Here is a 144179-nt window from a genome sequence, read left to right as displayed (position 1 = left end):
AAATGCCTAATTCTTGTCAAATTTGGGATCACAAAGATTATAAAACATAATTTTTTATCGTAAATATTTCACTATAATAATGTCGGCATAAATTATACAAATGGTTTTATAAATACGTTAAAAAATTAATAAATATAAAAAATCTTAACACCACTGCACATGCATGTACTGAAATATTATGACTATATTCTAAAGGGGAATATATATTCGCACAATTGAATAGACTGTTTTCACAAAGCGCTGACAACATTTAAAAGATGTTCGTCACATCGTAAATGGATGATATTCGCAAATCAACTACAACTCTCAAATGATCGATTTGCACTAAGGAAAAGGTAGGCTTCACGTATCAATATACTATTGTAACTAAATAATCGTAAACGAATACAAACAATAAGAAAAATAGGTTTAATAATTTTAAACAATATTTTGGCAAAACATAGGTACCTACTTTCAGATTCAAATTTAATAATACTATAGTACCCATTTAAAAAGTGACGTTAATTAAACCTTTAGTAATTGTGCCGCAGATGCCGTCATGAGCTTTTATGTTTTCTTTACGAAAATTATAATAAATACCTTTTGCTGTCGGCGCATAGGTTTTTCGATCCAATGTTGTTAATTTAAAATGCTCATACATTTTGATGCATCATTATCACAAACTAAGATTATATTAGGTTGGGATAGGTTAGGTTATGTTGGGTTAGATTAGGTTAGGTTAAGTTTGGTTAAAAAAAGAAAGTTATAAAAACTCATGACGGCATCTGCGGCACATTTACCAAAACTTATATTGATGAACCGAAAAAGATATACCTAGGTGGTGTTATTTGGTTGTAGATTTACATCAAATAATATATGAACGATAGCAGCACCAATATACACCTACTTATATTACTGTGTTAAGCATTAATTATATTGACACCTAAGCATCATTTTTGAGATTGCCTTCTGATAAATTGTATTCCCGCTACAATTATTACTTTGACATTTGTGAATTTCTACGTTTTCTTTGTGCGATATATTATTTTATCGGTGAAAACAATTTTACCAATGTGTGCAGTTGTCGAAATTGAGTGAATTTATATTGACAATGAGTGATTTATGATTTTTGTTTTGTGAAACAAACTATTTTATGTGATTTCATCTATTTATTTGTGAAATCATTTAAAATATGTGAAAACTATTTTCCAAATGTTAAAGTTATTTTTTATTTTGTGAATTTTGATTATTGCAATGTGCGATTAATTCCCACCCTATTATTAAACATTAGAGCGAGAGGTTTAAAAGAAGACTATTTTATGTAATAAAAATACTTTATGCAGTCATTAAATGTTTAAAATAACTATAAAGGATAATAAGGCTTCAAAATAATATAAATAGATTATCGAAAACGTCTAAGGAATGTCCAATTATAGGACGTGTTGAAATTGTAAAAATATGCTAACCGGCGAATTCAATTAATTTACTTTTTTTAAATTGTGGTATTTTTTACGTACTATACTTTTTTAATAGTACGCGGACCAAAATGTACTATAATAGTTATATTGGTTCTTTTTACTGGTTCTCCGTCGTCTTTATCTGTCAGTCGCTATTTTGGAATTCAGCTATCTTTTTGTCATCTAATTGTAGTACGCGGTCCAAGACATTATAGTATTTCGGCAAAAATTCTAGGACGTGTTGAAAATGTAAGTTTTTTGTTTGTCACATAAACATAACGGACAATTCGAGAAATTCCGATGGCCTGCTTTATTAAAACACCTCTTACGACCGGATAATGCTAACACCGTGCGCCGCCATTAATAGGGTGTTCATCCAAAATTTTCGAATGCGATTTTACGCCAGATATATAATACGCCCGTATAATTGCGTTCATCCAAATTTAGTACATAAGCATCTCGCCGAACCCGAACACCTAATGCCCCTCTACCATAAGTTTAGCGAAACCGATTGCTAAATTCGGCAGAGTCCATTTTTGACAGATCGCAACTGACAGCCCGCGTTTGTTGATAATTGTCATAGGTTCTTGTGTTCTTCCGTATTTCATTATGATTCAGTGTATTATTTTGATTATTGTCTAATGATACTATCTATTTTACAATTGATTCTATAATTGGTGCTTATTTTATTCAATCATGAATGCTTTATTTATAGGTAGTAAACTTTGCTTTCGTAGATAAAGCTAATCTACAATGCCGCAAATTTCGTAAAAGAGGCGACGCTTTCAAATATAAGAGTCTCGTTAGTAAATACACATCAGACGCAGATTCATGAAATCAAATAAATACAAGTAATATAATATTTTGAACAACTCAATTCACATGATTATGCTGGAATCGATTTATGCATAATAATTATATGGTAGGTAGGTATACTATCACGATAACCATTTACTTTCATTGTTTATATTGTAATGATTATTTATTCAATAACGTTTATTCGGCATTCGGATTATCCGGCCATAATGTAGTATTAATCGAAAAATAAAAGAAATAATATGAAAGTAAATGTAATAGCGAGTTCAAAATATATGGACCACTAGGGATATCTAGCGGCAAAATGTGAGAAATTGTCATTTATTTGACAGTTAAGTGCCCATAGACATCAAAAACTGACCATAGAGAAAAAATATTTTTCTGTTTTAATATAAGGAATACTTGTTTCAAATAGGCGCGCATGTACAAACACCGTTATTTGCATAGAGCATAATGGAACACGGCGGCGCCCGTATATACAAATCCGAAGCTAAGTGGGTGAACACTCGACAAGTTTTATTACGGCAATAAACGGTTTCGGCGTAAGGTGAGACCGTCATAAATCATTCGGTTCGGCTTATTTCCATGGAAACCCTATTACTGTCACGTTAGTTTTTTAGAGTATGCAACGCAAGACTACGTCCATAGACTAATATCGCACACTGAGATCTTATATAATATTATACTTACTACGTCCCTTGCTTCACGTTATTACGATTTGCAGTGATTGAAGTACGAACATTTTACGGAACTTTAAATATCGACAATATAGACAACTTTTAAACGGAATGAAATAAGCAATGGGGACATTCGCACAATCGGCGAATTCAATTAATTCTATATTTCAAAATTGTGGTATTTTAGACGTACTATACTTTTTTAATATTACGCGAACCAAAATGTACTATAATTATAGTTCGGTTTGCAATACTGCGCTCACTGACAGATGACAGCGAGCGGTGGCGGAGAACCAGTAAAAAGACCCATTATAGTTCCGTTGCCAGCACTTAATTCACTGACAGATGGCAGCGCGCGACGGCGGACAACTAGTAACACGACCCTGTGTATCTTACAACGCCTTGAAATAGAGTAGGTTGACAAGACGCATTGTTTTAAATCGATCATTTTGGCAAAACAAACGGAAAATTATAAAAAATCCGATTTGAAAATCTAACCTCAAAAGTGGAACCGACGTCCTCTTGCTTAATTCCTAGGTTTACCGAACAGTTTGAATATAATGTTTGAGCGTCAGGAGAGTCTGCATCATACGAGATTGTGTTGAACTCATCAGGTTCACGTTTAATGTTCATTTTTGTGTATTTATTTAATTAATTTATCAACGTTAATCGACTGCCTCCGCGTGCGTCTCATAGACAATAATTTCGTTGACAGTATTGCCATTCAAAATATTTTTATTTCATCGGAGATCCATTTACCTGGATCACCCAATGTTAGAACTCCAATTTTTTTCTTGCACGCACAATAAGGGGGTTTTTCGTATTTAAATTTTGGTGACTCAGCTAAATGCTGGATACTTTTTTCACTAAACTTAAATTTAAATTGTGAGGTGAACGTCAGTGCACTAGGCATTTTGTTATGATTTTTTATCTATATTCAGCGCGCTATTTGATTTCAAAGTTTATATTATGCAAAACCTGACTGAATTTGTTAATTTTTTTTTGTGTAATCTCTTGTCGCATAGCTAGTGCGCGTCTCTGCATACTTTTTTATTTTTTTTCTCATATAGTACGTGAGATATTTGATATGAAATATTTGATGCACGTTAAGTAGAACCACCCAACATACTTTTTTAACTTTTTATTAGGTCACCAATTTGTATATTATTGGCTTACGTTTGTGCACGTGCTTTTTCGAGATTATATCGTATGAGATATATTTTGTTTAAATTTAGTATCTTGATACTTGAACCATTAACTTTGCTTTAATTTTTTTGTTAAGTACATAGAGGTACGATTGTGTATATTAATTAAAACTTGTAATACGATTTTTTTTAAATTTTAACTCTCATATTAAACTAAAAATTTGATTTTGGGTTGCAGTCTCAGTTTTAACACCAAACATTTTTCCTACACTTTTTAAATGAGTAGGTACCTACCTTTGAGTAATTTTATTGCATGTTTTTTCATGATTTTTTAAATTGTAATTCAGATAAAGGCTGTAAGAACGAGAATATACGGGCAAGATCCTGTTGTTTCTGCTTACAACAAAATGAGTGTTGCTGATCGGCAGCAAACGCGTTGCCGACCAACGCAACAATACGGCAGCTCATGTTGCTGTGTTTGGCAGCAAATGTGTCAGCGGGTGTGTATTGGATTGGAATGACGGTGCGCACGACTATTTGGAGAGAGACTTGGGAGGGGCTGTTGCTATATCGGGCAGCCAGCGCTGCCAGTGTATGTTTGACGAGACAGCAAATGTACTGCATCAACTCGGCGGTTCCGGGCAGCGCGTCGACTGCAGTTTATTGCTGTATGTGCGTCCAGTATGAGTTTTGTATGAAAAATTGGGGCTTTCCTTGCCACTGCCGGCAGCAGCAACATGATGTTGCTCGTGTATTCCCGCTTTTAACTCTATTTATTCTCAGTACACTATTTGGAATCAAAACGCAAAACCTCAAATCTCAAACTGTTGCCGGGTTACTTTCTATGCATGCGCATTGTGCCATTTCGGATGGTTTCGAACGGTTGGAAACATCAGTGGAACCTAGGGGCGGCAGGTTATATGAAAGTATGGTGAAGCAGGAAAGTATGATGAAAAAGGCTGGTAATCAATTTTCGGCAAAATTTCCATGTTTACATTATATTTCAATTTCAATTTTTTTTTTTTTTTTTACATAATGTGGACATTACAAATTAAAAGTTTAAGACGTTCACAACATGACATTTAGAATCAAAGATAATATATAAATAGGGTAACAGGTACAATGATGGGCCAGTTAAGCGAATGGCTTGCGTTAATCGGTCAGAACAAGCTTATTAATGCGGTTTTATTGAAATGCAATTTTTTTCGTGTTTACAAAGCATGTATATTGATATATATGTGTACATATTTTATAATACCAAACATGGTTATTACAAAAAATATAAATGAAAAAAAAATCGCAAAAAGTACAGTGATGGGCCACACTCAGGTAGTGATCGGCCACTTTCCAGACAGTGATGGGCCACCCGTCTTTTTCTAAATAAATTAAACAACTAAGGTTTATTTTTCAATAAAATATTGAATCAACGTGTCTAATCTTATGATATAATCAACAAACATACTCCTTTATCTCACCGTTGATGTAATAAAAGAGGATATAGTGACAGAGAGTGTATTCTAAGGTCTTAGAAAATTATCGACCTATCTGTTGAATACTTCATCACCTGAGTCACTAAATAAAACATCAATCTCAATTGGGACATGGACCTGCTGAGATTTTGGAACGCAATTTGAATGGAAGCTATCTTTATACACTGAACATTCTAATTTATTAAGATGTTTTATTATTATTTTATAAATCGCACAACGATTTTGGCCGCCATTTTTTAAACTTTATTATTTTTGATTGCCTCTACTTTCAATTGCTTCATTAAAATGTGTGGTTTTTGCCTTTATTCTTTTTATCTTCCTCTGCACTTTTCTTTTTTTTTCTTTTTTGATCTTAAATATCTCTATATTTTTGCGAAGTGATGGCGAATGGAACTCTTTGTAAAACATGTTTATCGTTTATTTTTGGTATCTGAGGCCATGATAATGTTTGAATTAGAACTGTAGATATATTTACCATATATGTTCATTTATTTCTTCCATGCGTTCAGTATCTATTTCCATGTTGCATTCTCTGACGGTGCTGACACGTTAGATACATTTAATTGGGTTATATTTTCTATACTCTTGCTGTTGTCAGATAATGACTAAATTTGATTAAGTTTTTCCGCAATCGGTAGGTATGGTATAAAAATGTTTTATCTGTTTACCTCAGCTAGTATTTTGAATATTTTTAAGCTTTTCTTCTGTTTAATTGCCCACTACATTCGTTAAATCTTTAAGGATGAAAACAGCATTTTGCGATATTTTGCAGCTTTAACTGGAGGGAAAAAAGTTCGCACCCCTAATTTGAAACTATTAAAAGTCAAAAAACTGACATTTTGAGTTAATAATGCAGAAAGGTTGAAAATATCATTATTTATCTGGTCAAAGACTATCGCAAGTCTAAATAAATTCTACGGAAATACACGACAGAAAGAATAGTCTATCATTTTAATAAATAGTATTGTGTGATAATGATATAAGACTATGCTATTTTGAGTTGTTATGGTCTTAAATTAGGATTCAAAATTTTAGCGAGTTTAAGACTATGACATCTTGAATTATCATAGGTCAGGAATGGACAAAGTAAATAAAACTTGTGTTGTGGTCACACTGCTGACTAGCCATTCTGAAAATTGAACAGTAGTTTGTTGATAAATACAATAATAAATAAAACAAACAGTCATGGAATCATAGAAAAGGATCTCAGAGGAACACATGAAAACCATAAGAAAATTGATACCGAATTAAAACAATATGTTAGAGATCACATCAATTGCATTCCTAGGGTAGAATCCCACTTCCTGAGAGCTCAAACTTTCAACCATGTCCGATCTCATATGATCATAATATTGGCCTCCACGGTGTGGTTTGTATTAACAGATTTTTGTTTTTTTTTTCGAGATCGACACCTCCTACGTAGAGTATTGTAACTTCAAAATCGCAACTTTACAGGAGAGCGGTTTAAAGACACAAAAGCTTGGTGTAAGTCGACCTTTTGAATTTTTTGCACCAAATTTGGGATGTCCATTGTCAATTATAAATAGATTTGTTTTGCATTAAAGGATATCTAATATTTTCTGTGGTTTATCAGAAATTGCAGTTACAACATTACACTGCGGAAAAGAATTTGTTCGAAATATTGTATAAAGTACATACAATAGTTTACGGCGGAACCTCTTACATGCATTTAGTTGTATGTGATACTTATTATAGTTTACGTCGCCATGGTTTTGGTGAAATATATTGTATATGCTAGATACAATTCTTCACCTAGGATTTTTTGCGTATTTGAAATCATAATTCGGTAATAACAATAATTAAAAGTTATGGTATGGGTCATCAGGTAGGTTAGAAAAAATATTCTCTATATAAAATTGCTTTTATTGTCATTTCATAAAACATAAAATAAATTTAAGACTTTCATGACGTGATAAAAATTAAACATACAGGAAAAAATCCAATTCAAGGAAGTATGTAAATATTGAAATAAAATTAAAAGAAAAATTACAATCACTTCAAACCAACTTCTTACGAATTCTTGATTCAATAATATATCAAATATCAAAGTAAAATCAGACAAGGGAATAACAATGGGTGATTAGGTGGAAGGGTGTAAGGTTGGTAAGGTGAAAGGCTTCAGGTTAGAATATACGTGAACTGAAAAAAAATCATTTTGCAACTATATTTTTAGTTTGGAATTAATTTTCAATCATATCATGCAAAAAAAGAAGCATGCAAAATTTAAAACATACAACCGAAAAGAGATTTTTTACACTGACATATTAATTATTAAACTGATTTTATTTTCATCCTACAATAACACAATTTGCTATAGGTGTTCGTATTCACAAATAACAAAATCAATCTACCTCAGAAACTGCTGGTGGAATTTCAGTGGTAGGTATTAACAGGTATAAAATTACTGAAAAACTCAGGATAATGCTCAGGAATGATTCCACTGTTGCACATACGCAGTAAATCATCTGTATTAGCTTTTGAAATTGGCAATATTTGTGAATAAAGAACCTTTACCGAAAATTAAGTTTCTCGTTGCGTGTGCTAGGTGTTACTTTTCCGGCCATGGTCGAGTAGACAGTCCTGGACAAGTCGCACTTGTAATTAATCCTTCACGGATCATTGTGATTTATATTAATTTGTATTAGTCCATTATATTATATTTTAATAGAGCTTTAAAATCAAACATGTCTACGTGATTGATCTCTACCACATCCTCTGGTTTTCCTTCTTGTTTTGCCCACCCAACTAGACAGTACCGTTCTGGAGGTGCAAACATTTGTTTGTTTTTCGAACATCTTTCAATCTGGGCTTGAACGTAGTCCTCTTCATTTTCCGTATGTCCCCTTTCAAAAAATTTGTGCTTTACATTAACATTGTATTTATGGATCACATACAGTCATGTTAAAGTCATAAACAATGCGATTTCTGTTCTGGCCTATATTGTTAGAACAAAACCTGAATTCTTTTGCTCATTGAGCACAATATTTGGTTACAAAATTAAGTAAACAACTCGAGTCCTCATTTGCACCTCGTTTGCCTTCAGCCTCCTGCCATATGTATCATGTAGCCACCTTTTGTGTGAATTGAAAAACTGTGAAAATGAAAAATGATAATTTACGTTTATATTAAAATATACTCAAATTTCCGTGAAGGGCATTCAAAACTTTTTGGAAGTCAAAATTCGCAGATACAATTTTGCCGTGTGATGATTGAACATCATGTTTATCAAATAATTTTAACTGATGAGCAAGGTTCTTGCCATAAACTGGGAGTTGCTCCGTGGATGCTACTCGTACTTGTAAGTTTTTGAAAAAATGACATTGGTCACACTAGTCCTTTTTAGGGACATAGTGATACAACACAATTTAAACTTTTCATTGTTTATAAATAATTGAGACTGTCTTTCTGTTTGAGCTTTATGTGTGTATATTATGGGTTCATACCATTCATTATATACTTTAAACATAGGGGTAAAATTCAGGTCGCCATCTAAGTAAAGTTTGCTTGATTGCTGTCGAACATAATCTGATTCGACCGGTTGGATGGACTTAACATAGTCGGAAACACTGGTATTCATATCATCAGTTAATACAACATTGTAATTTTTGTGTCGACTTCGTTGATCAGGTGTTAAAACGCCAGTTTCAATATCCACCTTGTCCAAAGTTGTGATTACGAATTGGTCACAAATAGAGAATGTGGCTAGAAACTTTTTTTTGCAGACCTTAACCAGCTCTATGTTATTTTCATTTTGATATTTCGTCAGATGATATTTAATGGTAAAACTTCGCCACGACTGAGTTTCAGTAAAAACTGCGTTGCTTTTCATTTATCGCCAATTTAGCAATATATTACCACTTTTATTTCGATCACCCGAAATCTTAACCATTAAAATTGAGTTTTTTTTTTTAACAAAATGATTATAAAGCATTATAAATCTCATAGTTTATAGTAACAGTACCTCTTGAGGTGATTTATCACAAAAACAGCTCTATATTTTATAATATATCCAATTACTTTTACTGTTAATCTTTTCGAGAGAATTTATCAGCAACGCGGGCATCAGTCTCATCATCGTCACAAATAATGTCTAAAAGTTTCATTATCATATTTTAATCAGCACCTGGAGGCAGTGGTGACTCTGTAAAAAGCAAAACAACTAAATAAAAATGAATTTAAAAAAGTTCTCACGCGTATAATATTGAACTAAAATTGTATGTCGCCGTATACTATGATAAGTACTACATACAATTTATTTTACTAAAATAGGTACGACGTAAATTACCATAAGTGATAGATACAATATTTTTTTTCAGTTTTTTCCGACGTAAAATATGGTAAATATTACATACAATAATAGTTACAAGCAAAGAAACGACGTAGACAATGGTAAGTATAACTTACGATACTTTTTGTTGTCGTACGAGAAAAAGATTAAAAATATTAACTTACCTTGAATCCTATAGTCACAGTTTCCCTGGGTAGAATTTATTTCGTCCATTTTTGTTTTACTATTATTATCCGTTTCTATAATATTATACGCTGTTACTATTAATTGTCCCATCTGGCGTAATCACAGATTTTTGTGTACGCATAGATTTTCTATCAATTTTTGTATTCTTGACACTTAAGTCCTGTAGGGCGGGCATATTGCGCAATATTTGTTGCCATCGTCTAGATCTCTTCATTGTGGTAATTAATATTTACCAAACCAGAAAACAATACAATATAACCGAAAGTTCGCAGTGGTAGCGGTGTGTCACCTCCCGTCCGAAGTGAAGTATTGTAATTAGCAGTAACAATACATCCGCGCGGCAAGATCTCCGTGCGCTTCCCGCGTATAGTGTTGCTAAATACGTTACCATACTTTACGTCGGATAAATTTCAAGAAATTTAAGTTACAATAATATGCAATGCTTGAAAATCGCACTTATAATACGAATTTTGAAATTCTGTAAATGGCATCATAAGTAATACGTGCCATGGACACGAAAAATGAAAAAAAGTGAAAAACGTCATTTTGTTAGTTACAATACTATACGTAGGAGGTGTCGAGATATGGATATCAGCCACTTGCTCAACCTATTAGGTCCATAATCTGACTCATACACAAATTGAAAAACAATATGTGTACTTGCCAGACTCAGGATTTGAACCTATGAACCACGACGCTTACACCAGACTAACTACCAGACAATTTATTGATGGCTCTTTAAATTTAGCAACACTATACAAAGGAAACTGTCAACAAAATGATCGACCTTTCGTCAGTATTCTACGATCTTTAATACAGAATTTAATATTGGGCGCTTTCAGTCAAAAAATATCAATGGTCAGCACAGCATGTACAAATTTAAATGATACACAAAAAGCAAAACAACTAATTTCGTTCAATGTCATATCCCAAATAAAGAAAAAGCACGAAAGGAGAAAAAATGGCGTGAAAAATGAAGCTATCCCTGATCCAGATAATATTATGATAGTTTCATGTTTCGATTTGCAAGCAGTTCTCTCATAACCCTGTGGTGAAGTCTCAAACTTCTATTACACCAGAAAACTTGCAACATATTTTACCATCTTTGATATTGCTGAGAAAAAGGGTTTTGTTGTATCTGGAACGAAGTGACTGCTAAAAGAGGTTCTAATGAAATTGGTAGTTGTATTTACATACCATTACTTGAAAAAAAATCTAAATAAGAATGTGCATTTTTGGTCCGATAACTGTGCTAGACAGAATAAGAATAAATATTTAGTTGCGATGTATTTATCATTGGAAACAGAAAATGTAAAGTCTATAAAGCTAAAATATCTGATGGGTCACACCCAAGATCAGTGGATTGCGATGCACTCACTCATTGAAAAAGAAAAAAAGAGAATGCTAAAAGTGCTCCAGTATTCATACCAGATCAATATAGATACCCATTATAGCCATGGCTGAAAAGAATGGTGAACCTTATAGAGTTAATGCAATGGCAACTGATGTTATATTTGACCTGAAATTGCTGTCCGATGAGCTGGAACAAAATTATGTTATAACTACCGTAGGTACGAAGGTAACATGGCAAGCAATCAAAGTCATGCATTTGAAAAGAGAATCACCGTATAGTTTTTTCATTAAAACCAATTTTATTGATACTTCCTAAGAGGAAATTAATATAAGGCATAGGCTGACGGGTCGTCCGGTTCACATGAATATGATAATTTTACAGAAAGCTTATAATGAGCCACCAGGAATAACCATGCAGAAAAGGCAAGATCTTTTAACTATATGCAAAAAAGTTGATACCGATGACATACCACAATTTTTACAATAATTTGTAAGTCGCTAGAAGTACTCAAATGGCAAGAAATGACTTGGTTCACGAAGAGAGTGATGGAAATTACTCTGATTAATTCTAAATTATATAATAATTTTCATTACGTAATGTGCAAGAATCTTGAATAGGTAATCATAATCTTATACAATTACATATTTTAAAAATTCGGTAGGTATGTGAAGGTTTACCTGTTCCAGTTATTTTATTTTGAAATAAAATTTCAAATAACCATTTCGTTTATTATTTTACTTGATATGCATAATATATTGAAGAGATTTTATGTTGTTTCATATTAGTTTGTATTGTGTGCATGATGGGTTATTTCAAAATTTATCAAAATAGTCCAATTTTAGACTATGACATTTCAAAAAAACTACCAAAAATATGACGTGTTCTGTATAATTTTTCAATATAATAATAATTTCATACAAAAATATAAGCCCTGATACACATCGAGCAAGAAAATCAGTTTGGTAAATACATTTTTAGATTTAGTTAAGAGGGTTTGAATCTTTGAATCCAATTATCTCGATTGTACCTCTTACCCTATAACAGTATTACATAAAAAAAGAGATAGAACAGTAGATAAATTAGATAGGTACAAGTAAGTACACCGGACGAGTTAGGCAGACCCTATTTTAAGAATTTATAAAACAACGTCCACCTAAACTCATTCTCACGTAGGTGGAATATATCAACACCCGAAGAAATTTCGTTTAACATAGTTATCGCCCTCCCAATTGGCTTTACCAGTGGCAGGTTGGTTCTGCACATTGGGAGAATAAACAACTGATGGTCTCTATTTCTAAGATAGTTATCAGGGACACACAGGTCAACACTGCCCAGAATGGCAGAGTTCTCATTTATACCCCGTATAAGTCGAAAAAAATACGTAGCTAAATAAAGATTTCTTCTAAATTGCAGACTGCAGTAATTATGTAAGCATGCCTAAGAGAAAGTCAGTTGGATAAAGCCACGGATAGTATCCATACAACCTCAAGTAAAGGAGTCTCAAAAATTTCTTCTGTACCCTCTCCACTATAAGGCCATACTTCAACTGATGCGGTGCCTAAACAATAGACCCACTCTCAAGTCTGCTTCGAAAACATTTGAAAAGACCCGGGAAGTACGAATGACGAAGCCCAACATTTTAAGCGCTTTGTTACAAAATATGGTAACTATATGGCTAATAAATGTCAGTTTACTCTCAAACGTAATGCCAAGATCCCTTACAGATGATATTCGTGACAGAACTCTGCAATGCATCGAGTATTGGAAAAACAACACTTTTGAGGCTCTGGTAAACGATAAAAGATTGCATTTATCAATATTGAATTCTAGTTTGTTACGCCTGCCCCAATTTAATATATTATCTATATTATCAAGTTGGAGATGACGACAATCATCCAAGGTGACAATTTCCAAAAAGAATTTCAAGTTATCAGCGAACAACAAAAACATAGCATTTTTTATTACCAATGCTATGTCATTTATAAAAATCGTGGACAGCAACGGCCCTAAGTTTGAGCCCTGGGGGACACCAGAAAATGTGTAAAAGGTCTGTGACTGATAAAGGCCGTACGATAAGTATTGTTGACGGTTCCAAATATAACTCCCGAATAGCTTCAAAAATCGATCTGACAATCCAATAAGTTAGAGTTTTTCCATCAGGATGTCATGATCGACTTTGTCAAATGCTTGCGAGAATTCATTGTAAGAACAGTCAACCTGGTGGCCTCTATCCAGTGCCGATGACACGTCATAATCGGTAAATACCATCAGGTTAGTTTCCGTCGATCGGCCTGCTCTAAATCCATGCTGTTCATTTATTATAAATGACTCAATTTTTGAAGAAATCATGTTGTGCATGATCATCTTAAGAACTTTTGCTGGTGCAGAAAGAACCGCTACCGGCCTATAATTCTCCACTGATGACTCTGTACCACTCTTATGGATTGGAGTAACCTTCGACATCTTCCACGTTTCCGGAAAGATACCTGTCTTCATTGCGAGATTAAAATATGAAAGCGGGCCTTTGACAAAGTCAATACAACCCTTTAAAAAAAATGTAGGAACATAATCAGGTCCCAAAGAGCGAGTATTCTTTAGTTTATAATAAACTTAAGTACATCGCCCTCATTAGTTGCAAATATCGACGGATTTTATGAGTACATTATAATGACCAAAGTAAATCCTCCTTTTCTTTTTTCCATCCTTTTTTATCGCGTCGCTATTTCTCGTAAGTTATCGGCTATTGTTGGCTTGCTTCATTCAGTTGTATGAGAAAGCCGATTCCTTGCCCGTTAATTTATTTAATATCTCTATGAGTGGAACGCACCTACCACAAACAACATAGAAAAATATGGCAACACTGAAAACTGCGAGCAGCTTTTTTGTCAATGGCGAACTTACATTAAACCATACATTATACATTGTCTCTGTCGTGTTGATAACCACGTAGACGTAAGCCGATATTCTTTTTTACATTTACGAATCAAATAGGTACATAAAATGGATATCAAAAGCGAACTAGTTGAAAGTAATTCACACGCTGAAATAGTGCCTTTGTTAAATGCGTCAACAAATCGCCCAAACATTCCGGACACTTACATAAAGCGAGAGAATGTCGACGATGCCAGTTGCGGTTTTGAGGTTAGTTTTAAAAAACGCATTTTCTGAATTTCATTTTGTGACGCATCACTCTAGCATAATATTTTGCATAGAGTTTTATTATAACACGAGCCATTCTTGATTGTATTTCTGGAATGTTTGCAATTAGTTAATATTTTATATTGTGGCCAATTTATAGGCGATCCACCCAACATTTTCGAATGCGATTTTACGCCAGATGGCGTGCAAAACGTATAATTGCGTTCATCCAGATTTTGTATATAAGCATCTCGCCGAATCCGTACACAGAATGCCCCTCTACCATAGGTTTAGCGAACCGATTGCAGTGTCGCAAATATGCAAATATGGCAGAGTCGATGTTTGACAGATTGCAACTGACAGCCCTCGTTTGTTGATAATAATTGTCATACGTACTTGTTTTCTCCGTATTTCATTATGATTCAGTGAATTATTTTGATTTGATTTTGATTATCTATTTTACAGTTGATCCTATAATTGGTGCTTCATTTTATTCAATCATGATTGCTTTCTTTATTACTAAACTTTGCTTTCGTGGATGAAACTAATCTACAACGCCGTAAATTTCGTAAAAGCGATAATGCTTTCGGATTCAAAAGTTTCGTTAGTAAATACATATCAGACGCAGGTGAATGAACATCTAATTAATATATATATATATATTTTAATAACTCAATTCATATAATTGTGCTGGAAACGATTTATGCATAATACATGGTATACTATCACCATCAGCATTTACTTTTATTTGTTTAGATAGGTACCTACCTTCCGCGATAGTAATCATGTACCTACTTCTCAAGAGTATTATATTTGATTATGATGATATAATGATTATATTTATTCAATAACGTTTATTCGGCATTCGGATTATCCGGCCATAATGTAATATAAATCAATAAATATAAGAAATAATGAGTATGTAAATGACGTAGCGATTTTAACATCTTTCATTTTAAATATTGGCATTGTATTACTACTACAGGTATCTCGCGGCAAAATGCAAAAAATACACCTGTGTCGTTTTTGTTTGACGTATAAGCGTCCATAGACAGCAATCTTGTTAAAAACTGACCATAGAGAAAGATATTCTTCTGATTTTGGTAGAATGAATACTTGATCCAAATATGCGAGCAGACTCGAACACTATGCTTTGGGTGAAGCATAGCGGAACATGAGGCCTGTTCCGCATCCAAACTCGCACGCGGGATAATGACATTGCATGAACACTCGGCTGGTAATAAACGGAATCGGCGTAAGGTTAGACCGTAATAAACGGCATTCGACGGCCTATTTCCATGAAAGGCTTGTTAAATTACAAAACGGTTTGTCATTTAACATGCCGTCATGGAAATAGATCAAAAAGAACCGTTTATAACGGTCTCACCTTACGCCGGAACCGTTTATTGCCGTAATAAAACTTGTCGAGTGTTCACCCACTTGTCTGCGAATTTGTATATTCGGGTGCCGCCATGTTCCATAATGCTCCATTCAAATAACGTTGTTTGTACATGCACGTCTATTTGAAACAAGTATTCCTTATATTAAAACAAAAAATATGTTTTCTCTATGGTTAGTTTTTGATTTCTATGGGCACTTAACTATCAAATAAACGATAATTTTTCACATATTGCCGCTAGATAGCCCTAGTAGTCCATATATTTTGAACTCGCTATTACATACTTTCATATAATTTCTTTTATATTTCGATTAATACTACATTATGGCCGGATAATTCGAATGTCGAATAAACGTTATAGAATAAATATAATCATTACAATATAAACAAATGAAAGTAAATGGTTATCGTGTTAGTATACCTACCTACCATATAATTATTATGCATAAATCGATTCCAGCATAATCATGTGAATTGAGTTGTTAAAAATATTATATTATATTTATTTAATATGAATCTGCGTCTGATGTGTATTTACTAACGATACTCTTAAATTCGAAAGCGTCGCCGCTTTTACGAAATTAGCGGCATTGTAGATTAGCTTCATCTACGAAAGCAAAGTTTAGTACCTATAAATAAAGCATTCACGATTGAATAAAATGAAGCACCAATTATAGGATCAATTGTAAAATAGATAATACCATTAGACAATAATCAAAATAATTCACTGAATCATAATGAAATACGGAAGAAAACAAGTACCTATGACAATTATCAACAAACGCGGGCTGTCAGTAGCAATCTGTCAAAAATCGACTCTACCGAATTTAGCAATCGGTTCGCTAAACTTATGGTAGAGGGGCATTAGGTGTTCGGGTTCGGCGAGATGCTTATGTACAAAATCTCCATGAACGCAATTATACGTTTTGCACGCTATCTGGCGTAAAATCGCATTCGAAAATATTGGATGAAAGGCCCCTAAGTATAATGTCGGCATTATTTCCCTTGCAAACATGTCTCAGATGTAAGTTTGTCAGTTTAAATGCACACGTTTTTCATCCGAGGTTGAATACAAATTGTCGGCAGTTGCATAAATATATCTGAAATGTTTTTGTTTTCTGTACAAACGTTTGTTAACAAGTCTTTATGCAACTGTTAAACATGTTTATGAGGTGTCAGGTATGTAGCAACTAGATCGTACGGGTTTCAAATAGTAGGTAACAAAACCATTTCCTCTCGGCACGTAAAACCTTCCTATATAAAGTTGTCAGAACATTTACCTAACCTAAAACGACTTTCCTTTATTCTTTTGTTCGTGTGAATATTTTAAGTATGTGTATCGTTTTTACCTCCTTGTTTAATACTGTGTTTGCTGAAACTTAACTTGGTACCAACTGAAATTAGTATTAGGTATGTTTATTTAGGATTTTCGGTCCGATCATTCAGATAAGTACCTAATGAAATCGACTTTCGACACCTGTGATATTGTCAGATTTTTCCATTGAACTGAGAATGATTATTGATTTAGCTTTCCTTATATTTTATAATACTTTTGGTGTTACTCGCCCATCCAGAACAAAACAACCATAACTGCTAATTCATAGTTTCGAGAAAATCGCAATTGAAGTTTTTCAACCATTTAAAATAATCTTTTCATATCAATTATCTCAGGTATGAAGATATTTTTTTTTGTTTCCACAGTAAAATAATGTGCTTGAAACTACTTTCAGCAAAAAAATCTGAATATTGTAAAATTAAAACAATTTAATTTTCTTTTATAATAAAACGCCGATACATCATCACAGGGAACTTGGAGTACGGCTTGTAGATAGAAGCATGCTAGGTACTATTGAATCCACAGACTTGGCGGCAATGATGTCAAAGGATTTTTCATCACCAGCCATTTGCTTATTTTGTAAATGAGTTTGATACTCATTTTCCAACTTCTTTTGCTTACCAGTGTCAGCATTTTTAAACCCTTCACAGAGTGTGCACTGATCTTTCTTCGGTAAGAAAAATGACAGCTTAAATTCCTCGTTAAATATTATTGCATAACTGCAATGCTTTGCAATGACACGGTTTTCAGCTCTTTGCTTATACATCCTATAAATTTCTGCTAGCGTTAAACTTCCATCCAAGAATCACTTGGAAGTGTTAGCCCTTGTGTAGTGAGAATCTACATGCGGAAATGAATTTATATGCTCCCTTATGGCCGATTTTATATCTGGGGGAAGTTTTTTGCATGATTTTAGTTTACAATTATCATTGCAAGTGCCTTTGACACGCTTAGTTGCAATGATCTTACCAGAAATGATTACATGCTGTTTACCAAAAGTTATACCATGTATCGTCCTCTGGACACCATTTTTCTCTGGCGCTAACCAACCGACAGTTAGATATTGTGCGCGATTTTTCCCGCGTAACAGTTACTTCATACACTAAAAACAACGCAACCGCACTTATGGTTCATTTGCACTCAACATTACCCATTGAATTGAGTGAAAAAAGAACATATCGTGACATGTGTTGTTTTTTCATTGTAAATATTTAAAATTTGTTAAATGTTAAAAGCATCAAAAATGAATTGGAGTGACTTGCAGTAGTGTTGTTTTTACACTATAATTATGTGAATCCTACGGAAATTTTTGCATTTAAAACAGGAAATCACAATTTTAGCACTTATGGTTGTTTTGTTCTGGATGGGCGAGTCATGTGTAGGGTGAATACCCTACCATCCGTATAACTTGGCAGGAAACCATCAATTTATAACTGCAATGTATCTTGCAACAAAATATTGTTAAAATTGCAAAACAAGCGATTTATGCGAGTCAATAAAATTTTAACAGAAAGCTAATTTAGCAAAAATAATTTAATAATTCAATTAATCAATAATATAGCAAATTAATAAATAATGCTATTTAAGTTTGCTATGATATGCACAAAAGTTATTTGTATAAAATCAATCTTGCTTAATTATTAAAAACTGCATAATTGTTCAAATTAAATCAATTATTTATAATTTACAAACGAGCCATGCATTACGCAATAAACCTAATAAGCATGATTATCAAAATATCCAAGTAGTGATAGCATTTTCTATTGTATCGAATCTTTATAAAACACTCAGTAAAAGAAAGCAAAATAGTCAGTCAGTTATCAAAGATTTAATCATAAGGTTATCATTCAGCTTTGCCCGGTCGATTTTGTAAATCCATCAGAACGCATACTCGTGATTTCACCATCTAAATTATAATCTGTAATAATTAAATTGATATTTATTTGGAAGGAGATAATAAAACCAGAGTTCATTTCATTCACGCACTTAACTCTGAATTATTCATTTGGGAGTCAAATCAACCTACCCTGCCTGTTCCTTATTCCATCTCACTTCCTTAGATGTAACACATAATTTATTTTTTCACACGATAAAAAACGCACTTGATTGGATTCAAACCACCGATCGTTCGGTTATCAGCCGAACACACTACCTTTACGCCACAGTATGTTACTGCGATCGTGACGATCGTACATTATCGTAGTTTAGAATTGTTCCGTTGCCTAGGCAGCGAATTTATTATTGTCGGCCATTTGAAATTCCATACGTAAACAAACTATTAAACGTCATAGTGGCAGTTGTTACTTTAAAAATAAAAACAACGAAAAATAATTATATAATTTAGTAATATAAGTTAAAGTGTATAGAAATAAACCAACGGCGTTCCAATAAGCGGTCCTTTTTATTTATTTATTTATTTAAAAAGGACACATTGAGTCCATAACAAATTATTAATTCAGGACGTTCACAACATGACATTTAGAATAAAAATTGATAAAAACAAAGCAAAAAATAGTTTTGTACAAAAGAAATAAAATAAAAAAAGCAATAATTAAAAAAAAACGGTGTGCGTACTTATGTACGCGCGTTAGAAGTTATACTTCTTTGGCGTAACAAAATAAAAAACAAAACTTATCTTGTTAAATTACAAAATCAAGAAAAAGAACCGCTTATTAAATTGGTACACCGTTGGCTTATTTCTGTACACTTTAACTTATATTACTAAATTATATAATGGTTTCTCGTTGTTTTCATTTTTAAAGTACCAACTGTCACTCTTGTTTACGTAAGGAATTGCAAATGGCCGACAATAATACATTCGCTGCCTAGTAACGGAACAATTCTGAACTATAGTATTAACTGTATAATCATCTCAATTGCAGTATACTGCGGCATAAAGGTAGTGCGTTCGGCTGATATCCGAACGATCGGTGGTTCGAATCCAATCGAGTGCGTTTTTTTTCGTGTGAAAAAATAAATTATTTGTTACATGTCATACGCCAAAATTACACTCTGATCTGATTTTCCAAACGCGCTTAAAGAAGTATAACTTCAAAAACGGAAGCTTCTGAATTTTCACGCGACAGTTGGCAAAGTCACTCCTTTCCTTATAAAATAATTTAATAATAATATCTATATGATCAGTAGGTAAGCGTTTTTTTTTCGTTGCAGATCCCTTCAGAAAACCCGTTCACCATAATACCTAACGCTGATTTTGAGGAAATGAATGACGTCAAAGAGGAGTTTACTCAAACCAGTATACTTCCGGTCACTAATGTCGTTGCAATTGCAGGAAGCTCTCGAGCACAAGAAAGAACAATCGATCAGGTAGGTACCTATTTCCAAAATCTATTTGATGAATATAAGCAACTCGTTTCTACCAAGAATGTTAATGCAATTTGTACGTGCGTCTTTTTAAACCCTATTTGAAAGTAAGGCAGCGAAATTCTAACATCACTTAAGGGGGTACATGCTCAGCGTAGGTCAAAATGGAACTTTTGTTCTATTTTCAAAGCATGATACTGGACATACCTTAAACGTTGTAGATAATCTATTTATATAATTTTGAAGCCTTATTATCTTTTATATTTATTTTAAACATTTGATGACTGCATAAAGTTTTTTTATTACATAAAATAGTATTCTTTTAAACCTCTCGATCTAATGTTTTAGAATATAGTCATATTTCAGTACATAAATGTCTAGGGGTGTTAAGATTTTTTATATTTTATAATTATTGAATGCATTTTTAAAACCATCAGTATAATTTATGTCGACATTATTATAATGAAATATTTAGGATAAAAAATTATATTGATAATCTCTGTGATCCCAAATTTGACAAGAATTAGGCATTTTATTATTCAAAAAATGGGCAAGATTAACACATTTGAAGATAATTCTAAAGATACTACATATAAGCTATGTTTTTGACCATTCAAGTGTGATAAACATCCTACGAATAATGATTGCTTTATAATAAATATTGACCTAAAAATAAGGTAGTGTTTTTTTTGAAATACGCCATTTCTTTTGGCATTCCCCAGTGGTTAAGCTTCAACATACGGCCGTAGCCATAAATGCGTTTAAAAATTAATAAATTTAAAAAATCCTAACACCACTGCACATTTATGTACTAACATATGACTATATTCTAAAACATTAGAGCGAGAGGTTTAAAAGAATACAATTTTATGTAATAAAAATACTTTATGCAGTCATCAAATATTTAAAATAAATATAAAGGATAATAAGGCTTCAAAATTATTTAAATAGATTATCTACAACGTTTAAGGTATGTCCAGGATCATGTTTTGAAAATAGAAAAAAAGCTCCATTTTAACCAACGCTGAGCACGTCCGCCCTTAACGTGTCCGGAAATTTGTACGTTTGCAGTTCAACGTATCACACTTTGCCGTAAAATGTTGTTTCAGAAATATAATATGGTCTTATATTAAAGACAGTGCAACCTCTTTTTGTCGTATAGTACCTACCGAGATAAAATTCATGCCGAAATAAAACACAGTTGTCGGTTTACAGTAGGCCAGCGGCAAACAAATTTTGCAAATAGCTGATATACTAAATTATTTGTTAGATTTTCATTCTTGAATTCATGAATATTGCCAAAATCGGCTATGAAAATAGAAATGACCGTTTAATATACGTTCCTGTCTTTCTGACAAGAAAGCTCCCGGCGAGCTGTGCTACGGTGAAATATAATACGTACAATTTACATGTAAAAAGGGTAACAGTTTTGTCGGTATTAATACAACTCTGCGCACTCGGTGGGGGGGGGGGATGTTTTCTTATTATGTTTGTCAATATCATAAATAAATTTTACATGTATTTTATAACCAAAATTTGGATTGATCCAAGCGTGTCGGTAGGTAAGTAATTACGGCCCGTAATTGATCTTATATCCAAAATTACTATAATTTGACAAGTAAGCATTTCATGTAAAAACTACTAAAAAATACTAATTAATTTCGTCATAACAATATGGGACGTCCTTAGCTATATTGCTAGAGCACATTGACGCGAATCCGATGGCTACAGATTCAAATCCCGTGAAGCGTAGTATTTTTTTAAGATATATATATCTGAGGTATTTTTAAATTGTGTATATTCAATATTATGTTGTTTTATAAGTTTTCTTAGAACTCACACATGGTGTAGTTATTTCATGATAATTTTAGTGTATTTTCTTTCTAATAAAAAAAACATCCAGGTTTATGAAAACGATAAATGCATTTTCCGCTATATTTTGAATTATTGGCCGCCACCTCGCTTATTTACTTTTAATTTAATATAACGCCTTTGTTACAATGTTTTACGCCAATCGTTGAATTTTTTTCTATTAGGTGGAACCATTGACATTAATAATGGACAACTCTTTCAGTACAGTAGCTAGCAAGTAAATTCGCTTATAGCGACATTTGCACATGTATAGGTAGACGTCAAGCAATTTCCATTATGCGATATCATGCATCGGGAATTTATAGCAATATGACCTTTATTGTAATGGCGTTAGAACAGTGTTTCTAATGTAAATGTTCATTTCAGCGCACCCTTCGAACCGAACCATTCGGACGACCCGACAAAGAGCATCGGAAATTTATAGCAATATCACCTTTATTGTAATGGCGTTAGAACAGATTATGCCATTCGGCAGACCCGACAAAAAAGTGTGTGTCATTTTTTTTGTCTAGATGCTTCGTCCATATTAATGTCATTGGGTGGAACGTACCATCACGTCACGTGTTGTCGTTCTGAAACAATTAGTCTATGGTTTCGTCATTCCGTAATATATTTTGAATGATCAAAATCTCTATGAATCCAACAATGAAATTGCCAACTCGAGTGGTCCTTCTCAATTAGGAAAAAAAGATTGAAACTGTTTGCTTTCACAGTTACCTTTGAATAAAATAATGAAGTGAAAATAGCATGGATCAAGTAATTGAGGCGCCTAATTACAAAAAGCGACATGTCCACAATTCGATATTTGCGGGAAGCAACGTTTTTTATGTTTCAAGCTTAAATTGTTTGTTTTAACGTAAGATTATTTTTTTCCGTTGTATTCTATGTCGAAATTAGAACCAAATGGCAATTTGTTTCAGCCGATAAACTCTTAAATGTAATAAATATAGGCAAAATAAAATTGGACATAGCGCTTCTTGTGCCTCACTTTTTAATTTTGTCCGCATAAGGCACATATTTCCGTGGCACTGTCATGAATTTGCCGGATGCTACAGCATAGGAGACGCCATTTGTAATATTGAACGTTCCCTTATTGGTTGACTTAAACACGCGCGAAATCAACCAAGCTTTAAATAATATGAAACACGGACGTAGCGCTTTTTGTAATAAAGCGACAGTTAAAATATTTTTTTTTGTAGGGTTATGTCGCATTTTGGAATTTATAGATTAATAAATATTGTGTAAAATTTAACAAAGAATACGTGCGTATTTTTTTTCTCGATTTTGACTAAATGTGGACTTATCGCTGTTTGGAATTCGACGCCTCAATTATTGAATTAAATAACGTACGCCAAATTCTATTTTTGAATAAACATCCTGCTGTTTTTGTTTGGTAGATAAATAAATACCCAAGTCATAAATGACTTTTTGGAGCTTTTATTTTATTGAGAGAAATCTTTGAAAATAACGATAAAATAAATTCGTTAAGGTAACATCAATACTTAATGCTTTTTCCAATAATGCAATTTGTTGAATTATCATGGTAATTTCAATTATTTTTGACAGTTTCGACGTGTGTATAAGTAAAAATTACTTACGCATAGCTAATATTTTCAACAGAATCTAGCCAGGAAACCATAGAGTATAGGTATATGTACCGTTACCGTGACCGCACGTGCGTGATGGTAATATGTCCACCCCAGATTTAGATCACGTATCAAAGAAGAAATTCACTGAAATTTTACAATCTGTTCTGCGCCTGGTACTGGTGGAGTTTTCTGCAATCTTTTTCTGAAGATGTTACATATGTATTACTTAAATCTATTAATTTTATATATATAGAATATAGTTTCCTCTTGAAGAGACGAAGATTCGCTTCTTTGATGTTTCTTACTTAGAATCCAGTTTAATAGTTTTTGTCGTTAAGTGAAACCAGTACGAATCGAGTTATTGCCAATCTTTTTTACCTCCTTGTAGAATGCTGTATTCACTAAATTAGCCTTGGTATCTACTGAAATCAGAATTGCGTATTTAGGAAATTTGGTACGATCATTCAGATAAATAATACAATGAAATTGTGACACCTGTGATACTGTCAAATTGTTGCGATTTTTTTTTCGATTGTCAGCAATGTTAATGATAACTTAATGATGGTAAATAATGGTAAATAATAACTTAATGTTTTTACTCATGTTTATTTTGATTTTCAGATGATGCCACTAATTTTGAATCAAGAAACGGAAACGGATTCAAATGGCATTCAACATAATGGATTATCTGTAGAGAGATCCAAAGAAATCTCAGGGAAAATTAAATTGCCCCAATTTGAGCATACCCAACCTGACATGGTTGACATTCAGTCCGCTCTGCCGTATGATGAAATCGAGATCCACGAACATGATATCAAAAAAGAAATTGCCCTTGCAACTCAAGAATTTGTGTGCGGAACGTGCTTTGCTTTTTTCTCATCTGAAAAACATCTTATCAACCACAAGATTGTGCATAACGTTTCTGCATACGATAACGATCAGAATACATTTAAAAACAAGAAATCCGTTTTCAATAATAGCAACCAAAAATTAACTAAATTTAGTCGTTCAGGTAACAAAGAGATACATAAAACGGTTCTTAGTGGCGAAAAGCCATTCAAATGCGATTCATGCGCTTATAAATGTAATCGGTCAATTCACTTAAAGAAACATAAAATGGTTAATTGTGGCGAGAGGCCTTTCAAATGCGATTCATGTGATTACAGGAGTAATAAGTCCAGTGATTTAAAGAAACATAAAATGGTTCATAGTGGCGAAAAGCCTTTCAAATGCAATTCCTGTGATTATAAATGTAAGAGATCAGCTTCATTGAAGATACATAAAATGGTTCATAGTGGCGAAAAGCCTTTGAAATGCGATTCATGTGATTTTAAATGTCTGCAGTCAAGTCACTTAAAGATGCATAAAATGATCCATAGTGGCGAAAAGCCTTTCAAATGCGATTCATGTGACTATAAATGTAATCGGTCAAGTCATTTAAAGATACATAAAATGGTTCATAGTGGCGAGAAACCTTTCAAATGCGATTCGTGTGATTACATGTGTAATCAGTCCATTGATTTAAAGAAACATAAAATGGTTCATAGTGGCGAAAAGCCTTTCAAATGCAATTCTTGTGATTATAAATGTAATAGATCAACTTCTTTGAAAATACATAAAATGGTTCATAGTGGCGAAAAGCCTTTTAAATGCGATTCATGTGATTACAGGTGTAATCAGTCCACTAACTTAAAGCAACATAAAATGGTTCATAATGCCGAAAAGGCTTTGAAATGTGATTCATGTGATTATAAATGTAATCAGTCAGGCCAGTTAAAGATACATAAAATGGTTCATAGTGGCAAAAGCCTTTTGAATACGATTCTTGTGATTACAGATGTAATCAATCCGCTAACTTAAAGTTAAGTTATTAGTTCATAGTGGTAAAAATCTTCCAAATGCGATTGTTTCATTATATAACTTTCACATATAATAAATAAATACTTTATAAACTAGTTCTTAGCGATATGATTAGAAATGTACAGTATTGAGAACAGTAGACTCATCAAAACGTTTTGACAGTAAAAGAATGAACACATTTCGATCTCCGCAAAAGTTATTGAAGTTATATCAAATTCAGCCCTTAATATTTTCCAAATAAAAATCGCCGTTTTCGACCTTTCCGGTGTATTATTGTTTACTTCTAAGTCGAAATGACAGACGATGTCAAACACTACCATCCTGAGCGAGAAGAGGAAGCATCTTCTCCATCTCTGACTTGACGGAAGATGACACTGCCCTGACGATAAACTACTTAGTCCATCTTAAAATTTAATGTTTATATTGTGCACAGTAAACAAGAAAAAAAACCTTTATTTAATATTTTTGGATAGGTACTTATGTAAGTAAAATATCTGGTTTGTAAAATTATTCGTTTTGCAGGCTGCATATTATTCGAAGAATATAAGTGGACATTTCCCATCATCCAGTGGTAGGCCTCTTGAGACAATTACACACATAAAGGTTAGCCAAAAGGCGCTGGATCGATGAGATACTCAAATCAGCAATATGTGACAATGAACGAGTACTGAGAAATATAATAGTTCCAGTCGCTGAGATATTAATAAATCAATCTTGTGGTCATCGTAAAATAAAGTATGGTTTATAAAGTTTATTGAATTAAAGTTATTCGTGGCCATAGGAAACAAAAACATGGTAGAATAAACGATAAATATTATAATTAAATCATTATGGGGAGTTTATATAGAACTGCCAAGAATATTTGAATATTTTGTGTTACATCATTTATTAAACCCTTAGAATGCTACTCAACGATATATCGTTGTTTTTGATAATGGCCAGAAATGCTAACAACGATCGTCGTTTTGCTTTTGATGCCTGAAATGTTAAGTTAATTTTGGAACATACTACTGTACCAGTGGTACGACACATTGTTTATCTATTTAGTTTTATTGCTGTGTAATATAACCCGATTCATACATGTTTTGTGACTGGGTAGGCTTAGAACTTATAACTATTGTATTTTTTTTCATGGCATCACCTTTTTTACAATAAAAACAATTCCAAATACAAATTTTTAAAAAGTTTACCTTATAAAAATTTGTTTACAGTCAAATTCTTGGTGCAAGGACAATGTTTTATTTTATTTTATGCATTTGAAGTAATGGGAAACATTATGTAAATTAAACAATTATTATGTCATCTAAAAACTCATACTTGTGATGAATTTAAATATAAATGTAAACGGATATGTAGGTAGGTACGTTGTTTAAGAACTCATAAATACACATTCAGAAGAAAACCATTTGCGTGAAACAATTGTCAAAGCCGTCATAGGCAATAACTTTTTAAAGTACCTACAAAACTTCATTTGATATCGATTCTGAAGAGCATGATTTGAAGTTTTTGACTAACACTTCTCTCCTAACATAATACCTACAAGAACTAAGAGCATATATGTACCATCTAGAGAAATAGAAAAAGAAAAAATTCTTAATATGCAAATATTATTAGGAAGAGTTAAGTGCCTGCAAGTTAACCCCTTTATATAAAAAAAATATAAATGTCATTCCAATATTATCTTTTGAAGAAAATATCGTTGCATAAAAACATATTGCATTTTTCAAAAGTATGCATACCTAATTGTATTCTAATAACTTATTTATTTTTATGACGGATCATTTTAAAAAACAGTAGGTAAGTATAATTATTATTTACTGCTTTTTTCCTTATGAAACTGACATTGATCCATTCAAAATCATAAATAAAAAGATAAATGTTAAGAATTTTGAATGTTTTTGTAATTTTGACACTTTTGTATAATCAAAATGTCAATTTTTAGGTAGGTAGTTTATTATAAACCGACATATTTAGTGAGCATTACACCGTTTTGGCAATATGTGTAGACTCTTTTGACTGGATGTTCCAAACGGATGCGGTTGTTTTTGTTCGGGACATTTTGACGGGTTACTTAGTGAAAATGGAAAAATGCGAACTTTTCGCGTAATTTAAATGGAAAAACAATATAAACTTTATACAAATCATGTGTTTTACTCAAAGGTGTGCATTTAAAAAATGTGGAAAAAATGTTTGGTGTTAAAACTTGACGGCCACTCAATCAAATTACTAGCTTAATATAAGAGATAAAAAATTGAAAATTCGTGTTACAAGTTTACATAAATATACTTAATCGGATGCACTACACAAAAAAAATAAGGTTAATTTAATGGTTTAAGTATCAAGTCACTTAATTTAAAAGAAATAATATCGCACGATATAATCGAGAAAACAAAAAGAGCACGTGCACAAACGTAAGCCAATAATAGACAAATTGATGACATAATAAAATGTTTAAAAAGTTTGTTGGGTGGTTCTACTTAACGTTCAACAAATATTTAATATCGAATAACTTATTTAATATATGAAAAAGTACAAAGTATGCAGAATCGCACACTAGCTATGCGTCAAAAGATTTCATAAAATTATTTTTTTTTAACCCACGCAGACAGGTTTTGCATACAAACTTAAAAATTAAATGGCGCACTGAATATATGTGAAAAAGCAAAACAAAATCGTGCACTAACGTTTACTACCAACGCACAAGTGTTTACAATTTAAATTTAAAGAAAAACACAAGTTTAGTGACACAAGTATCCAGCATTTAGCCGGGTCACCCAAATTGAAATGCAAAGAACCCCCTTAATGTGCGTGCACAAACGAAAAAAACGCGTGCACTAACGATGCATAAACGAATGCACTTAAAAAAGTTGAAATTTCAACATTGGGTGACCCAACGTTTAGCTGGAACACCCAAATTGAAATTGGAATTTTTCCGTTATTATTGGTGCACAAATGACAAAAAATCGTGCACAAACAAATGCACCCAAAAAAAGTTGTATTTTTAACATTGGGTGATCCAGGTAAATGGACCTGTCAAATACGATATTTTTATTTCATAAAATATTTATAAAATTATATCATGGAATGATTTATGTGGGGGTAAGGAATAGGTATGGATGGGGATATAGGATAGGGATAAGCATGAGACTCGGGGAAATAGGAGGCAGGGTCGTGGATGGTTTGACTTTTTACCTCTAAGACCTCAGTTACCTGTCCGGTGACTACACTCATTCGTTGGATGTTCCTGTATAATAATAAAGTACATAAAGATGGAATAAATATAAATATCTCGGATTTGAGCGCCACTCTATGATGATGCATAGAGACAATAGTGATAAGGAAAATTAAATGAAAAGCAAGTAGAGAAATTTCAACAAATGTATATTAATAAATAAGATAACTTGCGGGCTACAGTGTATAGAGAAGTATAATTACTAAAGTGAATCACGAGCACCTAAAGCGATACAATAGTTAAACAAATTAGAACAAAAACCCAAAAGCTAGTTCCGGTGGACCGTAACATAAAAGAACAATAAATACCAATTACACAAAAGGCTCTCCAGCCTTTTCGCTGCCCTCGATTCCTTCCAGGACGGAATCGAGGGGTCCGTCTTCAAACGTGTGGAAACCGTGGAGTTCCTCCGATCTCCTGGCGTGGGGGGACGTCCTTCGGATGACCATCGTCCACGTCTCCAAAACGTCAGGAAATCGAAAGCCCTGTGCCCAGGGTCCGAGGCTCGGAACTGGCCAAGACGTCTGCTTCCTTCGAACGATCAAGACTGAGAGAGTGACTCCCGCTTCACCTTCGTGTAAAAAGCCCGCTATCTCGTATAGCGCCGGAAATAGTGTCCCGAACTCCGTACAAACTATCCCGTGCGCAGGCGTGATCCGGTCGTACTTTTGCGTAGTGTTGCCCTCGTAAAGACTTCCTTGACTTAGTGTGTTATGTTATAAAATAACATGACAATTATGAAATACACATTTGTGTAAGGTTAGTCGGGGTAAATATGACATATAATTCAATGAGATAAATTTAAACGTGGTTCATGATGAATAAGTGTGTTTTAAACCGCTGAAAACCCCAATATTGGGGTAAGTGTAACTAAATTCATCTTTATTCCAAAAGTACTTCAAAACCATAATGTATTGTAATATAATATTATGCATAATATAATGTATAGAAAGGTAATATTTCATTTAATGGATATTGAGTCTTGAGTTAAAACTAAAGTATAGAATTTCAACAAAATGTACTAAAACATTTTTTTGGGGTAAGTGTGTCATACTACTGTACGAAGCGTTAATGATGTCCCGAAAGAAAAACGACGTATTTTTTATTAATTAACGTAGGTAGTTGGGGAAATCCGATGGCACTAACGAGTTTACTTTTTGAATGATCATTGGAAAAACTTATTATGACGACAAGTTGACAGTCAACATTATAAATATCCATTGTGGACAATCCTTTAAATTCAGGTTGATAATTGTACTGTTTAATAAGACAAGTTATAGTACCAAATATTGATTACAAAAGGATAGTAAACTTTTTTTCAAACATGTTCTACGGCTTGCGGTTTTTAAAAAGTAACATGCTTTTGTCTTGACCACCCGGCTGGATACGTTACGAAAACATCGCACAGGCAGTGTTTACGAAAACAAAAAATTAAGTCACAAAATTAGCAGCTGGGCTGGCTTCAGTCGGCCGCGAACGGCGCTTCGGGAATAACGTGTGACCCGCGCCCCGCAATTTATTTTATTTTCCTTAGAATTTGGACAATCAGCATTCAGAGAATCAATGTGCAAAGCATGTTCCATGTTTAATAGTTTAACCGTTATGTTTTAAGTAACCATCATCTTTAAATAATAACATATTTCTTTTTATAAAACCTATAAACCAATTGTGTCCGGGTAGTTCGTTTTTAAGCGGTGTGTAATTTTTTTTCTTTAATATACTGTCCAATTAATTCAAGGACTAATTTTTTGTGAGACATGCTTTTCCAACGTATGCAAATTTTCTGCAAAAGATGTTTCAATCTCTTTGGGTACTATTGTACTTCTGCAAAAACTGTCTTCTCTTCTTTCGTAAACATAATTATACATATATCCATATGACATATCCAGTCTTTTTACACATTCAACTGTTTTTTTGTAATTTTCCTAGGTCGTAAGCTCCTTTATCAGTCTTTCGTTTATATTTACATGTGGATAAAATGCATTTTTATTATTATCACATGTTAGATAAGCACTTATTTTAAAAACTTGTGTATTAAATTGAAACACATGCACTCTTCCGAGTACCTACCTACTTAGCTAACATAAAACTATAACACAAAATTATAAACATTTTATTTCAATTGCGAACATTTTTTCGATCGATATAAATAATGCGTCGTGTCCCATCACTAGTTAAAATAATGACTATGCGAATTCATAGAAATATATGGGGGAAGTGTGACACAAAACATAGGCACACTTACCCCACGCGTTTACTTTCGTGGGGAAAGAGTGTTTACTCGATTGAAGCTTTAAAATGCTTATCAATAAGTAAAACGATAACAACACGTGAAGCAGGGTATCAAAATTTTACAACCATAATGTGCAGAGTTCGGTCATTTTAAAAAATAGTTAAGTAACAGCTACCATCTCACTCGTCGACTTTAAAATGTTGTCTGGAGAATAATCCATGTAGTCGCTTCAAAAAACATGGTATCGACACCATTTCTGATTATTTTTATAAATCGGTGACTTTGCTATCACCTTTCCATAGATGGCATCATCCAATTTGTAGTAGATACTGAGATATCTTAGTAGCTACACTTACCCCAAAGTTACACTTATCCCTACTCACCTTAAATATGTAGGTAATAAAATAAACTTTTTTTGGTTTGTAATTACAAACTGAGTTCCTATTTGTGTTTTTTTATTTAACAGTTTTATCTAAACAATAATACCTACTATGTTATCTTAATATATAGAACAATACGTGAAAACAAGACCATATTTTTTATTCCAAGATTTGCCTAATTGCTATAAACTGATTTATGTTTATTTTTCAAAATATTGTAATCTTTGTCTTATTAAAAATAAAGTACTTACTTCGTTCTATTTGCATTATTCTTTCTTACTCTGAATCCTAATAAAGTTTTTATTGCGGGAACTTTTTATAATGAAAATACGTTTATCATACATAAATAATTGGTTGTAAGCTGAAGTATTGATAAAAAAATACTCAGTAGGGCTAAACGAATATTTTCACGTACCTACCTACCTCCTTTCATCCTATTCATGCTTCCTTTGTCATAATATTGTTTGAACAATGACAATACCTGTAGATTTTTATCTTTCCTTTCATTGTTTTTAAACGGCTATTGTCATACTATCTAGCTTAGTCTATCGTCAAGCCTAACGCCTGCTCTGCTACTTTAGTCTATACCTGCTAGGTACCCAACGTGTTGCAGTGTTGCGAACCGTACTATAATTATAGTATTTGTACTATAATTTTCGTCTGCGTACTATGCACGATATATAACAGGTATAGTAGGTACGCCCAAAATACTATAATTTTGAGAAATCAGAAAAAAAGTTGCCAATAGAAGAAAAACAACGCCGAAATAATCCGTGAGAAGCAAAAAAATAAATAATCCCCATGTCAAAAAAAAGGTGACGTTAATTACTTAACACAGCGATTTCCAAACTGGAAGGCGCGGAGTGTTGCTAAGGGAGGCGTGAAAAGTTTAACTCAATTAATGTAGCCACAGGTTTGCAGTTTGCAAATGCATAGTTTATAAAACGGCCGCTAGTAAGTTATAAACTATACAAAAAAACAGTCCTATAAAAGGTTGTTTGCAAACCTTTCTGCAAAAATATGGACACTAATTTTATAATCCTTCACTTCTATACTATTGTGAAGCGCAATGGCTATCTCGTAAAAAATGAAATAAAAGGTCAAATTAATCATAACGTTGAAATTTGAGGCAAATTTGTTTAGGAACAATAATTTTGTTGGTAAACTTGTCTACTTGGTTGAAATTAAAAATAAATTGAGTGAATAAATCAATCCAAGGTCCACTAATGCATTCACTGATTTAAAACGACAAAGTGAATGTATTCATAAAAAATTGGAGCTTAGGAAATCAAAATAACAAAAAAAAATGTTCGCCATGTCTCCACTTTTTAAATGATTTCTACGCCAGATATATTGAAACAAACAAAAATCTATTTACTGGGTTCTTGGTTAGTTTGCTATTGCACTTTTCACATTATTTTATTAATAGTAAAAAAAGTTCCGAAAAAATGACCCGGAGGGTCCGCTTCAGGATGTGGGGTCCATGATAGAATCCATTTGTCAATGAACGAAGATGAAATAAAGTTCATTTGAATTTGAAGGGTAATTAACCTTCATGGATATTATGTGTTAAAAAAAAAAACAAGTTGTTAATTGAGCCTTTGCCCGGAATAACGTTGTATCCAATAATATTCTTGTTTTGAGAAAAATGGAAAAAAATTAAACCAGTTATGTTTTTTAACATTTTATATTTTAAATACAATAAACATACAATTATTAGAGTTTTAAATGTAAAGTGGTGAGAAAGGCAATTAAATTTGAATTAATTTCAAAAAATATAGTAAATTAGTGGAAAAATGTTGTAAATATATGAAAATTTCACATACACCATTATTCCGCAAAATGTATTTTATTTATTCTGCTTCACTCAATAGTGCCTTAAAAAAAGGCAGCATGCTTATATAACATGAATTCACACATGTCATTGGGGTCTTTGAGCTTAGAATTATCTTCGTCTGCTTTCTGAACATAGGTAGCGTCTGACATTTGACTCTCAATACACGAGACGAGATGATGACTTTGTCCATTGTGATTCAGCAACCTGAATGCTAATTGAATATTAATTGTCTTGATATTAAAATCGAGAACACATCCCGGATTCAATTTTTTTCTGGCACAAACGCGGCCTTGCAAAATAGAACTAGGAACGATTAAAAAATCGAAACGGTATTAGATTAAGAAAGGTACATACAATTAATTACATTAATTACAAGTTAAATATATAGAGCACTATAATGCCAGCATTATTATCAAAACAACATTTCCAATGACAATATGGATAAATCAATTGAATACAAGCGATTAACGTTCGACATATTAATAATACCTATGTCGAAACATAATTTTATTCATGAGATCAATAGAACTGACAAATGTTATACAACATTATTCCACAAAACTCTTTCGACGGTTCAAAATTGCAAGTTAAATAATATTTTTTCTGGATAAATACTCTTTTCCTACATCCTTCCTACAGCTTCCTAGCTTGGATATTTTTCCAGTTTAAAACATTAGATGTCCGTTTTCTTCCCTTATTTAATATATACCGCATACACAACGTTCTTACACAAACCAATAACTTTAAAATGCTGCCACAGGCCTAAATATTTTTTCTTTGCCATACTACCTACCTTAAACGACACATAAAAACATACCCAACATTATTCCATCAATAACTCAACATTGATAATTTTGTTGGATAGGTACAACATTATTCCGGGCAACGGCTCAATTACCCCACGTTTAATTTTTTGAAAATGCAGAAAATTATTGGTCACTCAACGCGTACTATACTTTTTGCCGAAATACTATAATTTTGAAGGCACTGTATTAAAATTCCACTTTCAAAATATGGAAACACTGGCTCAGTGTTGCCAAACGTACTATAATTATAGTATTTGTACTATAATTTTCGTCTGCGTACTATGTACGATATGAAACAGGTATAGTACGCCCAAAATACTATAATTTTGAGAAATCGGAAAAAAGTTGCTAATAGAAGAAAAACAATGCCAAAATAATCCGTGAACAGCAAAAAAAAAAATAATCCCCATGTCTAAAAAAAGGTTACGTTAATTACTTAAGACAGCGATTTCTTAACTGGTAGGCGCGGAGTATTGCAAAGGGAGACGCGAAAAGTTTAACATAATTAATGTAGCCACAGGTTTGCAATTTGCAAATGCATAGTTTATAAAACGGCCACTAGTTATAAACTACACAAAAAATAACCTTCTGCAAATATGGAGACTAATTTTATAATCCCTCACTTCTATACTATTGTGAAGCGCAATAGCTATCTCGTAAAAAAATGAAATAAAAGGGTCAAAATCATAATGTTGAAAATTGATGCAAATTTATTTAGGAACGATAATTTTGTTGTTAAACTTGTCTATTTAAAATTTGAGTGAATAAATTAATCCATGGACCACTAATGCATTCACTGATTTAAAACGACAAAGTGAAGGCATTCATAAAAAATTGGAGCTTAGGAAATCAAAATGACAAAAAAAAAGTTCGCCATGTCTCCACTTTTAAATGAAATCTACGCCAGATATATTGAAGCAAACAAAAAGCTATTTACTGAGTTCTTGGTTAGTTTGCTATGCACTTGTCACAGTATTTAATTAATAGCAAAAAAAGTAGCCCGCGGGGCTGTTTGTTTCGGATATGTTAAATATTTTAAATATGTGATTGAAAAATCTTGACCCGGGAGGGTCCGCTTCAGGATGTGGAGTCCATGATAGAATCCATTTGTCAATGAACGAAGATTAATTTGGATTGACTACTATTGAAATTGATTATGCTAATAAACATGCACATTCGTCAAAAAATAATGTAATATAAATAGTAAAACCTTGTTTATTTTTTTTTCATTTTTGTATTCGTAAGTAGGTACAGTGTTGACCATTTAAAAAGGTTTCTGTATCATTTAATGAAATAAGGGGGGGGCGCCTAGATTGGATTTGTTTTAAAGGGATGCGCAGTAACATAAAGTTTGGAAACCACTGACTTAACATTTGAATTTTGTCTAAAAACGATACGTTAATTACTCTTCATGGATATTTTGTATAAAAAAAAAGAAGACGTTAATTACCCCACGTTTAATTTTTTTGAAAATGCAGAAAATTATGGTCACTCAACGCGTACTATATGTTTTGCCAAAATACTATAATTTTGAAGGCACTGTACTATAATTCCACTTTCAAAATATGGCAACACTGCACTGGCTACGTATAATATTGTCTATGATTGTCTCCAATCTCGAATTGGTATCTCGTACGTGCTTTCACAAAATGGATATCAAACAAGAGCTCGATGAAAGTGAAACTGATGGCACTGATCATTTGTATGATCTACCCATTGAAAATTATGAAAATACAAACACTCAGGACGTTAATACTTACATAAAGGAAGACAATGGCGATGACAGCATTTTTGAGGTTAGCATTTTCTGTCATTTGTTGGTGTGCCACATCAAAATAATGATTTTAAAAGGTAAATTGTATTGCGCATTATAGGTCGATTGGCGTTTTATGCCAAAGTTTATCTAGTAGTTAGTTTGGATGGAGTCATGGGTTTTTCACTGGGATTGGTTTTTATTCAGTTTGGCGTGATCAGGAAGAGAGCTGTAGTTATTTTACAACGCTTTTCTTAGCTCGTATTTTTATTTGTCTGGTGGTTCTTTGTCCGGTACAAATCTTGCAATCGATTTTTAACTAACTTCCCAACTAGCTAGACATTTGAAACTTTTAGAATATATCAGAACACGATTCCAATACATTTTTTTAACACTTTTAGCCATCTTTATGTAGACTTGATATCATTTTCAGTTAATTCTGTTTTGTATGAAAAGTTATTTCGGCACCATTATTGGTTGCTAGGGGTCTGGGGTCCTTGCAACTAAATTATTAATATATACGTGCGTTACTATGAAAATCAATATGACATGTCAAAATGACATTTCAGTATTATTTCTATCAAGTAGGTACTTACAATTTTTTTTTTGATCGTTTAAGCTAGTCAAGTCAAGTTTATATGATACAACAGAAAATTTAAAAACGTTGTCCTTATATAAAAAAATTCTTTTTATATTGTAATTATTTATGTTTTATTTAGATTGTTACAGTAAAAATAACACACTGTACTTATTTATTCAGCGTAGTAAGATCCCGTTAGATTGAAAAAATGTAAAAATATACTATTTTGAAGATTTTTTAGAATAATTATAATAGTGATTGTATAAATAATTAATACGATTCAATTCGAGCTATCGCTAATAGAACCAGTCGGGACAATGGCGGGCGCCGACATTTATCCATTGCCACCTGCGAATTGAGAATCGTACACAATCTAACGTAACCCAGGAACAAACAAAAGTCCAGTGCAAGAAGTGGGTTCTCATTATTTCTAGATTTCTTAAGTGGATTGTAGTAGAATTAGAATAGAGCAAGATTGTTTATGGAAAAGCTCGCCTACCAGCGGCGTGTTTCATTTATGAAAATGACGTACTTATCCGATTCGTCAGAAAATTTAAAAGGGGGCCTCTGAAAGAAGAGTTAAAACCTGTAAGAAAGTTAATAAATATTGAAATTTTAATAAACTATGCGTATTTCTTACTAACTGACAGTACAATTTAATATAACCTTAATCACAACAGAATTCTTCAATTTATAATTTTAAAATTTTATTTTATTTGAATCTCATATTTTTGGCCATTGTTCACTCGTTATAAAAAAATATGTTCGGGTAGGTTATAATTTAAAATATACGTTAAGGTTCATTTTATTGCCCCCCCCCCAGCCAAAAACGAAAATAATACAAATTGTTAAATGCATGTCTGTCTTCTTCTCAGTCAGAACCTTGTGACTCACGATCTTGCTTGGATTATTTGACTGTCACATAGTCTTTTCAACGGGTTGCGCCCAATTTTCTCGGCATTCTAGGACAAGCAAGGCCTTTGACTTTTCTAAATTGCTGCAGCTATCTGTGGCATTCAATTTTTACTTTAATATTCCGATACGGCAAATGTCTAAGAGAAAAGACATCATGGATAACACAAATGGGACATAAACGATTCAAATAATTATGACATTTAAGCCATACGCACTCGATAGCCTTTTGTGGATTGCTACAGCTCGAAATCAGGTAAATAGATGAATATCCGTATAGTTATTCCTGAAAAGTGTGAAGTATTTGGGTATGAAATATATAGTATTACCTAGCACGAAATCGTTTAAAATTCCAAATTAGTAATCTAACCACAAATTTAAAAACAACAAACATATCCCCGAAAAATATCACTAAATAAATATTTCGCCAACGAACACGCATAATTCAGTATCGATACGACATCAGAGGAGAGATAAACACCTCTCCCGTGCGGCGTGACGGGCGAATGCTTGATTCCAAGCCAAACAAGTGCGTAACCGCTAATATTGTGTAAACCCAACCATGTGATGTGTAAATTAAAGTGTAGTGCAAACCAATTGAATGTTGCGTGCCCTTAAATAACCGACATGCATAACCCCCGCCAATTTAATGTGTTTTAGCACCGATCGTGCGCCCTATAATAACTACAATTTATCTTAGTCATGCTGAATCAATGTATACCCTCATGTATGACTTCAATGTTTTGGATGAATAAATCCAACTCTGCGCGGAGCGTTATCAAATCAAACATCCGTGTTATCAATTTCTCCCTAATATAATGTGACTATCCCAATGCCTTTCTCTAATCCCCAAGATACCAGGACTTCGCTCATCACACCACTCGAGTTCGTCGTCCTGCAGGTATTAGTAGGTACCTTAAAAAGTGCGATATTATAAGTTGACGTAGGAAGTGACAGTTAGTAGATTTGATTAACTCTGCCCCATTCCATCGTCTTAAGAATCCATAATAAAATACTTACTATAGTTAATTTTTCAAAATGAACCCCGGTAAACAGTCTTTCTGTGTGCATGATAAATCTAATCATCTATTATTCTTACAGAACACAAAATCAGACCCTGCCAATATTAAATATGAGGCCGATTTTCAACATGTAGACTTCAAGGACGAGTTTTTAGAAGACACAGAACGCTCAATCAATTATGAAGAACCTCAACCCGGTTGCTCATACTCTGAATACAAGCCAGTTAATCAGGTAGACACTACTGAATCTATATAAAGTTAATTTTAAATACCCTCTGTTCATCCTAGAAACTTTATCTATGAATTGCGAGACGATTATGAACCTATAATGGACGTCATCTAGATTCTAGGTGATATTAAATCCTTTTGATAAAAATAAGATGCCCTGCGGAATACAATATTATATGGAATACATATAGCTCAATTGGTACAGCCACCGCCATCTTTAGATTAATAAAGCCTGAGCATAACTTTTTGCACAAGCAATGAGTGGTCCACTGCCATACTACATATTTATTGAGTTTACTTGCGAGCAGAGTCTGGTATTCTATAATGACTGAAGAGTATAAATAAGTTATTAGTTGTTGTTGTTTAGAATCGACTGTCACATTGACAAACGTCCCTGTGTAAGTATTATGATATTTTTATACACAGAATAACTTTACTTACTTTGATCGTCACTTCCAATTATTAATAACACATAACCACTAAATTAGAAAAACTCCAAGGTCTCTAAGGTAAAATCTGAAATTAAGAATACTCCGATAAGTGAACACGACAGACGCGTCAGTATGAGCACTCTATAGGCAATTACTGGTCATTCATAGACAACGGGAGGGGTAAAACGTAGGACCAGTCGTGTAATGTATCGGCTTCCTTCTTCAGTGGGCAATGGTACAGCACATGTACGGGTATCTTAAAAGTGCGGGCTTAGATTCCGCACGGCATTGTATTTTTTTCGGAAACACTTTTACAGTTATATAGTTCTCTGAGGTGTTTTAAATTTATCTGGATAATAAATACTATCTTTGCAGCGATTGGCGTTGGCTATAAGTTTGCATAATTTCTCGGTACTATTTCACGTACCTAACAACCTGTCGTGGAAATTTCGAGGGTATACTGACAGAACGCATTATTTCAGTTTTTGCTGTTTTTCTGTTTTAAATGCCAAAATGTATACAATTTTACGCTCTACGTCCTGATAAAACGCAAAAAGGCATAGGACAAAAAAAAACATTTATTGTTATTTTTTTATTCTGATAGAAAGTATGATAATGACCTAATGCGTTCTGCGTATACAAAATACAGAACTTGTAACATGTCGTAGGTATATTGTGTTTGCCATAAAGGTTCGTCTTTATAATTCAGAAAAAATGTTTTTAAATCATAAAAAAATCTACGTGGGAGAACGCTTTGAAAAAAAATTAAAGTTCTTTTTGCGATTATCTCAGAACTTGTTTTAATGAGTTAATGCTTTCTGTCAGTATACCCTCTACATTATATAATAATATGTATCTCGTTCTCTGCGGTGCGTAATTAACTAAAAATGCGTCAATGATATTGAGCTACTTTACAAGCTGTTTGTTGGCGAAATTAAAAGCGGGCGATTCAGCCACTGCGACTGTGATGATGACATACAAAAATTTACCATTCGCTGAGAAGTCAAGAAGCTAGCGACTATTTTGACAGAACGTAGTTCGTTTTTTACCGGGAGGTCGCTACTACGCTCTACTGCGTAGACACATTAGGCCCACACGCCGGCGTGTAGCGTGTAAAGTTGACCGGTTTTCAACTTTTCACTGTAGATTGTTTACAATCTGATTGTTAGCTTGTTCAATGATGACACTGGGCGACTTTACAGGCATATTGTAAATTCGCCAACAAGCAGCTCGTGAAGTAGCTCAATGTCATTTACGCTTTACTAACCTCCCGCCAGATACCTGCTCCTTTTATAGAGATAAATTACTCCGCGTTACTCTGCTTCTAATTGGCTAACGGTTGGCATCAAAATTAATGTCCTAATACATAAAATCTTATAGGTATCTACAAATATTTCCAAACATTGAGTATAAATCTTATCAATAATTAATATAAGGTTCTAAGTCAACAACTATTGTTAACTCACAGTTTTTAATTTCATGTGGCATGGTAAAATATAATTGTTATCTATTGTCGAAGGTTCCTGATAATTCATATTGGGAGCAATATATCCGTATTTTCCTAATAATAAGTCGACTCGCACATCGGAACTAGTCTCGCCTAAAAACGTGTCGAATACGTCGATGTGACGTCATCGTTATTTAACGAAACATCATAACACGCGTTGCCAAATGGAGCTTCGCAGATTAATCGAATGCGACTGTTTCGTCTGAAAAAAACATCTGGATGTTGCATCTTTCTCGGGCTTCGAGTCGGAAGGTCGAAGTCACAAAGAAACACATACGAATTTGTCATTCCTATACCGGCTCGCCGATTACCGCATTGAAATATCAATACGTTTCGAAGGCTACGCGCAACTGTCGCTAGATAGATCTGTGAGGTTGTGTCATGCAACACTGGCCAGCCGGTCTCGGAAGTTTCGATTTATGGCTGTCAGGCACACGAGGCGAGTTCTGATATGCGAGCCGGCTAACATGTATTGTCGTTGTAAAAACTGTTAGTTCTAGGTTTTATCACCGTTCATGAAATTTGGCCAAAATAAGCGGCTGCAATAATTAACTGTCAGCAATGAATAAAATGGTTTGATATTTTAGGTTATCGCTGGAATGGCCGTAACGGCCAACGGTGCGAGCCACAACTCGTCGCGGGAGATGATTGATACACAAACTTGTTACAAAGACGTAGAGATTTATGAAAAAGATATTAAAAAAGAACTTGGAAAGAATATTAAAAGATTTACAGATAAAAACATCATCCCTGAAATATTAGTGGCCATTATAAAATTGGAAAAAAAATCTTTTCATAAAGAAAATTTTGTGTGTAGCATATGTTTTGATTTCTTTGGATCATTCGACTTATTGAAGTTGCACAAAGCATTGCATGAAAATACAATGGCGAAAATGAGTAATTCAGTTGCAAAGCAGTATATGTGTGTTAAGTGTAATTACTCCTGCAAACTGTCTGGCAACATGAAGAAACACAAACTGACCCATTTAGTTAAAAAAACATTTATATGTGACACATGTAAATACTCGTGCGTGACCTCAGGTCGAATGAAATCGCATAAAATGACTCATTCTGGTGAAAAGCCATTTAAATGTGATACTTGTAAATACTCATGTGCCCGGTCAGATCAAATGAAATTACATAAAATGACTCATTCTGGTGAAAAGCCATTTAAATGTGATGATTGCAATTACTCATGCAAACAGCCCGGGGACTTGAAAAGACACAGATTGACTCATTCTAATGAAAAACCATTTAAATGCGGTGGTTGCGAATACTCATGTGCAAGATTAGACCAAATGAAATCGCACGAAATGGCTCATTCTGGTGAAAAGCCATTTAAATGTGGTGAATGCAAATACTCATGTGCAAGATTAGACCAAATGAAGTCGCATAAAATAATTCATTCTAATGAAAAACCATTTAAATGTGATCAATGCAATTACTCTAGCAAAACGTCGAAAAACATGAAATTTCACAATATGTCTCATTCTGGACAAATGCCATTTAAATGTGATACATGTAATTATACATGCAAACAGTCTGGGAATATGAAGGTACATAAAACGACTCATTTCAGTGAAAAACCATTTAAATGTGGTGAATGCAAATACTCATGTTCAAGATCAGATCAAATGAAATCGCATAAAATGACGCATTGCGGATTAAAGCCATTTAAATGTGAAACGTGCAATTATTCATGCAAACAGTCCGGGAACATGAAAAGACATAAAATGACTCATTCTGGTGATATGCTATTTAAATGTGATGGATGTAGTTACTCCAGCATACTGTCCGGACAAATGAAGGTTCACAAAAATACTCATTGTAATGAAAAGGCTAATTTAATGTAATGAATGTAATACCTTACTCTTGTATAAGGTCAGGTCAAATGAAATCGCATAAATTGACATCAAACCATTTCAATGTTATAAATACAATTATTCGAGCAAACAATGCCGACACATGAAGGTACACAAAACCTCTCATTCTTCTTATAAGCTATTTAAATGTGATACCTGTAATTGCATATGTGGATGATACATCGGTGTATGTACGCGCGTTAAAAGTTATACTTTTTTGAATTAACAAAACAAAAGTTGTGATAACCTAGATTTTTCGACTAGCTCCTAATTAAGATTAAGATAGAATAGAAAAAGAAGATGGCTGTACCTACTAATTCAGAAACCTTCGCGGGTGAGCGCATAACAACTGACGAAAGTTTCATCGCAATCGGATGAATGGTATAAGAACCATATGAATAAAAGAAAATAGAATGATGAAGAAGATGGTTTTTCTAATTCAGAAACCTCCGAGGTTTGCACACAAAAACTCACCAAAGTTTTATTGTAATCAGATGAATGGTGTAGGAACCATACAAATAAAAGAATATAATATAATAAATATGGTTTTTCTAATTCAGAAACCTTCGCGGGTGTGCACACAACAACTCACCAAAGTTTCATCGCAATAAGATGAATGGTATAGGAACCATACGAAAAAAAGAAGATAGAATGATGAAGAAGGTGGTTTTCTCATTCAGAAACCTTAGTGGGTGTGCACACAACAATTCACAAAAGTTTCATCGCAATCGAATGAATGGTATAGGAGCGCATACGGTACAGCCAAACAACTATTCTATTTTATATATATATAGATAAATCTGTGGCCCTGTGAAGTATGAGGTCGGTACCTATTGTAAATTGTAGGTTGTGCAAAAAGGTGTTAGTAGAAGATTACTTAGATGACGTATACTAATATTAATATACTTTGCGGACTCACCAATGATATTACTATATCATCAAAAGCCGGGGTCAATCCAATGCTGGATGAAGGCCTCCCAAGCTTCTTCCAACCCTCTCGGTCTTGTGTCATTCGCTGCCACGTATTTCCGCCGAAATTAACCAGTTCGTCAATCTAGCAGCTTTTAGGGCGACCCTGTGGCCGTTTCGTGCCCCTTGGGTACCACTGAATGACGGCATTTGTCCAGCGGCCGTCCTTTCGGCGAGCAATGTGCCCCGCCCATTTCTATTCTAGCTGTTTGGCAAAGTCGATTACATCGCATACTCCTGTCTGCTCCCTAATGCATTCGTTTCTTTTACAGTCCTTTCGTGTGATGCCCAATATACACTTCTCCATGCCTCGCTATATACACTTCTCCATGCCTCGCTGTACGACTCTTATCCTTTGGACATTTCTCGTGTTGAGAGTCCATGTCTCGCAGCCATACGTGAGCACGGGTAGCACACATTGGTTGAACACCCTACGCTTAAGACATAATATTATCATAATATATAATACGCAGTAGAACTTTAGCTAACTCAGTTGTCAGTGACTGGTATTAAAATTAAATATATTAAATATTATTAAAATATTTGCGTTATATTATTTTTTTTATATTATTATATATTAAAATATTTGGGTGCAACGGTTGCCGATGGTGGTGGTATTTCTAGTGAGCTTGGAATCCGCATGTTTGTGGCGGGCTCTGCGTTCAACCAACTTGGAGTCGCATGGAGGTCAAGGCTGTATTCTGTGAGGACCAAATGTCGTTTTTTTAACGCGTGCGTGCTACCTGTGCTCCTGTATGGCTGTGAGACATGGTATTTTACTAAGCTTCAAGAGTCTCGCCTTTTGAGCTTTGAAAATCGATGTCTCCGCCGAATCTTAGGGGTACACTAGAACGACCGCGTTACAAACACCCGAGTGAGCAGACACAACAGCCTTCGTTGATTGAAGTTATCACGAAGAGACGATTTACGTGGCTGGGACATGTATTCCGGATGCCGCCAAAGAGTGCGGCACTTCGTACCCTTGTGGCACAGCCTCAAGGGTTCCGTCGTCGTGGCCGGCCCTCCCTCACTCTGCAGCGATGCTACAAAAGCGACCTACGTGCTGCAGGTCTGACATGGCGGGAGGCGCAGGAGTTGGCGATGGACCGAGGGAAGTGGCGCCAACTTGTGCTTGCCCTATGCCCCAATGTTGGGACGAGACAGGGTAGAAAAAGAAGAAAATATTTGCGTAGGATCGGGATGGATAACACACAGTAATAATAATTTACTTTAAATTAAAAGACACATTTGTGCATTAGTGTATCGTTTCTATTTTTCACATTGGTATTTTTTTCACAATTATTGTATTACACTGAGTTTTGTTAAGATAAGTAGATAAAGTTATTAATATTTGTTTATACTATAATTCCCAATAGGCCTCCGTAGAAGTACCTATGGTTATGTCTTTTTAGATGGTGTATAATTTATTATTAATCTATTAATTGAGTTAGCATTTACTTGGTAGAATTCCATTTTACAAGAAATAAAAATATAATTAATATTAAATTCTACAGGTTTTTAAAAGGCCATACCATTAAACAAATAGCCTTAAGTAATGGATAAGCAACATCAATGGTAGATAAAATATTATATAAAAAACAACTTAAATTAGCTAGATCAACAATATACGATAACGTTAAAGATTCAAATCGTTATTACAAGTCCATTGCTTATCACGGCATTATTTCAGACAAAATTTATCAAGAAATTAAGCATAGCGTTAACGAAGCATTCAAAGCTAATAATAATCTAGGATTAAACTTAAAAAATAGTAAAGATAAAATCAACAAACTGGAGAAAAGCGGAGTTTATAAAATAACATGTGGCACATTTAGTCTATGCTACATTGGTCAATCTGGCAGGCCAATAAAAACTCGTTTCGAAGAACACCTTCGGTCTTTCAGGAATGGTAAAACAGATTCTCAGTTTGCTAAACATTTGATATCAAATTCGCATAGCATCGGCAATAATATAACGCCAGAATGTTTGCACATATGTAATAAAGGTCTAAAATTAAATTTACTGGAACAGTTGGAAATAAATCGCGAATTATCCTAAAGTAATCACATAATTAATGTAAATTTGGTAATGCATTCGTCGCCACTATTAAATACAATTTAAACACACGATTAAGACAATTATACTAATAATATTTTAATTGATTAATAATACTCGAACACTGTAATTTTGATAAATTTTGATATTCATTAAAAAACCCACTTAGGGTTTTCAAAGTATTAATAATATTACAATTAATAATAGGTGTACAAATTCATAATATTGCTGGAACGAATAAGAAAATGTATTCTGTCTCTATCTATACACGTATAGTATTTAAGCAAAGGCAAACGGCATATCTGAATAGTCTTGATAATGGCGTTACAACCGAAATAGCTATCGACAAACCTTTTAAAAACCTGTAGAATTTAATATTAATTGTATTTTCATTTCTTATTATTAATCGTAGATGGCCAGCGTGCGGCAACACTGGACCAAATTGTTAAGATCGCAATAATATAACGCCATTTATCCGATATTAACACAATGCTTACGGGCCCTTTTAATAAATTTTGTAATTAACGTGTTAATTTGCATTTGAAAAGTAATTAGCAAAAACACAATTTTATGCTACCCGTAAACATTGGGTTAATATAATCAATTTGTAACTTTCTGTAATTTTCAAAGAAATGCCAGACGTGGTTTCTGGACTCTTAAATTTCCAGACTGAACTGATACATTCAGCCACACAGCTACTGTTTGCGAAGTGTTAGTTTTCGTTTGAAAAACATGACAGATAGAGGAGCTATCTGTAACTCTCTCGGCAATTTCATACATGCGCATATTCTTAATATTAGCCTTATGATTATTTTATAAAAAAAATCTTATTCTAACATCGAGTATATCATTATATAGTATTTTCATCTCGGTCCTTTGCACACCACAATCAAGAATTATTACGATCCTTTTATGAAATAAGTACATTTTTAATTACTGTCATGACACATTACTATTTAAAATTATTTACATGTTATATACTGGCTTATGTTTTAATTAATACAAATTTACACAACAATTCAAACTCATTCATTGTCATTCATACCACCTTACCAGGTTTTTCATCCACGTCTTACTCAAACAGCTTTGAAACGTGAGGACGTGGAACTTAGGATTCGAATAGACTAATGACGATCGGGCAGTAATATGCTAAGAGCGATTTAGAATCTATGATCATATCTATGCCATTCCGCAGTGGCGAAGGGTGACTTTTGGAAAGAGGTAGGCTGTGGAGATCTGATAAAAAGAGCACAATTGTCAGGTATACTTACGAGAATAGTACGATATTTACTACAAATGAATAGGTACACACTAGTAAATGACAACGACACACTATATCAATGAAACTTAAAAAACTTATTGACTACATAAAAATGAGCGATGTGTTTAAATTACGTATTTTTCAAAACATGTATACCCATCAAAAATCATTAGATAAAATTTATTTTTATTTATAAAAATAATCTATACTTACTTATTTATTAATATTCGATTAAACGCCGTTAAATTAATTTTTTTAATTATCTAATTACTAATGATTTTATAGTTATACCCTAGAATAGTATAGTATAACCTAGTTATATTTACGTAGATCACAGTTTATATGTTACAGAATATTATTTGATCAGTTTTAACAAAATGTGCTAATAAATTCATACCTATCTATGATAATTAATATACGTTCATGCGTGCCAATAATTTTCACTGATAATGTTATGAATGTCAAGTGTCATTATTTGATATTAATTTTTATAGAAACGGATGTTTAAGAATTTAGTTGCTATGACCTCATTAGCAACCAATAACAGTAATCTGCATTAATGTCTTTGTTATAGAAAAATAGAAAAGCCTTATTTATATTTAATTCAAAATCTTTGGATTTAACCAGCGCAATACTTAGATTAATAAAGCCTGAGCATAACTTTTTGCACAGGTAACGAGTGGTCTACTGTTTATCTGTCAAAATCCGATCGCAGATTGCTTGACATATTGATTCACCCTTTCAGGTTTCAAATTGAATTATATAAAATTCTCAAATCAAAAACATTAAATATCAATGTTATTTATAAATAATATACATTCCTGTTATTCATTAACTGTTAAAGTCAGACTATTCCTTCACACAAAAACCGGTGGTAATATCAATTTCAAAAAAATATGTAGCATTGATCTATGCATTACATTAAAGTAGAAGGTGTGTTAATGCTAGTGTATTATTTATCATGTAACTCATCTATCCAAATCAATCCATTCCCTGTGTGAACACGACAGACACGTCAGTATGAGCACTCTTTAGAACAGTGACAGGTCATCCATAGACAACAACGGGAGGGGCGGAAAAAGTAGGACCAGTCGTTGTGAATGTATCGGCTTACTACTTCAGTCAGCAATGATTTAACTCAATTTCATTAGGGATTTACGAGTTCTCTCCTATGAATCTTTTGATGTGTCTTAAAATTAGTTGGTCGATTGCATTTATAATCACATTTTGAGCACTGGAACAGTAATTCACCATGACGAAGCAGTTTGTGCATCCTCAAGTTACTGGAGTCATTACATTTATAATCACACATTCTGCACTCAAACGGAAGTTCGCCGCTATGAAGCACAGCATGTCTATTTAAATCACTAGATCTTTTACATTTGAAATCGCAAACTTTGCAAATGAAAGAATTTTCACTACTATGAACATTTTTATGCCTCTTTAAGTTACTGGGGTCTTTGCATTTGAAATCACATAAATTACACTCAAACGGAAAATCACCGCTATGAAGAATTTTATGTCTGTTTAAGCAACTTGAATTTGTACTTTTATAAGGACACAGATTACACTGAAAAGGAGTTTCATTAGTATGGATCATTTTATGTAACTTTAGGCTACTTGATCGGTTACATTTGTACTCACATACATTGCAGTTGAAAGGCTTTTTACCATTATGAATCATTTTATGATTCTTCAAACTACTAGATCGGCTACATTTATATTCACACACATCGCAATTGAAAGGTTTTTCGCCAGTGTGAATCATTTTATGCTTTTTTAAGCTACAATATCGGTTAGATTTATATTCACACACATTGCAATTGAAAGGTTTTTCACCAGTGTGAATCATTTCATGCTTTTTCAAGCTAGACTTTCGCTTAGATTTATAATCACAAATGTTGCATTTGAATGGTTTCTTATTACTATGCACTATTTTGTGTTGTTTCAGACGGGAAATGTTTGTTGTTATATGGTCACATTCATTACATGCGAATCGTTTTATTTCACATCTATTTGTATCATCGCTACATGACGACACGTCGTGTCCAATCTTGTGCGTGTTTAGAATGTTTTCAGATGAAAAAAAATCGTAACACACGTCACAAACAAAGTTTCTTTTATAAAATGAAGCTCTTTTCAACCTCAGACACAATTCTTTTTCAGGCGCAATCGATATTTCTATTTTAATGTTTTGTTCGTGAATATCAATTTCTTTATTTCGCTTTGGAAGCTGACTCTCAGAGATGACAGATAGTTTACTCTCCTGGCATTGAACCAATTCTATATTGCAGTTCCTTTGGTCAGATGTTTTAGATGTTTTCCTATACGAACTACTGCATTGAATGTCGCTTATTGCAGTCTGTCCTTCGTTTTTGATAAATAGCGGCTTCTGAAAATCAAAATAATTCAATTCAATGCAAACAAAAGAGTACCTAGTAAAAAAAATTATATGTACTGCAAAAACTTTGTGAGATCGTCACCCTAGAACAATAAGGTATCATCTGGCATTTTGGTCAATTTTGTCTTTTTGGTACCAAAATTCTTATAATAATTTTCTCTTTAAAACTGTATTACAAGATTTAAAAAAATCTTTATGGTTTATGACATAGCAGGGCATTTAAGTTCTATATCAGATGCACTGGTAATTTGTTTTGGAACAATATGGTTCGATTTAAAATTTGAAAGCAACTATGGACCATTTGCTATAAAAAAAATTTTTTTGGAGCAATATGGTTTCATTTCCGTTCAGCTGTCAAACTAGTACGTTTCTCTCAAATATTCGCGCTTCGTTTTTCAACAATTTAATAAAAATAACATAAAGATGAGCAATAATTTAAGTGAAAGGGGTATTGTGAACATTTAAGAGGATGATATTACTACGAATATACCTCACCAACCTACAATATCGTTGCTTTAAATACAAGGTAAGTTTGAGGTTATGTATTATTTTTGTTATTCATGTATTGCAATAAATTATTCTATTTAGTTTCAAATTTAATATAAGTAATTCTATTATCTATTTATTTTATTTTCAGCAACAATCTCAATTTATTGGATAATATAAACGATCTTCAAGTTATAGGTACTGTCTGATGATATTACAATTGATGAGGATTTTGGGTACTTATGTTTCTTTTCAAATGAGTACTTACTTAATTTATTTGCTGTTCTTTCATATATATTTTCCTTTTTATTATTCAGGTAGGTGGAAGTACTTGGAGAAGTTGCAGAGTATGTTGTTTGCGAAGAAAACATAGATGTTGGCGATGATATTGACTAAATAATAATAGTTGCAATAGCTCTTTTCATAAACTATTTAATTATTACTTCATGAATCACTGCAGTGACAATACAATGATATCTTTATTAAGTTTCATTTAAAAATTGAGTAATTTGAGAGGTTTCGTAATAATAGTTTTGTGAAACTATTTTTTGTATGCCAGTCTATTATCATAAAAACTTTTTTTTCAGAGCTGTGAAGTTATGTGAGTACACTGGAGCGTTCATCATGGATCATATGGATTCTAACAACAAAAACCTTGAAAGTGAAAATACTTTCATGTCATTTTATAAACTATTAATATTGTTCTAAATCTCAGTATTATGAAACATTTTTTTATACCACGTCCTGTCATTTTTCATAAACTATGTTTAATTTAATGTCGTTCTAATAAAGAATTAATCGAAAAGGGTATTTTTATTCAATTTTAAACACAATAATTAAGCCCTGTAGCAAAATATTTTCACAACATCAAGGTTTAATAATCAGATAGAACTTTGTTGCTCTGATTTTTTTCGATTTTCAGAGCAATTAGGTTCTATCGCAAAATTTTAATGTCTGGATTAGATAATATCAGATATATTTAGTATCCATTGCTTTGAAAATACAAACATAATGCAATAATAATATTATTGTTAATATCTACCAATTTTCATTGCATATAGTTAAGATTTTATTCATATTCAAAACTTTGGAGCTCGATATCTCAGTTTGGTATAAATGCCAGATGATACCTTGTTGTTCTAGGGTGACGAGATTACAATATAATAAAAACTGATATAAAAAATTTATATATTATATAATAATACATAAGTTCTTTTTTTCCGTTCGACCATGTCCTAATACGATAATATGTGCTTTTGTAGAGTGAACGTCAGATTATTGTTTTTACCAGAAATGGAAGTTAGCCACTTGCTCAACCTATTAGTACCATACGACTTCAAGCACACATTGAAAAACAATGTGTATTTGCCACACCCAGGATTCAAACCTGGGACCCACGATATATAAGCCGACGCTTAAGCCAATTGACTTATATTTTACAATTTCACCATCATGTGCGATCCTAAGAGGGTCATAAAATATGGGACTGAACAGAGTGAAGGTTGTATAGAAAAATATTATTTTGTTTTTACTAGAAATGTGTGTTAGACACATGCTCGGTTTATTATCTCCATACTCTGACTACAAACACACATTGAAAACCAAATATGAATTTCCCAGATCCACGATTCAAAACCGACACATTACCGATTGGCCATCGTGGGCGGCGTCTTTTTAAAAATAATAATGTATGTTTCTGAGATATTAAATTATGTACGAGTATATTCAATAGTGTTACATTCTCGTTTTCGGTGTGTGTAGGTACAAAACTTGTGATGATCTAGATTTTTCGAGTAGCTCTGAATTATCTTGTTAAATTACACACTCAAGCAAAAGGGCCGCTTATTGGAGCGCCGTTGGTTTATTTCTACACACTTTAATTTATATTACTAAATTATATAATTATTTCTCGTTGTTTTATATTTTTAAAGTAACAACTGTCAATCTGACGTTTAATTGCTTGTTTACGTAAGGAATTGCAAATGGCCGACAATAATAAATTCATTGCCTAAGCAACGGAACAATTCTACTTTCAAACTTGCGTTTGTATACAGCTGACTTCATACTGTCGCGAACTTTCGTAACGGTATGCGCGCGCAGCTCACAATTTCACTCTCTACCAAACGCTGCAAAAGAAGTATAACTTAAAAATAGTTTATAAGAAACATTATGACTACATGGTCAAAGAACTTTTGTTTTTAATTTGACCCAATTGTGTGTATAAGGAAATCTAAAGAGATTTTGCCTCGATCCCCGTCGTCTGTCATTAAGTTTAGGTACCTGTGGGTCTATTCTATACTTATCGACCGCTAGAGTGATAGATATTATCAAACTAACGGTAGGTTTGTATCAAAGTATTAGCACTTATTGTAACAATTACAATAATTGTATTGTTGCAATAAGTGCTATATTTTAACAGCGACAAGCGAGGCGCTGTTAAAATGTTACGCTTATTGCAACAATTACAACCAACCTATTGTACCTAATTATTACAATAAGTGCTAAAACTTTGATACAAACTTACCCTAAGTTTAATAATATCTATCACTTTATTACTTTAGCGGTCGATAAGTACAGAATAGACCCACTGAAGTGATAAGGGTATCAATAATCAGGCGTATACAATGACATTATTAATGGACAACGCACTCAGTACAGTAGCTTACAAGTAAATTCGCGCATAGCGACATTTCCACATGTATAGGTAGACGTCACGTGACAAAATTTCGCAATTTCCATTAACATGACATAAAAGTGAGTGTCATTTTTGTTTCCAGATGCTTCGTCCATATTAATGTCATTGGGCGTGATATGTATACATAGACAATTAAAATATTATGTAAGTACCTGACTTAGAGACTTGTATTCAATGAATGAACATCCGGGTTGTTGATAGCTTAATGGACGCATTGTGCATTCAACATTCTCCGTTTTGATTTCGAATCCCTCCTGCTTAAAATCAGTCCCAGATTTTATATTCTGAAAAAATTAAGATAAAAAATATTCATGTTATGCATATTCTGCCGGCAAGACAAAGTTACGAATGGAGGATGAAAACGGTCAACAAAATTCATGGGGATGCTGCCAAAAGTTTGCAAGTCGATAATTTAGGTATCCAGCGTAACAACGGATTATGTGTATAAATGTAAATATGTACCTTTACTAGAAAAACAATCAAGCTGTCCGATATGATATAGAACAAATTACAATTATGTAGAAAGTAACCAGTCCACAAAAAATAAAAAAAATGAGATATGATATAGATCAGATGCGAGAAGGTTTTCTCTACGTTCTGCTGAAAATAGCCAAGCCGCAAACAATTTTTTCTTGAAATAAAATACTATTTAAAATTATAAATTTTACATACATTTGTAATATCATGTTGTTGCTAAAGTGCCATTATCTCGGCTCGACATTATTATGGACTGGCTACATTATGCATAACTACGTTCAATTACTACTCCCTAACATGATTTTGAGATTAACCAACTTTTTCCAGTAACCCCACGATTTAGAATATTGGCAACATATCATTCAAAATAAAATTTGAAGTAAGCGAGATCCTGGTAGAAGAAAAACGTCCTGGTACACAATCACAAAGAAGCTCGAGCTCATCACTATAATTAGAGCATCGGCAATACAAAGATACACCCCTTCAAACTAATGACATCATTAATGGACAACGCACTCAATACAGTAACTAGCACGTAAATTCGCGCATAGCGGCATTCGCACATGTATAGGTAGACGTCACGCAATTTCCATTATGCGATATCACGCATCGGGAATTTATAGCAATATGACCTTTATTGTGATGGCGTTAGAACAGTGTTTCTAGTGTCAATGTTCATTTGAACGAACCCGTTCGAACCGAACCATTCGGCAGACCCGACAAAAAAGTGAGTGTCATTTTTTTTCTAGATACTTCATCCATATTAATGTCATTGCTTCAAACCTACCCGCCCCGCACTATAATCGGTCTTATTGAGCGTATCACGAGGCTCTACGCTTGTGTATAGCATCACCAGTAATTTTATAAGACTTTAAGTTAAGAGTAGGTACCCATGAGAAAAAAGTATGAAGAAAAGACAGAAATAAATAAAAAACAAAAATAATTCAAATGTTAATATAAAACTGCCAAACGACGTGAGCAAGTGACGTATGATGCCGGATTATTAATTCATAAATAGGGCCTGGATTTGTATGCAACAAAAAACATGGTTATATGCATGCACGTATGCACTTAAAATCAATAAAATATGCACTAAAACCGAAGAAATATGTAGTAAAAAATTGACATTTTTTGGTGGAAAAAATTGTAAACACCCACTTTACCCAATATTACTGACAAAAAATCGAATAACTAGTTAATAATTTATCAACATAATACGATATCAGAACAAAAAACACAAAAAAGAATATAAAGTTAATCAATTACAATTTTTATTTCAAATTAAAATAGTTTTTTCACAAGTACCTACAAATAATTGAATAATAAATACAATGTAAACCAAACATAACTGAAAAAACAAAAACGACACACTTAACTATTCCTAAATACTATTTTCTGTTTTTTGCCCGAAAAAAAAAATATTTTTTTTTCAATATTATCTCTGGCATTAAATTTTTCCGCGTAGGTATCTGTCAGTATTTTGTTTATATCGATACCCTAGTTCTATAGGGAAATAACTCAAAATACCTTGTTCCAAGATAATGGCTTTTGAAAATTTTGAACAAATTTTCATTTCGATGTTAAAGCCTTGATTTTTGAAGTAAATGTATTTATTTTTTATTTAGTTCAAATGAACTTAGCAATGCAAAATGAAATGTTACAGTTTAACAAATAAATAACTCAGACATTCCCGTTAATATTTGAATTAATGATTAATCCCAAAAACGGTTTTTTGAGTTTTTGACCCGTTGAATAGATTTTTTGATTTTTTTTTATTGAATTATGAAGATAGAACCGTTCTACATTGAATGGCATTATTAACTCAAAACCTTGAAATTTTGACTTGTTTCCCTATAGAACTAGGGTATCGATATGCGGAAAACTACCTCTCAACGTCCTCTTGGGCAAACTTTAAATAATAGTGCCCGAGTTGACTTCACTTTTTCCACTGATAAATCCACAGCTCGGAGATGACATTAAAAATGCAAGTGCATCTAAACTATCTTCCTTCCTAACTTAGTAACATTTCGATAAAATAATTAAAAAAAACTAAAACTATACATTCAAAAGCTCTAAAATATGCATTTATTTATGAAATATGCACTGATGTCTCAAATATGCTATAACGTCTCAATTATGCATTTATATGCACAATAAAATTTTATTTTTGGATTCTGTGTCTTTCAAAACAGATTTCTGTGCAACTCTCATAGCTGTGCATACACCCTAACAAAACATGCACTAGCAAATAAATCCGGGCCCTATTTATAAAGCTTCTGTGGCGGCCAGGTCAGATGGCTCGATAGGTCAAACAGCTCGATGTACCGACTCTGCTTCGCGTTGACAGACAGCGAAAGGTAGGTAATCGATTTAAAAAAATATTAAAACAATCATATTTTTGTTGTTTTTTAAGGCGATGCTTCAGTGAAACGGCAAATAATTTTCAACTATAGGCGCGACGAAATTTTGGTCTCGCTATCACTCGGAGACCGAACGTCGAGGTGTGAATACGTCAATTTGTTTCGTGATGGTGACGGGGGTATTAATTATTCTAAAATCGTGTAAAGATGACTAAAGCGTTACCCATTTACTTTAAAATGAAAACATGTCAATGAATATATTATTATTGTTACTAATGGAAGAATTAACAGAACATTAAATGGACGCATGTTGGATTTATATGACAAATTATATTTCGTTCGGCATGCGTCATTTGCACCCGCAATCCGCGCATCGCCTAGCCAAGATATTTTTAGACCATGCCACAACTGAGGTATAGCCTTAAAGCACAGATGAATCCGTGGGCATACGTAAAAGTGCTCGATGGTGCATTGTTAGGAATCCCTGTTGTGATGTTTTCGTTTCTTAATGTCCTTTTAGATGTCAGTTCAGTTCCGTTTTGGTCCGTTCACTTCTGAAACGCGGTGTATTTTTAAAATTAGAAAAGCAGTAGAAAAAATACGGCGACCTAGTAATTTACACAACAATTTAACTTGTCTAACTTTTAAGTCTTTCGTCTAAGTTCACTAACTCTAAAAACGGATACGGACAACTGATAGAAAACACACCCCGTCTCGTCTCCGTTTCGGTTTCAGTCGGCCGCTTCAGTTTTGCATATACCATTGCCCACTGAAGGAAGCCGATACATTACACCAGTGCTCCGCAACCGGTGTGCCGCGGCACACTGGTGTGCCGTGAGACGACGCTAGGTGTGCCGCGGTGCAATAGCCAAATTTTCGTACATGGCTGGTAATATATTTGAGCACCTGCATGAACTTAATAAAACAATGCAAGTTCAGAATGAAAATATATTGACGTGTTCTGATAAAAAAAAAGTCAAAAATAAAATGGAACTTTGGCAGAAGGAGTTAAGACAAGGATTTCTACAAATGTTCCAAAGGAACTACCAAACCACCATTGAAAACAAGCAATTAATTTTGGATCCGTCTCAAAAACATTTAACTTTGCTGCAAAAGAAATTTCATCAGTACTTTCATACAATAAATGCGACAGGATACGAAACCCTTTTGCAACCAATGCCGAAAATTCTATAGAAGCGCTTTTCCTATAAATTCGAGAGGAATTTGTTAAATTGATAAACGACGGGACGCTAAAACTGAAGTTCGCCGATGTTCTATTGGCTATTTTCTGGATTTCGGTTAATAAAAAATATCCTCGGATTTCCGACAAAGCTATCGCAGTTCAGCTCCCATTTTTGAGTCAAAAAAAGTCACCTGCGGCGCTATTTTACTACCCTAGTAAGTATTCATATTTTAAAACATGTGGTTGTAGGACACAATTTACTATGATTGTATCAATACTCGACAAATAATTATTCCTAACCCGACAACTCACCATAATAATTATATTAATGGAATCCATACAAAAAATCGCTAAACATAAAATCAATACCATTAATTTTACCTCGAACACTATTTGAAAAACGCTATTTTACTGTCTTTAACCTTAGCGATAGGTAGGGGGCCCCGCCAAAGACCTTGGGCTGGGGTCCCCCTTCAGGATGTGGAGTCCATGTATATTCATGGTGTATTATTGTATTGTTTTACGTGTGGTGTTCCGCGGAATTCTGGGAAGACGTTTGGTGTGCCATGGGTTGGAAAAGGTTGCGGAGCACTGCATTACACGACTGGTCCTACTTTTCGCCCCTCCCGTTGTCTATGGATGATCTGTCATTGTTCTATAGAGTGCTCTTACTGATGCGTATGCCGTGTTCACTTGTCGGAGTATTCTTAGTTTCAGATTTATTTCAGATTATTTTACGTATCTTGGAGACCTTGGAGTTCATCTGATTTAGTGGTTATGTGTTATCAATAATTGGAAGTGACGATCAAAGTAAGTAAACTTCTTCTGTGTATAATAATATCATAATACACTAGGACGTTTGTCAATGTGACAGTCGATTCTAAACGACAATAACTAATAACTTATTTATACTCTTCAGTCATTATAGTATACCAAACTCTGCTTGCAAGTACGTTATCAATAAATAGTATGGCAGTGGACCACTCGTTGTTTGTGGAAAAAGTTATGCTCAGGCTTTATTAATCTAATGATGGCGGTGCATATACACAACAGTTTAACTGACAGCTCGACTGAAACGGATAGCAAAAATGATTTTGATTGGGATTTGGATTTGAACGAAAAACGTTTAAAAGCGTCTTTTTAGATTACTGCATGCATATAAATGCATAATATCGCCGCGTTGTGAAAATGGTGATAAATTAAATGTCAAATAAACATAACCTTACTTCATAATGTCGACTGGTAAAATCGTTTTCTTGCTTCATACGTGGTGTATCCCCATGAATTTTTTCGTGGAAGCTGCTCCTTTGATCAATATGAAACTCTTCCTTGGACTCTTGCTCGAAACAATCAGCTGGTTCCGTTTTTATGTCCATTTTATTGTCTTTTAACGACATAGGATATTTTATTATCTTAAAGAACTGTATTGCCAGTATATTGAGACTAATAATTATTATTGACGATAGTAATGTCATATTGAAAAATTCCTTCATGTAAAAAATATTGATAGATTTTTTTAAGCTGGATCCAGTGTTGGGATGCTCAGTAGTCTGGGTCCTTCGTGTTTGGATTTCTGTAGAGGGGCACATATGAATATTCCTAAACATTGCATCATGTAGTATTATCATGTAGATAAGTATTAAAAGAGATATTGGAGGAAATCGTCCGCGTGGACACGTTTATTCTGGAGAGACAAATTTTAATTATTATGGTCTCTCTATGGTCTATCTGGTGTTATCTACATTCTATATAACTAGAGCTTTAATATAGATATATAATTAATTCAAGGTTCGACACCCGTTTTAACATTCATGACCAGAAACACAGAAATAGGTACCTCAAGAATGTGGAGTAACAGGCAACCGACCTCGAATGTGGAAGAATATGGGATAAACTTAAACACGTGTCGAGAATTCGCTTGTCCTTCGGTCTGACAACTGCTCTTGGTGTTTTCACTGACGCTCATTCAATATTGGTGTATTTGAAAGTTGCAACACACACTATTCCACGTCTATAATGTGTGTTTCATTTTCGTAGGACACTCAGGCATTCAAAACCCTTAATGTTGGGGATAGCCTATCGGAATAATTATTATTCTATTTTATTAATCTGTTCTGTGTTAATGACGTATGGCGACGATGAAACTTGGAATAATAGGTAATTCAATTACCAACCCATATTTATATTTCGTCTGGGTCCCATCTTGCTTTGAATTTAAAGTAAGAGATTTCAAAAATACAATAGGTAGGTACCTAATATTTGTACCTACCTACATAATTTCAGCAAAGCACTAGGTACTTACTTACCTATTTATTATTGTGTAGATACCTACATAAAGATGAATTTAATACAATTTTAAGCAACAGGAGAGTTATAATATAGATTCCAACGCAATAGGCAAAAATCGAGACGTATGAACAGAATTAATTGTAATTTTATATGAATTAAGACAGAACGTAGAGCTTACAAAGTAAAGATGCAAACATATGCCTAGGTAGGTACAACCTACAGATATGTCAGAGAGTTGACTGCCGCTCAACGGACGCCTTTATATATTTTTTCACACGTTCAGACCAGAGCAGGTCACCACGACCATCAAACCACCTCCCCTAAGTCAAACAGAATGATTTCCACCTCTCCTCTCCATGTCGCTCCTCTCAAGGTTCAGGATACATCACTGACTGTGAAACCTCTTTGCAGTAGTGATAAAAAGCGGATATCTCAGAGCAGTGGCTGCAAGCTCTCGGCTTTATTATGTAGCAATCAGAAAGTAGTCCGAACATTATTTAACGACTTAATTTAAGGCGGTTCTCGTGATGCAGTGTGGAAGGCACGAGCCTTCCACCAGAGAATTCTGGGATCGATTCCCGGTAGGGAACAATATTTATGCGTTTTTCTTTAAACCTAGATGTTTATGATTGTTCAAAATTACTATCAACCACCTTGTACGAAAAAGCATGGACATGGTTATTAATAATTCTAAAAAAACGACTAAATTTATTTTGAAAAGTTTTCATTTCGGTCAATCGAACCATTCTGTTTTCCACTGGCGTTTAGCCGAAGTACCTACTTAGTGGGCGTGGTCTTCCATCAGCCTATTTTGGTGCAGCAGAAAGAATGACGTATCCAGCGTGATCATCGCGACGTCTTCAGGATTATACTGCAAATAATAACAATAAAATTTGCTCGTTGGCACATTACAACTAATCGGATTTACAAATTACTGGATTATCAAAAATCAAACTTTCTATTTACAAGAATCCTGCTTTTTAATGTCTTCAATCTGCGCTTCACGACCCCTTCCATCATCACAACTGCGGTTAGTAGGTAGGTAGTTCAAAACTACCATATGGCTCATAAATTAAGTAAGGACCTAGGTACAATCAGCAAACCCTGCTAATATTTTCATCGTTTTCTTTCACCACCATCTAAACGTCATTGAATACGTGTATTAATTAAGGCGCTAAGTACCAAAATAATAAAAACTGACATTTTTATAGAAAAATATTCTACATACTAACGCCAAAAACACAGCAAAATAATTAAACCTGTCGATGTTGTAAGTCCGTTGGCGTGTTTTATTTATAATGGTGTAAGTAGCACTGCAGTGGTCAATGGCATTCAATATAAAATAGCTGACGATGGTGTGTTGACACTTGCGAGTTCCTAATACCTAAAATTATTGAAGCTGCCGTGATTACTTCACACTGTAAAACTACATTTTTCGAAAGGTCTGCTTCATGAAATTTTACTGCATTGACTCGGTATTTTGTAACTACAGGCAATACTACTTTTTGGAACTTATTTTATAGCCTTATTTAATACACGTATTCAATTATATTCACCCCACATGATGCCAGGACGTGATCCTGAAAAACAAAGAGACTTCTCACTTTTGCGTGTTAGACTTATTCATCTCACTTATTTAATACTAAAATCATGGACAGAATCGTAAGAGCCTAACTTATTGAGCAATCATAACAGCATACCTACTATTACTACCTAGGTACTTCACCATGTTCGATCCTCAGAGGATCATTATTATGGGCCTCCACAGGGTAGAGGTTGTATTTATAGAATTTTGTTTTTAAGAGAAATGGATGTTAGTCACTTGCTCAATCTATTAGGTCTATAAATCCCAAGGGAACCACCTTCCAGCATAACTTACATCAGAAGCTGATTTACATAAGCATTACATGACGTCTTGTTTGGAAACCGAGAGGGTGGATCCGCAACAACTGATGACGCTTGCTTAGTGCTATCATCTCTCGAAGATCACAGTAAAGTAATTATTTTTTACTTCAAAATATTATGCGTAAAGCGTCAATGACATTGAGCTACTTTACGAGCTGCTTGTTGGCGAATTTACAATCTGCCTGTCTTTACAGCCCAATGTCATCATCGAACAAGCAGATTGTAAACAATCTACCGAGAAAAGTTGAAAGCCGGTCAACTTTATACGCTTTACGCCGGCGTGTGGACCTACTGCGTCTGCGCAATAGAGCGTAGTAGCGATCTCCCGGTAAAAAAACGAACTACGTTCTGTTAAAAAAGTCGCTTGCTCGTTGGCTTCTCGTCGAATGGAAAGTTTTGTGTGTCATCATCAGAATCGCAGTAGCTGAATCGCCCGCTTTTAAATTCGCCAACAGACAGCTTGTAAAGTAGCTCAATGTCATTGACGCAAAAGCAAAACGAAGAATTTTCGACTACTCGGCAGACGGCAAATCACGCTCTTGAAATTTTTTTTATACTGGCAACAATATTTGGGTAGCATCTGCTCAGCGTTGCCATGTCTACTGAAATTTCAGTAGATCTACTGATATTTTTTGCCAATATACTGAATTTTTGATTTTTTTTCGAAATTCATGAAATCTACTGATATTTGGCTATTTCCCATATTTTTAAGTCAACGATGGTGAATTTATTAATAAAGTTGAAAAGATTTACGCACGCCTTTGTTGATTTGGATACACGCTTCTAAATTAACAAAGGATGCATTGTTACGCTACCCAATACCGGCATTTTAACCCACTGACATCATCATTGCTTAGAAAATAATAAATTAATACCTACCTATTATTATTTATTACGTAAAACGTCACACCATAACGTAACATGACTCAATAATCATTATATTTTAATGCTATGCTATGTGTGACCAGCAAAAATAAAATTTAATGGGGATGAACAATTGCATCATTGTTAAGTGATAAGCTGATAAGAAGGAAACCGAAGAACAAGAGACATTATTCAAACATTTCAATCACTGTTAGTACAAAGGGTTTTTGTCCACAAATATTTTTTTTAGAACGCAAAAAAACTTTTTTCTTCTGGTTTCAAATATTTTTCTTATGCACGTAAGTTCGAATGAATGATACTTTTTGGATCCGGCTCAGGTACATAAAGTAAATTTGAACATTTAATTTGGTTAGGTATTAATTACTGAATAGCAATTTAAAATTTTAGGTCAGGTTTCTCAAGAACCTTTCAGCAAGTAAAGGTGAATGTACATAATTATATGATATAACAATTTATAAGTCTTCCGATTAGTGAGAGCGCCACATGCTGATTTTGATAGGTATATCATTCAATATTTTTTATACTGTGGTGAGCTTAGTACTAAATTCGAAAACCGGACAATTTATGGTGGCATATCTATAACTAAAACTTTCTCATGATATTTAGAATGAAAATAAAACTGAATAAAACATCGCGAATGGAGAGATTTCCTTTCTATAACTAGAAATTATTTTAATTACACCAAATAATGGGATCTCGAAACTCGAACAAGGAACAACTGGGTACCTACCTAGTACCTACTTTTTATAGTTTTGTTTTCATCAGATTGTTTAGAGTTTAGACAGTCGAAAATGGTTTCTACTGTGCCCTTAATTTTCATCAGTTTTATTCTAGCATTCTCCGATAGCAGCAGTTATAGCAATATTAAAATTATTAATACAAGTTCGTTAATATTGATACCTATTATTTTTGAACTTCTTAAAATATTTTTCCTGATTCATTTGTTATTCAGAAAACATTTTAAATTGTCCTTAGTAGTAATCGTGAAACCAGTGATATAAAAATAACTAGGTGCCTACTTAAGTGTAGTGATAAATCGTATTATAAACTAACATTATTTTGTGTAGAAAACAATAATAACGAAAACAAACAATAAATAAAACAATAAATAGATGGTGATGAATAGTTTTATTATTGTTATTTTATTTCATAATTATTATTACAAGACCATAATATTCTAAAGTAGCATCAAGGTCGTTTGTTATCTGCACAAGGTGAGTTCTTTCCTTATTTTTAAATCATACCTATCTGATATACTTATTGCATTTTCTAAAATATTTGTGAGTAAATTCATGATTATGTTAATAGTAAACTTGACATGATTAATGCACTGAAATGAAATGAAATGCAATGAAAATTTGGAAAATAAGTTTGCAATGGAATATTTCTTGAAGCCCTCGCTAATTATTTTTGAACTTTCTGAATTTTTTCTAAAAAAAACGAGACGTTAATTACTTTACGTGAAATTTTTTGAAAATCCAGAAAAGAATTGGTCATTCAATGAGTAGGTATTCAGAATCTGAAATCTACTGATATTTTGTCAAATCTACTGAATTTTTTTGTCACATTCTACTGAAATTTTAAATTTTGACTTGGCAACACTGCATCTGCTTCCCTCCCTTGTCTATGGTTACAGAAATGCCGTGTGGAGAATTTTGACTAGTCTTTTTTGACAGCTCTTGTTATTAATAAAATTAAAATGGATATTAAACAGGAACTTGCCGAAGAAGACGCTGATATGGATGGGCAGCAAAGTCCTAGTTGGCTGGAAGTCCCATTAGAAGGTCCAAATACTCCACAAGTCTGTACTTCTATAGTTAAACAAGAGATTGTCAACGATGACAGCTGCGTTCCAGGGGTAAGTTTCGCAAAAAAAGACATTATATTAGGTATATTCTATTACCAATTAAAGAATACAATAGAAATAATTCTTGTTGTATCGTAATACAACGTTAGATGTCTGGAATCAACTTTCTTATACAAAATGTTCGATTATCCGTTAGATTTTCATGCCGTGCGTATCAGATGACACGATCATGATTGAAAAGTACTATTATTTAAAACAGTGGTTTCAGAACTTTGTTACTACGCCTCCCTTTTCAAAAAATCTAATTTTGGCGCCTCTTTATTTCATTAAATAATACAGACACCTTTTTAAATATCATCATATATCAAAAATTATCATTTAAGTATATCGATCATCATATAGGTATCACATCAAATTGCAACGCATAACCACATATTTAAAAGTCTTGTAACAATATGTATGTGACCTTTTTTTACTATAATAAAATAACGTGGAACGTGCATTAACAAACTAACCAAGAACTCAGTAAATAGATTTTTGTTTGCTTCAATGTATCTGGCGCACAAATCATTTAAAAGTGTAAACATGGCAAACTTATTTTTTTTTAAATTTTGATTTCCAAAGCTCCAATTTTGTCTTTTTAAATCAGTGAATGCATTAGTGGTCCTTGCATTGGTTTATTCACTCATTTTTTTTTAATTTCAACTAAAAAGAAAAGTTTAACAACAAAATTATTGTTCCTAAACAAATTTGCCTCAAATGTCAACATTATGATTTGACCCTTTTATTTCATTTTTTCACGAGATACATACACTATAGAAGTGAGGTATTATAAAATTAGTCTCCATATTTTCAGACAGGTTTGCAAAAAAACCTTTTATAGGACTGTTTTATGTAGTTTATATCTAGCGGCTGTTTTATAAAATAAGCATTTGCAAACTGCAAACCTGTTGCGTGAAATTATTATTATAAAAATTAATTAATTAATTGTGTGAAACTTTTCGCGCCTTCCTTCGCAACACTCCGCGCCTCCCAGTTTGGAAATCGCTGATTTAAAATATGTCTTCGTGCAAAGGTCTTCAGAGTGTATATTACATTACATGTGCTAGTATATTCTGGAACAGTCCCCCTGTCATCTAATCAATGTTGGTGTACAATAATCAGTGACGTCACTAGGCAGCCCTTAACGGCCCACGTGCTCCACGTTGGTCAAAATGGAGGTTTTATGGTACTTTCACAGCATAAGCCTGGACATTTCTTTAACGTTGTAGAAATATTTAGTAGAAATATTTAAACTATTAAAAAAATACATTATCAGATATTATAACAAAAAAAAAATCGTTTTTGAAAAAAGGAAGCCACCCCGAGGGGGAATCGAACCCTATATCTCCCGTGTTTACGCCCCATCCGTCGCATTTACCAATATGCTACGGAGTGACATACTAATTGCGACAAATTTTAACTGTTGGTCAATTTTAATACCTACTCATCAGCGCTCTTCCAAATCAAGCTACTTTGGCAATCGATTTTTGTTTCTTAAATCAAAGTAAATAGGTACCTATAACTTCGATTACTAACTGACGTAACGTAAATATTGGAGAATCCAATAATATAGTCTCTCAGAAAGTGTTTTTCAAAATTATGTATGTTCAATAATTAGAATGATACATTCTTAAATCTTGTGAATTATTCATTGAATAAAAGAAATAGTTAATTATATAGTACATATTGTTTTTTTTGTGTTTTGTTACAGACTTCCATTGCTGATAGCGTCACTGTAAAAACTGAACCCGATTTTCAGTATTTACAATTCAAACAGGAGCTAATCGAAGACGAGGGAATGATCAAAATCGAAAATTCACGTCATGGCGAATGCTCTTACTCCCAAAATAATGTAACGGTGAGTAATAGGCGATAAAATATATCTTCTTCTTCCTTTAGTGTTAAAATAATGCTAATTAAACTTTGTTTGTCTCTCACGCAGAAGGTAACACACTCTTTGTGTTCACACATTGCCGACTTTTGTAGAAAGCCGATACATTCACAACGACTGGTCCTACCTTTTCCGCCCCTCCCGTTGTTGTCTTTGATGACCTGTCATTGTTCTATAGAGTGCTCATACTGACGCGTCTGTCGTGTTCACACAGGGAATAGTTTGATTTGGATAGATGAGTTTCATGATAAATAATACACTAGCATTATGCATAGATCAATGCTACATATTTTTTGGAAATCGATATTACCACCGGTTTTTGTGTGAAGGACTAGTCTGACTTTGACAGCTGATGAACAACAGGAATGTATATTATTTATATATAACACTAGATAGTTAATATATTTGATTTGAGAATTTTATATAATTTAATTTGAAACGAGAAAGGGCGAATCAATATGTCAAGCAATCTGGGATCTGATTTTGACAGCTGAACAGTGGACCACTCGTTGCTTGCGCAAAAAGTTATGCTCAGGCTTTATTAATCTAAAGATGGCGCTGGTTCACAGCATGCTAATGGAAAACTAACAATTTCATTTGGTTCTATCGTATCGTATTATCTATAGTATTTACTAGCTATTTTGACATGGAACATGTTTTACTCATGATCTCCGAGGCAATTCGAGGCAAGACAAGTATTTTTACTATAATTTTGGTCCGCGTACTGTGTACGATATAAATATGTACGCCCAAAATACTATAATTTTGAATATCGAAATTTTTTTTAAAAAGTACTCAAATTTCGAGATTTCCGTTCGATAAATTGGTGCAAAGTACTATAATTTCGCAATAAAGGCAGATTTGGAGTAAAAAAATCCCTTGACTTTGGTTTAAAATGCAATATATTGAATTATTCCGTAAGAACTTTTGGTCGGAAGAGGTACTTACATAAATAAAAAGGGGTCTCTGAGTTTCTCAAATTCTCCATTATTTTTTTCTGAGAAACAAAAAACCTATACATTTTCAATAGATGACAACGCGTACTATATTTTCCCCCCAAATACTATAATTTTGGAGGCTCTGTACTATAATTCCATTTTGAAAAGATGGCAACACTGCGTTCAGTAGTATTGCCACGGTGTTCGCCGCCGCCACAGCCTAATATTTTATTATTGTTCACTAGTTCGCTTACAGAACAACAAACATAATATTCGTCTGCAGAAAAGAAAAATTGTTTCAAACCTTTGGATTCGTTTAATTTCACAAATAAAATTTCTTTCGAATTTGGAAAACCAGCATTCAGTAGACAGAAAATCTGATATTCGCAACCAACACGCTGGAGCATGTTCCATGTTTAATATTTTTAGCCTTCAAGGTTTAGGTATTTTTTTTCTTATATTAATTAATATCTATCCTTCAAAGTTATATTTTTAACGTATTTATTGTATGTGTTAAGGCGAATGTGTGAAATTACCATTACCTGAAATGGGCAAAATATCTGCCGACTGCGCGAGTTCGGCAGTAATTTTTCTGCCTAGCTCATGCATTATTCAAAATATATGGTCACGCTCCGGTGGTGTTTTTTGCAACTAATCAAACTATCCAAATGTGTCAAATGTCATTGATTATCTATATAAAAATATACCAATCAATAACTACAATGACATTCATATCCATTTACTATGCCCAAAAAAAAATCTAGAACTATAATATGATAACGGAAGAATTTTATTAAAAGGTATTTTTGCGATTTGATTCGTGCTTGGGTATCAATGGTGCAATGGTCGATTGTTTGTTTGTGTTATTTTGTTGACATTCACAAAATGGACATTCAGAATTACAAAACCTAACCTAACCTAATAATAATATATTATGTCCAATTATAACTAATAAAACCATCCGTATTAAATTTACATTTTCTACTGTCATTTTGACAGTTGAAGAATTCCATACCCTGGCAAAATCACGCACCCGGCAGATAATTTACCTAATTCTAAATAAGGCAACGAGCTTGACTATTATACGAATTAGGCAAAATTTTGCCCATTTCATGTAATAGTCAATTTCGCACATTCGGCGTAACATATGTATATATTTGAAATATTTTTTTCAGGTGATGGCTCTGAAAGACAGCGGCGCCCCATTATTTGAGACTGTAGTATGTAAAACTGAATCCAGTGCTGATTCTACAGAAAACCAAATCGATACAAATGCCAGAATCGACTATGGAACAATTTCTTTAAGTTTGTTGGGCCAAGCGTCATACGGACAAGAAGTCAAAAATGATTTATTACAATTTTTTCTCAAACAAGCTGTTATTAAATTGACCAGACCCAATTTTCACCGCACGAACTTCGTGTGTAGCGTATGTTACAGGCTATTTCCATCCGCGGACATCTTGAAGAAACACAAATTGATCAGCGAAAGCGATTCTTTGTTTGACGGCGAAAAGAGATTTATCTGCAAAGATTGTTGCTTCCGAACGAGCAACCTGCACCATTTTAATTGTCACAGATTAATGCACACGGGGGAACGCCCTTTCAAATGCACTGATTGTAATTATAAATTCGCTCAAGCCAGTGCATTGAAAAAGCATAGAATGACTCATACCGGAGAAAAGCCCTTCAAGTGCACTGAATGCGTTTACAGATGCACGTCGTCAAGTAATTTAAAAAAGCATTTGTTGATACATACAGGTGAACAACCGTTCGAATGTCAAGAATGCGACTACAAGTGTACAAATTCGAGCTCGTTAAAAAAACACATCATGATTCATAACGATGATAAGCCGTACGAGTGCGATGTGTGCGGGTATAAATGCACGATTTTGACGTATCTCAAAACGCATCAAAAGATACACGGAAGCGAAAAAAAGGTCAAATGTGATATGTGTTCTTACCAGTGTTTCAGGGCGAGTGATTTGAAGAAACACAAATACGTACATTTAGATTATAAGCCATTCAAGTGTGAAATTTGTAGTTTTGCATGTATCAACGCTGCGTATTTGAAAACGCATTCTTTGGTCCACAGCGGAGAAAGGCCGTATAAATGCGATGAATGCGAATTTAAATGCACGCAAGCGAGCTCGCTTAAAAGACATAGGAACAATATGCATAAGAATAAAGACATTAACATCAATTCGACGGTGAAATAATGCTTACGCTATGAACGGGTGTTTAAAATATCTTCGAGACGCATCTTCATTTTTGTGTTCACATATTATTTGTTATGGTCACCCTTCAAGGCTGTCTATATAGCGGAAAATCGTCTGTGCCATGGAGCAACCATGTAAACGAGGTAGCTTTCATTCGATCAGCAGAGAACTGAGGATAGCAGCAGCTTCCTGTTTGTTTAATATATATTATGATATATCTTGATGGTGTAGTAAAATTAGTTGCCCTACCGTATCGTGGTGCGTCGTAAAAACATTAATGTGAAGTGTTTCGCGTTATATACGTGTTATAAAAGCAAGCAATGATAAGGTTTACAAAATTGTTTTTATACTCGCTCGTTTAAATCAGAGTGTTAAATGTGATTATTGTGATCTGTGACTGCAACACGTCGAATTTTTCGATGTAATTTGTTGGCTAAACGTAACATAATGTCCGGCCTGTGATACAGCAAATGTTTCTGTGACGTATGCGCAGATGCTCTACCTTTGCGGTCAAACATTCGTTTCGACCCGAGATACATTTACAGTGACTCGTGACCTCATTATCTCAGTTGTGGGCGTGAAAGTGAGTTGCAACATTACTGACATTGTTGATTTATGGCCATGTGGCAATCGAGACTTTTTTAAATCTGCGATCGGGCTTACTCGAAACAACGTACTGAAATTTGATTGATGTAAACTTATTTTTCGTATCAACCCATTAACGTAATATATAATATATATGGGCATGCCCGTTAGACTGGCAGTATAATTTTACCGCGTTGACGCGTTCTGTTATAAACTAAGATCGACATACGATCACGACACATCTTGACACGAGAAAACGGTTTTCACCCAGAATAGGTCGTGGCTGCGATCACGTAGATAATTGACGGGTGCATATACATTCAAATTCTTTAGGACGTCAGGATTGGAAAGCATCCCCCGTGAGAACAAGTAAAATGTTTCAAGAGCAGAAGTGACCTACGAGATTCAAGAGAGTGAAAAGAGAGCATGCCTTTTCAAAAGGCAGTCGGAAAATAGTGTTGTATGTCATAGAATAAGGATATCAGAGACATTTCTCATAGACGCGTTCTAAAGAAGACTCCAGATAATAGATCCATGTTTCAGTGCTGCCAACCGTACTATAATTATAGTTTTTATTTACTATAATTTTGGTTCGCGTACTATGTACGATATAAAACAGCTATAGTACGCCCAAAATATTATAATTTTGAACATCGGAAAAAATATGTAAAAAGTACTCAAATTTCGAGATTTCCGTTCGATAAATTGGTGCAAAGTACTTTAATTTCGCAATATAAGCAGATTTGGAAAACGTGGAAAAAAATTGCTTGAAAAACGTAAAAAAATCCCTTGACTTTGGTTTAAAATGAAATTTCTTGAATTCTTCCGTAAGCACTTTTGGTCGGAAGAGGTTCCTAAAATAAAGGGGTCTTTGAGTTTCTCAAATAATTCTTCGTTATTTTTTCTGAAAAACAAAAAACCTATACATTTGCAATAGAATGACAACGCGTACTATATTTTCCCCCCAAATACTATAATTTTGGAGGATCTACTATAATTCCACTTTGAAAAGATGGCAACACTGCCATGTTCAAGAATACCACGCATTAATGAGACGGAGAGTGTACATATTATTACATTTGAATAAATTGTTGGATGGTTTAGCTTGTCATGTGATGAATCCTAAAAGCTTACTTGTGTTTAGTTTAGAGACGCAGATGTGATGTGCGAGTGAAAAGATAATAAATAGTCGAAAATTATGCCAAGATCTTTTTCCTCAGATTGACGCTTTATAAATTTTTTGACATTATATAATTTTATTATAGTTAATATTGATCTATAAAAAGTGATACTTGTCCAGTATTAAATTCTTGCATAGTTACTACAGTAGGTTTAGTGTTAATAATTATAATATTCTTAGATAATATTAACTACTAGGTTCGTATCATTCAACCTGAATCAAACAAATCAATCTAAACCATAGAAAATATACGTACAAATTGTATAAGTAGAAAATACACCGGAAATTGTTTGAGATTTGACGTTTGCTTCAGTGTATCATTGAAAATCAAACCGTTCTCGGACCATAAAAAATGGTTTCACATGAAACGTCAAACCGATTCGGACGGTTCAGAGACTAATGACGATCTGTCAAACGTCAAAAACCGTTTCCATGGACATTCTACCAAACGGTCCCATTTGATTTGTTCAATTCAGATTGAATGATACTAACCTACTATCGTTTTGATCTCAAAATTCAATTGGTAGGTATAGAAAACGGCTATGGTGACTTTACTTGGTGTCCATATGCGCCACCCGATGAACGAACATTAGGTATTTACTAAAAAAAAGAAGATTCATAACAAAATAACTAATAACGTTTTCAATTGATTTATACATTAAATTCCAGAAAATAAGTTTCATATTAGTCCATAGTAATTTCGATTGTAACACCATTATTATAACTATATGAATAAACGTCTTGTCCTTGCTTATAATATATTTATATTATAAGTTTAGTTAATACGACTAATAGTTAATAACACTAATAGTTTAAAAATATATATACTGTATCCCATATCAATGATGAATAATCATGCATCTCCGAAATATTCTTTTGCTGTCCAGCAATGATTGTCCAATAACGAATAAGCTTATACCTATATAATGTTTGAGGCTTTCACGGTTGTTTTTTATCGTAGTAGATTTTTGGGTTTCCACCGTGTGTCCTTTTTCCTTCTTTACTCGATGTTTCGGGCTCGTTGCAGAGGCCATTATCAAGAGATGATATGTTTTATGATGAATATTACGGTATCTGTGGTCGTAACGATTGACACATTACTCTGAGCAACGTTTGCTCTTAACTAATCGGATTCCTTTTGACATTCTTAGAGCAACGTTTACATTCATATACATACACTACATTTTCATCAAAAAACATATCATCTCTTGATAATGCCTTCTGCAACGAGCGCGAAACGTCGAGTAAAGCAGGAAGAGGGGCACACCGTAGAAACCCAAAAATCTACTGCGATAAAATTACATATATTGTTTTGTGAAATAATCAGTTAGAAGTGTGTAATGAATATTTTATTATATGTATATAAATGTGACCTTCCCCCTCCCAAATGTATATATATATATATAATTTGGCCCTTTTAAAATAAATGATGGTAATCATTGCTGTACCTATGTTTTATATTATTATTGCGTGTGCTACCTACCTACTTAGTTCAGAACAAAATAAATCGGTTCAGTGAAAGTTGAACCATACAAGACCGGTCACATGTAAATTGCACATAACCATTGCCGACTCAAGTGGAAAGCCGATACATTCACAACGACTGGTCCTACTTTTTTCGCCCATCCCGTTGTTGTATATGGATGACCTGTCAGTGTTCTATAGATAGAGTACTCAGACTGATGCGTCTATCGTGTTCACACAGGGAATGGTTTGATTTGGATAGATGAGTTACATGATAAATAATACACTAGCATGAACACACCTTCTACAAATGAAATGCATATTTTCAATGCTACATATTTTTTGGAAGTCGATATAACCACCGGTTATTGTGTGAAGGACTAGTCTGACATTGACAGCTGTTGAATAACAGGAATGTACATTATTTATAAATAACACTGATAGTGAATATATTTGATATGAGAATTTTTTATAATTCATTTTGAAACGAGGAAGGGTGAATCAATATGTCAAGCAATCTGGGATCTGATTTTGACAGCTGAACAGTGGACCACTCGCGCTGGTGGCGCGTGGCGCTGACATAACATAATTCGCCGTATCACAGTCAAGTTAATTATGAACTGTCGCAACTTCCGGATATAGATGACCACAATAGCATTGAGATCAAAAACTTACGCGTTGTTAGCGGGATAAAAATGACATTTCAGTATTATTTCTATCAAGTACAAATTTTTTGATCGTTTAAGCTAGTCAAGTCAAGTTTATAGGATTCAACAGAAAATTTAAAAACGTTGTACTTATATAAAAAATTCTTATCTTATAATTATTTTTCTTTATAATAATTTTTCATATTATGTTGTAAACGTCTTAAATTTATAATTTGTAATGTACACAATATGTTTAAAAAAATGAAATCAATGCAGGGACCGCTGAAGAGATAATTACTTCTTTAATATTTAAGGAAGTATTAATTTATTCTTTTTTTAAAATCTGATATGAATTAAAGTTTTTTTTTTATTTCTTTCAATTCTTTCATAATGACTTGATTCTGGTCTATTGTTACTTTCATTTGTTCCATCACAAGTTTAAAACTGTCTTTAATGACAGTTAGATCTTCTGTAGATTCACTTTTACTATCTGTAGCAACGATAAGACTTTCCTTTGTAACAGTTAAACTGTTTGTGTTACGTTTCAAAGTCTCCAAAAGGGATTCTATGTGATTATTTCTCAAACGATCTCTTCTTGGTGTTGGTTCAGCTATAGAACTATTGGCGAGAGGAATATTTGATTTGTTTGTTTTGTAAGGTTTGTGAATTTTGCTGAGTTCCCTGACCGGTTGATTAGGTACCGGACTGGATACGGGACTTTCCATCAGAGTATCTTCATCGCTAGAGACGTCCGAAGGATTATCTACGTTGATGGCATCTGCAACCTATAATCAAGAAACAGTGACCCTAATAATTTTTTTTTTTTTTTTTTTATGACCCTAATAATTGCTTTTATATTTATGTGCAGGCGCGCACAGAGGGGATGTTTTAGGGTCAGGACCAACCGCCTCTCAGAAACGGAGTCGGAAATTTCGATATTTAGACTTGACATCGGATTAAGTACATATACTAGAAAAAAAATTAAGGCTGTCCGATATAATATAGACCGTATGCATCAAGCACAAAGAAATTACCATTATGCCGCATTTTAGAGGGAATGTCACACATTCAAGTTGCAATTACCCACTCAATAAGATGATTTTGAGACTTTTGGCAGTAGCCCCACGATTATCTAGATAAATGGAGCATAGCCCCCCACAATGGTGGGCTAACAGGGCTCTAGCCTGGGGGCCCGGGGTCAAGGTGGCTTCGGCGTGGCGGGTCGACCTGATAAGTAAGAAAAACACACATTTGCTCCAATTTTGTGTTGTGTGAAGCAAATTTTAATTATTGTGTTTCGATATTCGCTAACTTCATAATTCAAATGGGTTTTTAATAAGTAAAAAAAAATCGATTAAAATACACTGAATACCCTTAATTTTACCAGTCAATTGGAAAACGCTTTTGTAGAAAGTCACACTATCTTTAACTCTAGCGATATGCAGGGAGGCCCGCCAAAGATACTGGCCTGGGGGCCCACTTCAGAATGTGGGGGGCATGAATGGAGTATTACTTATTTTTACTCTTCGTATGGAACTCGTAGTTGAGGATGATTTGGCTGTCAGGTTGGCCCTGCTCCTCTCAGCAGTTTACGACGCGCAAAACCTGTGGCCACTGGGAGACCCGTGGCATTCATAAATTGGTGCAACTAGCTCACAAGAACTCGTGAAGGTGAGCACCTTTAGTTATACCTGCGGGCCAGGTGTTTATGACATTTTGTTGTAATGAAAATATCTGGCACCCGGGCGACAGCCACCTGGTTAAAATATAAATATGGAGACCAGAAAGAGGTGTGTTGTTACTTACAACATGCGGTCGGTCCTCTTCGATATGTGCTCGAATCAGCGCTGGTTTCAACAGGACCCTGATTCTTTTCTGCGACTCAGTCAGCTGACACGATGCTGGAATACGTTTGCCGGCATGTTTCTTATTGATAATATTCATCTTTATCAGAGTTTTCCTCCGTATGTCTTGCCATGACTAAAAACAATACACCAATGCAAGTTACAAAATCAAACAAAGCGACCCCGTTTGAATTCGGCTTGGTTGTTAATAATTAAAATGAGTACTCTTCTAAGCGATGCAGCGTAGGTCAAAATGGAGCTTTTGTTCTATTTTCAAAGCATGATCCTGGAAATTCCTTAAACGTTGTCGATAATCTATTTATATAATTTTGAAGCCTTATTATCATTTATATTTATTATAATAATTATAATAACAATGAATGACAGATCGCATTGTATACAAAATTGCAGGTCAATAGTCTTCAAGAATAAGCATAACGTTTAATGTAAATACATATATAATTGGATAGGTCGGGCTTTTATGCGTCACAATATATAATATTATCGCACTGACCTCATCAGGCGACGGGGGTAGCCGCTCCGCGAACCTTGGATTTTGATCGATTTACAATGCTTGAGACCACTGTAGCGAGAGAATGCCTGATCTGATCGGAGCGATTCTACTGTCAATTTGTTATTAATAAACTAAGTAACACAGTTACAAACAATTTCATTTCTACCCACAAAAATGACTGTACCTAATAAGAAGCAAAAACTGGGTGGATCTTGTAGTAGTAATTCTGGCAGACAGTTTCAAAATTGGTGGACCGAAATGTATGGCGTGATTGAAAAAGTGCTAAAGCTATATCTAGAATATCATGATTTTTTAAATAGATATTTTGATTTATTAATCTTGTCACGGCACTTCAGACAGTTAAAAATAATAGTTAGAAAATTTTGGCACGCGTACCTACGTAAAAAGGTTCGCCAACTCAGCTATAGGACAATCATAGACAGCATGGGGAGAGATAGGACCAATCGTTGTCGTAAAGTTTACAAAGTATTGGCTAGTATCTCTAGAGGGCAGTGAGCGAACGCATCGTGTTTCATGGAAAACTACCAGTTTTTCAAAAGACGGCCCACATGCTCAGCGTAGGTCAAAATGGAGCTTTTATGGTATTTTCAGAGCATAACCCTGGACATTCCTTAAGCGTTGTTGATAATCTATTTATGTAAATTTGAAGCCTTATTATCCGTTATGTTTATTTTAAACATTTGATGACTATATAATGTATTTTTATTACATAAAATAGTATTCTTTTAAACCTCCCAATCTGATGTTTTAGAATATAGTCATATTTCAATACGTCCATGTGCAGTGGTGTTAAGTTTTTTTTAGATTTATTAATTTTTAAACGAATTTACAAAACCATTAGTAAAATTAATGTTTACATTATATAGTCACCATTATTTACGACAAAAAAATATATTTTATAATCTTTGTGATCCCAAATTGACAAGAATTAGGCATTTAAATATTCAAAAACGGGCATGATTAACACATTTGAAGATAATTCTAAAGATACTGATTATAAGCTTTGTCTTTGACCATTCAAATGTGATAAACATAAGAAAAAATATTGCTTTATAATAATTATTGACCTAATAAGGTAGTATTTTTTTAAAATACGCCATTTCTATTGGCATTTCTCAGTGGTTAAGCTACAACATACGGCCGTTGCCATAAATTTACAAACGATAAATGAAGTAGGTATTAACATAATAAGTAAGAGCATATTAACGCGCGTGTTTGAACATGAACCTGACCGAATTTGTTTTTTTTTTTAGTTTAAGTTAGTTAAACACGCGCGTTAACATGATATTACTTTTTACTTCAGTTATAGTTTGTCAATTTATGGCTACGGGCGTATGTTGTAGCTTAACCACTGGGAAATGCCAATAGAAATGGCGTATTTTGACCTACGCTGAGCATTTGGGCCCTTAAATATGTTTTGTATTCGTTCCTTCATACGCCGCTTGTGATGTGCTGCCTCTATGCAAAGCATAACCTACCTACCTCCATGAGACGACCATGGGCATAAGAATTGCTTTTACCTACCTTTCTCCATTGCATGGGGGATTTCTTATACCCCGTAGTGTTAAGCGTGGCGGCAGCTTTCTCCCAGAGCTGAAAAGTTTCCCCAGTGAGTCCCACCAGCATGGGATGGTCTGAAACAAACATACTTTTATTATGTGACGTTGCAGAGGCATATAAAAACAAATTTTGCTTTGGTTTCTTCAGACTTCGACAGACTGAGTTCATCGACAAATAACAAAATACCTATCTGTATTTATTAAAAAAAACATTAAATACCTACTCATTACCACACGATGGCCAAGCGGGTTAAGCGTCGGCCTATAATAGCGTCGTGGGTTCCAGGTTCTTATCCTGGGTCTGACAGGTACAACTATTGTTTTTCAATTTGTGTGTGAGTCAGGTAATAGGTTGAGCAAAAGTGGCTGACATCCATTACTCGTAAAAACAAAATCTGTTAACACAAACCTCCACCGTGTGGAGGCCCATATTATTTTATTAGGATCGGAGTACCCTTACTTCTTCTTAGTCGTATACTCATGGCTGAGGATCGTGACCACATTTAAATGTTATCCTTTGAGCGACCAAGACTTTCCATCTTTCTCGATCTTCCGCTTTTCTCAGGGCAGAATGGATGGTGCCCCCAGTCAGCTCTTTTACTTGGTCGCTACAGCGCGCAGACGCTCTTCATCTGCTTCGCCTTTCCTGGAGGCCACCAAAACCATCAGTATCTCCAGTTTGTCCGGTCCGTGCCTGACAATATGTCAAAAAAACTGCAGAATTCGTCTCAGACATATTCCCGAGAGCCATTTCTTTATTTGCAGTCTCTGGATGATCGACATTCGGCGCCAACACCATATCTCAAAGGCATCATTTGCTTTCCTTTCTCTTGCCTTCAGGGTCCACAACTTGACTCCGTATAAAAATATCGAGAACACTAATGTCTGCACAAGCACAATTTTTGTGGCAATCGCAATTCCCCGATTTTTCCATATAGTGGTAAGACGTGTCATCGCATTTTTTGCAATCTATGTGCGCCTTCTTATTTCCGCTTCACATCCGCCCATTCCACTGATGGTCGATCCCAGATATACAAACTCGTCGACTGTTTCTAGGTTTTGGACTGTACTTGCTGTTTGTAGAACCATTAACTTGGTCTTATTCCTATTAAAAGGAGGCCGCATTTGCGACTTTCTTCCTATACCCGGTGTAGCAGCTCTGTGAGTTCTCTTTGATCAGCAGCGATTAGTGTGGTATCATCTGCGACTCTTCAGTTGTTTATTTTATGGCGACCAATTGTTATTCCACCTTGCCAATGATCTAGGGCTCTTCGCATTATATGCAGTGACGTCCCTAGACAAAATGCCTCCCTTGTGCAGTGTTGAAATGTCACCCCATTTTTCATACAGTATTTTGTATCACGTCAAAGGGCAATGGAAGTAAACTAGACATCGCGAACTCGACAAAAAATACAGTCTTTTTAAACCTTTTATGTTAATTAATACATTTTGTTTCCAACCAGTGAGCTGATTTTTTTTAATGGAAAGGTATTTTCGTAATTATTAAGTTTAGGTAGCTAATTCTGTATATTATACCTAATGATTCTCCTCGATTTTCCGCCCTTCGAGTAACTGCCACCCCTAAGCGACGCTCAATCTGCCTACTCCCACGGGACATCACTGATTATATGCTCTGCTTTACCCTTACATAGCTAACAACAGGGAACTTGTTCTGTAGTTAAAAAATTATTAATTCAACACTTTCACAACACATTTATAATGAAAAGAAGAGGTAAATCAAACTCGTCGAGAACAAAAACAATAATACACGAAAAATAAAAAAAAACAAATGAGTACCTACCTACACAGCGCATCACTTAAAACCATATGGCTAAAAACTATACCAATTTTATTTATAACATGATCCGATTGAAAATTAATTATCAGAAGAGGTTATAATAATTATTATTATTGGGTAGTAGGTAGGTACTTACAATAAGTCAAGAAATAATGCGATTTCTTTAAAGTATGTGTTTTGAATACAATAAGTAGTTACACAGTGACATACCTTCAATGTACGTGATAAGTTCATCTTTAACGGCATGTGACATTCCCCTTTTATTAAATCTGTTCATTTTTTTTAAATTCGTCATAATTTTAGACTCACCTATGTCCATGGACTAATAATATACTATTTACTAGCTGGGTCTAAGAAAAAATTAATGATTTCATTTCAACTTTGACGTTTAAGTAGTCAGTACATAAAATTTGTCTATGGGCACCATAATGTCAAATAACTTTATTTTTATTTGCAGCACAGCTTTAGTCAAATAAATTAATAATGTTTTTTTTAGCTTAAATTAGAGGATTTTCACAATAAAATAAGATGAAAGTTAAAATTTATTTCCTGTGTGCTGTATAATAAATGGCAGGAATATTTTTAGTCATCAAATACCTAATTTAATACTACGGTAGTGGGCATACCTGTAAATTCATAATTTATTGCGACTTAAAATACTTACAAAATTAATTTTAAATTTTGGTGCAAATGCCAAATCTTATTAGTGTGATGATCAACGACATTGCACGGTGCCTACCAGCGCTCGAAATGGAAAAATTTACGAACCGGAGCGGTTGACAGTTTCTGAAGATATTCACCAAGTTATCAAATTGTATGTGTTTTTTATAAAAATAAGTGTATTAGATTTTCTATTATATGGCCTACCTAGCTCATTCGGTCAAATTATTTTTTCCACGAGACGGAGCGATAATTTTAACCGATTTCACGAACAGGAACGGCGCTCCGGTGCTTTCCGGTCCATTTCGAGCCCTGGTGCCTACTAATCTCTTTGGCGTTGATAGTGAAACGAACGTCAAACGTTGACCAAAATTATTGACAAGAAAATATAAAGTGAATGCTACCAGTTGAATAAAAATAAACCCGATTGGAATGTAAATGTTATTAAGAGCATACTTCAGTTAACGACAAATAATTTTCAACTATAGGTGCGACGAAATTTCGGACTCGCTGGCAATCGGAGAGCGAAAGCGAGCTGTGAACACGTAAATTTGTGTCGTGATGGCGACGAGAGTATTAATTCTTAAATCGTGTAAAGATGACTAAAAACGTTACCATTTACTTGAAAAAGAAAACAATGTTCAAAACATGTCATGTCAATGAATATATTATTATTGTTACTAATAGAACAATAAACAGAACATTAAATGGACACATGTTTAATTTTTATGACAAATTATATTTCATTTGGCACGTGTCATTTACACAATCCACGCATTGTCTAATCACGATCTTTTTAGACCGTGCCCCAGCTGAGTTATAGCCTTAATAAAAATATTAGGTTTAATATGCAATTTATAGAGAAGTCTGTATGCAAAAACTATTCTTTACTGGTGAAGAAAACGCTTGGCAAGAATTTCAGTGATGTAATAATAATTGGTAAAATTTTTAAGTTAAGTACTTCTATCAGATAAAATTTTAGTCGTTTCATAGGTATAGACCCATTTTCGAGAGATGTCTTTATACCTATTCTTTTTAATACTACAACAAACCATGAGGGCCGATAACAGTAGTGTAGTTAGTAATAGAAGGGTACATAACAATCAAAAACACCCAGACTTTGAGAAAATCCCAAAAATATAATGTGACCTCACCATGGTCGAACCCGGAGTCCCTGAATGAAACGCCAGACTCTTACGCACTCGACTACGAAAGTTTATCAAAGCCAATAAGCTCAACAGCAGCCATTTTTAATATCATGTTTTGTCCAATGGCAGATATAAATATCAATAATTTTGTGCTTCATTAATTATTGAGGTTTTTACCCCTGTATCTTATTATTTTTAGTAATTTATTCATGTAAATGTTACCATTATGGGATTGATTTTGTTAGGTCACCTAGGCCACAAGTGAAACATGTGTTAATACTTGATTTATTTTTTTAATTTGGTTCGGTTATAAAATACATATCGTCGCTATAGGATTGGTTTGTCGAATATCCGTTTTTGTCAAAATCGACCTTTAATGCATAATGATTTTTTGTATCTAAATGGACCACAACCATCATTTTCTTTAAATTACATTGTAATAAATACAAATCATTCATATGCTGTAAAAACAACAATTTAAATATAGGATAATGCAATTGATTGTTCGTCTCCTGAACATTTGACATTTGGTCTATTCGACAAACCAATCCTACAGCGACAATATGATAATTTATCAACTTACGAGTTACAGCGCAGGACAACTTTGTATAATCTTGTTAGTTACCTACTAACTTAATTTATAATTATTTAATTTCAGGTATCTACAACAGACAAACACACCATAAATTTTTAATTTATATTCACACAATCTACTGAGAATTGTGTTTCCACGAAACCTGCATTCGAACATTAGTGGTTTTAGACTGTGACGCTGACAGGTTTGCAGGTAACCTTGTTTTTTTACGCTTCGATTATTATTTAAATTAGAATTAACTAAAATGTCGATACTTTCTATTGAAGCAACAGGAAGGGAAACTGTCACTGCTCTCAAAAGCTGTAATAGTTTTATTCGTTTCTCCATCCGCCGTTTACTATGGGCGCTCCTATGCACCGCATGGCCTGCCTACCCAACGACACGTCACTCTTTATCGATTGTTCCTTTTGTGGTCTTTGCGCGTTATGCCCAATGCTTATAGTTTTAGGATTTTTGTTCCATTCCATCCATCATGTGGGCCCTTGAACGCGTTGGTTAAACACACGCTCATATATATTAGTGCAAAAACTGCGCAAAGTATTTCGCTCAAGTATTTAGATACTTCTGTGGCTGCCGTTAAATTCCATTGTTAATTGCTACGAGCAATAACATAATAGATTTGTTTTGTTCAATTATCGCATTCATTTGTTCAATGATGAGTTTTAAATTGTCCATTATGACACTTAGGTCTTCAGTCGACGCATTTAAACTCTCGGTTGTTTCACTCAAATTCATCTTAGCTACGTTTAAATCTCTTCTCAAACGCTCTAAAGTCTCCAAAAGTGATTCCACATGACCGTTTTTCACTTGGGGACTCTTTTCAGCGGTAGAAACACGAGTATGAGTCAATTTTGATCTGCTGCTAGCTTCGGATGTAGGTGGAACAGGTGCTGGACTGTTGTCAGTTATTTCTTTAGATTCCTCTTCATCATCGCTTGAAGAATTTGAAGAACTGTCCGAGCGAGTATCATTTGCATTAACCTGTAAAAATGTATATTAATTATTCAAATCTAATCGGTTAATATGTTATAAGCCATTAACGTATTATAAACAAACATAGAAAATCAACAGACATGCTGAATTGGTGGTGGACTGAAGTCGGTTATTTCTTCGGATTCCTTTTCATCATCGCTTGAAGTATTTGAGGAACTGTCCAAGTGAGTAGCATAAGTAGTTATCTGTAAAATAATAAACTTATTAATATCTATTCTTCATCATTTAAAAACATCTTAGAAACACACCCATTGGAAAATATCTGGAAAAATATGTGTTGGGAGGGACTTGGACATGGACAATAAAGTTCACAACATTTATGTAGGTACTTGTCTAGATGATTTATTTTACAAAAATCATTGTAGTGTACTTTCTATCAATTTGTTTCTAATATTAACATCTATATGAAATGGTTCCATGACAAAACAGAACATGCTAAAACTGAACATGACAAAACAGAACAGTGACAAAGCAGAACAACGATAAATATAACTATGACCTTTCAGGAAAAATATAAATTTAATGTTGAAATCGTCCTATCTCGTTGTGTTTATGTTTTATGTATTATGCTGATTTTCTAATTTGATAAGTTTGATGATTTTTAATAGCACAGATTTTCAATACGCCATAAAAAATCAAATTAAAAACCTAACTTCTGCATTCCTGATCGCTAGAGAGCCTCAAATAAACGGGACTAAACTTGATGTTGCCGGCAAGCTTAGGATATCTCATCTTATTCAATATAATATGTTCAAAAAGATTGGGTGACTAGGTACAACGAAATAATGACCTAACCCAATCTAACCTAACCTAAATAGATTCCACAAAAATTAATGTTTCATTTTTCCCCTGTCTGTTCTGTTTTGTGATTTTCTGTTTTGTCATGTTCTGTTTTGTCACTGTTCTGTTTTGTCATGTTCTGTTTTGTCCGGTTCTGTTCGACATGGATTGAGCTGCACAAAGAGTGCCGGGAGACATAGTCTGCCGTCATTGATGTTATCTGTCAATCTTTGGTTTCGATGGGAGTTCAGTGAAGGCAATAACCTCTTGGTGATTTTTGATAAAATGCCAAGCGACCTGATGGTGTCCCGATGATTCTACGGAGGGAAGGCAAATGTACAGTTTGGGATGTCACTGTGGTTGATACATTCGCAGCATCTTACATGAACAAAGCAGTTGAATCGTCAAGATCTTATATACTTTATTAATTCACGAAAACAATATTATATTCGTGTAAATATATCTAGATATTTTTTTAATTTTAATTAAAATATTCATTTAATACTTTGAACGCGGAAGACGCAAACGGCGCGTAATGACCAGGTGGCCGATCGATGTAATTAACGTGCATTTCAAAGGTGCTAATTAAAAAATCATTATCTACTCAGCAGCGAATGAGTTAATAAAAGAAATAGTAGGTATTTATCTGTATCCATAGGCATTTGAGCATAGTTTTATAATAGGGTAATATTTATATTCATACGTTGATTTTTATTTGTCCAATCGCTGAGCGATATGCCAACTTACTGTCACTTCATCCGCTTATCGACCTCTATCACATTGCATACTCTTGTCTGCTTCCTTGTCCATTCGTTTATTTTGTGATCTTTACGCATTATGTCCAACGTACATCTTTACATGCACGTTGCGCTATTTGTAATTTTTGGATTTTTCCTATATTAAGAGTCCATGTTTCACTTGCATATATGTGAGGGTTGGTAGCGCATATTGGTTACTATACTTTATGCTTAAGACAAAATGGTAGGTCAATTTTGAAGATACTAAAATAATGTGTTTATATAAATAATTATTACTTTGTCTTACCCTCGTAATTATGAATAGAATATATTTGCGAAGATTGGAAGGAGCTAGGGTAGGACTTCATTCAGCAGTGGATAAACCCCAACTGATGATAATGACACTTTGTACCCGCATATTGTACAGTCCATTAGATGGGTACACAGGATAGACAGATTCACTTACGTCATGCGTTGGCGTGACGTTCTTCATTGTCAATGCATGCTGACCACAATGTGTATCCACCGGAAGTTGTAATTTTTGACTGCAATCGGTAAATGGTTCTGGTTCAACATCTAGACATTCTTGCTTCAGGTTTGATATAATCTGGAAACAAAACAAAATAGTTAGTACGACACCAAACGAGATTCGAATGTCGTCGTGAATTTGTGCCGATGTGTATTAATTTATAGGCTATGTGTGTCCTATCTAATTGCGACGAAGTTAACTAATAAATGTTTTTATAATTCTCATTGAAGTGCCTTCTAACTTTCATTGATTTTTTCTACTGGTTACATATTGCTCGCAGGTGTTTTCAAATTATGTATGTTTAATAAAGAATGTTACATTCCTAAAACATGCGAATATATTATACAGAGCACTGAGAATGAAAATATGTATTACTTGAAACTTTTCTGTTTGTTCTTTCTCCATATTTCCTCGATGTTTCGGACTCATGGCAGAGGCCATTCTCAATCGTACTTTGTAGCAGATTGTTTTCTATGGTGCTACTTAAGTGAATGGGTGTACGCAAAGACCTGACAACAATCATTATTAACCGGTTCTATGCCTTCAGTGAGTTTTCTCTCTCGTCCGAATTTAAACTCAAATTACTAGCTACTCTCAATTGATTTGCATAATCTAAAAAATTAAACACACAGTGGCATCTGTTTGAATAATTATGAAATGCTAAGCCACAAATTATCTGTATTACAGCGATTTTAGTAAGAAATTCGATCTACATTCAACATATGTGTCGTTAAAAATCTGCGGCCTGTCAGATACTGCCATAGTTATATCGTGAGGCATAGAAAAGGTTAAACAACAACTGAAACACAACAATCGCAAAGAAAGTGACCAAATTACGGAATACATAGGTACGTCAAAACGTAATGAAACATGTGGCCAACAGAGCATGGATTTGCGGATATTCATATTGCATAACTTTTGCCGAAAATAAATTAACGATCGGCAGAAAAGATATTTTGAAATACTTAAAAAATGTGATTCGAACTCACGTAGTCTTTTGTGCAGGTGAGTGCTTTTATCTTTTGAGTTATCGATCCTTCTATGATTCTTGCAAATGATTACTAATGACGACGCTTATCTGAGGTAAGTTTTGCATATTCAGCCAAATGGAAGGCAACCAACTTTGTAATTAATCAAGGTAAATGCAGTTACATAATATAATAGTTTCATGTAATGGATCTACCAAGTAATCGCCAGGCAGTGCGAAGGGTGAAGGTAGGATGTTAAGATTCGACATAAATAGTCCACACTAAATTTTGTCAGTCAAACGTAGTTGTTTACGTTGAACTAAGACTACAATATATGTAGAAAGTGTTTGTTTGTTTTTAAAATTCAATTAAACAGTGCGTATCAGATAATAGCCAAAAAATAGTCGTTGAAGTATCTATAAAATATCTAAAATTATGCCATTAAGCCAAACATAAATATAGATATTTTGGTACTGTTCGGTTATCAGGAATACAGCGGAAAACACATTTTGAAAATATCCGATAAACTGGATTATTTGTTAGGTTAACCTAACCAAATCTAACCTAACCCAACTTAACCTAACCTAGACTAACCCAAACTAACAAATAATCCAGTTTATCGGCTATTTTCAAAATGTGTTTTCCGCTGTATTCCTGATAACCGAACAGTACCGATATTTTTTATCGATTTTATTGTTTGATATAGGCTAGGTTTAATAAATTTAAAAAACTAACCAACGCCATCTGTAAAATATGTATTCTTAATTCAACATAAACAAATAAGTATGACAGATAAAATGTGTGCACTATTTTTGTTCTATCGCCCAAAACAAATGTAAACCACTATGGTTTGGTTAGACAGGGTTTACTTAATTGAATTTTAAAAACGAACCAGCACCATTTGCAAATTGGTTCTTAGTTCAATGTAAACAAATAATAAGTATGATTAACAAAGTTTCGTCTCTGTTCTGGCAGAACACACTAACTGGAGAATACTAGTTTTGAGTAATTTGACTTTGAAGTTGTTAAAAATTTGAAATAATGGCATATCATGTGAGTTTATTATGTAATAGTAAAAAGGATGACTTTAAAATAAAGACTGTTTATTTATTAAGAAGGTTTCCAGACGGTAAAGTTTGAAATAAGGAACATTTTGGTACTAACTCAATATGTCATTTTTTCGAACTAGTGTCTTCTGCCAGAACAGTGACGGTTTAATGTAGCACTATTTCTGTTGAATCTTAATTAATACTTTTATTAAAATTAATTTTTGATTTGATTGCTCGGTAACAAACCTTATGTTCTTCGATATCACAAATACTTTCAGGACAGGTCAGCAATTCTGCCATCGGCGTCTCTGCATTATCTCCCTCGTTTTCGGTCATGGCCAATGGATCTGAAATCTACAAAAGCAAGAAGACAGTAATTTCCAACCTTTTTTGTTTGCCAGAGCCTTTGAGATATTTTTTTTAAATCTAGTGGGACCCTTACTCGGCTGACACATTAAGCAGTGCGTAGTTACATAGCTTAGCAGAGAGCCGACAGTAAGCGGACTAAAAATGCCGTTCCTTACTATTTTAATCTCAGATGCTATCTAAATTCATTACCTACCACAATATAATATGACGTGTAACTAACGTAAACAGATAATATATATGCTTAGACTTTTTAGCATATAAATTTTGCTTTGGTTATAAAATCAGCCACATTCAAGCTTTCAAGTGTTTTACTACTAAAATTATATAAGTATATGTCAAATTATTGTCAAATTTGGTTTTCAACAATTTTTTTACTCAAATAAATTTATGATTTGATTGCTCGGTAACAAACCTTACAGTCTTCGACATCAGAAATACTTCCAGGACTTGTCGGCGTTTCTTCCACTGGCGTCTCCGTATTATTTTCCTCAGTTTTAGTCATGGTCAATGGATCTGAAATCTGCAAAAGATAGAAATCTATAAAGGCATAAAAAATGACAAACGTTTATTGCACACTTATTTGTATAGACATTCAAATATATGGCTGTCATTGGAGGCTCCATCTTGCCAGAAAACTTCTGGCATGCTTCTTAAATTATATTATCGTTCATACGATGCACATGACCTAGCCAGCATTCTCCGAATCCTAATTGATTGAATTGCACTGAAGCATTGCTTTGTCCTTTAAAAATATTCAAGAGTTAATGTCCAAGATACTAAGGTGTAAGTGAGCGCAAGCTTTATCAAAATTGTCTGAAACATGCTTTTGGAAATAACTGAAAAATTACGTCTTGCGTCGGTCTGTCTTCGATAATCCCTGGCACAGTTAGAGACGCTGTTGATACAACCTCTACTCTGTGAAGGCACGAATAACTTACCTTGGGATCGAATATGGTAGTGACGAAGGGTGAGGGTAGGCTTGTCAAGATCCGACATAAACAGTGCAAACTAATCTTTGTCAGTCACACTTATTTGTATAGACATTCAAATATATGGCTGTCATTGGAGGCTCCATCTTGCCAGAAAACTTTTGGCATGCTTCTTAAATTACATTATCGTTCATACGGTGCACATGACCTAGCCAGCATTCTCCGAATCCTAATTGATTGAATTGCACTGAAGCATTGCTTTGTCCTTTAAAAATATTCAAGAGTTAATGTCCAAGATACTAAGGTGTAAGTGAGCGCAAGCTTTATCAAAATTGTCTGAAACATGCTTTTGGAAATAACTGAAAAATTACGTCTTGCGTCGGTCTGTCTTCGATAATCCCTGGCACAGTTAGAGACGCTGTTGATACAACCTCTACTCTGTGAAGGCACGAATAACTTACCTTGGGATCGAATATGGTAGTGACGAAGGGTGAGGGTAGGCTTGTCAAGATCCGACATAAACAGTGCAAACTAATCTTTGTCAGTCACACTTATTTGTATAGACATTCAAATATATGGCTGTCATTGGAGGCTCCATCTTGCCAGAAAACTTCTGGCATGCTTCTTAAATTATATTATCGTTCATACGATGCACATGACCTAGCCAGCATTCTCCGAATCCTAATTGATTGAATTGCACTGAAGCATTGCTTTGTCCTTTAAAAATATTCAAGAGTTAATGTCCAAGATACTAAGGTGTAAGTGAGCGCAAGCTTTATCAAAATTGTCTGAAACATGCTTTTGGAAATAACTGAAAAATTACGTCTTGCGTCGGTCTGTCTTCGATAATCCCTGGCACAGTTAGAGACGCTGTTGATACAACCTCTACTCTGTGAAGGCACGAATAACTTACCTTGGGATCGAATATGGTAGTGACGAAGGGTGAGGGTAGGCTTGTCAAGATCCGACATAAACAGTGCAAACTAATCTTTGTCAGTCACACTTATTTGTATAGACATTCAAATATATGGCTGTCATTGGAGGCTCCATCTTGCCAGAAAACTTCTGGCATGCTTCTTAAATTATATTATCGTTCATACGATGCACATGACCTAGCCAGCATTCTCCGAATCCTAATTGATTGAATTGCACTGAAGCATTGCTTTGTCCTTTAAAAATATTCAAGAGTTAATGTCCAAGATACTAAGGTGTAAGTGAGCGCAAGCTTTATCAAAATTGTCTGAAACATGCTTTTGGAAATAACTGAAAAATTACGTCTTGCGTCGGTCTGTCTTCGATAATCCCTGGCACAGTTAGAGACGCTGTTGATACAACCTCTACTCTGTGAAGGCACGAATAACTTACCTTGGGATCGAATATGGTAGTGACGAAGGGTGAGGGTAGGCTTGTCAAGATCCGACATAAACAGTGCAAACTAATCTTTGTCAGTCACACTTATTTGTATAGACATTCAAATATATGGCTGTCATTGGAGGCTCCATCTTGCCAGAAAACTTCTGGCATGCTTCTTAAATTATATTATCGTTCATACGATGCACATGACCTAGCCAGCATTCTCCGAATCCTAATTGATTGAATTGCACTGAAGCATTGCTTTGTCCTTTAAAAATATTCAAGAGTTAATGTCCAAGATACTAAGGTGTAAGTGAGCGCAAGCTTTATCAAAATTGTCTGAAACATGCTTTTGGAAATAACTGAAAAATTACGTCTTGCGTCGGTCTGTCTTCGATAATCCCTGGCACAGTTAGAGACGCTGTTGATACAACCTCTACTCTGTGAAGGCACGAATAACTTACCTTGGGATCGAATATGGTAGTGACGAAGGGTGAGGGTAGGCTTGTCAAGATCCGACATAAACAGTGCAAACTAATCTTTGTCAGTCACACTTATTTGTATAGACATTCAAATATATGGCTGTCATTGGAGGCTCCATCTTGCCAGAAAACTTCTGGCATGCTTCTTAAATTATATTATCGTTCATACGATGCACATGACCTAGCCAGCATTCTCCGAATCCTAATTGATTGAATTGCACTGAAGCATTGCTTTGTCCTTTAAAAATATTCAAGAGTTAATGTCCAAGATACTAAGGTGTAAGTGAGCGCAAGCTTTATCAAAATTGTCTGAAACATGCTTTTGGAAATAACTGAAAAATTACGTCTTGCGTCGGTCTGTCTTCGATAATCCCTGGCACAGTTAGAGACGCTGTTGATACAACCTCTACTCTGTGAAGGCACGAATAACTTACCTTGGGATCGAATATGGTAGTGACGAAGGGTGAGGGTAGGCTTGTCAAGATCCGACATAAACAGTGCAAACTAATCTTTGTCAGTCACACTTATTTGTATAGACATTCAAATATATGGCTGTCATTGGAGGCTCCATCTTGCCAGAAAACTTTTGGCATGCTTCTTAAATTACATTATCGTTCATACGGTGCACATGACCTAGCCAGCATTCTCCGAATCCTAATTGATTGAATTGCACTGAAGCATTGCTTTGTCCTTTAAAAATATTCAAGAGTTAATGTCCAAGATACTAAGGTGTAAGTGAGCGCAAGCTTTATCAAAATTGTCTGAAACATGCTTTTGGAAATAACTGAAAAATTACGTCTTGCGTCGGTCTGTCTTCGATAATCCCTGGCACAGTTAGAGACGCTGTTGATACAACCTCTACTCTGTGAAGGCACGAATAACTTACCTTGGGATCGAATATGGTAGTGACGAAGGGTGAGGGTAGGCTTGTCAAGATCCGACATAAACAGTGCAAACTAATCTTTGTCAGTCACACTTATTTGTATAGACATTCAAATATATGGCTGTCATTGGAGGCTCCATCTTGCCAGAAAACTTTTGGCATGCTTCTTAAATTACATTATCGTTCATACGGTGCACATGACCTAGCCAGCATTCTCCGAATCCTAATTGATTGAATTGCACTGAAGCATTGCTTTGTCCTTTAAAAATATTCAAGAGTTAATGTCCAAGATACTAAGGTGTAAGTGAGCGCAAGCTTTATCAAAATTGTCTGAAACATGCTTTTGGAAATAACTGAAAAATTACGTCTTGCGTCGGTCTGTCTTCGATAATCCCTGGCACAGTTAGAGACGCTGTTGATACAACCTCTACTCTGTGAAGGCACGAATAACTTACCTTGGGATCGAATATGGTAGTGACGAAGGGTGAGGGTAGGCTTGTCAAGATCCGACATAAACAGTGCAAACTAATCTTTGTCAGTCACACTTATTTGTATAGACATTCAAATATATGGCTGTCATTGGAGGCTCCATCTTGCCAGAAAACTTCTGGCATGCTTCTTAAATTATATTATCGTTCATACGATGCACATGACCTAGCCAGCATTCTCCGAATCCTAATTGATTGAATTGCACTGAAGCATTGCTTTGTCCTTTAAAAATATTCAAGAGTTAATGTCCAAGATACTAAGGTGTAAGTGAGCGCAAGCTTTATCAAAATTGTCTGAAACATGCTTTTGGAAATAACTGAAAAATTACGTCTTGCGTCGGTCTGTCTTCGATAATCCCTGGCACAGTTAGAGACGCTGTTGATACAACCTCTACTCTGTGAAGGCACGAATAACTTACCTTGGGATCGAATATGGTAGTGACGAAGGGTGAGGGTAGGCTTGTCAAGATCCGACATAAACAGTGCAAACTAATCTTTGTCAGTCACACTTATTTGTATAGACATTCAAATATATGGCTGTCATTGGAGGCTCCATCTTGCCAGAAAACTTTTGGCATGCTTCTTAAATTACATTATCGTTCATACGGTGCACATGACCTAGCCAGCATTCTCCGAATCCTAATTGATTGAATTGCACTGAAGCATTGCTTTGTCCTTTAAAAATATTCAAGAGTTAATGTCCAAGATACTAAGGTGTAAGTGAGCGCAAGCTTTATCAAAATTGTCTGAAACATGCTTTTGGAAATAACTGAAAAATTACGTCTTGCGTCGGTCTGTCTTCGATAATCCCTGGCACAGTTAGAGACGCTGTTGATACAACCTCTACTCTGTGAAGGCACGAATAACTTACCTTGGGATCGAATATGGTAGTGACGAAGGGTGAGGGTAGGCTTGTCAAGATCCGACATAAACAGTGCAAACTAATCTTTGTCAGTCACACTTATTTGTATAGACATTCAAATATATGGCTGTCATTGGAGGCTCCATCTTGCCAGAAAACTTCTGGCATGCTTCTTAAATTATATTATCGTTCATACGATGCACATGACCTAGCCAGCATTCTCCGAATCCTAATTGATTGAATTGCACTGAAGCATTGCTTTGTCCTTTAAAAATATTCAAGAGTTAATGTCCAAGATACTAAGGTGTAAGTGAGCGCAAGCTTTATCAAAATTGTCTGAAACATGCTTTTGGAAATAACTGAAAAATTACGTCTTGCGTCGGTCTGTCTTCGATAATCCCTGGCACAGTTAGAGACGCTGTTGATACAACCTCTACTCTGTGAAGGCACGAATAACTTACCTTGGGATCGAATATGGTAGTGACGAAGGGTGAGGGTAGGCTTGTCAAGATCCGACATAAACAGTGCAAACTAATCTTTGTCAGTCACACTTATTTGTATAGACATTCAAATATATGGCTGTCATTGGAGGCTCCATCTTGCCAGAAAACTTTTGGCATGCTTCTTAAATTACATTATCGTTCATACGGTGCACATGACCTAGCCAGCATTCTCCGAATCCTAATTGATTGAATTGCACTGAAGCATTGCTTTGTCCTTTAAAAATATTCAAGAGTTAATGTCCAAGATACTAAGGTGTAAGTGAGCGCAAGCTTTATCAAAATTGTCTGAAACATGCTTTTGGAAATAACTGAAAAATTACGTCTTGCGTCGGTCTGTCTTCGATAATCCCTGGCACAGTTAGAGACGCTGTTGATACAACCTCTACTCTGTGAAGGCACGAATAACTTACCTTGGGATCGAATATGGTAGTGACGAAGGGTGAGGGTAGGCTTGTCAAGATCCGACATAAACAGTGCAAACTAATCTTTGTCAGTCACACTTATTTGTATAGACATTCAAATATATGGCTGTCATTGGAGGCTCCATCTTGCCAGAAAACTTCTGGCATGCTTCTTAAATTATATTATCGTTCATACGATGCACATGACCTAGCCAGCATTCTCCGAATCCTAATTGATTGAATTGCACTGAAGCATTGCTTTGTCCTTTAAAAATATTCAAGAGTTAATGTCCAAGATACTAAGGTGTAAGTGAGCGCAAGCTTTATCAAAATTGTCTGAAACATGCTTTTGGAAATAACTGAAAAATTACGTCTTGCGTCGGTCTGTCTTCGATAATCCCTGGCACAGTTAGAGACGCTGTTGATACAACCTCTACTCTGTGAAGGCACGAATAACTTACCTTGGGATCGAATATGGTAGTGACGAAGGGTGAGGGTAGGCTTGTCAAGATCCGACATAAACAGTGCAAACTAATCTTTGTCAGTCACACTTATTTGTATAGACATTCAAATATATGGCTGTCATTGGAGGCTCCATCTTGCCAGAAAACTTCTGGCATGCTTCTTAAATTATATTATCGTTCATACGATGCACATGACCTAGCCAGCATTCTCCGAATCCTAATTGATTGAATTGCACTGAAGCATTGCTTTGTCCTTTAAAAATATTCAAGAGTTAATGTCCAAGATACTAAGGTGTAAGTGAGCGCAAGCTTTATCAAAATTGTCTGAAACATGCTTTTGGAAATAACTGAAAAATTACGTCTTGCGTCGGTCTGTCTTCGATAATCCCTGGCACAGTTAGAGACGCTGTTGATACAACCTCTACTCTGTGAAGGCACGAATAACTTACCTTGGGATCGAATATGGTAGTGACGAAGGGTGAGGGTAGGCTTGTCAAGATCCGACATAAACAGTGCAAACTAATCTTTGTCAGTCACACTTATTTGTATAGACATTCAAATATATGGCTGTCATTGGAGGCTCCATCTTGCCAGAAAACTTTTGGCATGCTTCTTAAATTACATTATCGTTCATACGGTGCACATGACCTAGCCAGCATTCTCCGAATCCTAATTGATTGAATTGCACTGAAGCATTGCTTTGTCCTTTAAAAATATTCAAGAGTTAATGTCCAAGATACTAAGGTGTAAGTGAGCGCAAGCTTTATCAAAATTGTCTGAAACATGCTTTTGGAAATAACTGAAAAATTACGTCTTGCGTCGGTCTGTCTTCGATAATCCCTGGCACAGTTAGAGACGCTGTTGATACAACCTCTACTCTGTGAAGGCACGAATAACTTACCTTGGGATCGAATATGGTAGTGACGAAGGGTGAGGGTAGGCTTGTCAAGATCCGACATAAACAGTGCAAACTAATCTTTGTCAGTCACACTTATTTGTATAGACATTCAAATATATGGCTGTCATTGGAGGCTCCATCTTGCCAGAAAACTTTTGGCATGCTTCTTAAATTACATTATCGTTCATACGGTGCACATGACCTAGCCAGCATTCTCCGAATCCTAATTGATTGAATTGCACTGAAGCATTGCTTTGTCCTTTAAAAATATTCAAGAGTTAATGTCCAAGATACTAAGGTGTAAGTGAGCGCAAGCTTTATCAAAATTGTCTGAAACATGCTTTTGGAAATAACTGAAAAATTACGTCTTGCGTCGGTCTGTCTTCGATAATCCCTGGCACAGTTAGAGACGCTGTTGATACAACCTCTACTCTGTGAAGGCACGAATAACTTACCTTGGGATCGAATATGGTAGTGACGAAGGGTGAGGGTAGGCTTGTCAAGATCCGACATAAACAGTGCAAACTAATCTTTGTCAGTCACACTTATTTGTATAGACATTCAAATATATGGCTGTCATTGGAGGCTCCATCTTGCCAGAAAACTTCTGGCATGCTTCTTAAATTATATTATCGTTCATACGATGCACATGACCTAGCCAGCATTCTCCGAATCCTAATTGATTGAATTGCACTGAAGCATTGCTTTGTCCTTTAAAAATATTCAAGAGTTAATGTCCAAGATACTAAGGTGTAAGTGAGCGCAAGCTTTATCAAAATTGTCTGAAACATGCTTTTGGAAATAACTGAAAAATTACGTCTTGCGTCGGTCTGTCTTCGATAATCCCTGGCACAGTTAGAGACGCTGTTGATACAACCTCTACTCTGTGAAGGCACGAATAACTTACCTTGGGATCGAATATGGTAGTGACGAAGGGTGAGGGTAGGCTTGTCAAGATCCGACATAAACAGTGCAAACTAATCTTTGTCAGTCACACTTATTTGTATAGACATTCAAATATATGGCTGTCATTGGAGGCTCCATCTTGCCAGAAAACTTTTGGCATGCTTCTTAAATTACATTATCGTTCATACGGTGCACATGACCTAGCCAGCATTCTCCGAATCCTAATTGATTGAATTGCACTGAAGCATTGCTTTGTCCTTTAAAAATATTCAAGAGTTAATGTCCAAGATACTAAGGTGTAAGTGAGCGCAAGCTTTATCAAAATTGTCTGAAACATGCTTTTGGAAATAACTGAAAAATTACGTCTTGCGTCGGTCTGTCTTCGATAATCCCTGGCACAGTTAGAGACGCTGTTGATACAACCTCTACTCTGTGAAGGCACGAATAACTTACCTTGGGATCGAATATGGTAGTGACGAAGGGTGAGGGTAGGCTTGTCAAGATCCGACATAAACAGTGCAAACTAATCTTTGTCAGTCACACTTATTTGTATAGACATTCAAATATATGGCTGTCATTGGAGGCTCCATCTTGCCAGAAAACTTCTGGCATGCTTCTTAAATTATATTATCGTTCATACGATGCACATGACCTAGCCAGCATTCTCCGAATCCTAATTGATTGAATTGCACTGAAGCATTGCTTTGTCCTTTAAAAATATTCAAGAGTTAATGTCCAAGATACTAAGGTGTAAGTGAGCGCAAGCTTTATCAAAATTGTCTGAAACATGCTTTTGGAAATAACTGAAAAATTACGTCTTGCGTCGGTCTGTCTTCGATAATCCCTGGCACAGTTAGAGACGCTGTTGATACAACCTCTACTCTGTGAAGGCACGAATAACTTACCTTGGGATCGAATATGGTAGTGACGAAGGGTGAGGGTAGGCTTGTCAAGATCCGACATAAACAGTGCAAACTAATCTTTGTCAGTCACACTTATTTGTATAGACATTCAAATATATGGCTGTCATTGGAGGCTCCATCTTGCCAGAAAACTTTTGGCATGCTTCTTAAATTACATTATCGTTCATACGGTGCACATGACCTAGCCAGCATTCTCCGAATCCTAATTGATTGAATTGCACTGAAGCATTGCTTTGTCCTTTAAAAATATTCAAGAGTTAATGTCCAAGATACTAAGGTGTAAGTGAGCGCAAGCTTTATCAAAATTGTCTGAAACATGCTTTTGGAAATAACTGAAAAATTACGTCTTGCGTCGGTCTGTCTTCGATAATCCCTGGCACAGTTAGAGACGCTGTTGATACAACCTCTACTCTGTGAAGGCACGAATAACTTACCTTGGGATCGAATATGGTAGTGACGAAGGGTGAGGGTAGGCTTGTCAAGATCCGACATAAACAGTGCAAACTAATCTTTGTCAGTCACACTTATTTGTATAGACATTCAAATATATGGCTGTCATTGGAGGCTCCATCTTGCCAGAAAACTTCTGGCATGCTTCTTAAATTATATTATCGTTCATACGATGCACATGACCTAGCCAGCATTCTCCGAATCCTAATTGATTGAATTGCACTGAAGCATTGCTTTGTCCTTTAAAAATATTCAAGAGTTAATGTCCAAGATACTAAGGTGTAAGTGAGCGCAAGCTTTATCAAAATTGTCTGAAACATGCTTTTGGAAATAACTGAAAAATTACGTCTTGCGTCGGTCTGTCTTCGATAATCCCTGGCACAGTTAGAGACGCTGTTGATACAACCTCTACTCTGTGAAGGCACGAATAACTTACCTTGGGATCGAATATGGTAGTGACGAAGGGTGAGGGTAGGCTTGTCAAGATCCGACATAAACAGTGCAAACTAATCTTTGTCAGTCACACTTATTTGTATAGACATTCAAATATATGGCTGTCATTGGAGGCTCCATCTTGCCAGAAAACTTTTGGCATGCTTCTTAAATTACATTATCGTTCATACGGTGCACATGACCTAGCCAGCATTCTCCGAATCCTAATTGATTGAATTGCACTGAAGCATTGCTTTGTCCTTTAAAAATATTCAAGAGTTAATGTCCAAGATACTAAGGTGTAAGTGAGCGCAAGCTTTATCAAAATTGTCTGAAACATGCTTTTGGAAATAACTGAAAAATTACGTCTTGCGTCGGTCTGTCTTCGATAATCCCTGGCACAGTTAGAGACGCTGTTGATACAACCTCTACTCTGTGAAGGCACGAATAACTTACCTTGGGATCGAATATGGTAGTGACGAAGGGTGAGGGTAGGCTTGTCAAGATCCGACATAAACAGTGCAAACTAATCTTTGTCAGTCACACTTATTTGTATAGACATTCAAATATATGGCTGTCATTGGAGGCTCCATCTTGCCAGAAAACTTCTGGCATGCTTCTTAAATTATATTATCGTTCATACGATGCACATGACCTAGCCAGCATTCTCCGAATCCTAATTGATTGAATTGCACTGAAGCATTGCTTTGTCCTTTAAAAATATTCAAGAGTTAATGTCCAAGATACTAAGGTGTAAGTGAGCGCAAGCTTTATCAAAATTGTCTGAAACATGCTTTTGGAAATAACTGAAAAATTACGTCTTGCGTCGGTCTGTCTTCGATAATCCCTGGCACAGTTAGAGACGCTGTTGATACAACCTCTACTCTGTGAAGGCACGAATAACTTACCTTGGGATCGAATATGGTAGTGACGAAGGGTGAGGGTAGGCTTGTCAAGATCCGACATAAACAGTGCAAACTAATCTTTGTCAGTCACACTTATTTGTATAGACATTCAAATATATGGCTGTCATTGGAGGCTCCATCTTGCCAGAAAACTTCTGGCATGCTTCTTAAATTATATTATCGTTCATACGATGCACATGACCTAGCCAGCATTCTCCGAATCCTAATTGATTGAATTGCACTGAAGCATTGCTTTGTCCTTTAAAAATATTCAAGAGTTAATGTCCAAGATACTAAGGTGTAAGTGAGCGCAAGCTTTATCAAAATTGTCTGAAACATGCTTTTGGAAATAACTGAAAAATTACGTCTTGCGTCGGTCTGTCTTCGATAATCCCTGGCACAGTTAGAGACGCTGTTGATACAACCTCTACTCTGTGAAGGCACGAATAACTTACCTTGGGATCGAATATGGTAGTGACGAAGGGTGAGGGTAGGCTTGTCAAGATCCGACATAAACAGTGCAAACTAATCTTTGTCAGTCACACTTATTTGTATAGACATTCAAATATATGGCTGTCATTGGAGGCTCCATCTTGCCAGAAAACTTCTGGCATGCTTCTTAAATTATATTATCGTTCATACGATGCACATGACCTAGCCAGCATTCTCCGAATCCTAATTGATTGAATTGCACTGAAGCATTGTATTTGTCCTTTAAAAATAATCAAGAGTTAATGTCCAAGATACTAAGGTGTAAGTGAGCGCATGCTTTATCAAAATTGACTGTAACATGCTTTTGGAAATAACAAAAAAATTACGTCTTGCGTCGGTCTGTCTTCGATAACCTCCGGCACATTTAGAGACGCCATCAACACAGCGATCCTTCTCTGCAAGTCTGTTAATTGAAGTGCGCCCACCCAGCCTCTTTCCCTGGCTTTCTGGAATCGGTGGATAGTTCGTTTGGTCGAAAAGACCAGGTCGCACCACATCTGAAAAAAGTACAGCTTCATGGAGAAAATACTTAATAGTTTTAATTTTAAAAAAAATCTACATAACAGGATAATATGGTGCTTTTTTCAATATACTGTAAACACAAACAGCGATGAATTTTAAATTGACAATAATTGATGAAAATTGGTGCAAAGGATTACAAGGGATCAGCGACGAAGGGGGAGGTTTATTGTGAAAATTTATTGTGCACTATTTATGTCAGATCTCAACATAATACTCCACCCTTCGCCACTGGTGTATCTTGTATGTTGACAATATTATTTTTTATCCTTGAGCGGCAAAGGAAATGACTTTTCTTCAACATACCTGGTCTCTACTATCAATGTTTATACGATGGAACTGTGTATTTACCTTCTTCCAAAGTATGGGTGTGCGCATCGGCCCCAGAGTGTTAAGCTTATCATTTAGTTTCATCCAGAGCTGCTTAGTCACCGTGGTATCACATTGATTCAATGGTAAATCCACCAGCACGGGATTTTCTGAAAAGATGATAGAAATATATTGTTTACATGGAACATAGTAAGAAGCACTCGGCATGAATGTCGCTGAAGGGAACAGAAAATTAATGGGATCCGGCTTACCATATTAGGTATCGAATAACAAGCTACGGATAGCGAGTGTGGAAAAATATGAGATACACTCTTCTTCGTCGTGTTGGGTCTTCAATAGCAACAATGTGTAACTCCAGATGATACCGAAGGCAACGCCATTTTCCTCGGCTTGTAGGATCTAGTCGAAGCTGCAGCTTAATGGGCATGCCTTGCATAAAAATAGGTGCTCCGTGCTTTGCATTTCACCGCACTTGCAGGTTTGGTCATCAGAGAACCCCCACTTCATCGGGTGCGCCCTACCATGGTTTTCAGTCTGTTAAGGGCTTTCCATGTATAGTACCCGAGACTGGCTCCGGTGGGAGATGCTCTGCTGGCTTTATCCAATCTTCTGATCTATAATATATCACTCTTGCCAGGAACTTAAAAATATCACACGAACTCACACAGATACTGACAGGCCACGGAGCGGTGCGAGCTTACCTATCTAAAAAGATTTAAATTGAGGGATGATGACTGTTGTCCATGTGACGGCAACACATCTCGAATTGTGTGGCATTTCATCAACGACTGCCCTAGACTAGAAAGGGAGCGATGGACTCTCAGGACTCGATATAGACAGCATAATTATGAAATTGACCTCCAAAAGCCTCGCGAAGTACTGGCCATAAAGAAAATTAAAGATATAAATGGAGAACCTAATTAGCTCCACATCAATGCAACCAACCACCTTGTACGAAAAAGCAAGCCATGACACATATCTTGTAATTTCTATCAGATAGGTACTGCAGTTTATGTTTATTGTTAATGTTAACACTTAACTGTCACTTTGTGCGTAAGGATACGACCCAAAAGCATTACAAATAAATATTTACGTACCTTCCATGTAAGTCAACAGGGCGTTTCTTTGAAGTTTAGTAATTAGAACAATATACGGTTTCATTTTGTTTATATTAGTTACTATTGTCATAAGAAAATAATATGTTTCGAAACTGAAACGCATAGACTAATCCGAAATGTCAAATTAGCACAGTGTTGCCATCTTTTTGTCAACCAAGTGTAAACACCTTATTCTATATCCGCTAGCTCAGCCAATTTCAACGATTGTCGTAGTATATTTTCTACGAGTACCTACATATTATTATATTAGTCTATGGGTCGCATTTTGTCACCGCACCGCCATCTTGTCAGTCGGCAGTGATTGCGTCCGTTATGTTAATTTATTTCGTCCGATATTCCTGCAATAATATTGCTTAAATCTTGAAAATGGACACTAAAATTGAACCGGTAGATTTTGATTCCGATACTGATACTGGAACCTCAAGTGATTGTTCGTACAGCTCGGATGATGATTTCTCATCGGAATTTTCTGTCAAGCAGGAACGTGTTGATTTCACTAATTTTGAGGCTGATTTTTTACTTCCATCCATCCATACATCGGTATAGTATATTGTGACACGCAGTAGTTAACAACAAAATCATTTGCCCCCTTTTCATTTATATATTAAGGATATTGTATTGTTTTCAGTTTGCCGTCAAAGTAGAAAACGAAACATCGGAAGTCAAAAACTATATTGACAACTGCCTTGGGCCAAGTACACGAAATGATTCACATGTAAGTTTATATCGCCAACTACATATTGTCAAATTATTTAAATTCAATAGGTAAAAACTTATTATTTTAATAGTAGAGATCTTCAGTCCGCTATGAAAATTATGCTTCTAACATTGAATTTGAAATTTGAGTTCCACAGCAGATTTTTAGTAGGTAGTTTACACATGTGCCCGGATAAAGTTCGAGTGAAATTGGTTTTGGTTCTCTTCTGTTTATAGCCAGCAGCAATGAATTTTTTAAAACAGCCGACATACTCAATCATTTGTTAGGTAAGGTTAGGTTTTCAATCTTGAAATCATGAATTTTGCCAAATTCGCCTATGTAAATTAGCGCGGTTCCCACCTGGCATCATGTAAACCGACCTGTACCATGGTTTTTTCTCTTAGATAATATAATCTTGGTTAATTGGGTTTTTATTGCCATGTTTAATTAAAATTTTCAAAAACAATAGATAACAGTTCAATAATTCACTAAGCATCTCACTCTTTACACATGTACCGTGTTTGGCAACTCATTTTCATTTGGCACACGCCTTCTTATGTGTCGCTGGATTCGCCTGTAAGGTATGCCATAATTAAATTATATTTTTAAACCAGTGGTGGCAAACCATTTTACGTGCACTTGCCAAAATTTTCCAAATATTATTTTTTTGCTGTTTCGCGTGCCGAGCTTTCATGGGAGTAATATGGAAAAAATTAAGAATTCTATTGAAAAAGTTTAAAAATTACAATTGAGTTCTTGAAATTTTTTCTTTTACCGTTTTTCTCGCCGAGTGCATATCTTTTATTCATTGAATATTTTTTCCCTTGTTTATTTTCAAAACATCGTTAGAGCATTTTAAATAGGATTTATGTAAGTTAAGTTCAGTTCCATTCAGTCGGTCATCCGGTAACGTGTCACATAAAATAAAATATAATATATACACACATAATTTGAAAATAGGTAAGTAGGTACCTACACATATTGGAAAAATCTTGAAAAATATTACGACAACTGACAGGACTCAAACCTGGACAATGTCTTTTACCACCTGCGTCTTACCTCATTTAGTATTCAATAGAGATTTATACACAAAATGTATGTTATAGATTCATATCATTGTAAATACAGTTCTCAATATATTGAAAGCCTTTCAAGGCGATGCTCTGCTGGTGCTATTTTAGACCTTCGGAGGCTGGATTCGTTTATCATGAGTAGAAACGCCAGTTGAATTAATAAATTTAGTACCCTGCTTCAATATCTTTCTCCATGGCGATGGCTTTCAAATGTAGATGTAAATAATCTGTTTTGTTGTTTACATATTATTTCCTAAACATGTATGACACGTCGTAGATCTCTACGCATACAAACCTTCGCCATCACTGCCATAACCACACATAATATTAATATTTTTGTAATAATGTTTGCATTTTTCATTTTGGCTTTTATTTATACTTTGGACGCTGAAGACGCACATGCGCGTAATGACCAGGCGGCTGATCGATGTAATTAACGTGCATTTTAAAGGTGCTTATTAAAAAGTCATTATCTACTTAGCAGCGAATGCTTTAAGAAATTAATTTTATTGAACATTCATAACTTGAAAACACTTCACATACTAACCCACTAAAAAAAAATTGAAAAAAATACGAACCTCGACGGTATTTTATCTAATATATTTGGATTGTTACATTCTCAAAATCTTGTGAATTATTCATTTGAATAAAAGAAATAGTTTATTAAAAATTAATTTTATGTTTTTTTCCCAATTTAAGATATTTATTTTTGCTTGCTATATAGCGACTCCTCACTAAGGCCGCGTGGCTTAAGCGTCAGCCTATAACGTCGTGGATGCTCGAATCCTGGGTCTGGCAAGTACACATTGTATTTCATTTCGTGTATGAGACAGGGTATGGACCTATTAGGTTGAGAAAGTGGCTGACATCCGTTTCTAGTAAAAACAAAATTTGTGTATACAAACCTCCACCCTGAGGGGTTCATACGATCTTATTGGGATCGAAAATGGTCGGAATGAATGATATAGATAACAATTATTTATTCCCATCTAAACTAAAGATAGATTATTGACATATTAATATTTTGTAAATGTGAAATACTACCAATATGGAAAGATACGGAGATTATACTTAATAATATTCGGTGTTGTACCTTCTAAAACTACATTAAAGCTTTTAAATTTGCAGATGTTTGCCGAGCAACGTTTCCCAGGACGTCAAAGTGCCGATAGGCTGGGTAGCAACACTCACACTTCAGACATCACGGTCATTAAAAACGATAACGCCAAAGCTTTGGAATCTACATCCGGAGGAAAACGGGACGACATAGTGCTTCACTCGGAGATAACTATAGACGTACAGAATATCAAACAGGAAATTCTAATACGTAATATACCAAAAGATATTCGGATTATGTTGAGAAGGGTGAAGCATTTCTCACGTCACTTTATTTGCAGGGAATGTAGCGCAGTTTTTGGGTCCATTAAAGGTCTAAGCAGCCACAAGATTATCCACGGTGTTACGATTGCAAGTCAATCCAAATTAAAAACCGAGCAGCATTTCTCAGGATGTCACAGTGCCGATGAGGAATCATCGGGTAGCAAAACTGTACAGAGTAATGATCAAAATGATCCCATGGAATCTACAAATACAAATAAATCCTGGGAAGATGTGATGCCGTATTCCGAGATTACGGTAGATCAGCAAAATATGAAAAGAGTTGGCCTATTACAAAATATATCAAAAGATGTACGAATTATGTTGAGAAAGGTGAAGTATTTTCCAAATAACTTTATTTGCAGTGAATGTAGCGCTGTTTTTGAAACCCTTACAGATTTAAAGTGTCACATTATTGTTCACAATGATACGACTGCAAGTCAATTGCATAAAAAAAGTTCTGTCATTCGACATAAACTTACCAAAACAAGTGTAAAGCCGTTCAAATGTGACATTTGCCAAATAAAATTCTCGTTTAAATCATATCTCGACCGACATAAACTTACCCATACATGTGAAAAGCCGTTTCAATGTGACACATGTTCATTTAAATGCTCTTTGAAAAGTAATCTCGACCGACACAAATTTACCCATACCGGTGAAAAGCCATTTAAATGTGACATATGCTCATTTGAATGCTCGCGTAAAGGTGGCCTCAACCTCCATAAACTTACCCATACAGGTGAAAGGCCGTTTAAATGTGACATTTGCCCATTTAAATTCTCGCTTAAAGCTAGCCTCATCAAACATAAACCTATCCATACAGGTGAAAAGCCGTTTAAATGTGACATATGCTCATTTAGGTGTTCGCGAAAAGGTGGTCTCAACCTCCATAAACTTAACCATATAGGTGAAAAGCCATTTAAATGTGACATTTGCATATTTACATGTCCGCTGAAAAGAGGTCTCGACCGACACAAACTTACCCATACAGGTGAAAAGCCTTTTAAATGCGACATTTGCCCATTTACATGTTTGCATAAAGCTAGCCTCAACAAACATAAACTTATCCATACAGGTGAAAAGCCGTTTAAATGTGATATATGCTCATTTAAGTGCTCGCGTAAAGGTGGTCTCAACCTCCATAAACTTAACCATACAGGTGAAAAGCCATATAAATGTGACATTTGCCCATTTACATGTTCGCTAAAAGGGAATCTCGACCAACACAAACTTACCCATACAGGTGAAAAGCCGTTTAAATGTGACATTTGCTCATTTACATCTTCGCTGAAAGGGAATCTCAACCAACACAAACTTACCCATACAGGTGAAAAGCCGTTTAAATGTGACATTTGCTCATTTACATCTTCGCTGAAAGGGAATCTCAACCAACACAAACTTACCCATACAGGTGAAAAGCCGTTTAAATGTGACAATTGCACATTTACATGTTCGCTGAAAAAGAATCTCAACCGACACAAACTTACCCATACAGGTGAAAAGCCGTTTAAATGTGACATTTGCCCATTTACATGTTCGCTGAAAAAGAATCTCGACCCACACAAACTTAGCCATACAGGTGAAAAGCCGTTTAAATGTGACATTTGCTCATTTACATCTTCGCTGAAAGGGAATCTCAACCAACACAAACTTACCCATACAGGTGAAAAGCCGTTTAAATGTGACAATTGCACATTTACATGTTCGCTGAAAAAGAATCTCAACCGACACAAACTTACCCATACAGGTGAAAAGCCGTTTAAATGTGACATTTGCCCATTTACATGTTCGCTGAAAAAGAATCTCGACCCACACAAACTTAGCCATACAGGTGAAAAGCCGTTTAAATGTGATATATGCTCATTTAATTGCTCGCGTCAAGGCGGTCTCAACCTCCATAAACTTAACCATACAGGTGAAAAGCCATTTAAATGTGACATTTGCTTATTTACATGTTTGCTTAAAGCTAGCCTCAACAAACATAAACTTATCCATACAGCTGAAAAGCCGTTTAAATGAGTCATTTTCCCATTTACATTTCGCTGAAAGAGGGTCTCGACCTCCATAAACTTAACCATACAGGTGAAAAACCATTTAAATGTGACATTTGCCCATTTACATGTTCGCTTAAAGTGGGTCTCGACCGACACAAACTTACCCATACAGGTAAAAAGCCGTTTAAATGTGACACATGTCCATTCAAATGCTCTTTGAAAAGTAGTCTCGACCGACACAAACTTATCCATACCGGTGAAATGTCGTTTAAATGTGACATATGCTCATTTAAATGCTTTCGTAAGGGTGGTCTCAAACAACATAAACTTACCCATGCAGGTCAAAAGACGTTAAAATGTGATATCTGTATATTTAAATGCTCGGATAGACAGCTTATTAAACAACATAAACTTAACCACACAGATGAAAAGCCGTTTAAATGTGACATTTGCCTGTTTAAATCTTAATTTAAAAGAAGTCTCAGGAGTCATAGACTACTTACCCACACAGGTGAAAAATCGTTCCATTGTGACACCTGTCCTTTTAAATGTTCCCTTAAAAAGCGTATCAAGGAACATATTATAGGTACTCACAGGTAAAAAGCCGTTTTAATGTGACAGTTTACTCATTTAAATGCTTGTACCGTGTGGCACCTATCCATCGATTACCCACAGTTAGTAGCGGGCAGCACTATCTTTGTGTTCTCGGTTCGAGCAGTTTCCATTCTCATTTCTTTCACTGATGTTCGACTTACGAAATAATTTGATTTGTTATATTTAAGTAAGTTTAATTACAAATTATACTTGGATTAACCGTTAAACTATACACCGATGTCTAGATTTGTTAACTTCATGTACTGTAAAGTTGACGTGACCCGGCTCGCGGTTAGCTCAAAATGTTAACCAGGTTGTCACTAATGATACTAGGGATGAACTAGGAGGGTGGATCTCCCTTGTGGTAACACAACTTTTGATTATCCGTAAATAAAACTCTTGGTTGGTGTTATACCAAATTTATTCAGGTTCTATGTTCACAGTGTCACGATCATATTATTTAATATTGTTCAAACAATTAAAACTTATGAAGATGTCCGTAAACTATTTATTTGATCATTATATAATCTCTATGAAACCTCTCAAAAAGTTTCTAAATGTTCACACTCAATTAGAGGAATGTACACGTAAATGTTCGATAAATATTTTTATTTCGTAAAATATTTTCTTATACAATGTCACGGTCGTATTGTATTCACATAATATTAATTTTATAAAATAGTCTTTATTTTATTAACTGCTTACAAAAGGTTTATTTATATTTATAAACTTATTTATTAAAAGTCATTAATATTTACAAACTTATTTGCTAATAGTTTATTAATAGTTTCTAAAGTTTATTTTTATTAATTACAAACTCGATTTATTAATTTGTTTTCATTTAAAAACAAACTCTTGCGTAATTTATTTCGATTACGTCATCCCCAAAAACACGAAGAGAAATCCCCGTGGATTTTTCTGGAACGGAACGAAAAAGATATTACTCCGCCGAATACGTCACGATTGAGCTGATTACTATTCGCCTCGCCGAAGGAGAACTTTTAAACGATTTCGCGGTACTTTTCGCCTCGCCGGTGGAGGACTTATTTGTAGGAAGATTCGCGAAAACTGCTGAGAACCGTGTCTCTCTATTACTGGAGGATCGGTGACTTGATGAACTGCTGGACTGGTAAACTGTTGCTTGTATAGAAAAGGGGTCCCTTTTTATACTCTCTGGATTGAGATCCAGTAAAAATAGTCCCTAAGGGATAGCAAATCTGTCCCTTTCGCACTAAATCTATCTATATATGTAGTATGTGGTATATCTTCTATATATGATAACTTTCTAATAGAAATAACTTTCACTAAAGTCGAGCTGAATTTACTTTATATTATTTTCACAAAACTATACGTTGACCGTGATTATTTATATAGCCTCTGAAATACGTTTCGTAAATACGCATTAAGAATGACTCATAAGAAATAGTCGATTTTTTATGTTTTTATGTATTCAAATGAAAGAAAAGGTTTTTAGCTTTCCAATAAGCTATTGTAATAAGTATTCGTATATGAAATAAGGGGTGGCAACCCTTAATCTTAAACGATAAAATATAGACGTAACGCCCATCAAAATTTCCCATGATATTTTTCCACCACTCTAAATCATTCAAAACCAATAGAAATTTATATAACTTTAATCAAACTAGTTAGCCCCAAAATAACTTTCTCATTCGATTGTTACCCTCAGAACGGAACTTATCACGTAATAATATTATAACGGTATACCCAATTTTCACATGTAAACATGTAAATGCCTTAATTTAACAGAAGTGTCAATCATGAGCAACCACTATTTTATGTATCTTTTAATGGAGTTTTAATATAGTAATTCAAATGCAATCTTTAATCTTATTTCTCCGTGTGACGCAAAACAGCTGGGCCGAATATTTCGGCGGGATATTTTTTGTAAATTTTCAGGGTCAAAGCTATTTTTACGTATGAAATTTTAATATCTTATGTCTTCATTCATTTGAAGTGCCATCAAGAATAACTGTTGATTATGGGTAGAAACCCATCTAAGGCAAGGTCTCGAGTATCTCTACTCGTTATTTTTTAATATTTAATGGATTTTACGGGTTTTTAGTACATAAAAAAATCTGTATTTTATAACTACGCGTACATAAACATATGTACGAGTTTACAATAATTTTACAATAATAGCTTAGCTCTACCTTAATCTAATTTAATTAGTATAAATTTTCATCGTTCATAATTGTACAGCACAGGAATTTATAAGTACCAATTTTTTTATTTTTATACATTTTTAATACTTGTACCAAATTTAATCAAATATGTACATATCATATTTCATGCAAAAAAAATTCACATGTTTTATTTTCAAAGTTCTATAGACATTAAGTAGGTATATATCAAGCACATAATACACATTTCAAAAATGACAGCACAAAAATCTACGGAACGAGTATATCGGAGTCTCTGATCACAGCGTTACAATTACGCCTGAGAACTCTCGATTTCTGAACTGAAATTTTTACATAAATTTTTCATTACATTTATTAAAAAGTGTTAAAAATGATACATTTATCTTCTATTACTAAACGATTATTCTTACTTACTACCTGTTTATGGTCTTTTGACCAATTTTATTTCGGCTCTTCCATAGTTTGTACTGAGAAGTTGTTTTTGACTTGTCATAAAGAGCTACGGGACTTATATACATGTTATTAGTACTTTGTCGCGAGGTGGTCGCACGGCTATTGAGTGGCATAATTGACTACTAGGCTAGATTTGTATAGTTATGTCGCTAACCATACTCCTTTTCGAACACTAACTGAAGGTCGGCGTTTTAGTTCGTGTCAAAGTATTAGGTGCGTACTCTCGCCTAGACTTTTATAATTGTTAGTTGGTCATATAGCCCGAAAGGCAAACAATCAGTAATTTCCGAAGGTCTACCAACAACTGAAACATCGATAGTCCATGAAAAAGGGAGAGGTTGTTTCAATATCGTCCAAACCGAGTGTACGACGTTCGTTATCTCATTACCACCAGCTATGCGAATCGCAAATTGTATAGATCTCTGAGAGCCGCCATGATCATGCGTACTGATTGCCTGAGCGAGGAAGACTATAGATAACTTCACGAGATATATAAACGTCGCATATTTTGCACACGTGTTAAATATAAAATTTTTTCTACTTTTTCCTTTTTAACACTACAACAGGCCATAAGACATAATAACGTTTGTGTAGTGAAACAGCAGTTGTATTTAGTTATATAAGTGAATCGCAATCAAAATCTTGTAAATATATTGTGACAGTGAGGGAATCAGGGGTTCGAACGACGAACCTTGGGATGAAAGGCCAGTACCTTTCGCACTAGGCTCGAACTGGCAATGTTTGTATTTAGTATATTATTGTGGCTACCTACTCTTCCTTGCCATATATTGATATTATTGTCAACTAAATAAACCTAAATTTATACTTTTGTACGAATTCCCCGCCGAAAGGCTTATTATAACAAAATAAAGTACCTAACAAATAGACATTTCATACGACGGGTTTTCAAAAATAAATCTGCAGTTCACAGCATCCTGGTTCGAACCAACACCTATAAGAAAAGTCACTCGGTGAGCAGATCCAACCAATAGAATGAATCACTGTGTTGACACGCCTCGCCAACGAACGCGCAAAGATAATGGGAAGTTTATTGAAGTGGCCACACGATGCGATCAATTCAAAAACTGTCAAAAAAACAATGGAATGGCATTCGTCGTCTGCATCCCTTACGACACTCGTCCTTTTGGAGTTACCACCGGAGTCTACAGTTTAAACGAAAAAGGAAACCTGTCTTGAATAATATTCTATTCTTTCAACCTACTATCTACCTACTACAATGTAACATTGCTCTGTAACTCTCTTTTAAAACAATAAATATAAAATTGTGTTTCAATTTTACTTTTATATTATTAAACTAACCCTTACCAATAAATTATATTATGCTTGTTCTCTCTCTTGGTAATAATACCTAAGGAAATATCTGACAAGGTGATTAAATTAATAAAAGTATTATTAAACTATTGATGAAATAGTTTCGTTTACATACGCAATAATAACATCTGTAGAAGTAGAAAGATGTTTTTCCATCAAATCGTCAAAGATTCACTTTCGAAAATTTGAAGCTTTATTTTATTATTTAATACAATAAAACGTTTTCCTTTTGTGAATAAATAATAAATTAAACTGTTGAATTATATATTATTTATTGTAATACTTACTTAAATTTTTAGCACCTATTTTTGTTTTTTAGCACATAATTATGAAATTTTAATAACATATTTTCCACTTATATCTACAGGTACCTTTTATTCATTTTTTAGTACCTAAAAATCCTAAGCCTACTCATCACCCTTGTTTTTAAATGTTCACAAGAACAACTTACATCACACAATAATATCTAATACGTACAGCATAAAAAATATTTGCATTGCCAAATATATGATTAAATGATTTAGAAATGCGAGTAGTTCGGACACTAATTCCGGACTTCTAGACAAATCTTCTACTAACAAATCGCACGTCAATCTAAACTAATTTTTACATACGCAATCCATCCATTTCTCGTAAAAACAAAATCTATTAATACAAACCTCCACTCTGTGCAGGCGCATATTATAATCCTATTAGGATTGGACATGGTCGGAAAAAAAACATACGCAATACTATTCGAGGTTGCTCTCCAGGAAAATAGAGTTATTCTCTGTCCTGTTAAGTATTTCAAATCAATCAGATTTAGCCATCAAAATTAATTATATTTCTTAACTATTGTCAACAACAAAATATGGCATTAGAAGTAAACTTCAATGACAATTAGCTAAAAATTCTTCCATTTTAAAGATAAGTACAAAACACTCACGTAGGTACATTACTAGTTGGTACCTACCTAGATTATATAATGTTTGAGACTTTCACGGTTGTTTTTTTTATCATATTAGATTCTTGCGTTTCCACCGCATGTAGTTCTTCCTTCGAATTTCCTAAAAAGTAAAATACCAACTTCTCGAACGATAGGTAAAGAAGCGTGGTCCGGATAAGGAAAATTTCTCACGATTGGTAAAGGAATCCATAGAATTTTCCTTATAAAACATCTTTTTTCTTCTGTGTCCCACTCAGCGGAATTTTTGAATCATTATTTAAAAAAAGTTTTATTTACTTTTGGCAGGTTAGATAATTGCGCGTGCGATGGGCGTACGTTAACGTGTTGGCCTATAAATTTGTGGGTCTCAGAATCAAATCCCGGGTGTGACAAATTAACACATTTTTTTCAATGTGTGATTGGACTTAATAGTCTGAGCAAGTGGCTAACATCCATTTATCTGTTGATACAACCTCTACTCTGTGAAAGCACGAATAACTTACCTTGGGATCGAATATGGCAGTGACGAAGGGTGGAGGTAGGCATGTCAAGATCCGACATAAATAGTGCAAACTAAATTTTGTCGGTCATTGTTATTTGTATAGACATTCAAATATATGGCTGTCATTGGCGGCTCCATCTTGCCAGAAAACTTCTGGCATGATGACCTAGCCAGCATTCTCCGAATCCTAATTGATTGAATTGCACTGAAGCATTGTATTTGTCCTTTAAAAATAATCAAGAGTTAATGTCCAAGATACTAAGGTGTAAGAGAGCGCAAGCTTTATCAAAATTGTCTGAACCATGTTTTTGGAAATAACTAAAAAATTACGTCTTGCGTCGGTCTGTCTTCGCTAACCCCCGGCACAGTAAGAGATGCCATCAACACAGCGATCCTTCTCTGCAAGTCTGTTAATCGAAGTGCGCCCACCCAGCCTCTTTCCCTCGCTTTCTGGAATCGGTGCATAGTTCGTTTGGTCGAAAAGACCAGGTCGCACCACATCTGAAAAAAGTACAGCTCCATGGAGAAAATAGTTTTAATTTAAAAAAATCTACATAACAAGATAATATGGTGTTTTATTCAATATACTGTAAACACAAACAGCGATGAATTTTAAATTGACAATAATTGATGAAGATTGGTGCAAATGATGACAAGAGATCAGCTACGAAGGGTAGAGGTAGACTGTGGACTGTGGCTGACAAAGTTTATTGTGCACTATTTATGTCGGATCTTAACATCCTACCTCCACCCTTCGCCACTGGTGTATCTTGTATGTAGGCAATATTATTTTTTATCCTTGATAGGCATAGGAAATGATTTTTCTTCAACATACCTGGTCTCTACTATCAATTTTTATTCTATGGAACTGTGGGTTTACCTTCTTCCAAAGTATGGGTGTGCGCATCGGCCCCAGAGCGTTAAGCTTATCATTTAGTTTCATCCAGAGCTGCTTTGTTTTCTTGGTATCACATTGATTCAATGGTAAATTCACCAGCACGGGATTTTCTGAAAAGATGATAGAAATATAAATTATTGTTTACATGGAACATAGTAAGAAGCACTCGGCATGAATGTCGCTGAAGGGAACAGAAAATTAATGGGGACCCGGCTTGCCATATTGGATGTCGTATAACAAGCTATAGATAGCGAGTGTGGAAAAATATGAGATACACTCCAGATGTTACCGAAGGCAACCACTATTTTCCTCGGCTTGTAGGATCTAGTCGAAGTTGCAGCTTACTGGGCAAGCCTTGCATGAAAATAGATGCTCCGTACTTTGCATTTCACCGAACTTGCAGGTTTGGTCATCAGAGAACCCCCACTTCATCGGTTGCGCCCTACCATGGTTCTCAGTCTGTTTAGGGCTTTCCATGTATAGTGCCCGAGACTGGCTCCGGGTGGGAGATGCTCTGCTGGCTTTACCCAATCTTCTGATCTATAATATATCACTCTTGCCAGGAACTTAAAAATATCACACGAACTCACACAAATACTGACAGGCCACGGAGCGGTGCGAGCTTATCTAAAAAGATTTAAATTGAGGGATGATGACTGTTGTCCATGTGACGGCAACACATCTCGAATTGTGTGGCATTTCATCAACTTTACTCAAGAATACTACACAAAATGTTTAATCCTGGCCATAAAGAAAATTAAAGATATAAATGGAGAACCTAATTAGCTTCACATCAATGCAACTAACCCACCCAACCACCTTGTACGAAAAAGCAAGCCATGACACATATCTTGTAATTTCTATCAGATAGGTACTGCAGTTTATGTTTATTGTTAATGTTAACACTTAACTGTCACTTTGTGCGTAAAGATACGACCCAAAAGCATTACAAATAAATATTTACGTACCTTCCATGTAAGTCAACAGGGCGTTTCTTTGAAGTTTAGTAATTAGAACAATATACGGTTTCATTTTGTTTATATTAGTTACTATTGTCATAAGAAAATATGTTTCGAAACCGAAACGCATAGACTAATCCGAAATGTCAAATTAGCACAGTGTTGCCATCTTTTTGTCAACCAAGTGTAAACACCTTATTCTATATCCGCTAGCTCAGCCAATTTCAACGATTGTCGTAGTATATTGTCTATGAGTACCTACATATTATATTAGTCAAGGGTCGCATTTTGTCACCGCACCCAGGGGGGTGTATCAGACTATCAGGCATACACCTAAGAGGTATTAAATGATTTGTATGCAGTCCAGACTGTAGAAATCTGTTGGATCGACTGCTTAACAAAATGGCGGTATGTCATGTGACTGGATATTGTAGAAATCTACTAGAACTGCTGTTACAAAATGGCGGTGAAAAATGTGACCAGTAGGCCTATTCTTAACAATTATCACTTTAGCACATTTACGATGTTACCATTGGTCCAAGTTAACACATTTGTTATTTAGGCACACTGTCAGATATTATCACTTTAGCGGCAGTTAACTTTCATATCCGGTTTAAACGGCTAACTACGGCGTGAAGTACGTACGTTATTTGCTGGTATATTATCTATGATTTTTGACTTCGGTTAAAATCGGTCATGCTCGTGCCGCGTTGTCTCTGGTACCCGAACGGCGCGAGCTTTGTTTATATAAATGTCAAACGTCAAACGTAACCAAACTTAACCTACAATTTTGCCACTCATGTCAATTGCATAAAATATAGATAATATACGTAAAGTCAATTGTCAACGGGACAAAGATTTTGACGGTAAGAATATATAATTTAAATATTACAATATTGTTTGTGTGTATGGAACAGTAGGTATATTATTTTCTTGGGATTATTATGCAACTATAGTACAAAACTTTTTTATATTCCAGCACGTAAAATATCAAGGCGTCATCCTGTGGAAGAAGCCGAGAGCACACCATTGCAACCCCGGCCTAGAGGTAATAGTTAAATATTGTTTGTTTCATATTTTTTTATATAAAAAATATTGAAGAAAACCTTGGTGTAGGAAAATGATTGAAAAAACACCGCAAACATACAGCTTGTCTTATATTTTTTCCATCAATGTTGCCGGCCATGAATAGGGATGTTTCCAACCTTTTATTGGAGAATAACCAGACGAAAGTACTATTATCATACATTCATTATATAATATCTATATATTTTAACCATATCAAAATAGCATTCACCTAGACTAGTTCATCATGACTGATTGACTGCATTCATACTTGCTTTACACTAATATAATATTATGTATGCAGTATGTAAACAAACAATATTTATTTAGTAAGTAAGTAGTACATACGCCTGCCATATCTATACTTAATACATGTGGCCCTCGACTTTCACACGTAATTAGTTCCTCAGAAAGTGTACATTAAAATATTATTTATTTATCAATGGGTGTAAGTAATAAAGTTAACGGGTGTTTCTTTAGAAACTTGTTAAATATATATAAATAGTCGAATACCACCCTTTTATATATTTGAGAAGGTGACAGGGAACGGAGGAGAGAGTAGCAACTGCGTGGTAGATTACAGTTTTTGCATTATCAACAAGAATCTACATTGTAAGAAATGTACGAAATAACGAATTATTTTAAAGTCGAGGGCCACCCTACTACGATATCAAAAGAGAGTATTGTATCAGGAGAAATTATGTATATGTGTTGTAAAAAAAATAATCCTAGTATAAAACCATTACTAACAATTTTTATTAATGTTAATATAATACAATATAATTATTATATATAAAAGTATAAAACAGAATAAGTACATAATAGTATGTGCATTATGATAAATTTGGCATATTTCAGTCATTTGTCGATAATATATTGGATAAAAGGTTAGTTATTTATTACGCCGCATTTATTTAATTAATTATTGGCACCAAAATATCTGTTGACAATTCTCTGTTGAGCAGAATACGCCTGCCTTATCCTATTGGCATTCCAAGTGTCAGTATATATAAATTCAGATGGGACAGGGTCATCTACAAGTTAGATTCGGTATCCTGAAAAAAAAGAGATTTGTTAGCACAATACATGACATACTCAATCCAATGTCACATCTATTTAAGTACCTATTGTTTTCATTTACTTGAACTTAAATTACCTAAATTCTTGTATCACGTTGTGCAGAATACAATATGCATATATTTTTTTTATTTTTGTTGCTTTTTGTTCGCTCGTAGGCATCTAAATTTTGTTTTAAGTACACCGTTGAGTCTCTCTACCATATTCGTTGAACAGTGGGTTTCTCAACCGCATAACCTAATTTGCCTGAAATGTTTTTAGATCAGTCAATACCAAGAAAACCAAAAGGAAACAAGAGAATAACGAAGATGACCGAGAGAGAAGACGAAAGCTGCAACCGACTACATCATCTGCTTCACGTTCGTCAGCTGAATGCAGAACTAAGATTTCAATGATCACAATCTGTTTTTTGAATATGTTTTCGATTAAATAAATTTGAAACGTTATACATTGTTGTTTCATTAAATACCGTTCGGCCGGGTGAACGGGAACGTTTTTATCAAATTTAATTAGTTGCACACGGAGCGGCCGGCGTGTGAATAAATTCATTGAAAATAAAATTATTAATAATAGCAACATTCAATAAATGAGCCGAGGCATTATGATGAATAGTTCCATATTTCAATATGAGTGCAGAAAATTATTATAATTAATAACTACAAAGCGCAACCATCTTCTTAAGAAATAAGTAACCACACTCATAACTATGCAAAATTTTGATTCCTTTGATGTCTACGGAATACGGGTAAATGTAAAACGAAACGAAAATGTTTGTTACTGGCAGTGCCAGTGGCGAAGGGTGGAGGTAGGCTGTTAAGATCCGCCATAAATAGTGCACACTAAACTTTAAGTTAAAACTCTTTCGTTATGCAATCGTTCCATTTCCAATTTGACCAGTGATTCGTTAAATAATAAATGTCATCTCATAAGCAACAATAACGACCTCGACACGTTCGCTACCAGTCGAATTTGAATAAAAATGGGGGCCCTGAAAAGGGCCTTTTGTACGACGATAGATGGATTATTGCATGTAATCATAGACGATAAGATTTTTTTTCACGCCTTCTCAGTCTTCTTGGGCAAGAGCACCGCCTGGATATTGGGCAGCACTCCACCCTGGGCTATGGTGACGCCGGAGAGCAGCTTGTTCAGCTCCTCGTTGCGGATGGCGAGCTGCAAATGACGAGGGATGATGCTGGTCTTCTTGTTGTCCAACATTAGCTGCATCTCCTTCGTATATCATATATACGTTTGAATACAGGCTAAATTATTTGGCACATACATGTGGAACGGTGTCGAATGAGTTATTGAGCGCTGAAAACGAGCCTGTCCATTAGATACTGGTATAGTGATTGTGTTAATCGTCACCAAAATAGATGTCAACAATTCGTTGACGAGTAGCATATGCCTCCCTTAATCTATTTTGATTCCGCGTCTCATTATACACGATTCTTCCGATTAGGACATTATTCCGATAGGACAGGCTCATCAACAGGTTCTAGATTCGGTATCCTGAAAAAGAAAGAAAAAGAGATGTGTTAGCACATGACAGACTCAGTCCAATGTCACATCTATTTAAGTAATGTTTTCATTTACTTGAAACTTCAATAATTACCTATAATGTTGCATCATGTTATGCAGAATACAACACGCATATATTATCTTGGTTGCCTTCTCAGGTTTATAATGGAGGGCTCTATCCCCTCGAAGGCATCTAAATTTTGCTTTCAACACACCGTTCAGTCTCTCTATGACATTCCTTGTTGAGCAGTGGGCAGCCGTATAGCGAGCTTCAGGTGAATCTACCTCGGCACGTAGAATCGGAATGAGCATATATTTTTCTACCGCATACCCTGAATCACCTGAAATGTTTTTTGGATCAATCAATAACAAGAGGAAATGAAGAACGACAATGAACAATGACAATCTGTTAATTTTAATATGTTTTCGACTGAAATCGGGATTTAAATAAATTTGAAATGTTTGTTAAGATCCGCCATAAATAGTGCACACTAGTAAAGTTCGACATACCCAAGAGAACAAAATTTCCAACTCTTTCGTTGTGCAATCGTTCCATTTCCACTTTGACCATCGATTGATTGAATATAAATTGGTCATGAACACTGCCTGGGAATCTTGCACTCACTGCTAGAATGTTCATGTCCATATCACATACCTGCATAAAAATAAATGTCGTGTTAATGAATTGTTTGTTTGAGTTATTCGTAATGAAAGTAAACAAAGGAAACAAGTTTATTCAATAACATAATATTCAAATCTTGTTAATCTGTCGTGGTGAATGCTTAAAGATGAAGTAGGTAGGTATTTACATGTGCTGTTGTCAAACTGAGTAAATGTATCTTACCCATGATGTTATCTTCCGCTGTCATAAAGTAGGGTTAAGTATAGCTACTAAATGTCGAAGTAATTTGTGACTTTAATTACCTGAATTTGGACAGGAATTCCTTTGGGTATGCCTCTCATCAACACGGAGTCCAATTTGGTCACTATCTCGATCACCATTTCTTTCGACAGTCTGTATAATTGTCGAAAGAACGTGTCCGTTACATCAAAAGGATTCTGACTATCGCGTATCCTCCTTCGCTCTATATTCAGCGCGCGTATCTCTTGTACACGCTGTCTTCTTACTTCCTCGGCGTGCAAATGAATCGCAAGAATAAATGCCATTGCGGTAGAATGTAGAAAAAAGATAAAAAAATATTACGAACAGTTATTTGACATCCGCGAAACGAACATCTATGATTCTAACCATAGAATCCGTAGAACCGAACCACAAATTGTGGTTTGAAACTTTGCATATTATCTTGCATCTCAATTTTCAATATGTAAAATTGACATATTTTCTCTCGTTCTCGCAGTAGCACGGCACATCGAGGTGCCGCTAACTTTGACAGGGATATCGGTTAACTTTCTTACGCAAATGACCGCGAGAATAGCAAATGTGTTAATTTTGATAATTTTATCATAATTAGCCGTTTTAACCTTTTAACACATCCGTTTGGATACGTTAGAATAGCCCCGCAGCTATCATAGATGTTATCCAGCTATATTGTACATTTATATTTGCCATGTGTAATAAATATTTTTTTTTATTCAACGAATAATTACAAGATTTAGAAATGTCATACTTACGTTATTTTAAAACACTTCTGAAAAATATATAACTACTAGAAAAAATCTTTTTGAAACAAATATGACACCCAGCAGGATCGTGAAGGATTCAATAATTATAATTTATGTGTATTATCTCTTCATTCTTTATTAATGTTTCTTTATAAAATAAATATATTCTTTGAACCTTGTGTTTATCAAGTGGAGAAATCTTATTTCAATTATTTCCAGTTATTTAATTATCCTCTAAATAATTTATTATTCGAATTTGACTTTGAAGTCCTTGAGATAGGGTTTGCTCTTTCTTCTTCGCGTGAGGATATATTCTACTAATTTATTTTCCCTTTTCTTGTCGTTGGTCGTTCCTGTTTTTATTTACTGGTCATACCCGCGCGTAAATTTTTTATGTATGTAATTTGGGATTCTTTTGTCTTCATTATGGATTTGCCTTTTGACAGTTTCAGATGTAGCCTATGATTTGACGTTTCTAATTATCAAAAAAAAAATTATCTTGGACGAACGTTAAGTGATAGTTAAGTGAACGTTAAGTGATCAGTGATTATGGCGCAACATCTGAATTACCGTGAGGAGGATATTCTAAAAGCAATGGACAGCAGACGGCGAAGCAGAACTGCTACAGGAGGAAAAGTTCAACGTACGAGCGTCGATTAAGATGATAATGTTTGAGGTATCCTCGTTACGTACCTTATTTCAGCAGGGGGACCAGCAAGGAGTGGCACAACGCCCAAAAAACAATTCTTGTCCCTACGGTCGTAGAGTTAGGTCTAAATGACAAGTTGCGTCGGTGCGACCACTCGTCATCAGCTAACCATCTGACGAAGAGGACCATCGCGGCCCTCCAGAATGCGATGTTTTCCCATCGGGACAGCTTCTGAAAGGGTATGCAAGGGTAGGTGGATTGGGCAACCAATCCTCAAAAAATCATAACAGCGATGAGCCTGTACCAAAAAATCGAAGAGGGTTTTGGGGACAACACATAATAAAATTTGCGAGAACATGACTCAGATCCTTACCGGAAGGATACCTTCACTCGGGAGGCACTATCAAGGATTCCTCCGAGCTTAAAGTCCCGGAAGGCCCTCAAACTCAAATTATGGCCGGGGTACTCCCAAGGGGCGACGTCCTGTGGGAAGGGAGTTCTCCATCGGAGGTACGGGCTCCACCAGGGATCCGTACTCTAAGCAAAGGTGACCGCATCTGGACGACCAACAACATTGGGGACCGCCTAAGAAACTGTTCAATCCCTTCTGGGGCGACTTAACTTCGCATCCTACCTCCACGAGGAAGGTTGCATTCCCGACGGCTACAAAGCTCCAGTCATTAATATTGTCGAGGTCCCATTCTCGCCAATAGACGACAATCCCACCACAGGCCTAACAGGACATCATGTGGTGGCTCCAGGTGATAGGCTCCTCAGAGTTGACACACATCAATCACTTCCTGATGACAGACGCAGCTGACACAGGCTAGGAAGCCCAACTGAATGAACACCACCTATCAGGTACGTGGGAACAAGACCAGTTACCATGGCATGGCATTCCAACAGGAAGGAAATGTTTGCAATTCAATCAGGTACAATCAATCATAGGATCAGATCTGCTTCTGCAGACAGACAAAAAAACAGTGGTGCCATACATCAACAACGAGGGCGGCACAAAATCTGTCACCCTCCTAAACGTATGCCGACAGATACTAGTATTTACCAGTCTAGCCAACATCATGTTTACTACATTATACACAACTGCGTGGCAGATCATCTCTCCCGCAGACAACTCATTCCCGAATGGCACCTCATCAACACCGCAACCACCCCCCTGTTTCTGTTCCCGAGGTGGATTTATTCGCAAGCGAAACAGCACATGTCATTGCAACGTATGTGTCACGAGACGTTACAGACAGTGGCGCGCTGTTTCACGACGCCTTCAGCCGAGTGTAGGACTTCAGATTGGCGTGGATATTTCCCCCACCAAACTTAATTTCACGAGTCCTAGCGCACCTGAACTCAGAAAAAGGGAAGTACTTACTAGTGGCACCGAGCTGGAAATAATGCTTTTAAAGAGTGGACTTACGAAAAAGGGCGATAGTACCTCCTTATACAATGCCGCACCTACATACGACACTAGTAGGTATGGAGACCAACCGTCCACCTCCAAGGACCCAGGACCTGTTCCTTTAACTATGGCTAATTTCGGGTGGGGTGGAAATAACATCAAATTGAATGGTGAAGAAAGGGCACTCCTTACTTTCAGATGGCGGCCTTCGACTCTAAAAACTTACAAACCAGCTTGGAACAAATGGAAGACAATGACATGGGTAACAAGAACCTAATGGATAATAATAGCCCTCAACGAATGGAATTGGCCAGATACCTAGGCAACATGCACAACAAAGAGGGTTTGTCGTACAACACCATCCTGGTGCATAAGTCAGCCATAACCACTTTTTGCAAACCGATTATCATTGTAGATATCAGCATCAACGTGGTAGTACAACAGAATATGTTACAGGCAATTTCGGTACATAAAACGAAACCCGTCAAACCACCGGTTTGGGATCCAGGACGAGTGGTAGATCATCTTAGGAAAACAACACCGGTGGAGTACAACCTATTCGAAACCTCTCGCAGGACAGCTACCTACTCGGCTGCTTCTCGCATCGGGACGAAGGGTTCATGGCCTCACACTACTCAGTAATAGTAGACAATGGATTGGTGGAAAAACGTGACTACATAATTGTATGGCCAATGTTTGGCGCAAATACAAATACCGCCAAGCATCGTCAATCGGAATGGAAGCTAAGCGCTTCCACGTGTCAAAACATCGACCCAGTATTATTCTGGTTACGGAAACTCGTCTGCATGTCAAACCCTAGAAGAGGGGAAGGTAGGGATATTTCGGAATTATTTATATCTTCAAGAGGATCACCAAAACCAGCCACCAGGACAGTTATAGGGAATTGGATAAGGTCAGTACTGTTGGAAGCAGGGGTACAAGAACCACCAGGCAGTGTCCGCTCAGTGGTGACTTCCTTAAACTGTACATATACCCAATGATAATCTTAAAGAGAGGTATCTGGCGTAGTGAGTCAACATTTCACGACAACTACCAGAGAACGATGGATACACCACCATCAGAAGGGGAAAAGAACCCATTAACTTCTCTATTCAACCATATACATGGAAAGTCACGATGGTCTTTTACCTCGTCAATGAATCATTGTCACATACAGTAATTTGGCATACCCAACACCAGGTGATAACAAAGAGATATCTCAAGGACTTCAAAGACAAATTCGAATAATGAAAGGAGTTTTACCTACCAATAAAACTCTTATTATTCATGTTGACTTTGAAGTCCAGGTAACTTCTACCTGGTTCCTTGAGTCATATCATAATGAAGACAAAAGAATCCCAAATTACATACATAAAAAATTTACGCGCGGGTATGACCAGTAAATAAAAACAGGAACGACCAACGACAAGAAAAGGGAAAATAAATTAGTAGAATATATCCTCACGCGAAGAAGAAAGAGCAAACCCTATCTCAAGGACTTCAAAGTCAACATGAATAATAAGAGTTTTATTGGTAGGTAAAACTCCTTTCATTATTGTAGACCACGATAGGAGGTTAGAATTTCATAACAAGTTGACATTTCAATAAATATGTTTCTGTTTTAGAGACTAATATGTTATGAATTAATTTTAAGTACTGGCAACACTAATTAGTCGTCAGAAAAGCGTTTCCGTGGACATTTACCAAACGGTTCCATTTCGTTTGTTTGATTCAGGTTGAATGATACAGACTAAAAATAATCCCGATTGGATTTCAACTATGGGTGCGACGAAATTTCGGACTCGCTGGCAATCGAAGAGCGAAAGCGAGCTGTGAACACGTCAATCTGTGTTGTGATGGCGACGGGAGTATTAATTATTCTTAAATCGTGTAAAGTTGACTAAAAACGTTACCATTTATTTGAAAAAGAAAATGTTCAAAACATGTCATGTCAATGAATATATTATTATTTTTACTAACAGAACAATAAACAGAACATTAAATGGACGCATGTTTAATTTTTATCACAAATTATATTTCGTTCGGCACGCGTCATTTACACAATCCGCGCATCGTCTAAACACGATCTTTTTAGACCGTGCCCCAGCTGATATATAGCCTTATTAAATATTAGGTTTAATATACAATTTATAGAGAAGTCTGTATGCAAAAACTATTCTTTACATGTGAGGAAAAAGCTTGGCAAACTAAATTACAAGAATTTAAGTGATGTAATAATTATTGGTAAAATTTTTAAGTTAAGTACTTCTGTCCAATAAATTTTAGTCGTTGCATAGGTATAGACCCATTTTCAAGAGATGTCTTTATACCTATTCTTTTTAATACTACAACAAACCATGAGGGCCGATAACAGTAGTGTAGTTAGTAATAGAAGGGTACATAACAATCAAAAACACCCAGACTTTGAGAAAATCCCAAAAATATTATGTGACGTCACTGTGTCGAAACCTAAGCCCCTGAATAAAACGCCAGACTCTTATGCACTCGACTAGGGAGGTTTATCAAAGCCAATAAGCTCAGACGCTTAGACGCCAACGGTGGCCGCGCGGCATAAGCGTTGGACTATCATGCCGTTGGTCCCAGGTTCGAATCCTGGGTCTGGCAAGTACACATAGGTATTGTTTTTCAATATGTGTGTGAGTCAGGGTATGGACCTAATAGGTTGAGCAAGTGGCTGACATCCATTTCTCGTAAAAACAAAACCTCTACTCTGTGGAGGCCCATATGATCCTATTAGGATCGGACATGGTCGAAGAAGAAGAAGAATAAGCTCAACAGCAGCCATTTTTAATATCATGTTTTGTCCAATGGCAGATATAAATATCACATTGATAATTTTGTGCTTCATTAATTATTGAAGTTTTTACCCCTGTATCTTTTTATTTATTTTTAGTAATTTATTCATGTCAATGTTACCATTATGGGATTGATTTTGTTAGGTCACCTAGGTCACAAGTGAAACATGTGTTAATACTTGATTTATTTTTTTAATTTGGTTCAGTTATAAAATACATATCGTCGCTATAGGATCGGTTTGTCGAATATCCGTTTTTGTCGAAATCGACCTTTAATGCATAATGTTTTTTTGTATCTAAATGGACCAGAACCATCATTTTCTTTAAATTACATTGTAATAAATACAAATCATTCATATGCTGTAAAAACAACAATTTAAATATAGGATAATGCAATTGATTGTTCGTCTCCTGAACATTTGACATTTGGTCTATTCGACAAACCAATCCTACAGCGACAATATGATAATTTATCAACTTACGAGTTACAGCGCAGACAACTTTGTATAATCTTGTTAGTTACCTACTAACTACACAATCTACTGAGAATTGTGTTTCCACGAAACCTGCTTTCGAACATTAGTGGTTTTAGACTGTGACGCTGACAGGTTTGCAGGTAACCTTGTTATTTTACGCTTCGATTATTATTTAAATTAGAATTAACTAAAATGTCGATACTTTCTATTGAAGCAACAGGAAGGAAAACTGTCACTGCTCTCAAAAGCTGTAATAGTTTTATTCGTTTCTCCATCCGCCGTTTACTATGGGCGCTCCTATGCACCGCATGGCCTGCCTACCCAACGACACGTCACTCTTTATCGATTGTTCCTTTTGTGGTCTTTCCGCGTTATGCCCAATGCTTATAGTTTTAGGATTTTTGTTCCATTCCATCCATCATGTGGGCCCTTGAACGCGTTGGTTAAACACACGCTCATATACATTAGTGCAAAAACTGCGCAAAGTATTTCGCTCAAGTATTTAGATACTTCTGTGGCTGCCGTTAAATTCCATTGTTAATTGCTACGAGCAATAACATAATAGATTTGTTTTGTTCAATTATCGCATTCATTTGTTCAATGATGAGTTTTAAATTGTCCATAATGACACTAAGGTCTTCCGTCGACGCATTTAAACTCTCGGTTGTTTCACTCAAATTCATCTTAGCTACGTTTAAATCTCTTCTCAAACGCTCTAAAGTCTCCAAAAGTGATTCCACATGACCGTTTTTCACTTCGGGATTCCTTTCAGCAGTAGAAACACGAGTATGAGTCAAATTTAATCTGCTGCTAGCTTCGGTTGTAGGTGGAACAGGTGCTGGACTGTTGTCAGTTATTTCTTTGGATTCCTCTTCATCATCACTGGAAGAATTTGAAGAACTCTCCAAGTTAATAGCACCTGTAGATATCTATAAAATAATAAATTTATTAAAAACTATTCTGTTATTAAGTAATACGTCATTGACTTAAAGACACACATCGGCAGCTAAGAGTGGAGGTAGGCAGTTAAGATTTGACATACATAGTGTACACTAAACTTTATCAGTCACACTTATTTGTTTTCATTTAACTAATAATACAACTTGCAGATGGTGTTCGCATGTTTTTAAAATTCAATTAACCCTGCCAAAACCAAACCATAATCGATAAAAAATATTTTTCTATCTATAAAATAACTAAAATTATAATATATGATTTAATGGCGTAATTTTAGATATTTTATAGATAAACAAATATTTTTAGACTATTACGTACTATGGCTTGTATTAGGCAATGTTTAATTGAATTTTAAAAACTAACAAACACTATTTACACATTGTAGCGATTTAGTCTGCGATCAATGAAAACAAATATATTATTTTTTTGTTTGACAAAGTTTAGTGTGTACCTACTATTTATGTCGGATCTTAACAACCTACTTTCACCCTTCACAACTGACACATATAGAGTATAAACAAACTTGTGGTGTAGGTGCTGGACTGACGTTGGTCATTTCTTCGGATTCCTCTCCATCATCGCTTGAAGAATTTGAAGAACTGTCCGAGCGAGTAGCATTTGCAGTAACCTGTAAAATTGTATATTAATTATTGAAATCTAATCGGTTAATATGTAATAAGCCATTAACGTATTATAAACAAACATAGAAAATCAACAGACATGCTGAATTGGTGGTGGACTGAAGGCGGTTATTTCTTCAGATTCCTTTTCATCATCGCTTGAAGTATTTGAAGAACTGTCCATGTGAGTAGCATAAGTAGTTATCTGTAAAATAATAAACTTATTAATATCTATTCTTCATCATTTAAAAACATTTTAGAAACACACCCATTGGAAAATATCTGGAAAAATATGTGTTGGGAGGGACTTGGACATGGACAATAAAGTTCACAACATTTATGTAGGTACTTGTCTAGATGATTTATTTTACAAAAATCATTGTAGTGTACTTTCTATCAATTTGTTTCTAATATTAACATTTATTTCATCAATGAAGGTTCCATGACAAAACAGAACATGATAAAACAGAACATGACAAAACAGAACAGTGACAAAGCAGAACAACGATAAATATAACTAAGACCTTTCAGGAAAAATATAAATTTAATGTTGAAATCGTCCTATCTCGTTGTGTTTATGTTTTATGTATCATGTTGATAATTTGATTTTTTCTGATTTGATAAGTTTGATGAAGTTGATAATGATTTTTAATAGCAGAGGTTTTCAATACGCCATAATAAATCAAATTGAAAACCTAACTTCTGCATTCCTAATCACTAGAGAGCCTCAAATAAACGGGACTTAACTCGGTGTTGCCGGCAAGCTTAGGATATCTCATCTTAATAAATATAATATGTTCAAAATGATTGGGTGACTAGGTACAATAAAATAATGACCTAACCTAACCTATCCTAAATAGATTCCACAAAAATTTATGTTTCATTTTTCCCCTCGCTGTTATGTTTTATCCGGTTCTGTTCGACATGGATTGAGCTGCACAAAGAGTGCCGGGAGACATAGTCTGCCGACAATGATGTTATCCGTCAATCTTTGGTTTCGATGGGAGTTCAGTGAAGGCAATAACCTCTTGGTGATTTTTGGTAAGATGCCAAGCGACCTGATGGTGTCCCGATGATTCTACGGAGGGAAGGCAAATGTATGGTTTGGGATGTCACTGTGGTTGATACATTCGCAGCATCTCACATGAACAAAGCAGTTCAATCTTCAAGATCTTATATACTTTATTAATTCACGAAAACAATATTATATTCGTGTAAATATATCTAGATGTTTTTTTTAATTTTAATTAAAATATTCATTTAATAAAAGAAATAGTAGGTATTTAGCTGTATCCATAGGCATTTGAGCATAGTTTTATAATAGGCTAATATTTATATTCATACGTTGATTTTTATTTGTCCAATCGCTGAGCGATATGCCGGCTTATTGTCATTTCATCCGCTTAGCCACCTCCATCGCAATGCATACTCTTGTCTGCTTCCCTAACCATTGGTTTATTTTGTGATCTTTACGCATTATGTCCAACGTACATCTTTACATGCCACATTGCGCTACATGTAATTTTTGGATTTTTCCTATATTAAGAGTCCATGTTTCACTTGCATATGTGAGCGTTGGTAGCGCATATTGGTTGAACACTTTACGCTTAAGACAAAATGGTTGGTCAATTTTGAAGATACTAAAATAATGTGTTTATATAAATAGTTATTACTTTGTCTTACCCTCGTAATTATGAATATAATATATTTGCGAAGAATGGAAGGAGCTAGGGGAGGCCTTCATTCAGCAGTGGATAAACCCCAACTGATGATAATGACACTTTGTACCCGCATATTGTACAGTCCATTAGATGGCTACACAGGATAGACAGATTCACTTACGTCATCCGATGGCGTGACGTTCTTCATTCTTAATGCATGCTGACCACGATGTGTATCCACCGGAAGTGGATTTTTTTGACTGCAATTGGTAAATGGTTCTGTTTCAACATCTGGACATTCTTGCTTCAGGTTTGATATAAACTGGAAACAAAAAAAAAGTTAGCACGGCACCAAACGCGATTCGAACGTCGTCGTGAATTTGTGCTGATGTGTATTAATTTATAGGCTATGTGTGTCCTATCTAATTGCGACGAAGTTAACTAATGTTTTTACAATTCTCATTGAAGTGCCTTCTAACTTTCATTGATTTTTTCTACTGGTTGCATATTGCTTGCAGGTGTTTTCAAATTATGCATGTTTAATAAAGAATGTTACATTCCTAAAACATGCGAATATAAACATAGAGTACTGAGAATGAAAATATCTATTACTTGAAACTTTCCTGTTTGTTCTTTCTCCATATTTCCTCGATGTTTCGGACTCATGGCAGAGGTCATTCTCAATCGCACTTTGTAGCAGATTGTTTTCTATGGTGCTACTTAAGTGAATGGGTGTACGCAAAGACCTGACAACAATCATTATTAACCGGTTCTATGCCTTCAGTGAGTTTTCTCTCTCGTTCGAATTTAAACTCAAATTACTAGCTACTCTCAATTGATTTGCATAATCTAAAAAATTAAACACACAGTGACATCTGTTTGAATAATTATGAAATGCTAAGCCACAAATTATCTGTATTACAGCGATTTTAGTAAGAAATTCGATCTACATTCAACATATGTGTCGTTAAAAATCTGCGGCCTGTCAGATACTGCCATAGTTATATCGTGAGGCATAGAAAAGGTTAAACAACAACTGAAACACAACAATCGCAAAGAAAGTGACCAAATTACGGAATACATAGGTACGTCAAAACGTAATGAAACATGTGGCCAACAGAGCATGGATTTGCGGATATTCATATTGCATAACTTTTGCCGAAAATAAATTAACGATCGGCAGAAAAGATATTTTGAAATACTTAAAAAATGTGATTCGAACTCACGTAGTCTTTTGTGCAGGTGAGTGCTTTTATCTTTTGAGTTATCGATCCTTCTATGATTCTTGCAAATGATTACTAATGACGACGCTTATCTGAGGTAAGTTTTGCATATTCAGCCAAATGGAAGGCAACCAACTTTGTAATTAATTAAGCAAAATGCAGTTACATTTTATAATGGTTTCATGTAATGGATCTACCAAGTAATCGCTAGGCAGTGCGAAGGGTGGAGGTAGGATGTTAAAATTCGACACAAATAATCCACACTAAACTTTGTCAGTCAAACGTATTTGTTTACATTGAACTAAGACTAGAATATTATGTAGATAGTGTTTGTTTGTTTTTAAAATTCAATTAAACAGTGCGTATCAGATAATAGCCAAAAAATATTCGTTGAAGTATCTATAAAATATCTAAAATTATGCCATTAAGCCATACATAAATATAGATATTTTGGTACTGTTCGGTTATCAGGAATACAGCTGTAAACACATTTTGAAAATAGCCGATAAACTGGAATATTTGTTAGGTTAAGCTAACCAAATCTAACCTAACTCAACTTAACCTTACGTAGACTAACCCAAACTAAAAAATAATCCAGTTTATCGGCTATTTTCAAAATGTATTTTCCGCTGTATTCCTGATAACCGTATAGTACCGATATTTTTTATCGATTATTGTTTGATATAGGCAAGGTTTAATAAATTTAAAAAACTAACCAACGCCATCTGTAAAATATGTATTTTTAATTCAACATAAACAAATAAGTTTGACGGAAAAAGTGAGCACTATTTTTGTTGTATCGCCCAAAACAAATGTAAACTACTATGGTTTGGTTTGGGCAGGGTTTACTTAATTGAATTTTAAAAACGAATCAGCACCATTTGCAAATTGATTCTTAGTTCAATGTAAACAAATAATAAGTATGATTAACAAAGTTTCGTCTCTGTTCTGGCAGAACACACTAACTGGAGAATACTAGTTTTGAGTAATTTGACTTTGAAGTTGTTAAAAAGTTTGAAATAATGGCATATCATGTGAGTTTATTAAGTAATAGTAAAAAGGATGACCTTAAAATAAAGACTGTTTATTTATTAAGAAGGTTTCCAGACGGTAAAGTTTAAAATAAGGAACATTTTGGTACTAACTCAATATGTCATTTTTTCGAATTAGTGTCTTCTGCCAGAACAACAACGGTTTAACGTAGCACTATTTATGTTAAATCTCAATTAATACTTTTACTAAAATTAATTTTTGATTTGATTGCTCGGTAACAAACCTTATATTCTTCGATATCACAAATGCTCCCAGGACTGGTCAGCAATTCTGGCATCGGCGTCTCTGCATTATCTCCCTCGTTTACGGTCATTGCCAATGGATCTGAAATCTACGAAAGCAAGAAGACAGTAATTCCCAACCTTTTTTGTTTGCCAGAACCTTTGAGATTTTTTTTAAAATCTAGTAGGACCTGAGATCCCCGGGGTTCCAGCGGCTAGCTCAGGCGTCCATCGAACCCCGGATTCACAAAAAAAAGAAAGAAATTCAAACGGTTGGAGTATAAATAAAACACGGTCTTTCGTGCTCGTAACGTGGTCTTCTTATATTTTACATTTTCTTTAAACGTTTACATATTTTGTTTTAACAATAAGTTTCGCAGGTCCTATCCTATCGGAAAGGGGACGCTTACTAATTACTTTTTTTCTTTTTCAAACTTCGCGTACCCACGCCATTCCAGCAAAAAGGACTCTCGTGATTGGCCAAATTTTATCGCGTGATCTTTGATTCGGCGAATCACGAGCCTGACCCTGGCGCAGGCGCGTCGAAATTTGGACGTTGCCGACAAGCGCGGCAAAATTTATTATATTTAAATACTTATATTTAGTCTTAAAATTATCTCTTTCATCCATCATCATTTTTACTTTTTAAATTAAAAAAAATACTTACGTGGTTGAGCAAGGAATCAGATTAGATGTTTTATGAAGCCGTTTCTAGAGGTCAGGGTTACGTTTCGACTTGAGCTACTAAATGATTATTTTACACCGGGAGAAGCCCGCCTGTAACAGGGGTGTATCAGACCCTTACTCGACTGACACATTAAGCAGTGCGTAGTTACATAGCTTAGCAGAGAGCCGACAGTAAGCGGACTAAAAATGCCGTTCCTTACTATTTTAATCTCAGATGCTATCTAAATTCATTACCTACCACAATATAATATGACGTGTAACTAACGTAAACAGATAATATATATGCTTAGACTTTTTAGCATATAAATTTTGCTTTGGTTATAAAATCAGCCACATTCAAGCTTTCAAGTGTTTTACTACTAAAATTATATAAGTATATGTCAAATTATTGTCAAATTTGGTTTTCAACAATTTTTTTACTCAAATAAATTTATGATTCGATTGCTCGGTAACAAACCTTACAGTCTTCGACATCAGAAATACTTCCAGGACTTGTCGGCGTTTCTTCCACTGGCGTCTCCGTATTATTTTCCTCAGTTTTAGTCATGGTCAATGGATCTGAAATCTGCAAAAGATAGAACTCTATAAAGGCATAAAAAATGACAAACGTTTTGAATTTTTCTTATAAAACATCTTTTTTCTTCTGTGTCCCACTCAGCGGAATCTTTGGATCATTATTTAAACAAAGTTTCATTTGCTTTTGGTAGGTTAGATAATTGTGCGTACGTTAACGTGTTGGCCTTTGTGGGTCTCAGATTAAAATCCCGGGTGTGACAAATTAGCACATTTTTTCAATATGTGTTTGGACTTAATAGTCTGAGCAAGTGGCTAACATCCATTTACCTGTTAATACAACCTCTACTCTGTGAATGCACGAATGGTTACCTTGGGATCGAACGTGGCATTGACGAAGGGTGAGGATAGGCTTGTCAAGATTCGACATAAACAGTGCAAACTAAACTTTGTCAGTCATACTTATTTGTATAGACATTCAAATATATGGCTGTCATTGGCGGCTCCATCTTGCCAGAAAACTTCTGGCATGCTTCTTAAATTATATTATCGTTCATACGATGCACATGACCTAGCCAGCATTCTCCGAATCCTAATTGATTGAATTGCACTGAAGCATTGTATTTGTCCTTTAAAAATAATAGGTGTAAGTGAGCGCATGCTTTATCAAAATTGACTGTAACATGCTTTTGGAAATAACAAAAAAATTACGTCTTGCGTCGGTCTGTCTTCGATAACCCCCGGCACAGTTAGAGACGCCATCAACACAGCGATCCTTCTCTGCAAGTCTGTTAATTGGAGTGCGCCCACCCAGCCTCTTTCCCTGGCTTTCTGGAATCGGTGGATAGTTCGTTTGGTCGAAAAGACCAGGTCGCACCACATCTGAAAAAAGTACAGCTTCATGGAGAAAATACTTAATAGTTTTAATTTAAAAAAAAATCTACATAACAGGATAATATGGTGCTTTTTTCAATATACTGTAAACACAAACAGCGATGAATTTTAAATTGACAATAATTGATGAAAATTGGTGCAAAGGATTACAAGGGATCAGCGACGAAGGGGGAGGTTTATTGTGAAAATTTATTGTGCACTATTTATGTCAGATCTCAACATAATACTCCACCCTTCGCCACTGGTGTATCTTGTATATTGACAATATTATTTTTTATCCTTGAGCGGCAAAGGAAATGATTTTTCTTCAACATACCTGGTCTCTACTATCAATGTTTATACGATGGAACTGTGTATTTACCTTCTTCCAAAGTATGGGTGTGCGCATCGGCCCCAGAGTGTTAAGCTTATCATTTAGTTTCATCCAGTGCTGCTTAGTCACCGTGGTATCACATTGATTCAATGGTAAATCCACCAGCACGGGATTTTCTGAAAAGATGATAGAAATATATTGTTTACATGGAACATAGTAAGAAGCACTCGGCATGAATGTCGCTGAAGGGAACAGAAAATTAATGGGCTCCTCGGCTTGTAGGATCTAGTCGAAGCTGCAGCTTAATGGGCATGCCTTGCATAAAAATAGGTGCTCCGTGCTTTGCATTTCACCGCACTTGCAGGTTTGGTCATCAGAGAACCCCCACTTCATCGGGTGCGCCCTACCATGGTTTTCAGTCTGTTAAGGGCTTTCCATGTATAGTACCCGAGACTGGCTCCGGGTGGGATATGCTCTGCTGGCTTTACCCAATCTTCTGATCTATAATATATCACTCTTGCCAGGAACTTAAAAATATCACACGAACTCACACAGATACTGACAGGCCACGGAGCGGTGCGAGCTTACCTATCTAAAAAGATTTAAATTGAGGGATGATGACTGTTGTCCATGTGACGGCAACACATCTCGAATTGTGTGGCATTTCATCAACGACTGCCCTAGACTAGAAAGGGAGCGATGGACTCTCAGGACTCGATATAGACAGCATAATTATGAAATTGACCTCCAAAAGCCTCGCGAAGTACTAAGCAATAACTCAAGAATACTACACAAAATATTTAATCCTGGCCATAAAGAAAATTAAAGATATAAATGGAGAACCTAATTAGCTCCACATCAATGCAACTAACCCACCCAACCACCTTGTACGAAAAAGCAAGCCATGACACATATCTTGTAATTTCTATCGGATAGGTACTGCAGTTTATGTTTATTGTTAATGTTAACACTTAACTGTCACTTTGTGCGTAAAGATACGACCCAAAAGCATTACAAATAAATATTTACGTACCTTCCATGTAAGTCAACAGGGCGTTTCTTTGAAGTTTAGTAATTAGAACAATATACGGTTTCATTTTGTTTATATTAGTTACTATTGTCATAAGAAAATTTGTTTCGAAACCGAAACGCATAGACTAATCCGAAATGTCAAATTAGCACAGTGTTGCCATCTTTTTGTCAACCAAGTGTAAACACCTCATTTTATAACCGCAAGCTCAGCCAATTTCAACGATTGTCGTAGTATATTGTCTATGAGTACCTACATATTATATTAGTCTATGGGTCGCATTTTGTCACCGCACCGCCATCTTGTCAGTCGGCAGTGATTGCGTCCGTTATGTTAATTTATTTCGTCTGATATTCCTGCAATAATATTGCTTAAATCTTGAAAATGGACACTAAAATTGAACCGGTAGATTTTGATTCCGAAACTGATACTGGAACCTCAAGTGATTGTTCGTACAGCTCGGATGATGATTTCTCATCGGAATTTTCTGTCAAGCAGGAACGTGTTGATTTCACTAATTTTGAGGCTGATTTTTTACTTCCATCCATCCATACATCGGTATAGTATATTGTGACACGCAGTAGTTAACAACAAAATCATTTGCCCCCTTTTCATTTATATATTAAGGATATTGTATTGTTTTCAGTTTGCCGTCAAAGTAGAAAACGAAACATCGGAAGTCAAAAACTATATTGACAACTGCCTTGGGCCAAGTACACGAAATGATTCACATGTAAGTTTATATCGCCAACTACATATTGTCAAATTATTTAAATTCAATAGGTAAAAACTTATTATTTTAATAGTAGAGATCTTCAGTCCGCTATGAAAATTATGCTTCTAACATTGAATTTGAAATTCGAGTTCCACAGCAGATTTTTAGTAGGTAGTTTACACATGTGCCCGGATAAAGTTCGAGTGAAATTGGTTTTGGTTCTCTTCTGTTTATAGCCAGCAGCAATGAATTTTTTAAAACAGCCGACATACTCAATCATTTGTTAGGTAAGGTTAGGTTTTCAATCTTGAAATCATGAATTTTGCCAAATTCGCCTATGTAAATTAGCGCGGTTCCCACCTGGCATCATGTAAACCGACCTGTACCATGGTTTTTTCTCTTAGATAATGTAATCTTGGTTAATTGGGTTTTTATTGCCATGTTTAATTAAAATTTTCAAAAACAATAGATAACAGTTCAATAATTCACTAAGCATCTCACTCTTTACACATGTACCGTGTTGGGCAACTCATTTTCATTTGGCACACGCCTTGTGTTGCTGGATTCGCCTGTAAGGTATGCCATGAATAAATGATATCTCTAAACCAGTGGTGGCAAACCCTTTTACGTGCGCTTGCCAAAATTTTCAAAACATCGTGGGAGCATTTTAACTAGGATTTTTGTAAGTTACGGTCAGTTCCATTCAGTCGGTCATCCGGTAACGTGTCACATAAAATAAAAAATATATATACACACATAATTTGAAAATATGTAAATAGGTACCTACACATATTGGAAAAAATGTTGAAAAATATTACGACAACTGGCAGGACTCAAACCTGGACAATGTCTTGTATGTTATAGATTCATATCATTGTAAATACAGTTCTCAATATATTGAAAGCCTTTCAGGGCGATGCTCTGCTAGTGCTATTTTAGACCTTCGGAGGCTGGATTTGTTTATCATGAGTAGAAACGCCAGTTGAATTAATAAATTAAGTACCCTGCTTCAATATCTTTCTCCATGGCGATGGCTTTCAAATGTAGATGTAAATAATCTGTTTTGTTGTTTACATATTATTTCCTAAACATGTATGACACGTCGCAGATCTCTAGGCATACAAACCTTCGCCATCACTGCCATAACCACACTTAATATTTTTTAATAATGTTTGCATTTTTCATTTCGGCTTTTATTAAGAAATTAATTTTATTGAGCAAACATAACTTCAGATACATACCCACTAAATAAAAAATGAAAAAAATACGAACCTCGACGGTATTTGAACTGAAGTATTTTCAACTTATGTATATTCTTTTTTGGATTATTACATTTCAAAATCTTGTGAATTATTCATTTGAATACAAGAAATAGTTCATTAAATGTTTTTTTTTTTGATCAAATTTAAGATATTTATTTTTGTTTGCTTATATAGCGACTCACGCGGCTTAAGCGTCGGCCTATAATGTCGTGGATGTTCGAATCCTGGGTCTGGCAAGTACACATTGTATTTAATTTTGTGTATGAGACAGGGTTTGAACCTAATAGGTTGAGTAAGTGGCTGATATCCGTTTCTCGTAAAAACAAAACGGTGTACACAAACCTCTACCCTGAGGGGTTCATATGATCTTAACGAATGATATAGATAACAATTATTTATTCCCATCTAAACTTAAGATAGATTATTGACATATTAATATTTTGTGAAATACTACCAATATGGAAACATACGGAGATTATACTTAATTATATTCAGTGTTGTACCGTCTAAAATACATTAAAGCTTTTAAATTTGCAGAAGCTTGCCGAGCAACGTTTCTCAGGACGTCAAAGTGCCGATAGGCTGGGTAGCAACACTCACACTTCAGACAGCACGGTCATTAAAAACGATAACGCCAAAGCTTTGGAATCTACATCCGGAGGAAAACGGGATGACATAGTGCTTCACTCGGAGATAACTATAGACGTACAGAATATCAAACAGGAAATTCTAATACGTAATATACCAAAAGATATTCGGATTATGTTGAGAAGGGTGAAGCATTTCTCACGTCACTTTATTTGCAGGGAATGTAGCGCAGTTTTTGGGTCCATTAAAGGTCTAAGCAGCCACAAGATTATCCACGGTGTTACGATTGCAAGTCAACCCAAAGTAAAAACCGAGCAGCAATTCTCAGGATGTCACAGTGCCGACGAGGAATCATCGGGTAGCAAAACTGTACAGAGTAATGATCAAAATGATCCCATGGAATCTACAAATACAGATAAATCCTCGAAAGATGTGATACCGTATTCCGAGATTATGATAGATCAACAAAATATGAAAAGAGTTAGCCTATTAAGGAATATACCAAAAGATGTACGAATTATATTGAGAAGGGTGAAGTATTTTCCAAGTAACTTTATTTGCAGTGAATGTAGCGCCGTTTTTGAAACCCTTGCAGATTTGAAAAGTCACAATATTGTTCACAATGATACGTTTGCAAGTCAATCGCATAAAAAAACTTCTGTCATTAGACATAAACTTACCAAAACAAGTGTAAAGCCGTTCAAATGTGACATTTGCCAAATAAATTTCTCGTTTAAATCATATCACGACCGACATAAACTTACCCATTGCGGTGAAAAACCGTTTAAATGTGACATTTGCCCATTTACATGTTTGCTGAAAGGGGATCTCGACCGACACAAACTTACCCATACATGTGAAAAGCCGTTTAAATGTGACATATGCTCATTTAAATGCTCGCGTAAAGGTGGTCTCAACCTCCATAAACTTACCCATACAGGTGAAAAGCTGTTTACATGTGACATATGCTCATTTAAGTGCTCGCGTAAAAATGGTCTCAAACAACATAAACTTAGCCATACAGGTGAAAAGCCATTTAAATGTAACATTTGCCCATTTACATGTTCGCTGAAAGGGAATCTCGACCGACACAAACTTACCCATACAAGTGAAAAGCCGTTTAAATGTGACATTTGCCCATTTACATGTTTGCTTAAAGCTAGCCTTAACAAACATAAATTTATCCATACAGGTGAAAAGCCGTTTACATGTGACATATGCTCATTTAAGTGCTCGCGTAAAGGTGGTCTCAAACAACATAAACTTAACCATACAGATGAAAAGCCATTTAAATGTGACATTTGCCCATTTACATGTTTGCTTAAAGAGGGTCTCGACCGACACAAACTTACCCATACAGGTGAAAAGCCATTTAAATGTGACATTTGCCTATTTACATGTTCGCGTAAAAGTGGTCTTAACCTCCATAAACTTAACCATAAAGGTAAAAAGTCATTTAAATGTGACATTTGCCCATTTACATGTTCGCTTAAAGGGGGTCTCGACCGTCACAAACTTACCCATACAGGTGAAAAGCCGTTTAAATGTGACATTTGCCCATTTACATGTTCGCTTAAAGGGGGTCTCGACCGACACAAACTTACCCATACAGGCAAAAAGCCATTTAAATGTAACATTTGTTCATTAACATGTTCGCTGAAAGGGAATCTCGACCGACACAAGCTCACACATACAGGTGAAAAACCGTTTAAATGTGACATTTGCCCATTTACATGTTCGCTGAAATGGGGTCTCGACCGTCACAAACTTACCCATACAGGTGAAAAGCCATTTAAATGTGATATATGCTCATTTAAGTGCTCGCGTAAAGGTGGTCTCAACCTCCATAAACTTAACCATACAGGTGAAAAGCCATTTAAATGTGACATTTGCCCATTTACATCTTTGCTGAAAGGGAATCTCGACCAACACAAACTTACCCATACAGGTGAAAAGCCGTTTAAATGTGACATTTGCCCATTTACATATTCGCTGAAAAGGAATCTCAACCAACACAAACTTACCCATACAGGTGAAAAGCCATTTAAATGTGACATTTGCCCATTTACATGTTCGCTTAAAGGGGGTCTCGACCGACACAAACTTAATCATACAGGAGAAAAGCCGTTTAAATGTGACATTTTCCAATTTAAATCTTCATTTAAAAGTAGTCTCAGGAGTCATAGACTACTTACCCACACAGGCGAAAAATCGTTCCATTGTGACATCTGTCCTTTTAAATGTTCCCTTAAAAAGCGTATCAAGGAACATATTATAGGTACTCACAGGTAAAAAGTCGTTTTAAGGCGATGTCTTTGGTCTAAATTACACATATAATGTGACTTTCACGCCATCTATTTATATTTACAGGCATCTACCATGAATTTCTAAAAATCTGTTACTAAAAACTTTGGTCGATTCCAACCAGATGGCAGTAAGTTACCATAATAAGTTGCAAGTATTGCCAGATGAAAAAAATCGCTAGACAAAAATTCATTTACATATTATAAGAATATAATATATTCTACTTACTATAATATTATTATATATATATACTTATTCAAATAATTATTAATTTTTTTAAATAAGTACAATATTTTATTATATCGTATTGACATTTTTATGATAGTATAATAGTATATTACAATATATTGTAGGTATATAATTTGATCAAATTCAATTACACAAAAAACGTTGTTTATGGAATTACCTTCACTTATTATAATATAAAAAAGTTCCACTAGTTATTTTGTAATATGTGACAATCTAATTCACTGTGAATTGACACATATAATTTTAAATCGTCTGCCAAGAGTAAAAACTGGATTCCATTGATAACATTGACAATGTCACAAGATTTGATATAATACACGTGATATGATATAAGAAAATAAAATCGCTAAGACACTTCGCTTTCTTCCATTTTTTGTGATGCAAGTGCTTTAATCGTATGTCCAATCACGAGAGTCCTTTTTGCTGGACGGCGTGGGTACGGGGAATTTGAAAAAGAAAGTTAGTAAGCGTCCTTTGTAAACCGTGTACGGACCTGTGTAACTAATTGTAAAAACAAAATATGTAATGGACTATAAAGTAACGTTGTCCAACCAAATATTAAAATATATAACGCTAAGACCGCACGAGAAAGACTTAGTGTTTTATTTAATTTTACCAACATATATAAATCCTTTTTTTATCTTTTTTTTGTGAATCCGGGGTTCGATGGACACCTGAGCTAGCCGCTGGAACCCCGGGTATCTCAATTTCTTATCTCTGAAAACTGCTTGAGATTCATACAGGATAAGAAATGAGATGAATACAAATTGAAATCACCAATGATGGTTATACAATTATCAACTGGCAAGTTTTCAAAGTATGAAAAGAACGAATTATATGCATCGCGAGACGATCGCGGTGGAAAATACACGTAACAGTGAAAAATGACCCATTTCACCGTAATCGAATAATAACGACGTCAATAGCTGCAGCAAAGTGACAGTCAACAACAGATATACTGTCTGGTCGGTCGGAGCGTACAGCAATGAGAACGCCACCACCTCTCTGCCCAAAATAAAAATTGCATTATAGTGAATTTTTTTTAGCTTTATAAGCTGGCGACCCCACAGAAAACCCGTCGCGTTCCGAGGTTGGGAACCCTTGGTCTAAACAGTCATCTCGCTCGAAAGTTTAGCTTTGCCAAGAAAAGTGCTGTTAAAACATAGCACTTATTGTAACAATTACAACAATTGGATACAAACCTTCCTTAGATAGCAGCGGGAAGCGTCTTGCGTACATAGTCTAAGGAATAGACACGCTGGATCCAAACACATGTTTGTGAAAAATTGTTTAGGTTTAGGAATCAGGTTATAGAAAGTATTGAGAATACTAGACGTGTTGAAAATAAATCTTGGTGAATATCTTCACCTTGGAAGTGAATAGAGGTAATCCACACAAAATTCAAAAACGTTTTTATTTGACCAAACAATTTTTGAAATACTTATTGGTTATAATTATTATTATGGTGAAGAAAAATAACTGATCTTTTTACAGGAACATGATTTCCATCAAATTTGCTAAACAATCTAATACACAAATGACATCCGTGAAGCTCTATTCACTTCCAAGGCGACGATATCAGGAAAACATGTATAATAAATAGTAAAACGCATGCGTAGATTAGAAATGCGTTTTATTATCGCTCAAGTCCGACAATTCTAGGAATATATTCTGGAAGAATTGCCAAAGAAACCAAAATAACCACTAAATAAACTAACTATATATGGTATATAATTATATAAAAAAGTTCCACTAGTTATTTTCATTAAAACATTTTAGAATATAATAAATCATTGGTTACATTGTATAGCATTGTAAATTAATAATAATTATGAGATATCGTTATAAGCATAGAACACGAAAAATCTGAAAACCATCGTGAAAATCCACGAAACAAGCATGGCATGCATAAACAGCTACAAAAGAAGTTGTTTATTCTAATGAAGTATATATAATAAGCAATATTATTGAAGTTAACCCACGAGCCATCACGTGGCCCTACATTGGTTGATGTGAAGCATCTAGTTCAGTTTTAGGCTGGGAATGCCCTAGGAGAAGATACCCAGGACTAAGGTTGCTACGCTCAAAGTGAGCTCTGACTGAGTTTAAAGAAGTTACTTTCTAATGCAAAGTTCCGGGGAGAGAAGAGCGCAAGGAAATTATTAAAATAAAAATAATTCTATTGTATATATGAAAAAATAATGAAGCTAATCATACGAACAGCAAAAATTACGTGTAGAGATCTTCACGCCCGCAGTAAGACGCCGCAAATTTTTTAAATGCAGGATAATTGGCCTTAGTAGCAACCAAGTCGGACGGCCCGATGGGCCCAACAGCTGGTTGGACCGACCTGAGCATCTCCTCCCGTTCGGGAGCACATTCTAAGACATTCCCAGAGGATGTGGTTGGCATCCTGAATTACCCCTCCGCATGGACATGTCGGACGGCTTACAAGTCCAAGCTCAAAGAGCTTGCCAGCTAACCCACCGTGTCCAATCACAAATTGATCGGTGTGATGGTCAGTGTAGGCCTCCGAATCCTCGGCTAGCTCCGGGCCTGGAGTGGAGGTACATTCAAATTGATGGAGAGCAGGTAGGCACTGTTTATACTTATTGAAACACAAAGTTCTATATTATATTCTAATTTATTAGAACCATAACCACAATAAAGTTACAATGTTTATCAAAAATGTCTAATTTAATTAATCAAAGAAAAGTCAGAGAACACTTATTATTATAACTTAAGATTTAATGCCTTATTATTATCACTACGCTAACACTAGCGAGATTGCGCGAGCACGGGACCTTGTTGTATAAAGGTTGAGGACCGAGTCCAATAATCAAAGACAAAAAAAATGCGCGAATAAAACGACTAAGTCGCTGGTTGACACTTCACTCCTATCTGTCAAAGTGACAGTAGGTAGAGAGGTAGGTATCTGCCAGTAGGTATCAGGACCTGGGCGAGTACCTCCTCACAAGTCCTGGAGACTTGTATGTGAAAATGTAGAGAAAATGACGCCACTGACCATCGCAGGTTCAGGGTCGTAAAAGCGGGCGAAGACTGATCTAGAAATTAAAAATAGGGGGTTTATATGCAAATCTGGCCGATTTCATCCCTTAGCTCAACGTTTTTCGGGTGACAAAATTAATTAACGGTTTCCTTACGAGAGTGGCGGAAATTGTGCAATGACTAATTACCCGCGACATCTACGTAAGGGCCGACTAAGTAAAATTATGGGCGCGAGTCGACGCTCGCCGGTGGGCGGCGTCGCTCACTCGTCACATACATCCTTCGAGTACCTGTCGGTACCGAGAGTGTGTAATTACTGTAGCAATACTGCATTGTTTCTGGGCCAGCCCCACGAAAAACGCACCTACGAAGGCGTGCGAGGCATCGACGGATTCGTGGTCGAATTACCTATCGATACAGCACACCCCCCGCGTGGTGGCGCTCTTCATGGCTGAGGGAGGGGCGTTCGCGCGGCGGCCGGCTTTCCGGGCTCTAGCGGGGCGAAGGTACCTCTCACTCAGAAACAAGAGTACTACAAAGTTAGCCTGGATGATATGGCGTCATATGCCAGTGGTTAAATTGGCATATTTGTGGCTCCGGGCCTACGACAGCGCATATCAATCTTTCGGCCAACTACCGTCGGGGGGCTCAACTTTGAGGCGTCCCGACGGCCTGAATACCTACTTGACGTTGGTCTAAAAACATGAACTCGGTAGATTGGTAATCTGACTACAAAATAAAAGCTTAATATAAAACGATATTACGCGGGGAAGTTACTAGATTCTAATATATAAACGTACTGGTCGCGCAATCTTTCTCACATTAACAACTAATATAGCTCGGTGTCGCCACAGGCACATACTTACGACTAGTTGACGGATGTCATTCCGTCAACCAAACATATAGGCAGTAATAATTGCTTAGTACATATTCATACCTAGCCGATCAAAGATTTCCCGCACTTTATTCCAGTACGTGGTCTCCTTGATCGACCAAAATCATTGATCCGATTCTCCCGTCGTGCGTGAGCGTGATGCCGTCATACACGCGAGCGAGAGGGGCTCTGTCACTACAAAGCGAGCAAATTTGTATCGCGAAATCGGTTTCTACACATACGACAGAGACGCCGTCGTATGTGCGAGCAGGAAAGCTGCCAGAATACCGATTCGGAAACGCCGCGCGCGGAATGACCGCGGATATTAATGATCGAAATTGAAATGAAAATTAATTACGCGGGATCGTGATTATAATCGGATCGATGATTGCCTGAGTGTTGCTATGCTTTGTGATTGCACATACGTGCAAAAGGGAGCCTTCGCAACAGGCCTATGAGCATATATTAACAATTACGGTGCCGTGTACGTGCGACGCGTAGCGACATCGATCTATATGCACTTATCACTACGTACATCTTAACTATCTAATTACATACCCTCAACGCCCATCCATAAGTCCCCCTTTATTACTATTTAATCCTTTGCCTTACATATGAATATTTTACAATTTACACTATACATTATCATAAACAAATCACATTTAATTTAATTACCCTTTACCATATTTGACAAACAAAACAAAAATTTAATCTTATACTATATTACCTATTACCTATTATTTACATGGTCTGTGGCGACCGACTTAACCATCCACAGTTCACTCTGAGAAGCCGTGGGGCCTGTCAGAGCAAACTGCGGGACTTAACATGTGAAATATTTGTTCAGCTTTGCCAAGGGTCATCATCATTTCATCGGTGGCGCATTGACTACCAGGGTCAGACCGAGCGGCTGGGTGGCACTACTCCTTATGGGAGCGCCCCCCTCAGGGGCGGAAAAACCTGTCGGTGACATCAGGAGTCAGATATTTGGTTATCTCCAATCGCCATTTAATGTCTGGAAAAAATTAAAATGTGTGCCGGCCCTTGGTTGATTCATTCCACCGTCGCTGCCAGGTCTTCTATGCCGCGTCAAGCGTCAATAGACGTATAGTCAGGTTACTTTTTCAGCAACATGCCGAGGAGGCGGGGCAAGGTGAAAGTCACCAACAACGGCCTCCTCACCTTTGAGGAGCTTCGTTGACGGACCGCTGACCTGTATGTGCAGGTCAAGTGGAAGAATGCGGCCAGGACCGGAAGCGCGTCCGTTGAAGTTGCTCGGTAGACCTTTGTGATTTCTAAGAGCGCACTACGTAGTCTATCAGTTTTATGGATACGCGAAATTCCATGTCCAAATGTCAAGGAAAACTATGACATATTTATTGCGAGAATTATATCAGAAGTCAACATAAATTACTTTTTTATTTTCTTCGCTTTAGTTTGCAAATTATTTAATATAAACTCAGGTTCGCGAATTCTCATACCCCGTTGGATACGGCTATCAGCTAATTCTGGAAGAAGGCAATCATTATAAAAACTTATCAAACGCGGTAGAACACGTGTCTCAAACTGTGGATCTGGCAAAAGTCGTATGATTTCGATTCCACTGTCGGCATATACAATTAAATCACAGTATTCCTTCTTCGCAATGTACAACTGTCCCTGTATTTGAAACCAATAATTATGTGATTCTTTTAAGTGAAGTACGGAGTTCACAATAGTTAAACATAATATATTGTTTTGTAATGCTGCCTCTAAAATTGGTTTGGAACCGATGGACGGAAGACATTTAATTTACCCCATTTAATTATTTGTACCGTGTGGCTCCTATCCATCGATTACCTTCAATTAGTAGCGGGCAGCACTATCTTTGTGGCTCTCGGTTCGAGCAGTTTCCGTTCTCGTTTCTTTCTTTCATTCCTTTTTTGATGTTCAACTTACGAAATAACTATCCCCGTTCAATTGATTTTTATATTTAAGTAAGTTTAATTACAAATTTAAACTTGCATTACCCGTTAAACTAGGTTTAAACCGGTGTCTAGTTTTGTTAACTTTATTACTGTAAAGTATTAGGTGCGTACTCTTGCCTAGACTTTTATAACTGATCGTTGCTCATATAGCCAGAAAGGCGAATCGTAAATTGTATAGATCTCTGAGAGCCGCCATGATCATGGAAACTGATTGCCTGAGAGAGAAAGACTATAGATAACTTCACGAGAATAATAAACGTCGCATAATTTGCACACGTGTTAAATTTAAAATTTTGTCTACTTTTTCATTTTTAACACCACAACAGGTCATAAGACCTAATAACGGTTTTGTAGTGAAACAGCAGTTGTATTGAATAACTGAATCGCAATCAAAATCCTGTAAACATATTGTGACAGTGAAGGAATCAGGGGTTCGAACGACAAGCCTTGGGATGAAAGGCCAGTGCCTTTCGCACTAGGCTACGAGAGCCCAATTGTTATATGAAGTCGTTCGAACTGGCAATGTTTGTATTTAGTATATTATTATGGCTACTCTTCCTTGCCATATATTGATATTATTGTCAACTAAATGAATCTAAATTTATACTTTTGTACGAATTCCCCGCCGAAAGGCTTATTATAACAAAATAAAGTACCTAACAAATAGACATTTCGTACGACGGGTTTCAAAAACGAATCTGCAGTTCACAGCATCCTGGTTCGAACCAACACCTATAGGAAAAGTTACTCGGTGAGCAAATCCAAACAATAGAATGATCACTGTCTTGACACGCCTCGCCAACGGACGCGCAAAGACGATGGAAAGTTTTTTGATGTGGCCACACGAACCGATCAATTAAAAAAAAATCAAAAAGACAACGGCATGGCAGTCGTCGTCTGCATCCGTTACGACACTCGTCCTTTTGGAGTTATCGCCGGAGTCTAAAGTGAAAATGAAAAAGTAAACCTCAGTCTTGAATAATATTCTATTCTTTCAACTTACTATCTACTACAATGTAACATTGCTCTGTAACTCCCTTTTAAAACAATAAATATACCTAACATTGTGTTTCATTCTTA

The 144179-nt window shown here is 35.2% G+C and overlaps 7 protein-coding genes and 2 long non-coding RNA genes across 12 annotated transcripts; 5 read left to right on the top strand and 4 right to left on the bottom strand.

Moving 5' to 3' along the window:
- The first annotated feature begins 14322 nt into the window (after nucleotides 1–14322).
- Nucleotides 14323–27497, top strand: LOC147076726 (uncharacterized). Of its 2 annotated transcripts, none has more exons than XM_085940450.1 (3): nucleotides 14323–14554; nucleotides 20458–20613; nucleotides 24693–27497. In XM_085940450.1, exons 1-3 carry the CDS (start codon nucleotides 14414–14416, stop codon nucleotides 25929–25931), a joined length of 1536 nt encoding a protein of 511 aa, XP_085796576.1. In that variant the 5' UTR covers nucleotides 14323–14413; the 3' UTR covers nucleotides 25932–27497. The 2 variants fall into 2 exon arrangements, with proteins under 2 accessions (XP_085796576.1, XP_085796577.1); XM_085940451.1 differs by lacking the exon at nucleotides 14323–14554 and adding an exon at nucleotides 16857–16974.
- An 8513-nt stretch (nucleotides 27498–36010) lies between these two features.
- LOC147076725 (uncharacterized) lies at nucleotides 36011–47756 on the top strand. Its single transcript, XM_085941600.1, has 4 exons — nucleotides 36011–36215; nucleotides 38766–38918; nucleotides 43956–44081; nucleotides 47745–47756. The coding sequence occupies exons 1-4, from the start codon at nucleotides 36021–36023 to the stop codon at nucleotides 47754–47756; spliced, it is 486 nt and encodes a 161-aa protein (XP_085797726.1). The 5' UTR covers nucleotides 36011–36020.
- A 163-nt stretch (nucleotides 47757–47919) lies between these two features.
- Nucleotides 47920–58018, bottom strand: LOC147076723 (uncharacterized). The gene is made up of 3 exons (XM_085941340.1): nucleotides 57828–58018; nucleotides 52734–52865; nucleotides 47920–49391 (listed from the first exon to the last, which is right to left on the bottom strand). Exons 1-3 carry the CDS (start codon nucleotides 57996–57998, stop codon nucleotides 48147–48149), a joined length of 1548 nt encoding a protein of 515 aa, XP_085797466.1. The 5' UTR covers nucleotides 57999–58018; the 3' UTR covers nucleotides 47920–48146.
- LOC147076724 (uncharacterized) lies at nucleotides 49613–50688 on the top strand. 2 transcript variants are annotated; one of them, XR_015069693.1, is made up of 3 exons: nucleotides 49613–49926; nucleotides 50038–50122; nucleotides 50204–50688. It is a non-coding gene; the product is annotated as an uncharacterized LOC147076724 (long non-coding RNA). The 2 variants fall into 2 exon arrangements; XR_015069694.1 differs by having other exon boundaries at nucleotides 50474–50644.
- Nucleotides 58019–63267: 5249 nt separating the features above from the next.
- On the top strand, nucleotides 63268–69816 carry LOC147076722 (uncharacterized). The gene is made up of 3 exons (XM_085941337.1): nucleotides 63268–63538; nucleotides 65241–65387; nucleotides 67534–69816. The coding sequence occupies exons 1-3, from the start codon at nucleotides 63380–63382 to the stop codon at nucleotides 68572–68574; spliced, it is 1347 nt and encodes a 448-aa protein (XP_085797463.1). The 5' UTR covers nucleotides 63268–63379; the 3' UTR covers nucleotides 68575–69816.
- Nucleotides 69817–72653: 2837 nt separating this feature from the next.
- On the bottom strand, nucleotides 72654–78611 carry LOC147076721 (uncharacterized). Of its 2 annotated transcripts, none has more exons than XM_085940418.1 (4): nucleotides 78397–78611; nucleotides 76354–76463; nucleotides 74257–74430; nucleotides 72654–73235 (listed from the first exon to the last, which is right to left on the bottom strand). In XM_085940418.1, exons 1-4 carry the CDS (start codon nucleotides 78503–78505, stop codon nucleotides 72804–72806), a joined length of 825 nt encoding a protein of 274 aa, XP_085796544.1. In that variant the 5' UTR covers nucleotides 78506–78611; the 3' UTR covers nucleotides 72654–72803. The 2 variants fall into 2 exon arrangements, with proteins under 2 accessions (XP_085796544.1, XP_085796545.1); XM_085940419.1 differs by having other exon boundaries at nucleotides 72665–73235; nucleotides 78496–78584.
- Nucleotides 78612–80270: 1659 nt separating this feature from the next.
- Nucleotides 80271–112450, bottom strand: LOC147076720 (uncharacterized). Its single transcript, XM_085940416.1, has 8 exons — nucleotides 112331–112450; nucleotides 98256–98383; nucleotides 97712–97882; nucleotides 86427–86534; nucleotides 85892–85999; nucleotides 83566–83706; nucleotides 81663–81767; nucleotides 80271–81570 (listed from the first exon to the last, which is right to left on the bottom strand). The coding sequence occupies exons 1-8, from the start codon at nucleotides 112419–112421 to the stop codon at nucleotides 81166–81168; spliced, it is 1257 nt and encodes a 418-aa protein (XP_085796542.1). The 5' UTR covers nucleotides 112422–112450; the 3' UTR covers nucleotides 80271–81165.
- A 597-nt stretch (nucleotides 112451–113047) lies between these two features.
- On the top strand, nucleotides 113048–114864 carry LOC147076719 (uncharacterized). Its single transcript, XR_015069690.1, has 3 exons — nucleotides 113048–113187; nucleotides 113301–113369; nucleotides 114725–114864. It is a non-coding gene; the product is annotated as an uncharacterized LOC147076719 (long non-coding RNA).
- Nucleotides 114865–122677: 7813 nt separating this feature from the next.
- LOC147076718 (uncharacterized) lies at nucleotides 122678–132289 on the bottom strand. Its single transcript, XM_085941336.1, has 9 exons — nucleotides 132135–132289; nucleotides 131150–131277; nucleotides 130606–130776; nucleotides 129839–129946; nucleotides 128697–128804; nucleotides 126379–126519; nucleotides 124637–124741; nucleotides 124440–124544; nucleotides 122678–123888 (listed from the first exon to the last, which is right to left on the bottom strand). Exons 1-9 carry the CDS (start codon nucleotides 132253–132255, stop codon nucleotides 123484–123486), a joined length of 1392 nt encoding a protein of 463 aa, XP_085797462.1. The 5' UTR covers nucleotides 132256–132289; the 3' UTR covers nucleotides 122678–123483.
- Between the last annotated feature and the right edge of the window lie 11890 nt (nucleotides 132290–144179).

Source organism: Rhyacophila brunnea, unplaced genomic scaffold, assembly GCF_057557595.1.
Source record: "Rhyacophila brunnea isolate RB1 unplaced genomic scaffold, BYU_Rbru_1.0 scaffold_13, whole genome shotgun sequence".
Taxonomy (NCBI): domain Eukaryota; kingdom Metazoa; phylum Arthropoda; class Insecta; order Trichoptera; family Rhyacophilidae; genus Rhyacophila; species Rhyacophila brunnea.
Note: the sequence above shows the minus strand (reverse complement) of the source record. Positions and strands in the feature narration are given on the sequence as shown.

Bases quoted from the DNA above. Each gene is read 5' to 3' on its own strand.
- LOC147076720 (XM_085940416.1), bottom strand. From the start codon at position 112,421: ATGACAATAGTAACTAATATAAACAAAATGAAACCGTATATTGTTCTA. The intron at 86,535-97,711 runs GTAATTTTTTTG...TATCTTTTGCAG, and splicing joins AAGACAGACCGACGCAAGAC to ATTTCAGATCCATTGACCAT. The intron at 83,707-85,891 runs GTTTGTTACCGA...TTTTGTTTCCAG, and splicing joins GTGATATCGAAGAACATAAG to ATTATATCAAACCTGAAGCA.
- LOC147076721 (XM_085940418.1), bottom strand. From the start codon at position 78,505: ATGGACATAGGTGAGTCTAAAATTATGACGAATTTAAAAAAAATGAAC. The intron at 74,431-76,353 runs GTAGGTAAAAGC...TATTGTTTTTAG, and splicing joins CCCCCATGCAATGGAGAAAG to TCATGGCAAGACATACGGAG. The intron at 73,236-74,256 runs GTAAGTAACAAC...TCTTGATTATAG, and splicing joins AAGAGGACCGACCGCATGTT to GTTGCAGATGCCATCAACGT.
- LOC147076725 (XM_085941600.1), top strand. From the start codon at position 36,021: ATGATTGTCTCCAATCTCGAATTGGTATCTCGTACGTGCTTTCACAAA. The intron at 36,216-38,765 runs GTTAGCATTTTC...TTATTCTTACAG, and splicing joins GCGATGACAGCATTTTTGAG to AACACAAAATCAGACCCTGC. The intron at 38,919-43,955 runs GTAGACACTACT...TTTCTTTTACAG, and splicing joins AATACAAGCCAGTTAATCAG to TCCTTTCGTGTGATGCCCAA.
- LOC147076722 (XM_085941337.1), top strand. From the start codon at position 63,380: ATGGATATTAAACAGGAACTTGCCGAAGAAGACGCTGATATGGATGGG. The intron at 63,539-65,240 runs GTAAGTTTCGCA...GTTTTGTTACAG, and splicing joins ATGACAGCTGCGTTCCAGGG to ACTTCCATTGCTGATAGCGT. The intron at 65,388-67,533 runs GTGAGTAATAGG...TATTTTTTTCAG, and splicing joins ACTCCCAAAATAATGTAACG to GTGATGGCTCTGAAAGACAG.
- LOC147076723 (XM_085941340.1), bottom strand. From the start codon at position 57,998: ATGTCGTTAAAAGACAATAAAATGGACATAAAAACGGAACCAGCTGAT. The intron at 52,866-57,827 runs GTAAGGTTATGT...TAATTTTTTCAG, and splicing joins TTACCAGTCGACATTATGAA to AATATAAAATCTGGGACTGA. The intron at 49,392-52,733 runs GTACTTACATAA...TTTGATTTTCAG, and splicing joins AATACAAGTCTCTAAGTCAG to AAGCCGCTATTTATCAAAAA.
- LOC147076718 (XM_085941336.1), bottom strand. From the start codon at position 132,255: ATGCGTTTCGGTTTCGAAACAAATTTTCTTATGACAATAGTAACTAAT. The intron at 126,520-128,696 runs GTTTGTTACCGA...TTTTGTTTCCAG, and splicing joins GTGATATCGAAGAATATAAG to TTTATATCAAACCTGAAGCA. The intron at 123,889-124,439 runs GTTTGTTTATAC...ATTATTTTATAG, and splicing joins GTCCAGCACCTACACCACAA to ATATCTACAGGTGCTATTAA.
- LOC147076726 (XM_085940450.1), top strand. From the start codon at position 14,414: ATGGATATCAAAAGCGAACTAGTTGAAAGTAATTCACACGCTGAAATA. The intron at 14,555-20,457 runs GTTAGTTTTAAA...TTTTCGTTGCAG, and splicing joins ATGCCAGTTGCGGTTTTGAG to ATCCCTTCAGAAAACCCGTT. The intron at 20,614-24,692 runs GTAGGTACCTAT...TTTGATTTTCAG, and splicing joins AAGAAAGAACAATCGATCAG to ATGATGCCACTAATTTTGAA.